This window comes from Coptis chinensis, chromosome 4 (genome assembly GCF_015680905.1).
Source record: "Coptis chinensis isolate HL-2020 chromosome 4, ASM1568090v1, whole genome shotgun sequence".
Taxonomy (NCBI): Eukaryota; Viridiplantae; Streptophyta; class Magnoliopsida; order Ranunculales; family Ranunculaceae; genus Coptis; species Coptis chinensis.
The window spans coordinates 93341860-93455591 of record NC_141459.1 but is presented as its reverse complement, the minus strand read 5'-3'; the positions used below and the strand labels follow the sequence as shown (position 1 = coordinate 93455591).

Below are 113732 nucleotides of genomic sequence, written 5' to 3'. Positions count from 1 at the left end.
TACCTCAAACATGAACTATAAACATTAATTTTTCATATATATTTGGAAATTGTTCATACCTCAACATGAGCTATAAACATTAATTGTTCATACCTATTTGGAGATTGTTCCTACCTCAACATGAGCTATAAATAATCACTGTTAGTATAAACAATCACTGTTCATACTTCAACATAAGCTATGCACAATCACTGTTTGTGCCTCAACATGAGCTGTGAACAATCATTATTCACGCCTCAACATAATGTATGATCAGTAAGAATACTTATTAGAGTATGAACAATCATTGTTCATACCAACATTGTTCATACCTCAAACATGAGCTATGAACAATTAATGTTCGTACCTATTCGGGGTATACCTCAACATGAGCTATAAACAATCATTGTTCGTATGAACAATCATTGTTCATACTTCAACATGAGTTATGCACAATTAATGTTCATATCTCAACATGAGCTATGATTAGTAAGAACACCTATTGAAGTATGAACAATTATTATTCATACATAGTGTATGAGGTATGTTCACCTATTTGGGTTCGAACAATCACCAAATTTTTCTGTTTTATAAACATAACATAGAGGGGTGAAACTGGTATTTAAAAAATAAATAAATAATTCTATGTTTTATATCTATAATAATACGGATGGGTAAAACTGGTATTTTAAAGAAAGTGAAAAAGGCCGGACCAACTTATTTTGCCCTTGAGGGTTACGAAAATTGAAATTATGGGTTCGTGGATTATTTAATGATGGAATTTGTCCTTGTGAGTTACTAAAAAAAGATGGTGTCCTCTAGAGTTGTTTTCCCCCTAAATTGGTCCTTTGGACTCTTTTCTTGTGCTATATATATTTTTTTGTTTGAAATCTAAGTTTCATTATTTACTTATAAGCTAGTCTATATTTACAAAAACCCCAAGCATCAAAAGCTAGGGTTGAAGCAACAAAAAGAGGTGTGTGACCATACATAAGAGAAAGGAGGTAAGTAGCTTAAATCATCTAAATGCCACGAAGAATGCCATGAAGAATTTTCAGCATTAGGATGTTGCCTCCACGTATCCTTCAATGCCAAACTAGCAGCATGAGAAGCAAAGCAGCCAGCACATGAATTTCTCTCCCTATAACACCATTCAATCCTGTACTCTTCAAAGTTGTGTAACAAAGAAATAATTTCCCTGCTAATTTTCTACAACATCCAATTTGAATCAACCACGGTAGCCGTCATGGACTTGTACAACAATTGAGAATTCGTTTCCAATATGATCTTAAGGATGCAAAGTCTCACTAACAACTGTATACCATATAACATAGCCAGAAACTCAACTAAATTGTTAGTGGAATGGAGAATTAGAATCGCGGCACCCATGATAAATTGTGTGCCCATTAGCCATGCGTAGTACACACCCAACACCTCCAAATTCCAAATTCTCAAGAGTTGCTCCATGTGTATTTAGTTTCGCCCATTTAATGTATATAAAGATGGACTCTTTTTGTAATTTTTTGCCTAATATGTCTTTCAAAATTTGCATCTATCCATGAATCTTCCTGATATAATAAATAGAATTTGGAACCGTGTGGTTGAAGCGTGAATCATTTCTGGCAATCCAAATGAACCACAGCCCAAGTCTTGACAAGCAAACTTGAATATCCCCTTCAGGTTGTTTCCTGAGTGTATTAAACATCTGGAAAACTCTTTGTTGGAAATCCTAGACAGAAGAATAGCTAGCGTCTTCAATCATCGAAATGCAATTTGTACCACACCATACAACTTTTTCAAAACTACACTCGAAGAAAACATGAAATGGAGTCTTGGGAGTAATCTCGCATAAGGTACACTGGTCATAGACATGAAAATGAAGGGATGCCAAATGATCCACTGTTGGGATGACACCCTGCAAGCATTGCCACAAGAAAAATCTTATTCGAAAAGGTAAATTGAGTCTCCACACAAACTTGAACAAAAAATTCTGTTCTCCCACCACACTACTCCCGATATGCACCAATTGTAGACATCCATTATATGCTGACTTAACAAAATAGCACCCCAAACTAGTCCACTTCCATTCTAGTTTATCACTATCAGTCGTGTGAAACAAAGAAATGGATGTGATTTTATTAACAAAATCAGCAAGCCAAAATTGATGTAGCAACTCTAGATTCCATGTTTTGTTATCATTGTTAATAAAGTCAACAACTAACTCCAAGTCACACACATGTGGTTTTAATGGCATCATATGGTCATTGTCATTTAAGATCCAATTCAAACATCCTCCCATTCTTTAATAGATGAACCATTTGCTATGTCGTAGATACCTCCAGCTCTGATCACCCTTCTCACAACACATAGTTGCTTCCACATGATGGAATTATTACTTCTAATTTTTGCATTTAGAAAATTTGTTGAATGAAAGTACTTACCTTTCATCTGTATTGCCCACATGGAATTTTGATGTAACAAATCCCAAGTTTTTTTTTGCAAACAGAACATAATTCTGAAGTTGGAGGTCTTTGATTCCAAGCCCTCCATTGCACTTGGCAGTACATGCCAGCTTCTAAGAAAAATAATGCAGCTTGCGTTCAGATGGAGAGTGCCCCCAGAGAAGATCTTCTTATTACTTCCATGTTATCAATGATCTTTGCTGGTAGCAGTGTGCAAGACATGATAGGAGTCGGTATTGAAGATAAAATTGAATTGACCAAGGTCAAGTAACCAGCTTTTGATAGAATTTTTGACTTCCAGCCATCAAGCTTATTTTAGAATCTCTAAAGTAAAGGAGCAAATTTATGAATGTGACCTCTGCCAGTAAGATTGGGTATTCCCAAATAGATCGGCATACAGCTGGTATATGGCATTTTGTAGGATTTCCTAAGAAAATAAACAAGTCTCCTATGAAGTTTGGGATGATGAAGAATCTGGGACTTTTCTCTGTTAATTGTTTGGCCATATACTCTGCAATATCTGGTCAACAAATTGTTCAAGAGATATTGCTCCTGCAAACCACATTTCCCGAAGACAAAGAGATCGTCGGCATACATAAGATGTGAAACAACAACACAATGTCTTGCAAGCATGCAACCATGAATTAAACCTTCTCTTTGTATCTTCAAAAATTTAAAACAAAATCTTCGTGCAAAGAATAAAAAGATATGGAGATAAGGGGTCTTCTTGTCGAAAACCTCTTGTTGGCTTGAAGAAACCATGAGCAACTCTATTTAAAAGAATAGAATACCACACCTTCTCCACACAAAACATGATGCAGTTAATCTAGTTCATAGAAATCCAAATTTGGTAAATACAACTTTAAGAAAGGACCATTCAATTTTATCGTATGCTTTTTGCATGTCAATCTTTAAGGCAAAATACTTGGATTTCTTATTACCATGACCCCTAATTTTATGGTAAAACTCATTTGCTAGAAGAGCATTGTCATAGATACTTCTCTGTGGAAGAAACATTGTTTGAAAAGGGTTGGTTATTTTCCTAAGAATAGGTCTTAACCTATTGGCAATAATTTTTAAAATTAGTTTGTACAATACATTTGTAACGTATTTATTTATTAATTAATTAATTTATTTATTTATTTAAAATTTGTTGTATTGGATTTGGGATATGTGGGCCTGATTTCTGGGCCCGAGTCTGTGTTGGGCTTAGGTTTCAAACCCACATATATATTCATATTTTTTCCAGAGAATTGGGTTTTTAGATTAAAATGAAATAAAAATGGAGGCAGAGATAAAAGCTCGCTTGCTAGAGTGTTGGAGCGCAATGATTCGAACTATGATGAATTCGTGGAGCTTTTAATACAGGTGAGAAGTTTGTTTTTTCTTTTTCACAGAATCCAGAGTTTTACAGGTATACAGACAAAATTTTACTATCGAAGGTTTCCGTTCATTTTTCTGTAGTTGTTCTGCTATAATGTCGAAGTGTTAAACGGGTTAAATGTTAGAATAGTGTTTATTTAATTATTGAACTGTCGAAGCTTCGAGAAGCTGTTAATGGCGGCGCAAGCCCCACAGCAAGATTTCGGCCTGTGTTTCATTTAAACTCTTTTTGTTTGTGGTTTTGAACTCTTATCTTGTTGTTGTTTTGGTGGAATGATGTTTGGTTGTAGTTGGGGGTAGTGGAATGGGTGCTGGCGAAGCTTTGGAAGGGCGTTAATGGCGTCTCTAAGCCAAAGGAACAAATCGTCCTGATGGATTTGTTTGAACTCTTTTTTTTTATATTGTGATGTTAAATTGTTGGTTGTTGATGTATGATTGAATGCTGGATTGGGTGGGGGGCTGTCGAAGCTCGTAGAAGCCATTAATGGAGGTCGAAAATTCTAGATCTAGTTTTGATGAAGAATATGAATTGAATGATTTGAGGATTTGGCTTTTATTAAATGTTGTTGGTTTTGGATGGGGATTAATTTCGGTTGGTTTTTGGATTATGGTGTGTGGAGGTTTGCGGTGGCCGGACGCGAGCTGGTATGGTGGAGGGGATGACCGAGATTTAGATCCGGTGCTCCCAGTCTCACCTATTCTAACTCTAATCCGGTTGGGCCTTGGGCCGAAATCTGTTTGGTTTGGGCTGGTTTTAGTTTTTGGGCTTTGGGCCAAAGTCTTTAGTTTTTGTTGGGGCAGTTCTATTTTTTTGTGTACATGGACCGGTTCTCTTTTATTTTTGTGGGCTGGGCCATTATTGTTGTAAGTGGATCTGTTTCTTTTATATATTTCTAGTTGGGCTAAATCTATTGTTGGGCCGGTTTCTAGTTTGCTTTTTGTGTTGGATCCGGCTAACATTATTTGAACCTTTGGTTGAGTTATAGGCTTGGCTTAGTGGGTCCGAACCATGACCTTAACCATGACTTTAGCCATGAGCCCATGAGCCATGCACCTTTACCTTAGCCATGACATGAACTATGACCTTAGCCATGAACCATGGCTATGACCATGAACTTGTTGAACATGGAAATGACGTGTTAACTTTGACTTTGACCGTTGACCATTAACCGTTGACCATTGATTGTGGAATGTTGACTTTTTTCAGATTTTCACATATTTAAGAATATGGACAAATGTAGTAATAAAATATTGTTGAAAATGATATAATTTTGTTTGTCATTATCTAATTAAAATTTGATGTGAGTAGAGTGTAAAGTATATAAATTTGGCACGTAACAAGAGAGGAATTCTTATAAGACTTAGATATATACGTTTTTATGAGAATTAAATTATATACGGACTTAGATTCATGGACTTTAGTTTTGTGCTTTTTGATGGTTGATCAGTTTGACCTGACTTGTGATTTGGACTCGAATAATTATGCGTGATATTTGGACATGAGTTGTTCTTTCTTTTTAAAGTCGTTTCATTTTGATATTTGGTGGAATGGACTTATATTTTTGATTATTTATATACTATTTATATTGTGCACAAATAGAAATAATGTGTGCCTCTGATGGTTAATTGAGTTCACATAAATATATTGAACGAATACATTACATGGTTGATTACTATTATGAGTTGTTACTTAAATGAATGGTAGTATTTATGAAGGCCTGAGATATTCCATATGGTGTAGTGCAATATATGATTGGCACATGAAATAATAAGTTTCGAGATTTAATATAGAGATACTTGGATATCGTGCAATGAATAGCATTGGCACGTGATAATATGGATTGTATTATAATGAGAAATGTTGAGCTTCAGTACAATTAAGTATACTGGCATGAGATAGAACAAGAATTATTATTGAGATTATCCAAATATGGTGGTTTAGTGCAATAATTTATTTGGCACGTGATAGAGTGAAATGGTTATGAGATACTAATGTATGACACCTGAATAAATTACGTAACAAAAATCCTAGAACCTAGCTACCACAACTCATGTGATTTGGCCCTTGTGATGGGCGTATGTGATATGATTGGCCTTTCTGGCGTTTCAGTGAATCTGAATGGCCCTTCGGGGGTAAGGAATTTGATTTGGCCCTTCTGGCGTAGCCGAATAGTGGCTTGATTATTTCATTCACAAAATTAGAACGAGACGCGCGATATTTTTATGCTGAATAGTGGCAGTACTCACATAATGGCTTTCGTGTGAGGGTTACCTGGTATGCGATATCCCGCTTAGGATAGCTACGCACGGAGTGGTTTATTATGTGAGGGAAGGCATGTGGATGTACATGTTCGGCGTTGGGTAGCGATTATGGTAGCCAGGAAAACTAGGTAAAACATAGATACAACATGATTTTAGGGACACGCAAAGAAAGCCTTAAATAATATAATTATGGTATTATGTTGGTTAATGATATATCTTTAAATATATGATTGTATATGGTTTTGCAGAAGGGTGGGTCAACCTAATTACTTGTGCAGAGATGACCCACTCTGTAATTGAGCATGAAATGCGGTAAGTATAGAATATGCTTGGCTAGTTAGTAGTTTAGTTAGAACCTAAGGCGCCTCGGTGGAGAAACTAAATGCCTTTGTATTATTGTTGGGAAGCTAAGACGCCTCAGTGGAGGAACTACCTACCTTAATTATTGTACTTAAGGATGTTGTATTATTCGTTAGAGGTTAAGGCGCCTCGGTGGAGGAACTAATTGCCTTATTTAGTGTGTAAATATATGTATAAGTATATATTATATTTTAGGGCTACTCACACCAGCATTGTTTATAATGCTGACCCGATTTGCATGTTTGCTTATCGGGTGTGTTCATTAAATGAGCATAGTTGATAAGTCTTGACAGGTTTAATGTTGAAGGAGGTTGGTTGCTGCTTGTGGTTTACATTAGCGTCGCATTCAGGATATGTTTGTTTTCCCTTAAGGTGTAATAGATTTTAGTTGAGACAAATGTAATTTGTATTTTCAGTTGTAATGATAATTAAAGAGTTGTTGAAAGGAGATTTGTAAGTTAATCAGATTTGTGAATTTTTAAAATGAATAGGACTTTTGTTTATCTTAAAATTTTTATTGGTTTTTAATTATCCACATATTTAAACTGATTTTGGGTTTTTGGAAGTTGAGAGTGCATCACACCTCGAAAATTGAAGAGTCGGGAACAAATATTGTTTTTTTTTAATTCTGTCAAAATTCGGAGTGTGACAACATTAGTTAAGTTAATGGGGTGAAAATGTTCGGGGATGTGGGATGTGAAATTTTTGGGATTAAGGCAATGAAAGAATGGTTTAGCTGAAGTGAAAAGGTTCCTTGGGCAAAAAATCTTTTGACCGCATCACAAACCTATGGTCCAACAAGGTGCCAGAAATGTTGAAAGAAAATTGCTTGGAAACCGTCTGGCCCAGGAGCCTTGAAAGGTGCATTTGTTGTAAGGCGAACAAGATCTCCTTATTATCAATCGGCTTCGCAAGACTATGATGATCATCAGTTGACAAGGCCGGTGTCTCAACATTTAGAATCTCATAATCAAGACAAGGTTCAGATGTAGTCATTAACTCTGCAAAAAATTCCTTCAATCTATCACCAATCTGCTGCCTTTCTGTGAGGATAGCACCTGTAAGGTATCGAATCCGGTGAATGGAAGATTTTTGTCGTCGACATTTGACTAAAGCATGAAAAAAATTGTTGTTCAGATCACCAAACTTATACCAATATGAGCATGATTTCTGTCCCTAGTGAGTAGCTTGTTGAACAAGTAGATCATTGTATTTTTGAATTAGCGCTTGTTCTTACGCAAACAAAACATCTCTTGGGTAATTGTTAGTAAGGATACAATATTGAATTTGCTCAAGTTACTATCGTGTCCCCTTCATTTTGGTATCTAAAATGTCTGAAAATGTTCTTATTCCACCATTTTAGATTCTTCTGACATTAATTGCTTTAGCTTGTTGCACAATCTGAAAGAGGGAGAGCCCACTACATCAACTTCGAATGCCAACTGAACTTGATATGTACAACTCCTATCTTGTAACCACATAGCTTCAAATTGAAAAGGTCTTGGGAGGTGATTTTGTTCAGTGCAAACTTTGGTAACTAGGAACTTATGATCATAAGTCATTGCCATTTGATGGTAAACTTTTGTATTCACAAACTGCAACATCCAAGCCGCATTCACAAGAGTTCTATCAAGTCATTCCCATATTCTCCTTCGTCCAACTTGTTTATTGGTCCATGTAACACTATTTCCAATGAATCCCAAATCAATCAATTCACAAGCTGTAATCATATCCAGAAAAGGCATATATAGCTCGGACATAGTTAAAAAGCCGACCAACCACTTTTCTGTCTAAGTTAGTTGTTACTTCGTTAAAATCCTCCATCACCATCCATTTTTCATCATTTTGTGGTTTCAACAGAGGTAAAATAGATCATTGCATCTTACGAACAGCCAATTTGGGATTACCATAAACACAAGACAAAACAAACTTCTCATCTTTCCCATTTATATTTAGTTCAACATTATAGTGAATAAACCAACTTTCTGAGCCCAACACTTCCACATTCACAAAACGTTCCCACACTAACCGCATACCACCTGACAAACCCATACTAGGCAAAACAAAATAACTATAGTCACTCAATCTACGTATCATACTAGTAGCTTTATTTACGTTACTACATTTAGTTTCCATGACCAAAATAACCAAAGGCCTATTAAAAGATATTTTCTTCTTAAGCTCCTCCAAATTCAAAGGCTGGCCACACCCCCGACAATTTCAGCTTATGCAATTCATGGCTTGGGTTGGAGTTGCTTATGGGCAGCTTCCTTCTCCGTCTAGCTTCTCTTATGCCTGCCAGATAGGCACAAAGTATTACCATTCGAAGACATGGAGTTTTCACGGTCCTCCATAATTATATTTAGTGGAGTCTTGCGCCTCTGCTCCCTTTCCCTGTTATAGCTTTCCACCACTTCAGTCTGGACTTGGGCATAGTTTTCATCAATATCAACAGCTTTTCCTTGACTAATTTCTTGCCTTTTGAACTGGTTCAATTGTCATACTTTGCCTTCAAATTGTTTAGTAAGCTCAACCAAAAGAACAACATTAGGAATAGAAGTTTCTACCTATGATGTTCCAGCATAGAAAGCTTGATTGGGAAGTGTGTTAAACTGGATTACAGGGATTTGGGGGATAAAATCCATTAGATCGAGAAAAAAGGCTTCTGTGTTAACAGGGTTGTCATTGATCAACCATTCTCCACTAAAATGTTGACTGGTTCCCATATTAGAATCAGGGGTACAGTGTTTATTTCCATTATCATCAGACATTTTCCTTTACTTGGTATACTTGGAGTGTAACCACCTTCATTTGTCCCTTTCATTGAAGCATACAGTCCTCTGTCACTAAAAGAGTTTCTGATTAGAAAAGGGTAATGCCCTCGAGGTGGTTCTGTTTGCAATAACACTTGAGATTCATGGACAAGACGCTCAATGACATACAATAGGTTTAGGAAAAATACGGTTTTTGGTGGTTTTTGTTGTTGTAGAGTTCAAACTTCAATCCAGTTGAAGTGAATTGTGGTTCAGCACAGAAATCAGCATTATTGAAATTACATGACGCCTAAATGCGTCCTATGAAACCACACTTGAAGCAGAAGATTGGTAGATACTCATAAGCAAATTGGATCCATTCTGCCCGACCATTAATCGATTCAGGAAGCTTGAAACAAGGTGGAATGGGTTCCTTAACATCAAGCAACACCTTGACTCTTGTCATTTCAACGAAATCCTTATGTTTTGGGTATAGTTCTAAGTGCAGCAACTGGGTAGGACTAAAACATCCTGATTCAATTAAGTTGTTCTCAATTATTTCCTTATCCTGAAAATCTCAGAAAAATTTAATAGTTGGACCCATATGAAGAACTTGATAAAGTCAAGTTCCTTGCTTTCCTTCATATCTGTCCATGGTTCAATCTGTAAGATATGTTGCGACACAATCCAAGGTTGCCTTTTGAGGATCAGCTCCAGTTGGTGTTGGTTCTCCAGCCACACTTTAAAGATTTCATTTTTATAAAACTCCATCTTAACTATCTTGAAAGGTGCCCACAGTTTCTCCAGACCAACTCGCAGATTTCCAGCTACTATTTTACCATCTAAAATACGAATAAAAATGCTAAGCTTATTATGCTCCAATAGTTTTGCTTTCATACGGCCTGAATAAACAATAGTAGTGGTTGATTTGTACGGCAAATGAACTTTTTGGGTGAAGTCAGCAGAAAGATTTTCAATATTGTTTGATTGGTCTTGGTTAATGGTGGTTTTTCCTTTGGAACCAACCATGGTTATTATGATAGATAGAGCAAAGTTGGTTTTGAGATGGTGAATAAACAGTGAAGGTGGGTTTAAATAGGCCTTCCATTGTCTCATCATCTTCCATCTTCAGCTCGCGTGATAGTATCTCATCATACAAAGATCGCGTAAAACCAGTCTGCAAAGAGAGAAAAAACACCATTATCTTAGAGTTCCAAAACAAAGCTAGCATCGATCAAATCCTCCTCCGCCGCCTTGCTACGCTCGTGCTTATATAGGCTAATCATGATTAGCTTCAGTCCAATTAGTTTATTCCAAATCCAATGAAAATACAAACCACTTGTTTAAAACAATAATAAATGGGGTTAACGAGTATTATTAAAAAAAAAAAAAAAAAAAACAATTTGTAATCCAATTTGATTTTATTTTTGTGTGTATTTGGGGAGGAGACCCTAATTTCTCATCGGGGGGTTAACTCTAATAACTGCCTAGCACATCTTTAAACGGGTCCCAAGACACTTAAAACCATAAGAGAGAAAAATTGGAGGTGGGGATTGAGCTACATTGCTACTATAGTTGAATGCATAGTACAAAATATCGCGATATATCATAAATATCGAGATTTCAAATATGGATATATAAATATCGCGATACTAATTTGGATAAATACCAATGCATTTATCGACGATATTTTCTAATATATCGCGATATATCGATGATATGCTTAAATGACGATATTATCGGAGATAATTGGAGCTGAAAGGAGAGAATTATTGCAAACCGATGAACAAAATTAATAAAGGCTACTCCTACCTCTCCCACGCGAGCTTGCGAATTTTGATGGCTACAAAAGCTTCTTCTTCTCCACTATCGCACACCTCTCAGTATATTAACTCCTGCAAAGATATTCTTAGTATATTTCATCAAATAACTGGTAGAAACAAGCTGAGAGGAGTAGAAGACTACACGACCAGTTATGGATGCTCTGGGTGATGAATATTCAATGTGTTGCCAAGGTATGGCTTAGCATCAAATAAAAGTGTCACTAATTATTGATTAGAATAACTTGTTTTCAGATAAAATTGTGACCATTACTGTACCGTGAAATGTGTTTTAAAGGAGGTCTATTGTATAAGCATTTCAGAGTTTAAAAAATAAATAAAGGTCACATGAACTTATTTGAGGGAAAGAAGTGGGGGATAAGGGCGTGCTGATTAACTTATGTGTCCTATACACCTGTTCTTATCTTCCATTTCCTTAGTCCACCTCCTTGGGTATTGTTCTGGTTCCTTTCCATTTGATGCATGTGGTTTTCTATAACTGGAGTGTTTCTTTGCAGATGAAATTGTGACCATTAGTCCATTACTATACCGTGAAATGTTTTAAGGTCCTATTGTATGCTTTTGATTGTGTAGTTAGGATGAACTTTCTTATTACCTTCATCAGAATGTATTTGAGCCAGTATCCGCACAAAAATTCATGGAACAAAAGTGGATGAGCATTTAAACTCGTCTTTGGTAAATTGTTGTTGAAATTGGACAATGATGTGTACCTTACCTATCAAAAATAAAAAATGATATACTATTCAAGCTTAAAATCTTTGTAATCGAGATGGAGAGGTTTCAGTCACATGTAAACATTAGGAAAATCTAGTCTTTTTTCAGTTCCAGTTGTAACTCTTTTGAAAATGGATTATCAATGTAATTACTATGACTTGATGTTAGGTTTATGTTGACATGTTGTTGTCTTTGTCTGTTTATTCATTGTTTTCCAATGTGTGGATTCAAGTTGATCTTCGTTTGGGTGAAAATGCATGATGTCGTAGGCTAATAGACGTTTACATTTGAAGTAGTAATGCTTCCAATTCTTGCGTACAAATGCTCTAGATCTAAACTGAATCATGTATAAACATTGGTCTCAATATCATTTTTCAGGCTCCGCGTTCTTTCCTTTGTAGTGCTGTATGAACCATTCCTGTCGTCCTAACGCCAAAGCATTTAAACGAGAGGAGGTAATATAAAATATTTTGTATTTAGTATTTAGCGTAGAGTGTTATCTACTTTGGGAGAATGACAAGTTTTAAATTAGAATTTCCAGCAAAGCGGAAAGTTGATGACTTCTATTTTAAAAAGAAATACATATATTTGTTTGACATGATATTATGTGATTAGGAACATATTTTATTCTTCTGTATTATTTTTCAGTCTAATACGTTATCGATCAACAATTTTTTATCCATCTAGTATGTTGGTCCTTCCCCTTCCTTGGTATCAACTGTCAAGTGAGATAGCTTACTAAATCCAAATGATACAAGGACCATCACGGAAAATGAATATAGATATGAACTTTGGAATAAACAAATAGAACTTATGAATCTACTGGGTAACAAGGGCTGGGACAAACGGAGACCCAAAAGGTCAAGAATAGCTCGATATACTTGGTAAAGGGATTGAGAATAGCTCGATATTGAATATCTCGATATACTTGGTAAAGGTCGAGAATAGCTCGATATATTTTTCCTGGTAAAGGGATCGCCATACTTGGTTGGAGAGGGATATTGAATCCTTCAGCCCCCTTTTGGGTTCAGACAAGCGATAAAGAAGAAACTAAACAAACTAGTAGGAGTTGCCCAGGTTAATAGATTTTTTCCATTCATTAGGGCACACTAAAACTACTACAATTCGGGTGAAGGGGCGCTGTGATAGTAGTGTTTGTTCGATCAAACACAATGGAATGAGCAGAAGGCGTTAGCCGCAACTCAACCATATCTTTACCGGCTAGCTAACAATAGCGCACGAAGATCCACACTAAAAAACAGAAATGGGGAAAGTATCAGCAGCGATTGATCAAGGTGGATTCAATTTCGATCTATGTAGAAGAAATGAGATGTTAATGTCTAAATCTGGTTTCAAACCTCCAACTTATCGCAAAACCGGTACCACTATCGTCGGCCTAGTTTTCCAGGATGGAATTATACTTGGAGCAGATACAAGAGCTACTGAGGGACCTATAGTTGCTGATAAGAATTGTGAGAAGATTCATTATATGGCACCTAATATATATTGTTGTGGAGTGGGGACTGCACGATACCGAGGCAGTTTACATACATGGTCATTTCAAGATTATAGTTACACCGCCAGGCAACTGGTCGTGAGTCGAGGGTTGTTACAGCTTTTACACTATTAAAGACTCACCTTTTTGGTTATCAAGGACATGTGCATACTATATATCCTTGGTGGAGTTGATATTACTGGACCTCATTTGCATACTATATATCCTCATGGGTCAACTGATACACTTCCTTATGCGACAATGGGCTCGGGTTCTTTGGCTGCAATGGCTATGTTTGAGTCAAACTACAAAAAAGGCCTTTCTAGAGATAAAGGTATTAAGCTTGTTTGCAAGGCAATATGTGCAGGCATTTTTAATGATTTGGGAAGTGGTAGCAATGTTGATGTTTGCGTGATAACTAAAGGGAAGACGGATTACTTGAGGAATTACCAGTTGCCAAATCCTCGCACTTATGTCAGCTCAAAGGGTTACTCTTTTGCAAGGGGTCAAAACTGAGGTTTTGTCGACTAGGATTATCCCGTTGATGGCGAACCTGGTGTTGGCAGAAGGAGATGAAATGGAAGAGTGAAATAACCCCGACTTTCAAGGAGAAAAGAAATGCTTTACCAAAGTATGGTCCCGAAGACTTTTTATATATGAAGCTGAACATTGCAACGAATTTTAAATAACCACTTGATTACGTGATGTTCTAAAAAAAACAATAGCACACGATAAAACAGTAGAGAAACCTGTGTGTGATTAAGTACGGGAACGAGCAATGTCTCCTGTTACTGTAAAGAAGGGTGCTCCCTTGAATATAGATGGCAGGACTTTCTAGCTTAAGGCTTTAAAAGCAGTAGTTTTCCAGGCTTTAGTTAGAGGCAGAGAGGTTTTACTCTATCAAGCGGTGGTCTGGCGGGGAGAAGCATAAACCTCGAATCCGGAGGAATGAATAGGTATAGGGGGGCTATTTGTTCTCGAATCGGAAGGGCGGGGAGTCCATGCACCGGAGGTCGGAATCACGCTTATTTAACGTCGGGATCTCGGCTCCCTATGGCTATTTCTATTGGTGATTCGCCGCGATCGAGACTCCCCACTCCTCCTCGGAATATTCTCCCCTACCAATCAGTCTGCCCCATAGGTTTCTACGGGTGCTTTGCTGCTTCCTTCTATCTTGTGTGAAGAACGCGCTTATCCTAGTTCACTACAAATAAGCAACTACACTACTTGCAGGCCAAGCATATGCGGACAGGGAACTACGAAGTCGCCATCGCGATTATTTGAACTCTGCTTTATTCCAGTCCCACGATAAGCGATACTATAAATAAAAGAAGGTCGTATCTTGCTTGGTGGGTTCGAGTATCGCTTGCTATATGAAATATGATATGAATTTCATTTATGATATAATAAGACGAGAAGACGATAAGGAACATCGCGCTTTTTGGTAGATAGTATAGATTAGTCATTGGAATTTTTTTATTTTTTTATTGGCAAGCCTATTTTAAATGAGATCCATTAGAAATATTTTTCAATTCTACTGTAATTCTCCATGGCTCCCTAAATGATTGCTTTTGCTTCATCTATCTTGTGCTACTAATCTTAAATCATTTGAGTCCCATTGCAGGATAGAGGTGGCCAAGCAACTATTATTGCAGTGAGACGCATTTCCGAAGAAGAGGTTAATATATGACCCTATCTTTGTTTTTGCTTGTAATGAAAACAAAAATTGAGTAACACTTTGTACATTTATCCGTTTTAGGTTACCATTTCATACATTGATTTGTAGTAGTGGAGTTATTTCCGATTCTCTTGAGGTAAAACTTCTACCCATTTCAGATACTAGTTTTATTTACTCTTAGTTGTTTGTTACAACATTAAAATGGTATTTACCCAAATACTATTCAGTCAAAGAAGTCAAAAAGATTCTCCTAGGCTTAACCCAAATACTATTCAGTCAAAGAAGTCAAAGAAGCAATAACATAGGTACTTAATAAATGTTTCTATAAGGTAACATGTATATAAGGTATATGTTTTGGTTGTTTTCCATGGTAATTAAAGTCATTTGGTTTGTATATTTAGGTAGTGTTATGATTTATTCTTAGTTTAATTATCAAGTGTGCAAGTTATGACAGGTTTTAAATTTATGAAATGTTGAAAATACAAAGGAAACTCTCTGCCTTTTTTTTTTTTTTTAGAATGTGATGTTAAATGGTGGTTTTATATTTGAGTTATGTATATCATAAGATATTTTGTATTCTTGAAATCATCTAGAAGAGGATTGTACCTATCTTTGGTCCTTGTCTTTGAGGGTAGAGCAAACTCTTCCATGAATTGATGTGTACCAAGCTACATCCAAAGGGGTAGATGTGAACATATTATAGTAATTGAGATGAAAATTAAACTGAAGCCTTAAAACAATTGTCAGACAACAATTTAAAAAACTTTAGCAATACAAGTATGTTCTCAATGGTTGCTTGTTTTTCTATTTTGCAGCATAAGCACAGCTAAAAACTTAGTTGTTGCACTCTAGGTACTTCGTGTTATCTCAGTGGTTTGTTCTTCTCCACTTTTGGTTGTTACGCACTAGGTACGTCGTGTTTTTTTTTCCAGCAAATATCAATTTTTCTAGTATTATGAGTGAGAAAGTCGAGCATTTATTAGTAAGAATAATTCAAATAAAGTTGTTCATTGTTGGTGCAGTAGTGGAGTTTGATTTGCAGTAGTGGAGTTTGATTTGTAGTAGTGGAGTTGGCTTCTGATTCTCTTGAGGTAAAACTTCTACCCATTTCGTATACTATTTTTATTTGTTGCTTGTTGTGTTTTTGCAACAACTGAAATTGTGGGTGTTTGTATGCATATAAGGGATATGTTTTGGTTGTGTGCCATGGTAAAGTCATTTGGTTTGTATATTAGGTAGTGTTAGGATTTATTCTTGGTTTAATTATCAAGTGTGCAGGTTATATGTTTTTTATATTTTATTTGTGCATGACTTTAAATTAATTTGAATGGCTAATGTAATTTAACTTGGTATTTAGATTCTATGGATGAACTGATAGTTATAGAATTTATGTTTGTCTTTTTGTTGTTGTTGTTGTTGTTTTTTTTCATTATTTTACTATATGAGTATTTTAGGCATAATACAGGTGGTCAAAAAGTTGAATAAACAAAGGAAACTCTGTCAAAATATTTTTAGCTATTTTGTTTTATAAACAAGCAAGTTAGTGTTAAAAATATAATGCAATGGTAAAATTGGCTAAATGATTTATACCGTTATTTCTAAGTACAGGGAAGATATGATTAGCATTGGTTGATGCATGAATATTAGAATTAGATGTAGGAAAAGCGCCCGACACAGTTAAGGCAACATTGGAATATCAATAAAAGTACACAGTTAGCATTGGAATATTCTTGATATCACTCAAAGTACAGTTTGGTTCCAGAACACGGTGCACCTACGGGTGATCTGAGAGTTCCTACTTGTTTAAAGATTGGTTAATTCCGATCACAAGCCCGGATGCCGGTTTCTAACTTGACTGTAATTGTTTGATATTGTTAATATTTTGATGCTTGACTATTAGAATTAAATGTAGAAAAAGAGCTAGACACAATTAAGGCAACATTGGAATTTGAGTTATAGGACCATACCACGTACTTGATCAATGTATTTTTAAATAGGAATCATCAAATTTAATTATGTTTTGGTTTGATGTATATATTAAATTATTCTCGTTTGTGATAAATGAGGATAGAAATGCCAAAGGGATTTGATATCGGGTGGGACCACGCTATCCGTATCCCCGAAATAAAACGGGCACTGATGCAAAAAACGCGTGATAAGATTTTATTTGGAGGTGGCATTACAAGGCTGAAAGTACATCTTGGCGGAGGGAACAAAATGTTGAGAAATGTTTGAAGTGTGGAAAGGAAATTCGAGACATGTTCGACAAATAATTGAGTCCGAATTGAGAAGAGAAATGGAAAAACATAGCTCAAGAACATTATAGAGCTGCCATGCATGCACACCCCCTCGGAGAAGACTCGGACGAGGATGACAACGAAGTTCGAGATGGCTCGGCAACAATCTAGAGATGAGTACGAGAGGGTTCTGCGAGGACGGCTCGTGGGATAGGAGGGTCCAACCGGAGAGAACTCCAATGTTCCAAGCACAAGCTCTCAAAGGCAAAGGTCTTATGTCTTTCTTCTCCCGTTCGAAGAGCACTAGGCATCCCGAGCTTATTGATGTTGATTCCCCGAGAAGGCCTGATGTTAATCAACCATCTGTCCACCAGATGACGCCAGCCGGTAAGTCAAAAGCTGGGGTGTTTAGAACAGCTGTGGCTAGATTTGTACTTTGGGGAAACTTGTCTCCAAATGCAGTGGCCAACAACCCGTATTACAAGCCGATGTTCGATGAGGCATGTCGTGCCGGTCTTGGAGTGACCCCTCCTTCAGCCTATCAGCTACTAAATTCAGAGTTGCAGAAGCTTAAGGCAGAGTGCAAATTGTATATTGACCATATAAAAATAAAATGGTCTACATATGGTGTCACTGTTATGTGTGATGGACAGTGCTTGATGAACTTCATGGTGTATTATGATGGGCTCATGACTTTTGATTCGTCCGTTGATCTATCGAAACACAAGAAAGATCACCGCCACTTACTGAAACACATGAGATGTGTTGTTGACAAGATTGGCAAGGAGAATGTTGTTCAGATTGTAACGGACCACGGGGCAAATTTTAAGAAAGCTGGAGAGATGCTTGCAAGAGAAAATGGTATACTTACAAATAAGTTTTATTCTCTCATTTTAGATTCCTTTTGCAAATAGGTTTTTTGTATGAACTATCTACTAAACTACTTCATGTACAATAGGGTATAACCTTTTCTGGACCCCATGCGCGGCTCATTCTATAGACCTTATCTTGAAAGAATTTTCTCGAGCCCCCGTCGACGAAAAGCAATCCTTGATGATCGTGAAGGATATCACGCCTTTCATTTATAACCACTCTCGAAGTTGTTTCCCTTATGAGGGAAGTGTGTGGTGGAGACTTAGTCCGAAGCTGGTCCAACTAGATTTGCCAATAATTACATGGCATTGAAAAGTTTTTCTGAAGAAAAAAGAACAAGCTCGGTCAATGTTTACTTCTGAAGGATATCTTGAAATCAAGAATGATAATCCTACAGTCCAGATGATGATGGTCGAGGATATTATAAACGACCAAGAATTTTGGCAGAATGTGAAGGGGATTGTAGCTGTATTAGAACCCATTGTGGTTTTATTGCGGAAGGTGGATAGGGATGATAAACCGACCATGCCATTTTTACACAGATGGGTAGAAATAACAATTAAGCAAGTTCGGAGGAAGATTCGCTCGCCTGAATGGATTGTTGGAATCATTAAGAGGAGGTGGAACAACCAATTGGGGCACCCATTACACAAAGCTGGTAATATTTTTGTTAACTCGAGGTTTATTTAATTGTACCATAACTGTTGTAAGCTAATATGCTACAAATTTGCTTGTAGCACACTACCTTAATCCTGCCGTAATTTACGGCCCTGATAGTGAAAATGTTGCATACAATGGGGAGTTCCTCTCAAGAATGCAGACGATCATTAACCAATTGATCCCAAACCTATCGATCAATTGGCTTGCTTAAATGAATATAAAGCTTATCGAGAGGCTTCGGTATTATTCTCTGCCAATTCTTGTATATGGAAGAACCAAAGTCATGCCGGGTTAGTTTCATTGTTAACCCACTACGAACTTGTAACTGACCTATTCTAGTTTTAGTCCATACAAAATTATATAATATGGTCTACATTGTTTGTCATTGACGCAGCTGATTGGTGGATAAATGTTGAAGACGGTTATGTCGACCACTTGAAAACGTTAGCTATACGGATCCTCTCACAAACTACCTCATCATCTGGATGTGAGAGGAATTGGAGCACGTTTGGATTCATACACTCGGCGAAACGTTGTAACTCGAGAACCGAGTCACTGGAGGATCGAGTCTTTGTCCACTACAACCTTCGACTGAAAAGCAAGCATGTCCAACTAAAGAACCAATTTGAAGAAGAGAAGAAGATCTTGGACCTCACATCATTGTACCCAGTCGATAATGACTCAGACTGTCCTATTTTTGATTGGATCGATGACAGAGAGAGAACCCCTGAGGCATTATTAGATGAAAGTGGTCATCCTAATTCATACATTGCAGAGCAATCTGGTGTGCCAATAGATGGAAATTGGGAACCTGTTCCGAATCCCAATCATGAGGATAACTTTGAAGCAACTCAATCTCCTAATGACACTCAACTTGATGGTGAAACATATTATGATCCTGATGCATGGAGAATGCTTAGTGATGGGGAGCACGATAATGCTTACAATGTTGTTGATGACGATAACGATAGCGATGATGATGATGATGATCATGCTCAAGTTCGTGCCAGTGGGCCTAGTCGAGGAGGTGGTGGTGGTCGTGGAGATGGTAGTGGTCCGAGTCGAAGTAGGTGGTGGTGGGTGGTTTTGATGATGATCCTTCCGGTTTTGATGGTGATCATGGTGGTGGGGTGGAGATGGTAGTGGTCCAAGTCGAGGTAGGTGGTGGTGGTTCCTCTGGTTTTGATGATGATCATGCTCAAGTTCGTGATAGTGGTCAAAGTCGAGGAGGTGGTGGTGGTCGTGGAGATGGCAGTGGTCCAAGTCGAGTAGGTGGTGGTGGTCCTCCAGGTTTTGATGGTAATGATGGGGTTCAGTCACAACAACCTAGAGTTTCCATTGGTGGTGGTGTTGGGTCACAACGGGCGACACCAAGGTCACAACGATCAAGGGTGGGTCCTCAATGCAGCAGTCAAGGGGTGGATCCTCACAACAATCAAGGGGTGGGTCCTCACAGCGCCCACCAAGTGGTAGGGGTGGATGCACTGTTGTTGGGTCTCAACAAGCAACTGGTGGTTCCTCACAGTGCCGTGATAATAGAGGAGTATACTTTACTGAAGAGGATGGGTTTGACCATGCAACTCAAGACTCTGACCATGGTGCTTCCGCCCAACGAGGATCTCGTCAAAGAAAAGGTCGACAAAGGAGAGCAGATCCTACACAGAGCACGGACTCCATCAATTGTTTTATGGGCAAGGGTCGTCTACTGGGGTCGAGATGTCTGTGGACTCGTTGGCGGGCCAATTTGGAGGATTGTTTTCTTATGATCAGCTTTATGGATATTCTTCTACTAGTTCAAATATGGTTGAATATTCTACAGACTCTTCATATGCGAATCCTCCAGAAGAATATTCACGTTCTCAATATTATAGGAATTGGAATGATCCTCAAGCATACTCTACTGCTTCCACCTATGCTACTTCTTCGGAACAATATGCGTCCCCTCAGTCTTATGGAGATTGGAATGCTCCATCTCGCGAAGTATTCTACTTGAATCTACATTTGTGCTACCTTCGAACAATATGCACATCCTCGTCATTCTTATGGAGGACGGAATGAAAGGGACCAAAGTATGGAAGATGTTCAGCCATTCTCGGACCATAGTGTGGACATGCCTCCACCTGCATGGGGAACTGTATGGGAACCTCCAAGTCGACCCGTTGTTGAGGAAACTGGGTATCCGATTATTGGTTACCTTCAATTGTGTGGCAAGAACTTGGATCAGTCAGCGTATGACTTATACGTGGAAAACTTTAAGAATTGGTTCGGCCAAACCCTCACTTGGAACCAGTATTGTAATGATTTTCTTTTTGAATCGGCATTACATGGTGTCAAAGGCATACAAGAAGGTCGCAAATCATTCTGGCAGTAGTCTTCTTTGTAATGGTTTGGAGTGTCAGCCTCTGTTGGTTTGGAATAAAGTTAAAGTGTTTTTGTATTGGCTGTCAGTTTTTTATCATGTTTAATGGTTTGGAGTGTCAGCCTCTCTGTTGGTTTTGAATAAAGTTTGAGTCATAGTACAAAATATCGCTATGTTTTGTGAGTTCTTTATGTCTATGGATTAGTTGTAATTGTTATGTTTTTGGTGAGCCACTTAGATCTTGAAGAAAAATGTAGAGCTCCATGCAGCTTCGGAATGCCGTAGTAATTGTTCTGGTAAGGAGAAAACAATAATCTTCCTATGGGGTTTTATTTGTTTTAATTAAGTCGAGTGTCTAGTAACAAAAAGAAGCTATATTGATAAGCTTTGTCTTTGATGGACACTTGTACTTAGGATTGGCAACAGAGAAGCTAGAATAGGGAGATGACAATCATATAAAACAAATTTCATATCAATATCCAGGGGGATTTGATCTAGTTCTTGGAGCTGATATTTATATCCTTCAATTTCATATGTTTTCTTCTTAATGTAGTGTTGGGCTTGCTTATTTCTTAGTTACAATTGCATCTTTTTGAATTTCTTGACTCACTGTATGCTTTCAACAGCATAGCATCTCTCCACTTTTTGATACTGTGAACCAACTTTTCCGCCTCAGAGAACTAAACTGCTGCAAGTTCATACTAGCTTATGTTTCTCGAGCTAAGAGGTGAATGAAGATGCTTTTTCGTTGTGTAATTATGACTCTGTTCACAACCTGTAACCAAAGGTCTTATAATTTGTAGTTATCCCGATTTTTAGTCTTGCACCATGTCATTGTTGCTCTTGATTGATGTCCCCGTTACTTGCTTATCCCTTAAGGATTCTATTAGCTTATCAACCTTATTTTAACTTCTAAGAGTAGCTATCTTGAAATCTATAGGTTTGTTTCTTAAAATCTATAGCTTGTCTTGAAAGAATTACCTTTCAGCTCACATATGTTATTCACTTATTTGACTTGCTTTCTTCAATTCTTAATCTAGCTAGTTTATCATTTCATATCGTTTGGAATTGTGGAAATCAGCATAAGTAGAAAGTCGTAACAATTTTGAAATTTTATTCCTCTACTTTGAGCCCCGAGGTGAAATTTGAACCAAATTTGTTCCTTCCTCTAGTTAGCTTGAATTTGTCAATATTTGATTCGAGGGTTGGTTACTTGACTTAAGCGGCACTAGTCGAGATGGTTAAGTAACCGGTTCTACGAATCAGTATATCTTTTAGTAGTTGGGTGTAGTTTTATTGGATTTCCAAGTTATGACAGGATTTAAGTTAATGAAATGTTGAAAATACAGAGGAAATTCTACCGAAATTTTTGTAGGATTTTTTTGATTCGAGGATTGATTACTTGACTTAACTGGCACTAGTCGAGATGGTTAAGTAGCCGGTTTTGCGAATCAGTATTTCTTTTAGTAGTTGGGTGTAGTTTTATTGGATTTGAAGGTTATAACAGGATTTAAATTTATGAAATATCGAAAATACAGAGGAAACTCTGCCGAAATTTTTGTAAGATTTTTCTGTCTCTGTGTAGTTTAGGTTTTGCTTAGTTGGTCTATATCACGTCCAGAGTTTTGTAATAATTAAAGATGCCACGTGTCTTTGGTATTCAATGATTGTTTTATTGTTATCTTCATTCTCTTATCTCTTATCTCTCTGGAAATGCTAGGGCTAGTTGTTCTTGTGTGCGCGTATCTGTGCTGAAGATTCTTACGTGAAGGAATCATCATAAGAAAAGATGATGAAATTAGTCTCAACAGAAAAGATGATGAAATTGGTCACCAAAAAAAACGTCTCTGAAATCAATGAGAGTTATATTGATAAAAGCATGGGAATAATGATGGTCAATGGCCCGAACGAGACGATGGGTAAGGTTCTAGAGTTCTTGCAAGAGGAAAAGGATCATGATCATAGAAAAGGAGAGGATCTTCTTGATTAGGTGTTGTTTGTTGGGAAGTACTTGGTGTAATCACCATTTGCCTCGCATGCTAAAGGCTCGGATCTTCTCGAAAGTACCTTCTTTCCATCAAGGGTGAGGACGAACCAAGACCATTCTATTCTGTTTTATTTATGCTTCCCCTATTGTCCCAAATAACAACCTCCATTGAAGGATGTAAAATCCTAGCTTCAACCAAAAGGCTACAATATGTTGTAGATTGCCTGATCAAGATGATGGATGCGGTTTATGGCAGTGATGGGGAGGATACTAGTGGGAGCATAGTTTTGGCAAGTGATGTAATTGAACCGTCATATTGACAACTGATGAAGTGGATTGAGTTGTGTTGGTCGTCTCCCGAAGGCGTTAGAGTGTTGGATAGACTCTATAGGCGAGGCATCTATGGACATTAGGGTTACAGGGCCTTCACGCTCTCATCATGGATTCAATCACAATGAGAAGATCTAATAGATCGCTATATGATTGAACTTCGGTGCAAGTGCAACAAGTATTGTAATATGTAGAAAAAAAATTCAAGATTCATTGTTAAAGAATGAAAAGTCAATGTAATATGTAGGAATTCTGAGGTGTATTTTTAGTATTAGAGAGTAATTTATATTAAAAGTATGACTGTGAGGGAATAATATATTTATATATATTATGCACGTGTCCAACACGAATCAGGAAAACTCATGGAAGATCGTTATAATATAACACCTTGTCTAGAACGAGGTGATAACCTCCAGGACTCATGATAGATCGTTACAACATAACACCTCATCCAGAACGAGATGACAACCTGGCACATGCACGCAATGGGCAGTAACGCTCAACGTAGCTGTGTTAGTTAAAGTCGTAGCATCAATCGCGCTTATAAATACACTGGCTAAAAGCTCATTTATTCTCATCAAGACAGGGACTTGAGCTGACAGAGGAAAGGGGGGAACAATGTCTGACTTGATTCAAGTTCATCACAAAATCTTGATATGTAATTTCGTCCCAAAGCAAGCTCAGTCAAAACTCGACCCATCACAATCTTCTCCATTATTCACACTTGTAAGGACTGATCAAATTCAACATTTATAATGACCACATTCAAAGAAAATATAAATATTTGTCGATATTTGTGGATATTTATCGATATTTGTCGATATATCGCGATATATCTATGATATTTGCAGTCAGAAATACCCACACATAGTCTGTGGATATTTGTCGATATATCTCGATATATCCACGATATTTACAAATACCAAAATGTAATATATCCCCACATAGGGGGATATATCCACGATACATATCCATAAATCAGAGGTCGATATTTTGTACTATGGTTGAATGCACCCCTTCTTGATTGTTCATCTTTTTGTGTGTGTTGTTTTTAGTCATTGAAATCTTGGGAAGGCATAAACACAGATCGAGTATGTTTTTAGTCATTGAAATCTTGGAAATGCATAAACATAAAATGTTTGATGACACATCCGTGCTATATACTTGTAGTTACTAATTGTAAGAACAAGTCTAATGGAGAGCTGCTAAAAGGTGTCGCATAGGCCTTTTAGCTTGCCTAGTTAGCCAAATTAGGCACCCCAAAATCAAAAAACCAATCCAATCGCGTTTTCTGTTTTGAAGTGCTAAATGATACGGACGGCATAGTTTTTGTCGTTCGTCCATTATTTTATAACTTAAGTTGAAATTTTTTAGACGGACGACACAGTTTTTGTCGTCCGTCGAAATTTAATACATGGGCGGCAGAAACTATGTCGTCCGTCTCCCGAACTTATTATAGCAGCTACTAGCGAAGTTCTTAACTTTGGCTTGGTTTTTACTCCTTCCAAATTTAAGACCTTTTTAGCAGCTCCATGGGAATGACATTTTTGTGGTTGGGGTGCTATATTTGCCTTTAGCAACCCATATAGCCTCTATTGGACTTGCTCTAAGAACTTGGGGTGGAGTTCCATTGGAGGTCCAAGTTCGTGGTTCGATACAGATTAGATCTTCTTGGGACCAGTAAAGTTCCTCGGCTAATTTTACAGCTTTTCAATCAAATCCATCTAAATTGAACACTCTATGTTTGTTGTAATTCTGCATCTCAGTCTGAAACCAGAAAAGAGAGTATCAATTGATCTAGGTCTGATTTTTCCCGTTGGCGTGAAAGCATTGCGCGTCAACTGGGACAACCCATCAGATGAATTGTGCGTCTAAAAGAGCACCGCTTGTTCGACATTGAGGTCAACCTTGTTCAATAAAATTTGACACTAATTAAGGTCCCAAAATTTACCGTAACAATAATACCAGAGTAGTGTTTTTTAACTTCAATATAATTTGTACATATGGTCAACAATAGTTGCACGAAGGGGGTTGGCACAAGAACAAAGAAGCAGGTTTTCAACATTTAAGGAAAGCATGCAGGGTGTGGTGCTGCCCTCTTCTTTTTGTAAAGGAGGAACAAGCCGTTACTCAGAACTCAAAACAACATGCTTGTCTATGTATGGATGGATGCAAATAATATAAGACTATATAGTCTTGTGGCTTCAAGTTTCAACTGCTTGGAAGCTCTTATCTAGCTAATAAAAACAAGAAACATGGCCTAATAGCTTTCAATGTCTAAGATAAGCCTTTTCCCTGAAGCCCTGCATAATGCTTCCTTTGTGAAATGTGGTCTGTGGAAGTGAGTGGAAGGTGATGATTAATCTTACTTGCAAATAGATGCAAACAGAACATTTTTTCTAATAAAAGCAAACTTGGTATTAGAAAGCTCAAGTACCAACTAAACCAATTGATGGATCCCAATAACTAAAGCTTCAAATACTTTGATCACTTGATGCATAATGAATGTAGCAACATTCTTTGATCAAGAAAAATGAATGTAGCAGCAAAAGAATCGAAATTATTGAAAGAAAAAATGTTTACATTAATATACAACTGTGATATATTTGGTCAAATCGCTAAAAGATTAATTGTGGAAATATATCAGTGTGGAGTAGACCAAAAAGATATAAATGTTTTACTGATATATGTAGTGTGTTTTCTTGCACGCCCATATTCGTTAAAAGTTGTTCAAACCATCATTTTAGCAGAATGATGTCAAGAACTCAAGATCGCTAGATCCTTTTCGCAGAAAGCAAATGAATGAAAGAAAACTTAACTAATAAAAACAGATTCGACCAATTTAGAACACATACTTTTGCTACAATGAGAAGACTCAAAGCTGACACTTTTTCTTTTTGAACTCTTTTACTAAACTTGACCTCTTCTCATAAGCTGCAAGTCCTATATTAATTATCCTACTTATCTTTCTTTCGTCTTAACTGAGGACTTTTAGACAGGCTTTAAATCTCTAATTTAACAAGTAAAATATAACTCCAAAAACTTTCAATTAACAAGCAGCTTCAGCTCCAAAGCATTACTTGCTTTAATATACTAGGGTCAATTCAAACAAATGAAATCACTTATGATTACTAAACCCAATATACTAATCTTTTCTTCTATATTAGTTCCGGGGCTCGAAGTCTAGTCAATGTTTCTTGTACTTTGAATTATTGTTTTTCTTACAGCTTTCCAATCTTTTTGCTTGTGTGCATGTTTTTCTATTTAGAGGAGGGAGCAAGCATGTCCGTCAGTTGAATGTAATAAGAGTGCTACGTTATTATGAGCCCACACGAGTTAAAGAGTTTGACTATAGAAGACTTAGGCCACCTAATTTGATGGTGAATATCATTAGAAATGAAACAGAGGCTACCTGCAGGGAGTGCAGAGGTCAGAGTCTCAGAAACCATATATAGTTCCTCTTGGAAACGCAATGGAGAGAAGAAATGTTTGATCATTATTAAGATCAATAAAACGTATAATACATTGGTTGAACTTGGATTTTTGCGAGCTCGGCTTGCTAACTAAGTTGGTCTATGAATCATGAATGTCATTATGTCAGTAACTCAGTACCTCGATTCGTTTAAAATCAGCAAGCAGCATAAAGTTGTCTATAAGGTTCCGAAGAGAAAAATGCACGCAGGCAATTGCGTGCATGCCAAATCCAACAGTGAGGAGTGAAGCCCTATGTTGATGGGGGTACCCTCTATGAATCCAAATTCAAGACACAAATGCCTCTTTTCCTTTAAAGTTGTATGTAACAAGGTATTGTGCTTAAAGCTGTGTAAAGTGCAATAACTATGTTACATTGCATGAAACTCCATGCTTACTTGATTTTCATTAGTTACCTACATCTTGTCCTTTTGTTTTCACTGAAGGGACCAATTTGTTTAGCCATTTGCGAACATAATTATTGAACATGAATGACATTTATGTTAGGTAAACATACTTAAAGCACATTTAGTGAGTGTATTTCCCAGTACAATTATTATAGCCTCTTCCCCATATTCGTTGTATCGATCAAGAAGTAAGGATGCTCCTAGCCTCCCACAACAATGGTCTCCTTTTAGATTCATCAGCTCTTTACTCTTTTAAAATATGATGCTCGCTCAAAGAAAAGCTGCTAAGTCATTGGATCGATCTCACTTTGACATATAAGAGAATGCATCAACCTTGAAATTTCCAACTCATAACTCATTTGCAATGGAAGAGTTTAGTATTTAGACCAAAAATATGCATTTTTAATAGAGAGCTTACTCTTAAGAGTTTTCTACGATCAAGCTAGGTACATTATTAGCATATAACTTGCTAATGCAACATGCCAACAGCTAAACCGAACTTCCTTCTTAATTGTCTACTAAGTATCACTTTTAAGCTCAAGAGAGAGTAATTAAGCTTCCTTAATTAATTGGCACACACCTTGCTATAATATGATGGACAATAACTCAACAAACCATATATGGTACTTGGAAGTATTAAAGGAGACACTTCTTTTATACACATTGATCGCCTCATATTCTAACTTCCCTCTAAGTATAATGGACTAGTTTCTCATCATCCTTAAAGCCAGAGCTTGGAGGTCACCCAAGTCATTCTGAGACAAGTTTTTCTTTGAACAAGTTTGGAACAGGAAATCGCCGTTACCTTGCGAACTTGGCAATCCCATTCCGTCACTGCTATTATCGTCGACAAAGTCAATGGAGCTTTGAGGAGATATGGAATGCACATGTGTTGGATATGTCATTTGTTGAAGCCCATCAGCCATGCCTCCTACCCAGTCGTTGTCAAAAGATCGAGAATCACCACAATTATTTGCCATTTGTAGCTTCAATTGCATCAGTTGAGCTTGCAAATATGCCACCTGCAGATTTGGAAATGTTGTTAAGCAATATCGTTGAGCTTCAAAACATGTAATATAAACAAACTTCATTTACTTGTTAATACTTCTAGCTAGTACAATCTATCAATTCAACTATACAAGGACCTAATTGTCAAGAGCTTCACCTGTTGCTGGAGAGCAAAAATATGTGCTACACAACCATAAACAGGATCTCTGATCCTAGCCTGAGCTTCATAAGCAATTGTGACAACCGCCTCACAACGATCAGAAACCGGCACTTGTGACAGCATTTTTGAGACATTGCTTGCACCAAACACCTTATGAATGGCGGCGAATCGTGTAGAACTCTGTTCAGAGGAGAAGTATGGTGCAAATATGCAGTCTGAGGCACATTTTCTCCTTAAGAATTTGCAAGCACCACAGGGAGAACCAGTACCTGACCCAGTACTACTTGTAGCCATGGCTAAAAATAGACGAAGATAGATGTCCCAAGATAGATTCCCAAGCACACGAACACACTAGGTAATAGTGCTTCGAGGAGGGGTAGAACTGAAGGCAATGTGGGACACAAGGGGTTCTTATAAGAGAGTGAATGAGGGGACACAGAAAGCTTGTTTGTAGGGTTTCAAGGGAACATTTCTTTAATGGGGTGTAGAAAAATGAAAATATTTTTATATAGTTTTTCTGTGATATTCAACGTGTAACGTAAGCTCTTTTTTAAATTAAAATTTTTAACTTATACATCCGCCGAACGCCGCACTTTGGAACTGCTGCTGTTCGTCGCTTTCTGGCACTGTTACAGTCATACAAAAATGATAAGTTTTTATATTTGCATTCAAAGAGTTGAACAATGAAAATGCATGGCTTTTAATTTCTCTTTAGAATAAAAATATAAAATGCAGGACAGCAGGACGTGTTAATGTGTTATATTAATTATCGACCTAGTTTGTATGCGTTGAAGGAAAACGAAAATTCGCTCCTTGGCGCTTAGGGTCCAAGTTTTCTTCTAAGCACCTCTTCCCCAACACCCTGCACAGAAGGGGTACATGAACGAATTTTTGGTAGAAAACTAAATTATAAAAGATCCTAAACACAACGTCAGAGCCACATTGGGTGGCTAGTGGTTACAAGGAATTTTTCTTTCTAAAACTTGAAGACTGAAGTTTCATTTGTGCCAAGAGACAAACAAGAATAAAGTCATGGAATAATCATACCAATGCAGCATACAAGTTAGACGATTGAGACAAATTAGTCTTAGTTCATGTGTTTCATGACATCAAGGCTCAAAATACTGAAAATAGTGCCCCTGCTGTTTTCCATTTCCGGGTGCATCTTGGATGGGTGTTAAGTAGATGCTTATTCACTCTGAAATCTGAATTACCAATAAGTTGATAAAAATTCCAGATTAATTAGTGCAAAGCAACATTAAGTCAACATTGAAAATGATATTCGTTTAGACGAACTGTTATATATGTCATACACTTTATGGAGACTCGACGAAAATCCAACTTGACTCCCACAACTCTCGAACCAATATTGCAGCGTGACTAGAGACAACCTTGAACCAACCCTGCTTTAATTGCAACCACAAACACAATGTTGCTACTTGGGTGTGGGAATCGCTGTAGAAATAAAACAAAAGGACGTACGCAAGAGTTACCATTTTAGGAATTAAAATATGCAACGGTGTGATGGTTTGCGTCACACAACTGGGTGGATACAGAAGCATCAAACATGTAAACATCTATCTAAATCTTTCACACCACAACAAAAACAAAATGTAAGTCAGCCCAGCGTGATCTAATTTTTGGTTTGCAAAAATTATTTGTTCAGCTACCATACTCATTTTCTATACATCTGTACAGTGCACCTCTCATCCATGCACAAAAAGTCTTTCCGAGAGTTTTGGCAATGGCTTGTGTAAGGGACATCCCACCAGTTACGGGATGTGCACGACTCCCAATATAATGCGACCTCCAGACATATGAACGCCCATCACACTCACAAGCAGCTACAAACATTCATTGTATCAGAACACTCGCACACTCAATAGCCCACCGACTCGTCACTCAATCTCATCTCATGACATCATTACCGCTACTATCATTATTACTAATTTTATCTTTAAGTCCATTTCCCACCGTAATACATGCACCATTACAACCATCCACCATCATTACCGAAAACACTATCATTACACCCTATGCCAACTCAAATAGACTTAAACACCTACACTATTATCTGCGTGTCTCTCACAGACACATGTCATTATTCATCATGACTACACATTTGTACTCATCAGTACACGTATCGCACCTGATGCCCACTGTCAATTACCTCTCACAGACACATGTCATTCATCACAACTACACATCTATACTCATCAGTTCACGTATCGCACCTGATGCCCACTGTCAATGACTATAAAAGCCACCCTCTAAGAACTACATATGTGTGGCTTAACTCCAGTCTCACTGACACAGTGTTGGATATGTTAGCATCTTTTTACTCATGAAAAGCAGCCATTAACACCAAACAAAACCATCCTCTCTTTATTATTCCAACTTAAGAGCTAAAAACTAAGTCTTAATCTTTGGTGTAAATTTAGACATTTACATTTGGCGTTGTCTGTTTGCTCAAGGCACTGTGAATTTCATTCCAGACTCAAGCATTAGTCCAAAGCGTCAACATATTCAAGGCTAAACATTTTTATTTTTTCATTTACATTTCCCTTTTTTTTTACTAACAATGACTTGACATTTCAGTATTTACAATGCTTGATCACTAAGTGCTTGGCTTTAATCTATATTCTCCGAAACTCAAATTCAAAACTCACATGCCGAGCGCCCTTACAACGGCCTCATCAACGCATAACTACAAAATCCAAGTATGTCCACGACCTAACTCTTAGTACTCCACTACAAACAACATTTGATGGCTAAGGTGTAGATTTTTGCCAAACCATCACCAAGTCAAGCCATAGTGAATACAGAGACGTTATTGACAACCAAGCTGAAACATTTCTATTTTTTTTTTTCGCCTTCATTTTACTCGCAACATTCTAAACCTTTACTAACTGCCATAGATATTTTTATGGCATAGTTTGACACATTACAGGTCAATCCAACAACTTTCAATCATTGAGGGCTTGATTTTAATTTATATACTCAACCGATCAAATCTTAAACCCAAGAAGGCCAACGCCTAACTCTTGGTAATATGTGTTTAACGCTCTCACAACGGCTTCAAAAAACATCACACTCCAAACAATACTCGACAATTGAGGGATAAATTAAAATCACACCCTCAAAATGATCAAGGCACGACGTCTCAAGTTCCACATCGAGGGCTAACAGCCGCACCTACGGTCTACAATAATTAAGGATTACACGCAGTTTGTAAGCCCTCTCCCGCTCGCATTTTACTGAGGCAATTCATAAGCCCTCTCCCGCTCGCATTGACTGAGGCCATTCGCTAGCACACAACATCTATATATGTTAAACCCAACATCATCTCACTCTCAAGTGATCGCTTAATCTTAAGGAGCTCACATACGACTCTCTTATCAGTCTGCTACTAAACCAATAAGTCTTACAATGACTTCTCATATGTTACATTCATTCTCATTTCAATTACGGCACAACTCAAAACCTCAACACACTGAGGGCTGCTACACCCTCTTTTGCATTTGTCCGATCGAACCACTCGACCAGTTATCAACAAATACTCAACAATAACAAACAACAAGTCATATGTAATATGCTAGCTACATTCGACAACTACATCAATCACATACAAGCAGAGATTCTTTCGCAACAGAATAAAAGGCAAAGGCATTATTTTATTACATTCATAACATCATACAATCTCATATTACAATTCTCATATTACATGAGCACAAGTTATTCTCTCAGATTACATGATCACAAGTCACTCCCTCACTCTCTACATACACTGAAGGCTTATCTCACCCTGTTCAGATGTTGAAGATTGCGTTGGTTCATCGGCATGCATCATCAACTCTATCGTTGCATTGATATCGCCAAAGTCTCTCGCAACACTAGGCGATGAATGTACTTCAGAAAAAGAGAAAGGCCAAGGCACACAGTCTCTTCTCTATCTCCCCCGACGCACACATACCATGACCAACATCCAGCGGCAATCGAGTGGTTCCAAACCAGTATAAGACGAGCATTACCACCACCTGAGCACTAACACTGCTGAAGATGACCACTCGATTCGCCCATAACTAACAACCCAAGGAAAGCAGGGATAACAACTAACACAACCAAGACACGCATAGCAAGCCCATGTAATGTGACATCATCCACATTAAAGTCGCCACAAACACAAAACATACGGGGATTCGCCACTACCAGAAGATTCACTCGCCCCACACATGGTCGATCCCCTCCTACGGATCACCAATACCACAGGGCAAACCAAATATCTAAGGCACTCGATCTAGGATGCCTTGCTAAAAGCACCCCCTCACCGATCGACCAAACATCTTGTCGAAATCTCTTTCCTCGTGGATCCACGCCTCCTTCAGCGACATGGCAACCCCACTCGATGGCGAAGCACAAACTTCACATTTGCTCTTCTCCACCAGATCCGAGCTTCCTTGGGCGATGCAACCGCAAAATTCACTGAAGTGGTGCTTCATTTCCTGAGACCACCCATTCCTAAACACAACCCCGTACGGGTCGAGCAGAACATCACCTACCAACTCCACCAGTTCACTACACATTAGCAACTCTCCATCTACAACCACAACTGCATCAAGCCAAACAATTTTTTCCACCATCTCTCCCACCAACAAACCACCATCTCCCGGCAACCTAAAAAAATCCCCACCAACTAATACAAACTTCCACCAGCATAACCACAATACCACTTCTTCTTCCTCCTCATTTCTCAACAGAATTACAAATAACCTACTACAAAAACTACATCCCACCAATCACGTGATGTGCACGAGACTCACATGGCGACTCCCCCAATATAATGCGACCCCAGACATATGAACGCCCATCACACTCACAAGCAGCTCCAAGCATACGTTGTATCAGAACACTCGCACACTCAGTAGCCCACTGACTCGTCACTCAACTCCATTTCATGACATCATCACCTACTACTGTCATCATTACTAACTTTATCCTTAAGCCCTTTTTCTGCCGTAATACATGCACCATTACAACCATCCAGTATCATTACGGAAAATACCATCATTACACCCTATGCCAACTCAGATAGACCTAAACACCTACAACTGCTATCCGCGTGCCTCTCACAAACACATGTCATTCATCACGACCGCACATATGTACTCATCAATACACGTGTCGCACCTGATGCCCACTCTCAATGACTATAAAAGCCACCCTCTAAAAACTACGTGTGGTTTGATTCCAGTTTTACTGATATAGTATTGGATACGTAGATATCTTTTTACTCATGAAGAGTAGCCATTAACACCAAACAAAACCATCCACTCTTTATTATTCCAACTTTAAGAGCTAAGAACTAAGTCTTAATATTTGATGTGAAGTTAGACATTTACACCTTGTCAAACAATATGTTACATGACAAACAATGGGCAGAGTCGCAGAGATGAGCAGTTTTGAAGTGTTCTGTACATATTTTAGCGGGTATGTTTGGGTGCAAACCTCTTAAAGTTCATTTTAACCATTTTTTTTTCATGCAGAGTTCCTTGCAGATATTAGACTCCGAATGAGGATGCGTAGATGCAAAACCTTGAAGTGTTACTTCCCCAAATTTCTTCTGCAGATCAGCAGATATGCATAATTTCATCAAAACTACAGTTATCAACTAGCTGGTAATTGTTAGATTGACTCTTAATTTCTTATCAGAAACCCAACTTCAGTTAAATTCCTAGTCCGTCTAATCCCAACTTTCATAATCCTTTGTAGTTTCCCAAATACCAAGGTATGTCTCGGATTTGTTCAAGTTGAGCTCGCTCGGATAAATATGAAATTCACAAAATATAAATGTCTATCTAGTATCTACCACCTATAATGTAATACATTTCAGTTCACTTGGGCCCGATTGCCAGGTAAGTTTCTCCAAGAAACGCAAAACTTCAATAGTCTTTAGCAAAAGTGAACTGATAAATAATCGAAGTTTGGAATCACACATACATTGCAAATCATGTGTCATAAGAAACTCGAGTTCAAACTTTCAAGCCATTGTATAAGACCAAAACAAGAGGACCTCCTTGTTCGTTGCCATCCAGTTAAAAGGCGCTTTTATACGGTTGGATTAATTTGTTTATGACTGGTTTTTATAGCTGCCTTAAATCTTCCGAGTTCAGACTGAAAAGTTCAAACAATTTACCAAACCTGTTGGACGGAATACTGAGAATATAGGATCATACCCATCTTTTCACCAGATAAACCACGCTGGTGAGGTCACATCATTAGAGTATTTCTTGACTAACAAAACCTTAAATAAAAATGTCAACCACATTTCGCTAATTTGGAAATTATTATGAGCAAGTAGGAATCATTGGAATGGTGGTTTCAATTCCCCACAGAAGTTTTTATGTATCAGGTATATGTGGTGATAATTGCTACCCATTCAAGCACACAAGTGTAGAGCAAAAGGTAATGGAAAGAAAAATTCAATTAGTTACCAATCCCAAACACAATATTTACATGATTGCTATCGCCGGATGTCTCTGAGAGACAAAATGCTGAAAGCAACAAAACTTTACACCTCTAACCCAGGCAAAATTCTGGTGCAGTTTGTGCAGTTGTGAAGACAAAATTCTTCACAACTGCACAATATACATAATTTCCCCAAAACAAAACAAAACAAAAAAGCATGGTTACCTGTCTTTCCTTCTTACCACTTGTGCTGAAACCTCACCTTCAACAAAAACTGCATCTTAACCTGCAAAAAAAGGTCAGCATACAGGTTCAGAAAGAACCCAGAAGAATGGATGCACTTGATAATAACATGTATAGAAAAAGGGGTTGAACAAAAGTCGGAGTCTTGGACGAATTGCTATGAAGCATAACTGTTGGAATATGTGCTATGGGGTAGTACATTGCGAAGAACATTTTTGCAACTAACTCAACACTTTCAACCCTTCACAATTTTGTAAAATCTAAATTTCAGGACAGTATTCTCAAAAAAAACGTCCAGAATACTCTCTACTTAATAAACAGGTAACAAACTACATTTGGTAAATAATAATATGAGATCAACTTAACCAATAAGTGGAACATTTGTCCTTCTATCCTTCATTCCTTGTCATTTTAAGCACGTCACACTAATCTTTCACGCTAATACGATCCAAAATCAGAACCTCGAATTATTGCAAAAAGTATTAGACAATAGAACTAACTGTAAAGATAGACCAACCTGAGCAGTATCATAGACAATAAACTCATTATACTGCAGCTCGGATGCCATAACACCTGAAGAGACTGGCTTCCCACAAGGCACAACCACATCGTCCCTCCATTTAACATACTCTGATGGCTGAGGTATCGTTTTTCCAAGCCCTTTGGTTGAGTGCTTTCCTCGTGGAGGCTTATCCATATACTGAAATTGCAGCAGAAAATAAATCAAATGAAGGAGATTTCAATTGAAAGAACACAAAATCAGATGACGAAACCTGAAGCCCATGTGTGCAACTGTGCATGTGATGTGCATGACATGAATTTGAGATAATGATGCATTCCTTGACATACTTCATATGCATCACTTTCTCACCCACATTAATTAATGCATATAATGCTGAAGCATATAAAACTTGCATGTATTTAGAACATGAGAAAGGAGGGGGGAGGATTGGAAAAAGAGAGAGAGTAAATGTTTGTGACTCACTGAGGCTTTCTTGAGCTCACAGACGTTTCCCAATGCCACTTCACTCAGAAGCATCAAACCTACTGGATTCTTCTTGTCAGTGTAACAATACTGAGCACTTTTGCTCACCATATCAGCAAAGTAAACTCCTTTCCCAAACTAGTTACAGAAATTAAAATTCAAGAGTCAGAAAGAGTTCTAACTGCTGATAGTAATGAACATGCGTGCACAAAGTAGCCAGTTTTGTGTGTGTGTGTGTGTAAGAGAGAGAGAGAGACCATGTAGCCAGTTGTTGGGGCTTCTGGGGGTGCAATTCTCAATCCTTGACTGAGGATACCCACAAAGTTTGTCAGCCGTGAACCTGTTAAAAAGATATTTTCAAATTAACATTGATGTTATTTTCATTTTTTTTTTCTTATTCTTTTTGAAAAATCTTAAGCACAATCATAAATGCACACAATACCATAATAGGGACAGTTTATATTACAACAAGCACAACCCCTATCACTGTGAACCTATAATTCCCCTTAGAAATAGTGCATAAATATGCCACCTATGGTGTTTTCCAATGAGAGAACACCATAGCCAAAACTCTAGGAGGAGAGGATGCGGATAAAAATAGATTGTGTTACAAAACAAATCAAATTACCAAGTCATGTTTACCAGTTGATGTATCCTCAAGTACGATCACAGGTCTAGATGGCAACACGTCAATTCAGATTCTTGTTTCTTTTTAAAAGTTTGACGTCCTTGCTAATTTCATACCGCTTTTATTTATTTATGAACAACTCAAGTATGGAAACCAGCGATTGGGAAACTATTTATTCAAAATTCAGAGAGGACACATGTTTAAATAGTACTGAACATATTGAAGGTCTAATTTGCAATGTGTCTCGAATAAAATTGTTACATCACACGATATATGAATTTTGTTCACAAAGCAAAAGGAAATATTGGTGGGAGCCTGTAACAGAAAATGAAAGCGTACTACAATACTTCACTTGGAGTATCTAATACCGGCACCTTAAACCGTATTTCGTGGCATGGAAAATATATGTTGGCATATCAAAGCAGGGTATATCATACTGTATGTTGAAAGATAGTCACTAGATGTTTTTAACGCTTGACTTACCATGCCATAAGAGCATCTTATTCTGAAGTTTTTCTCGGTAAGGCATAAACTGATCAAATTCTCCTTCTCTTTCAAGTGTAAAGACATCTTCCAGTTCCAGAGCCCAGTCCTGGCAATTGATATTAAATTAGGTAAAAACCGGTTACATTAAACTAGAAATCATGTATCACATAAGGCAGTAAGAAGAAAACTTGATAAACTAGAAATCATATATCACACGAGGCAATAAGAAGAAAACTTGACTTCTAACACACCTTGTGCGTAGGGGCATGAGTAGCATGGAGATAATTCTTTACCAACTGGAAATCTTCACTATCATGAGGCAATGGAGTAATGGCACAGCGAAGCTTCTTATAGTTTTCATCAAGTGAGTCATCACTATCAGCATCAAAACCAACCAGTCTCGAAGCAATTTCGATGTCCTGAAGTGCTTCTAACATTTTCACCTGCAACGGAATATATAACAGTGTCATCCAAATCATTCGAAATTATGAATTCCTGAAAGTAGTTGCCATACTGGTCATTTACCTAGAGATGTACAGTTCATCCAAAAATAATTCATCTATCCCTCATCATCCACAACTTTCAACTATTTAGTGCAGGTACTGATTCAAAACCTTAATTCAAGTCTATTATGAAAAACACTTCTGGTGAGGGCTACAAACTCACATACAAAAGCCATCCAGAATGTTTTTTTTCTTTTATATTCACAACTTCAAGTAAATTTAGGAACATCCTGAATTCTTGATCATTTGGAAATGCTCTAACTGATTACTTCGTGAGAAATCATAATAACCAAAAAAACATCACTGACATTGTAAACAATACTTTTCCAAGGGAAGATTGTTACCATTGGAGAAGACTAAAACTGAGTGAAAAGAGTCAGTATTCCTAAGGTTGAAGATTTGGGAAGTGGAAGGATACCCTTCTTGGAATTTTGTGTTCAGATGGGACTCTTTGCTGGGCAGGTGTAGTGTGGGCAGTTGAGTTCAAGTTTATGATTCTCTACTTTTTTTCATCTATTATATTGTTTGCTTCAATACTGTATATAGTACATATCATCCTAGAACTTCCCTGATTTCACTGTTACCGAGCAACAAACAAAGACCTCTCCTAATTTTTTCTTTGTCATGAACAACAACAACAAACACTAAATATAGTAGAGAAGCTGAATATCCACACAAGAAAAGACTAACCACTCGCGCAAACATCACTCGCCTTGGACTTTCCTCTTTTAAAGACGGACTCAACTAATCCTTATAACTATGAGTATAGACTACTGAGGAGACCTCTTTATCCGCACTCACGAGTGAATCAGACAAACCTTACTGAAAGCTATGCACATACAATCGAGAGATAAACTCAGACAAGGGAAGATTACAATTAAGCGTAGCAATCCATACCTTTGACTTGAAATCATTTTCGTCTCTTATGACATGCGGATGAATTGAAGGAATTAAAGTGAAAAATCGATTGCTTGCATTCATAAGCAAACTCTCCTTCATCAAATGATCATGATTACCAGCCAATAAATTTTGTATCGCTGTCAATGCCTCAAAACCTGAAAGCCAAGTTCAAACTTATTCCACATTCTTCACCAAAACATGAAGTAAGCAAACAACAAGAAGTTGGTAAATGTTAACACATGGTGTCATAGATATGCTCTACTAACAGACACATACCCTTCTGGATGTTACTTTTGCTTAGCTTTCCAAGAGGCATTTCTGACATGTTTATTTCGAATTCCAACATGGCGGTCCTGAGAGAAGCGTGACTTGTCCATTTAGGCATTTGATCTTAGTTTTATGACAGCTAAAATATGTGCATGGGCAGAAGAAATCATAACCTGTATGTTTCGACATCAAAAAGCATCTTCATCAATTCTACCAATTGAGGATCAAGTAGGCTCTTCACATTGGTGGTACTTTTCTTCTTTGACACCTGTTTGTTGACTCCATAATCCTACAAAATACAAGTACAAAAAATATGTAAGAAACACATATCTCAATTCTCAAGAGCAAATTCAACTGACACGGTTCAACCAAAGTAAAACACTAGTACAATGTCCAGTGGAAAGAATTTTCCAGGTTGCTTCACAAAATTCTTCTTTTGTTCCCATGCTTCCCAAGGATTCCCCGACTTCTCTAGAAATAAGCGCCTGAATTCTTGGATTGCATCAGATTTTGACATTTCTTCCAATTTAGTCCCACCAATTGTTTCACTTCCAACACGACCCCATTTGCGGAATACATGACAGTCTGATCCTTTGTCATCTTGGATGACTTGGAGAATGTAGTAACTTCATGAAGGATAAAAAATTATTAGATATCCTAATATAACCGAGATTCAAGAATACAAAAAATAAACTCATCCCTTTCAAAAATAAATAAACTCATCATTTGCAACAACAATGTCTAGAAACACACGCGGATATGAGCAAATGAAAATTTCTTTCTTACTATTAATGTTTTTGCATTAAAATGTATGTGCAGAGCGCATGGTCAGGTCTTACAGCAGTTATGGGAACTTCATGCTAATGATTAGGCTACAGCTGGCCTGCAATATGGTTAATAGGGTTTGCAATTAATTAATTCAGTGCTCCAGCTTTTAAAGACATCCTCATATGAAAACCATGAGTTGTGGAATGTGAAAACTTGACCAGGAGGCAACAACAGAAGCTCTAAGGCACATCACAGTGGAAGGATAGTGGTACCAAAACTTTTAACTCAGTGCTGGCTACAGATATTAGTACCAGACAACTTCTAATCTCTTAATCTTAACATATCTAATGGAAAATTTAACTTAGTTGCATCAAGCAATACAACCATGACGTCCACACAGTTAATAATTTCAAGTTTATTTAGTATAAAAACCAAGTATCCAACCAACTTGACAAGCAAGTATTTTAAATTGTAACAGCCTGTAATATGGAAAATACTACCACTAGAACAACATAATTCTACTGCTAGATTTGATATTTGTGCACCATTACTAAATAAATTCTTATCGCATTCTCTGTAGGTGTTAACAAGCATAACTGAAAGTGTAACAGATGAACACTTAATGTGAAGTGATACGAATACATAGTAGACATTTTCACAGCTATACCAAGCTTACCTGTTAATCCCAGTTGCTAAGTCGGACATGTTTAATGTGGTATTGTAGATACTTTTCCCATCCTCAAGGATGTGACCTGAATCTTGCAGACCAGAAGATTCATGAACAGCGCCACTTCCTTTGACCTTTACAGTGACCATACTGTTTGAAGCTACACCAACTGCTTCAATTTTGTACAAATCAAATGGAAGCAACTTCTTCCTCTCAATACAGTCAACCAGATAGTTGTCCATGACAACTGGTACTTTCATCCTCCTGCCATGTATGCATTAGTTGTGAACAATGAGATATTTCCAAGTTGGAAAACAATGAGAGAGAGAGGGCGGAACTAATTAAGCCGTACTCTCTTTTCTCCCCAAACATTCTTCCTCATTAGCAATAATAGAACTTTACTATATGAAAAAGCTACCTTGCTTTCCTAACCTCCGGATCATCCAGCCCACCGCCGCTGACAACTAAGCATGTTGTATCTGTCACATAATGCAACATAAGGGTGTCAGCATATGGTACAGTTCTAATCAATTTTTGCAACACTGATTATGAAACTAGTCTTTTATCTCCACCTCATTAACATATGAGATCAAGAGTAAAAACCCAAAGTGAAACTAAAATGGAAACTACCTTTCTTGACCTTCGCATGAATCGTTCCACCAACACCCTCAATTTTGCTCTTCCAATCCTCCTGCAAATGCCTCCCATTAAACCAACTTGAAACACAATTTCAGTTAAAGAATATATTACCAATAAGACTAAAAAGAGTTCCTACACATAACATGTGGCTCAAACATCCCTACCATTGATTTCTTGGTTAACCCGGAAATTGTGACTTTCAAATCTTCCAATTTTTCACTTTTCAACATATTAGACACGCCTTTGGTAACTTGACTTCCTGAAGCTTTTTTGGGAGATGGTGGTGGTAGAATCCGAGTAGGTTTTTTTCCCTTTTGCGATTCAAACCACTGCAGAAAATGGGCATACCAAGCTGTGTTTATGTCAAATATCCTATTTAAATTTACATAATAGTATATGTAGGGGTACTGTACCTTGGTAAGATACTCATTACTTGTTTCTCCTGGAACTTTCCATTTGCCCTTAAGACGGCTCACTTCAGTAGTTGAGTAAGAGCACCTGCCCCATTCCAAATGTCCACGGCAACAATATTGATCTCCAGAGCAAATTATGGGCCCATTGCAAATGGGACAGGGACCCAAAGCTCCAAATAACATTCCATCAGCACTAGATGACATACACAAAAATTATGAGAACCTTATGTTAACCGCACTTCATATAAAAATTGAGATGGTTATACATAATATGCACTATTTTGACAAGAAGCCTGAACGACCTCAATGCCCAAACAAGGGTATGAAATGTATAGGTATGGCTATGGGAGCGCACTAATTTCAGAAGTCGGTTCTGACAAAATTTTGTAAAATATGAAGTAACCACTCCCATAAGTACTTCAAGTTCCTGTCCTTATTTTCATTAGAACAGATATACACCTCAAAAAGTAAAAAAATAGGGTTTAATAGTTACAGAAACGTATCACAGTCCGAAGCCAGAGAAGGCCATAGAAATGAGAATGAGACAATGAGTCTAAGCCTATGCATGAACCGATAACAACATAGTGGTTGAAGAGATTTACCAACGATCTCGCAGTTCGAACTCTGATCCTTTTAAGTATGAGTGATTGGCCTCAAGCATCGCACGCAGCTCTGTCATTGTCACATGCTTTTTAAGATCATCTTGTATTGCCCACAACTCTTTGCTCTGAGTTTCCAGCTTACTTTTCAGATCAGATTTATTTGGTACATCCCCGATGGCAACATGTTCTTCAGATTTATGGACTTTTGATTTTTGACCATCAGTGGTACTAATTTTGCGTTTCATTCCACCTTTGGAAGGTTTTTTCAAAAGTTCATCATCCACATGTGCCTTAGAATTCAAATCTGAAGAGGGCATTTAAGTTTTAGTAAACTAAAATGATGAAGCCTCAAACTGTTGTTTAACCTAACATTAGGAATACTTTGACAAGAAGCCTCATACCGTTTTTGTTGGTGGAACATCCCTTCCTAGCCAGGGAACTAACAGCTTCCTTATCTGAAACAGAAAGGCTCTCCCACCCTGATAACTTCTCTACTTGGGTAGATGGAGATGATTCCATAAAACAGCTTGCATGGTGCCATGCCACCCCCCTTGCACCTTGTCCTTCTGGCTTGGTCGATATGCGAGCCTAAAATACAAACGAGTAAACCATCTTGAAAGAATGGTTAAGAAGACAATGAAATATAGGGATACTTATGAAACCTCTTAAGGTCTACTAAACCTTCCTTTCTGTGCTTTTGAGAACACTTAGTGCCAATCATAATCAGGACACTAAACCCTATGACCATAAACATATACTACAATGAATCCTTTTCAACTTTTAGCCATTTTAGGTACCCTAAGAAGTAGGTCCTTTTTCATCTGTGACTTTCTATGATCAGCAATAACTGTGGTTTTTTATTGTCAAAGAAAATTTATCTTACCTCTCCCTTCATAATTTTCTGAGTGCACCTCCTGCAAGTAGCACGAGAAGTTTGTGAAACCTCGATACCACCTACATTATCAGCAACAGTGGTAATACTCGAGGTAGACACACCACCCTCTATATATTTCCTTATTTTTTCCTGATCTTCCCATCGAAGTGAGTCTATGCCTTCAACATCATCAAGGCTGAGATTATAATACAGGAAAATGTCAATAACAGCATAGAAATCACACTTATTTTAATTTTAAATAGAGATTCCTAGTTATCACTGTAAAGTACATTGAATATACTTACGATTTAATCTGGTTTGCTTTCCTCAGTATGCAAGCAGCATGATTCCACATCTGCATAAAAAAATAAAAATATAACTCAATGCACATAATTTATAAAATTATATAGTTCAACAAAAAACCCCGACAATTTATATGATAATGCTAAGCTTAGAAACACTTTGATGGATAAAATGGGGACATAATATTGTTAACAGAATTAACCTTTATAAACAACAATGATTAGAAAAGAAGCAATCTTTAATGAAAAATATAAAAATGGGGTTGAAGGAAAGAGTATATTACAGGCATTAGACCATCGAACTGAGAGGATTGGACCATTTTGCCAAAACGAAGTAACTCTTTAGTAATGGGATTCTTGCAAGTTCTGCATGATGCTCTCGATGACTTTGCATATTCTGCTTTCCATGGCTTTCCAGGAGTCGCCATCTTCTTTCTCAAACCTTTCTCAAAAAAAGTGTAAAAATTATGGTTTTTTGCTGCTTCTCATGTACACACTTTTTTCTGTTCCACCCCACGCTTCTACGTCTCTCACACTTTCTCCACGTGGGTTGGACACTTGGACAAGTTCGAACAAAGTCCAATCCAGTTTGAGTTCAAAATTTTCAACCCAAGCCCAATCCAATTTTACCTAGGCGGGTCTACTCTTTGAGCCACTGTTCGAAAAAAAAAACACTAGGGTGGGTCGGTGGGAGAGCACCTGGAGTCTTACAGAAGTTGCCTAAGGCAGGCTAGCGCTAGGCAATTTTTTTTCCTAATATATATAGTAATACACACATATACTACAAGAAATGAAGAAAATCATTTACCATAACTCAAAAAATAAACACAAACAAAGATACCTATTACAAAATTGCGTAATAGTTGAGGAATATTGACGTCATATATAAAAACATACTCTTTGTTATAGTGGTATATAATTTATATTATACTTAAGTCTTTTAAACTCATTCAAATAGTAAGCCTATACGGGCCTTTATTTTTCGACATTTAATCATTTAAAAAAAAACTTGGCTGGACCGCCTAGAGGCCGCCTAGCCCGCCTAATCGGTCCGCCTAGACCCGTCTAGTCGGTCCATCGATTTTCTAAACGACTAGGGCCTAGGCGAGTCGGTTAGGCACCGCCTAGCGCCTAGAGACCGCCTAGACCGACTTTTTAGAACAGTGCTTTGAGTAAGTCCTGTGTTGTTGGGCAGGAATCGGGTTGGGTTCAGGTTCAGATATTGTGAACTATTCGAATTCAGATATAGCCATATCCGACCCGAACCCGATTAAATCCAAAATTTAATATCCGAACCCGACCGACCCAATCAGATAACACTAAAAATTCAAAAAAAACCCAAAAATTATATCCGAACCCGACATACCCGAATCCGAATCCGACCCAAATACATAAATGGATATGAAAATCGACCCGAACCCAATATGATGTATTCGGTAATCAGGTCGGGTTGGATTTGGGTCTACCCGACCCAATTCCCTGCCCTAGCTGCTACCATTCCTTGAGGAGATATTTCGGCTTGGTGGTTTGGTAGGATGGCACACCAAAACACAATAGCATAGTGTATACAGGTAACAGGATAGTGTTTATGGACTCAATAGTTTTTGGCGTAATTTGAAACAGTAACTTATCATAGCCGCCATTACCAATGGTAGGTATGTGTGGAGTTTTAGCATTAAATACCCTACCTATTTTGCCATTCTCCCAATTCTCTTTTCTTATCACCAAAAATATGTTAAAAATATAAAATATTATGGATGAAAAGGTAATTAGATAAATTTAATTCTTTAAAATCAAATTTGGTCAACACACTTTCTAGCCGCTTCCCATAGTGGCGTGTGTGAAATGTTTTGTCTTCTACCCGTCATTCATACTGGCGTGTAGAACATACGCTATCTCGTTAAAATTGGCGGTATAGATAGATAAAATAATAGTGATAGCATAGTGTATTGACGCACCATTAGATCTCAATTTTCCTCATATTTAGTGTGATGGCGCACCATTGGACTTATCCTTAGACATATATGCATATGGGTCAGTGTTATCAGACCCGACCTGGCCCGACAGTTTGACCCAGTGAACTGGAGACCTAGTTACTAAACCGGGTTGGGTCATATATTAGATCGGTTAGGCAATTGACCCAATAGTAACCCGGTTAACTCGTCCAGTTTTTATGAAAACCGCTTAAACCCAGATGGTTTAGACCGAACTACCGAGTCATTAATAGTGTGCTGAAGTAAGAAAATTCAAATTTGTTTGATGAAGACTTGAACCTTGGGCGCCTAAAACTGAATAGTAACTCAACCAGTACACCAAAGCAAGCTGCTTTGTTAATTTGTGCACAATATTGTAGATATAAACAACATTTAATAGGAAAATATCACTTTAATTCTAAAGTATTGCATACACGGGATCAAACCTTGGGCATTTGGAAGTGAGTTAACCCTCCAAGACCACTCAAACACTTAGTAAACTTGTGAAATAAATGTACAAATTGTATATATAATATAATAGCCTAACCCACTGGTTGAACCAGTGACCCACTGGTTGAATAGATGACCCGATGACCCAGTCTCTTTGTCAGGTTAGTGTCCGGACTGGGTCTGATAACACTGATATGGGTAGTTCAGTAGTTGTGCTGCTACCATTCCTTGAGGAGACATTTTGGCATCAGAGCATTCCCAATGCAAGTGGATTTATTCCCCCCCTTATCACCTCCACGTAGGCAGTTATTCCCCCTTTTTTCACTGTTTTGGTGAAAAGCAAGGTGAAGCTGCGCAATGCAAAGGTGAAAAAAAAATCTCGAACGGGATGTTGGATTATGTCTAGAGGCTTTTTAATTGGGACGAAATGTAACATCCCGTCTGGTATTTTATAACGAGACGGAATGTAACATCCCGTCTGGTGAGTCAAATATCACAGACGCGAAACAAGCCCATTTTCACTTTCTTCCGCCTCCATTGCGATTTTCTTGCCGCCATTGTTGTTTGGGATAGTTGAGCGGTGGTGGAAATCTACCCACACATTCCATTTCCCATGAGGTGAGCTTGGGATTACCCCTCTTGATTTCACAATGCTCATGGGTATCCCAATTGGTTATGGAGATGTCGTTGCTTTTGATGAAAATTTGGAGGTTTTTATTACGGCAATGAGTTTCTTTGAAGGTTTTGATTTGGTAGAAGATGATGAGGATAACGGGTTCTTGAGATTATCGGCTGAGCAGTTTAAGGGAGGAGCTATAAATATGAGTTGGTTTACTTCGAGATTCTTGAATAGGCTAAAGGAGAAGCCGAAAGACTATCATATTGGTGATGAGTCGATCCAAGAATATGTACATGCCTTCCTTTTCTACTTTGTTGTTGCGGTATTATTCGGATACTCTGATAGTTTTTTACGTATCGGGTGGATAGTCGCTATCTCAAACGTAGAAAGGATATGGGATTATGACTAGGGTCAATCCATCTTGGCGTACCTTTACCGCTGGTTAGACCTCGCAGTTGAGACGAAAGTCATTAAAGGTAATTTGTGCGGCTTTGTTTGGATTATAACGATAAGTCTTATTTATTAAGGTATTGTTTCATTTCATTTATTTATCTAGTTATTAATGTTGACATGTTATATTTTATCTATTGATTTAGTATTGGTGATACAAACATTTTCGTGTAATGCATCCTGTGTTGAAGAGGTTGGAAGAGAATGAGACTCATGACCTGATTCCATGTATTCAAGCATGGGGGCTTCATCGTGGACTAAACCAAAATGGGAGTTTGGTAACATTAATAATTGTTACTAACGCTTATATCCGTTACGTCTGGGGTGTTACAGTCACTTGCATGAAAATTTGTAACGGATATATCTGTTACTAAAATTAATTGTAACGCTTATCTTGTATGTAGATTTAATTCATTTTGTGGCATTTGTCATGGTTACAAGTGTTACTAATGTTCGTGAACAATTATGCACATTTATTTCTAACCAATTTGTAACAGATATAGCCGTTACAATATGGAAATTATTTTGAAAAAAAAAATATATTTATTAAATATTAGCCCAATTTCTTTTGGGCTACCTGCGCCTGAAATTTGCACTCACACCACATTAAAAAAAAATGAACTTTTGAACTTTGCACTAGTACACCACATTAAAAGAAAATGAACTTCATCCATCAAAACACTTGTGTCATTCCAAAAACACAATGCACCAACTCCATCACTCAAGTCTTAAAACAAATATATCTAATTGATTATAAATACCAAGCCTTAACAAAGAAAAAAATGTTATTGATCCATTTTTTACCTACAAATCAACAATATACATATCTAATTCACTACAATTACACCAAATATGTCAGACCCAAAACTTCTTCTTTTTCTCTTATATTCTCTTATATGGTTCCACATGTAAGGCTTGCTTCATAACACCTACAAAGAATAAAAAAAAAAAAAAAAAAAAACTATCATAAATTACATTACCAACATGTAAAAATAAGTATAGCTTTGCTAGAAAAAAAAATGAATAAATCAATAAAAATAAGTAGAGCTGCTAGAAAAAGAAAAACCAATATGGAAACAATGCAGATAGAGTTGGCAACTACATACATACATGAAGCATATATACTATGCAAAGTAGGTGAAATTGCGATAAACTTAATTGGTGTCGAGTTCAACAAACGAAAAACAATCAAATCGGTAAATTGTTCATGTTGCTCCCATGCTTCAAAAAAATAACTTGCACCAAATACGACCGGTTCAATTCATAAAAAAAACATCATACATATAAAAAAACCAGGTCGATCTCCTAACACATGTACAAAGCTTTGTTCTTAGATAATAGCTTATTGTACATTGGTGTTGGGGGGAGTACATGTCACTCGAAGAACGAGAGTGGTGCTTTGCTTAACTGCCCTGCGGGGTGATGCAAATCAGACTCAAAAGAAATAAGGTAACTTAAATCCTACTTCATAATAGTGATGTGTAATTAAAGTAACTATAGTTCCCATACCATGACAACATGTGCTCTTAAGAACCAGACATATACCTCATTGCACTAAGAGGTTTATGACATTGACATGCTAATATAGAAATATAGTGTGTCTAAGAGTAAGCTAATCCTTGATTTGACATCAGGGCTATGAGATCAAATACTAGTATAGTCCGAGCCAACACGACACAAGAGAAGGAACAAACAACATATATCCACTATGATAAACCTAAATGAAGCAGTATAATAACCCAAGTCAAAACTAAATTGCATGCAAGAGAGGCAAATTTTGGCTAAGGTCCATCAAACCATCATCACTATTTCACTTTAAAAAGATTGATTAAAAGGTACCTTTAAATAGAGAGCAAAACATACAATAAGACTCCCAATTCTTTCGTAGAAATTGACTCATTAACCTGCAAAAACAAGAGATTGTCACGCTATATAATGCTTGAATTTGATAGGTTCAAATTTCAATTTTTGTAAGTGGAAAACCACGACTCATCTCTTCTCTCTTTTGCAATCATTGCATGGGTGATGACATGCACTTTACAATTCTAATATTCTAGATTTAGTAACAAATAAAGTTTTGTATCCACTTGAGCGCTGTCAAACTTGGGCTCATAAAATCAAAGATAAAATATGCTCTTCTGGTCTACAATCTAAAAGAATTTCATCACACTATCTGACCAAATTCATGGTCCACAAAATGCCTAAGCAAACAACCAAAAAGAAAAACAAGGTGAGGTTAAGGTGCCTTGTAAAGTTTTTAAATGTGTCGTACCTTAGCAATTTCTATAAGCTTGAGCAATGCGGACTCCATCAGCCCTCAGTTCACATGAATGAATGCACACAAAGATGATCATAGTTCAACTGCAACCAAATATGGGTAGAAAGATTACTTAGTAGCTAAACATATGCATGGATATAAGTTTCAACACATATAAATTCGCATATAGACATTTTGAGATTTTTTTTTAAAAAAAAGGCTTAAATAATGGACAGTAGTCCTATTTTGGTTCTTTCACGTTCCATTTCTTTAATTGATCCTAGATCAGCTATTTATTATGTCAAACTAAAAGAAACTTAGATTTTCAACCTTAGCCAACATGAAAGTTTTTTTTAAAAATACTCTTATACACATAGACAAGAGGATTTTAGCAATGAGGCAACACTATTTGGACTATACTACAAAATTAACTTCATTCAATAATCATGATGAACTACCGAATAAATAAATCAAGGCATTCCATACTTCCAACTAAATGTTACAGACTATGAGATAACCAAACAATGTGATCATATAACAAACAAGTCTTTTAGACATTACACCAACACTAACATCAATGTCAAAGAATAGAACAAATTTCAACTCCATGAACTAGTCAGACGCAAGTTAAAAGTAAAACAGATGCTATATATGTGGTTTAAAAAAAAAGGAAACACATTCAACCATAGTACAGTAGTGACATTACATCAAAACAGAAGTTAGAGTTCAGAAATTGAGTTTTAGCCTAAATTAATTGGAGAAAAGACCTACATTATGTTATGTAGCTTAACACTCACAAACCTGCTCTCTCCCTCAATCAATCTAGCTTCACTCCGAAGAGATTAGATGCACGAGCTAAGTCATCTCCACTGGTTTGTGTTATTACAGCTAGTTCACAGTTGCCACCGAACACATAAAGATTTCATGGTCAACACTTTTCTTGTACCATAATTTTCTTGCGTTAGATACTTAGATCCTACTAGAAAGTTTATATTTGTAAAGAAGATCCCTATAATCAAGGGACTGCCAAATTGTACAAGCTAGAGAATGTATATATAGACCAAGTAAACTCAATAAAAAGTAAGTTAAAAGTTTCAACATCTTACATATTTGTTCATGGCATCAGAGCACAAGCATCGCCACATCTCTAAAATGCGGCGTACACTTTTAATTATGGCTCAATTTCCGTTGAATCTATGGGATGAAGCAATTTGCACTGCTGTTCACTTGATTAATCGATTACCTACTGCACTTCTGAAATGGGCATCTCCATTCGAGTTGTTATTTGGCAAAAAGCCAGACTATATGAGCCTCATAGTTTTTGGGTGTGCCTGCTATCCTTTTCTTGGTGACTATGTTACTCACAAGTTACAGCCTAGATTGGTTGAATGTGTTTTTCTTGGTTGCAGCTCACACCATAAAGGATATCGTTGCATTCATCCTTCTACTGGCAGACTTTATATCTCTCGACATGTTCTTTTTGACGAGACTCGATTTCCTTATGCATCAGTACAGTTGAATCCATCATCAGTTTCATCTTCAAGGGACTATTCAGATATGGTATTTGTTCCTCTTATTATGACATCACCATCTGTTCAACATCCATTGCCCACTATTCCGAGCCATTCCTCTGCACCTACAGATTCTCTTGCTGAAGCATCATCATCTACCAAGCCAACTGCATCACAGTCCTCTTTTGATGCCATGTCTACACCATCAACATCACATTCTCCTAGTGCAACGTCTCCACCATCAGTACGACAATCTTCTTCACATCTAACTCAGTCACCAACTCCACCACCTCCGCCTCCGCATAGACCAGCTCATACCATGCTTACCAGGTTTAAGGTTGGTGTTAATAAACCTAATCCACGATATGCAAATGCATCCACTCACCATCCTATTCCATCTTCTTATGCTAGTCTTGTTTATTCTTCTGAGATTGAACTTACATGTTATTCTCAAGCGCGCTGTAAAGTTTCCAGAATGGAGGCATGCCATGGTTGATGAGTTTAATGCACTTTTAAAGAATCGTACTTGGACTCTTGTTCCGTTCCATCCATATCTGAATATCGTTGGTTGTGAGTGGGTTTTCAAAATTAAAAGACATTCTAATGGCACTATTGAGAGGTATAAAGCTCGGTTAGTTGCAAAAGGTTTTCACCAGCAACCTGGTTTTGATTTTGGTGAAACATTTAGTCCAGTTGTTAAACCTACTACTATTCGCACTATCCTTAGCCTTGCAGTATCCTTTGGTTGGCGAATTCGACAGCTTGATGTCCAAAACGCATTTCTTCATGGTTATCTTTCAGAGGAAGTGTTTATGTCTCAACCTCCTGGATTTGTCGATCCTCGGTTTCCTACACATGTTTGTAAGCTGCAAAAGGCTATTTACGGTTTGAAGCAAGCTCCACGTGCGTGGTTTCAACATTTTAGCACTTTTCTTCTCTCAGTTGGCTTTACACAGAGTAAAGCAGATAGTTCTATGTTCACATACCATCAAGCTGACAAGATTATGGTTTTACTTCTCTATGTTGATGATATTGTTCTTACAGGGAATTCACCACCTTTATTGTCCTCCTTCACTCAAAAACTAGGCAACGAATTTGATATCAAGGACCTTGGTGATTTACATTTCTTCTTGGGTGTTGAAGTTTCTCAAAACTCAACTGGTTTGCATCTCTCTCAGACTAAGTATATCTTGGATGTCCTTCGGCGCACCAACATGACTGATTGCAAACCATGTTCTACACCTCTTGCTCCATGTGTTGTTTTATCATCTTTGCAAGGTACTTTACTTCAAGATCCTACAGAATACCGCCAAATTGTGGGTGCTCTTCAATATCTTACGTTGACTAGGCCTGACATCACCTTTGTTGTACATCATGTATCTCAACTTCTAAATCAGCCGCGTGAACCACACTTTGTTGCTGTTAAACGAATACTTCGTTATCTGAAAGGATCTCTTGGCCAAGGTCTACACCTCCATAGTTCGTCTTCTCCACTCCATCTTGTTGCCTATTCTAATACTGATTGGGCTGGATGTCCTGATAGTCGACGTTCGACCACCGGGTACTACGTTTTCTTGGGTTCTAACCTCATTTCATGGTGTGCCAAGAAACAACCAACTGTCTCTCGCTCTAGTGCTGAAGCCGAATATAGAGCTCTTTCTCAGACTTGTGTAGACACCATTTGGATTCAACATCTCTTTTGTGATCTTAGACTTCCTCTCGCTTCTCCTACAATTCTTTATTGTGATAATCTGAATGCTACCTATATGGCTGCTAACCTGGTGTTTCATGCTAGGACCAAACACATTGAACTAGATTATCATTTTGTTCGTGAGCGAGTCGCTTTTGGTAGTCATCGTATTCATTTTGTCTCTTCCATTGATCAACTTGCTGATATTTTCACCAAGGGACTCTCGAAGCAACGCTTTTCCTTATTGTCTTCCAAACTCGTCTCTACTATGTCGTCGAGTTTGCGGGGGAGTATTACAGCTAGTTCACAGTTGCCACCGAACACATAAAGATTTCTTGGTCAACACTTTTCTTGTACCATAAGTTTCTTGTGTTAGATACTTAGATGCTACTAGAAAGTCTATATTTGTAAAGAAGATCCCTATAATCAAGGGACTGCCAAATTGTACAAGCTAGAGAATGTATTTATAGACCAAGTAAACTCAATGAAAAGTACGTTAAAAGTTTCAACATCTTACATATTTGTTCATGTGTAACTGCAATAATGTAGAGAAAGGTCAATCGGGATGACATTAGATAGTGGCCTTCTTAGAATTGGATCCTTAGTCTTCGATCATTTATGAAAAGGAGAACAAGCACCATTTCATGAACCCAATCTATCAATCAACTTGTGGTCATCCACTGAATGCTTACATGTAACTTAAACAGCAACCTACCTCTTGGTCTATAAAACAGACTACATATGTGTGTTACCTATTTGTGTTTGATGACGGGAAGTTACAGGAAAAACCAATAGAATAGGATATATATTTCTTAGATCTTACAGATAACAAATATGTGCCTAAATGCAATTATTATAAGCTAATAGTAATGAACAACTATCTCCTTAGATCATCAAATACAATGACATTGAAACATATTACACAACCCATGGTGCCAGGTAAAACATAAAAGCATATATGGAAAAGGATTAAAAAGTAAAATATTCCACATCTATGATTGAATTTCAAAAACTGAATTGAGACTCAAGAAATTACTTACAACATTTGCCACTAGCAACCAGTGAAGACTTTTTAAGAAGGCATCACTGTGTGAAGGAAGACTGACATGAATCCAATAGTTGATGCTTTAAATCTTGCATGCATTTCCCAGTGGCTCAAGTTCTCTGCAGAAGTTTATGATGCTTTTCTTTTTTCTGAACTTTTCTTCTTTCCCAATACCAAACCTGCAACATGTTATCAAAAGGAAAATGCAAAACAGTTGCATCAGTGTGAAATTTGAGCCTTACTACATAATCTAAGCAAGTCAATTTTTTCCAATTTTCATGCCCTTTTTCGCTGGTGGTGTGAGGCTACTAGTTAAAACTGATGAGCCCATAACCTTTGTTATTCGTATACATATAACCCTAACTTTTTCAAAACCTTAACACTGATGAAATTGAAGATACAAACGAAATCGAAGATACAAACCTGTGAAATTGAAGCTTGTTCCGGCTAATGATAACTTCTATCTACTGAAGAAAACATAAGCATGAAATTGAAGATTGTTTCGGCCATTGATAACCTTACCTCAACGAAGAGAGAGAAAGAGATGATTACAAATGCGAAACCCTAGAACTTATAACAGAGAATTTCTTCAAAGTTGGTTTTTTTTCTCCAAATCTTCAGCGTTCGTCTTGTGCTTCAATTAGAGAATAAAATGGGATTAGTGAGAGAGAGCGAGAGAATAAAAACCCATCTTTTACAGAGTTTGTATTGGGGGTTGAAAAGAGAGAGAGAAGGAAAACAGAGATGGGTGCGTCAATTGTGGCTTCCATTTTTTTCCTTTATTTTTTTTTTGGTTGTTTCAATATTGTTTTTAATATTTTTCTTCTGTTTGAAACCTTACTCACGGATAAAAATGTTAGACACTCCAAAAATAACCGTGAACAAATAATTAAATTTTAATTCTCGATATTTGCTAACAATTTCTCCCATAAGCTAAGCAGTTAAAATCGGTTTTCGAAACTAATCGGTCGAGGAGCGATATGCGATTAATCGGTGATTTAATCGGTTATATCTTTTTTTTTCGATAACCAATACTTTTCATTCATGAACTAATACGATTACAGTAAGCACACAAGCCAAACAAGTTACAAGGAACAAATAACATAAAATACATTAATTGTACAACCATGTAACCTTCTCCTAACAGCATCACATCTAATCCGCCACCAACAAACATGGGATGTTTTAGCTGTATCCACCTTACTACCACCACTCCGATCCATTCAATGCTCAAATCTCCAAAGCGTGATCTTCAAAACCAAGACCGAAGGTCCTAATTATTGACGCTTTCATAGAAAAAGCCCCACCAAGTGCACTACAACGGCGCGGTGGTGGCCTCGACATTAATCCTTGCCAAGGCATCCATTTCAAAACATTACTTGAACAACAAATGATGAAGGGGATAACTCAATGAACACAACCTTAACACTACATGTTTCCAATGTTGAATTTGAAGCAATAAACTCTTAGAAATCGACTTGAATTTGTAAAGCCTATTAGATCTGCAAAAACAAAACCAAAACCGAAAAATATTATATTTGATCGGTTATATCGGATGTATATATTTGATGTTTTCAAAATATATATTAGTATAATCATACCAAATATTTCTAAACAGTGATCCGATATACAACAAAAAATATCAAATTCTCATAATTACATCTAACTAGCTCAATTTTGGAGTACTATAGATATGTTAAACACAAAAATTACGTTAAATATTTAAAAGAATAAGGAGATTGAGAAGCGATAATATTTATTAAAGAGATAATACAATAATTTGTATATTTAACTTTCGTTAATGAGGGAAAAATAAGTAAACTCTTAGCTTTGTGTATTGATTGGGTTCTATTATTATTAATACGGTTTAAGAATCTAATTCGTTAATTTTACATTTTTTTTAATGAGAAACCGATATTTTCAATATTTTTTTTCTCGGTTTAGCGAGAAATTGGTCATCTCGGCCGATTAATCTGTCAATTTGGTGATTAAATTGGTTCGGTTAGAAAAAATTAAAAAATCGGTAAAAACTAATCAACTTACGAGCAATACGCGATTAATCGGCCGATTAATCCGATATTGATAGCATAGCCCATAAGTAACAGATATAATCGTGACAAAATTAGTAACAAATATTTTTGTTACTAATTAAAATTTTGATATGTTAGAAAATGACTATTATGGTGTAACGTAGGTAGAGGGGGTATGGGGATCTATCACATAATATTCATAACACTCGTCAACAGATTAAGCTTTTAGGAGCTACTCGAATTGAGTGGCAACCCTGGGCAGAGTCCTTCATATTTCAAACCCCTTATGCGGATATTCCAGATGTTCTAGAGAACACTGAGTACCGTAGACTATTCTATATGTGTCATAGAGCAAGGTTTCTTTCTCAGCGAGTGAGTGATACTTGTAGGGTCAGTAACTGCATGGTACTTTGGGGACAGATGTTGGTGTCAAGTATCTGGAGAGATTGTTATACCTTACCCACCACCCATATATATGACAGCCTCTGATATTCTTTTTGCAACTCTTGCACCCTATAGAGCAAACCTAAATGATTGGCCAGACGCAGCAGCTTTTATTTTTACGGGAGACTATGACTTGTATTGGAAGAGGGTTGGTCAAGGTCTCTTGCTAGGTGCGTTATACCGGGGCACCAATTTTGAAGGGGTTACTTTCGAAGCATTGATGCCTGACATTCATTTCTTAGAAGGAGTGGAGTTTCCACAGTCACAGCCCAGGGTGTTTCATGATATTGAAATGCCGCAAAGAACTCCTTAGATATTTGATGAGTCTAACCTTTGGCACTGGAGCATGATTAATTCTTAGGGGCAAGAGATGAGCATACATATTCCACCAGCAAATGCCGCATTGGTCACAGATTTGTCAGAACAGTTTGAGCAGTTAGCCATGGTTAGTATGATTTAAATTTATTCATGATTTGTTATTATTATTTATTATAACATGTAACATGCATTTGTTTTGTTAAACAGGATGAAGCAAGGTCGGAGCTCCTTAACTACAGCTCTCTCAATTATGTCATGCGTGCGTCGTTCATGGAGTCCTCTCGTCAAAGTTTTGAGTACTTACAACAAGAGAGAAATCAAACTTTGCAGCTTCACAGACGTGTGCAAAGAGTTGGAGAATGCTGGAAGTGCCACACCTCAAGATCAAGCTCAACCAGCGAGGCGACAACGACGTAGGGGGGAGAGCTCTTCGACCGAGCCTTCTCGTAGGGGGAGGAGATATGTCTCAGTAGATATTTTCTTCTAGTATGTAATAACTGTGCGCCATAACTTATAATATGGTGTTTGGGATTGTTGTTTGTAACGACTTCTTTATTAGCAGGTTATTAATGAGTTTTGGATATTGAATATGTTAATAAAACAAAAGAGGTTATGGCAAAAAAAAATTCAGGAATTATAAGTTAGTTTTTTTACAGAGTTTCTGTGTTAGACTTGGGTGTTTTTCAGGATTGTTGTTTGTCTTATTTATTATTTCCAAAGTATATTAGCAGGTTTTAGATATGAATATGTCAATAAAACAAATGAGGTTATGGCAAAAAAAATTCATGAATTATAAGTCAGTAGGTTTCCAAAGTATATTGTATAATTTTTTCAGGAATTATAAGTTACATTTCACCCGTTTTTCAGGCTTGGTTATGACAAAAATTATTTCAGGAATTATAAGTTGCATTTTTACTCATTTCCTATGTCTTAGTTCTGACAAGAAATTTTTCAGGAATTTCACTCATTTTTTCTGATAGGTTTGGTTCTGACAGGAATAGTGCATGTATGGTGTAGACCGAGACGGAATGTAACATCCCGTCTAGTCATTTAAATTGAGACGGAATGAAACATCCCGTCTGGTAACCAAAATCCAGGCCTCTGGGCCTTTCCCTCATTCAATACATTGGAATTATTAACGGTGGCCCATAAAATGGAATTATTGAGGGTACATTTGGATAGGCATTTGGATAAAATGTGTTGTCACTTGGAGAGTGAACAAAAATATGATAAAATGCGTTGTCAATTGGAAAGTGGACCAAACTCTAACTATCACATATGACCTTATCACATGTGACCTTACCTTTCATATTTCGTTTTACTCTTCTTTCTTTTAGATCAAACAAACAGACAACCATCTTCTTCCTCACAACCAAGCTAAAAATTGAAAAAAAATGTCTAGAGACAATAGAATTGCATTCAACCAACGTTTATGGGGAGGATCTAGTAGTAATTGTTCGTCTTCTGATTTTACCAGGTCGTCTTCTGGTACTTCCACTGAAGATGACTACATGGAAAAAGTAATAGATGAGCATAATGATATGATGAGGCGAAGGAGGAGGAGGAGGTTGCAGTTATTATCACTGCTGGGGCATTAATGACTCAAGCAGCCATTGAAGATGTGGATACAGACAAATGCGGTGGATCTGTGATGGGCGGAGAATATACATTTAGAGATGGTGGTGATTTCAGTAAACAAAAGATACTGAGGGATTACTTCACAACACCTTTTAGGTGGTCTCCTTATAAGTTTAGGCGAAGGTACAGGATGACAAGAGAGTTTTTTACGTATATGTTGTAAACTGTTGCTGGATTCGATGACTACTTCAAAGACAAGGTGGATGGATTGGGTCGGCAAGCATCTTTTGGGTTTCAGAAGGGATTAGCTGCAGTTGAACAATTAGCAACGGGTTGTTCATCTAATTCAACGGATAAGTATTTTCAAATTGGAGATTCCACAGCAAATGTATCTATGAAGCGTTGGTGCAAGGCAATAATCACGGCGTTTGAGGAAGAGTACTTGAGACGACCAACTGAGGCAGACACTGCTAGGATATTAGCTGAAAATGCGGCAAGTGGTTTTCCAGGAATGCTTGGATCAATCGACTGTATGCACTGGGTGTGAAAGAATTGTCTAACTAGATAGGCTGGAACACATGTAGGGTACAATAATGAACCAACTTTGGTACTTGAAGCCGTTACAGACAAACACTATTGGATATGGCATTGCTTTCGGCTTACCAGGTTCGCATAATGACATTAATGTGCTTCATCGTTCTCATGTTTTTGAATCATTAGAACAAGGTGAGGCTCCTACTGTTGCATTTAATGTTAATGGTAATGAATACAATATGAGATATTATCTTGCTGGTGGTATTTATCCAAAATGGGGCACATTTGTTCAAGTCATTCGTTATCCAAGAAATAAGCATGAAAAAATCTTTACTCAACGTCAAGAAGCTGCAAGAAAAGATATTGAAAGGACGTTTGAAGTTTTGCAGGCACGATAGCATATTATTAAGGCTTCTGCGCGTTGTCATAGTGTTGTTGTTCTTGGAGACATAATGAAGGCATATATTATAATGCATAATATGATTATTGAGAATGAACGTGCAAGTGGAGTGTGAAATTGGAAAGGTCAGAGGAAATAAACAATATCTGCGCTCTTTCAGAAAGATGATGATTATCATTTTGTATATCAGATGATTCAAGCAAGAAATAAAATTAGAAATGAAGTTACACATACTAATCTTCAAAAGAACTTAGTTGAGCATGTTTTTAATTGGACTGGTATTGAAGAAACAGCAGTACCAATTTATGATCCAAATTGTTTGGATCTAAAGGAGGGAGAAGGAGGGGAGAATTAAAATGGAAATGAAAGTGTATTTCTTATGTATTTCCTAATGTGAACTATGAAGTTTCAAAGTATTTCCTATGTATTTTCTAATGTGAACTATGTATTTCCTATGTAATTCCAAAAAGTTCTTATGTGTTTTATGAGTTGTATTTTAATGAACTATATTATAATGTATTTTAATTTTATTGGTAATTGTATTTCTATGAAAATAATTATATTGGAAAGAACATATATAGTGCATTAATTTTTAAAAAAATAGTGAAATTAAAATACATAGTGCATTAATTAAAAAAACAGTGAAATTAAAATACATAGTGCATTAATTAAAAATACAGTGAAATTAAAATACATAGTGCATTAATTAAAATAAAATACTAGATATTACATCAGCTTAGTATTTTCAGCTTGTTGTTGCTCGATTATAAAAGCGGTATCGGGATTGAGGACACTTGTATCGGTCGCTAAAATCTTAGCTTCATATTGCATCTTTTGAAGCAAAAGTTTTTACAATTGAACTTGATTTTTTCCATTTGAAGCCGATTTTTTTTCTTCTCTTACCATCACAGTTCTTTGACCATATGCAAGTTCCATTTCCCTAAGTTCTAAGCACTTTTGTGTTTCATTTGCATTATTTACAAATGTATTTTCTAAACGTGTAAAGTAATCATCTAACATACCAACTGATTTTTCTTGGTTCCTTTTGGAGTTGGCCTTCTTCGATCCAAGAGGACTCTCCAATTCAACTCCACCAACACTTGGTGAATTAGAAGTTGAATCTTCACCATCACTTTTGCGGCCTTTTCCCTTTGTGGGGCGGCTTGACCTTGTCTCAAAAATGTTACTCCACTTTGGATTATCCTTGAGTATCACATAACAATGATAAAGTGAAAAAGATGATTTTTCTTGTTGTTGGTACATCATTCTTGCCTCGGACAACTAAAAAATAAAATGGTGGTAATTAGACTAAAATAATCACTAAGACTAAGATAATTAAACTAAGATAATAATTAGACTAAGATAATAATTAGACTAAGACTAAAATAGAAATAATAATTACACTAAGATAATTAGACTAAGACGGAAATAATTAGACTAAGACTAAGATAATCAATAACTGACAAATTGACAAAGTTGTAATTATCCGGCTTTGTACTGTTGTACCACTTGCATGTCAAGCCTCCACCGCATTCACAATTGCAACAAACTTGTTCATCATCTTTGAAATATATTTCCATCTATCGCTAATTGAATAGGAAGACCTATCCGACCCACATGTTTAATTGAACTCGTTTGTTATACGATTCCAAAATTCTTTTGCATTTTGGAAAGCACCAACAATAGAGTCTTCACTAATTTTTATCCAAGCAAGACATAGAGCTTGATCTTCGGACATACTAAAGTGATTCTTTGTTTTTGCTTAAGTGCTACCACTTGCTTGAGTTGTTTGAGATGCTTAAGATGCCATTTGATTTTTTTTTTTTTTTTAAGAACTGATTTTGAAGAAAAAGAAATATGATTGTTGGAAGTGAGTGTGAGTTGTAATGGAACAAATATTGTATATATACCAAAGTTTTTATTTTTGACCGTTTTGATTTTCTAACCGTTGGTGAATTAGCCGTTAGGACTCCGGACGGTATGTTAGATTCCATTTGGAAAAAAAAAAAATAGCGAGACGGGATGTTGGATTCCATCTGTTGAGTTTTGTAATCCAAACAGAATCCAACATTCCGTCCGAAGATCACAAGTCAGCCACTATCTCGGTTGAAGGTTTCACCTTGGCAAAATAGTCACCAGTTATTCACCTATGCATTGGGCTATGGTTTTCCACAAAATGGAGGTGACTATTTTCACAAACCCCCATTTTCACCTGCATTGGGAATGCTCTCAGTAAAAATTCAGCAAAAACTTTTTGTAGTGCATGTGCATCTTTTATTTTCGGCTGCCAAACAATTCACGGTTCGCATAACTTGCGTACTCCGTTACATATATACTAATGTAAGATTGTAAGGACGATGCAGTTTTGACGTTAGTGACTTACTGCAATCCCCCGTGCCAAGTTTGTCTCTGAACACAGTCCAAGCCTCCAAGGCAATATGTCGTGGGAGATGGCACATGCATAGTGCAGTGGCGTGCATTACATTGCATTGCATATAACCTCTTGTTTATTGTTCCCCCCAAATTTAAGTTAGTCAAGTGACTATTCTTAAATTGGTCTTGATTAATCAATAAAAAGCTTCCAGAGAAATAGTTTTCGTTTTTTTCCCATTCTTCCAGACCTTATGAGATGTTGTGCTGAGCAATGCAAGTTGAAAGGAAGGAAGATGGACCTTATTATCTCAACAACGAGAACAAATTTCTCCACTTCCCTCCTTCCTTTCCCATTTCAAAAACAACCCAATCCTCATTCCAAACCCAAACCCACTCACAACCAACCACGCACTCTACAAACCAATTTACAAGAAACAAAACAAGTCCATGCCCACATGATAAAAACCCAATTCAATCACACCCATCAAATTCCACTCAACTTTTTCCAACCACATTCTAGTCCAGCAGCTCAGTTCAACTTCATTATAACTTCTTACATAAAAAATAACCAACCACAAAAAGCAATTGACATTTACATCCAAATGCGAAAAACAGAAGGCCATATCGACAATTTTACCATACCATCAATCTTAAAAGCATGCAGTCAGTTATCATGGATTGAACAAGGGAAAGAAATACATGGGTTTATATTGAAAAATGGATTGAACTGGGATGTTTTTATACAAAATGCATTGATACAAATGTACGCTGAATGCACGAAAATGGACTCAGCTCGAAAGGTGTTTAATACTATGTCTGAAAGAGATGTTGTGTCTTGGAGTACTATGATTAGAAGCTATAGTAGAAATAGATTACACGGCGAGGCATTGGATATTATTAGAGAAATGCATGTTTTGCAAGTAAAACCAAGTGAAATAGCCATGATAAACATGGTGAATCTCTTTGCGGATATAGGTGATTTTAAGATGGGCAGACCAATGCATGCTTATGTTATTAAGAACAGCGATGTTGGGTCGATGATTGTTCCTATTGTTACTGCCTTGATAGATATGTATGTGAAATGTGGAAATGTAACTTTGGCTCGGCGGCTATTCAACAGGCTAAATCAGAAAAGTATTGTCTCTTGGACTGCGATGATTGCTGGTTACATTCGGGGTAAGAACTTGGAGGAGGGTGTTAAACTTTTTGTGGCTATGCAAGAAGAGGGTGTTTTGCCTAATGAGATTACAATGATGAGTCTGGTTTTAGAGTGTGGATTCAGTGGAGCTCTGGAACTGGGAAGGCAGCTACACAATTACATGTTGAGAAAAGGGTTTAACATGTCCTTGGCACTGTCGACAGCTTTGGTAGATATGTATGGCAAGTGTGGTGAAGTGAAGGCGGCAAGAACTTTATTTCATAGTATGTGCGAGAGAGATGTGATGATGTGGACTGCAATGATCTCTGGATATGCACAGGCGAAATCCCTTGACCAAGCTTTTGATCTCTTTGTTCAGATGAGGGATGCAGGTATGAAGCCAAATGAGGTGACTATGGTTAACCTTCTTTCTCTGTGTGCAGAAGCAGGGGCTCTTGATTTAGGTAAATGGATCCATGCCTACATTGACAAGGAAGGGATTATAGCAGATCTCATATTATCCACTGCCTTGGTAGACATGTATGCAAAGTGTGGTGACATAGTACGAGCAAGACAGATTTTCAACAAAGCTCCTGTTAGAGACATTTGCATGTGGAATGCTATGTTGTGTGGATTAGCAATGCATGGTTGTGGTGAGGAAGCCCTAGAACTCTTCTTCCAGTTGGAGAAAACTGGAATCAAACCCAATGATATCACTTTCATTGGAGTCCTGCATGCCTGTAGTCATGCAAAGTTGGTGACAGAGGGACAGACACTTTTTGGTCAAATGGAACGTGAGTTTGGCGTGGTACCAAAGGTTGAACACTACGGATGTATGGTGGATCTTCTTGGTCGAGCTGGCCTGATTGATATGGCACATGAGATGATCAGAAAAATGCCCATCAGACCAAACACTATTGTGTGGGGGGCTCTTCTCGCTGCCTGCAAGCTTCACAAAAATCTGAGATTGGGGGAAGTAGCAGCAAAGCAGCTTCTTGAGATGGAGCCCCACAACTGTGGTTATAATGTAATGATGTCAAACATATATGCAGCTGCACATAGATGGAATGATGTTGCAGGTGTGAGAAAAACTATGAAGGATACAGGAATAAAGAAGGCACCAGGTATTAGCTCGATTGAAGTGAACGGCTCATTACACGAGTTCATTATGGGAGATCGATCTCACCCACGCACAGAAGAAATATTTGAAATGCTAACTGAGATGACCAAAAAACTGAAACAGGCAGGTTATGTCGCTGACACTTCGGCTGTGTTGCTAAATGTTGACGAAGAAGAAAAGGAAATTGCACTTGCATATCACAGTGAGAGATTAGCAATTGCCTTCGGTCTCATAAGTACGGCTCCAAGCACTCCAATACGTATTGTCAAAAACCTCCGAGTTTGTGATGACTGCCACTCTGCAACAAAGCTGCTATCGAAGATCTTTGGAAGAGTAATAGTTGTCAGGGATCGTAACCGCTTCCACCATTTCAGTGAAGGGTCTTGTTCTTGCAGAGACTTTTGGTAGCATTTCCTTTTTCTGTTTCCTTATAAGTTGTTTTCAAGAGTAATTGTAAATTATTTGTTAGTTAAGGTGTATGTTATAAATGAATCACCACAAAACTGAATCATCCCAACTTCCATAATCCTTTTTAGTTTCCTAAGGTATGTCTCGGATTTGTTCAAGTCCAGCTCGCTCGGACAGATATTACCTTATTTTCTTGAGGGACTTGTTCAGAAAAATTGCTACCTGTTGCATCTTAAATTCACAAAATATCATTGTCTATCTACCGACTATAATGTTATAATATTTCTGCCCACTTTGGCTCAATAGGCATGTATGTTTCTTCAAGTGAAGTAAGACTTAACTGTCTTTAGCAGAAGTGCACTGATCACTAATCCAACTTCTCACATGCATTGCAAATCTCGTGTTTCAAGCTTAGTTATGGATTTCGATTGTTCCAAAAACCAGGATTCCGGACGGTATTCCAATAGATTATGATAAATTTAGAAATTTACAACTTTTCAACCCAATATTGTATTTTTTGATTTTTTCAAAAACCAAAATATTCGACGGAATTCCAAGCTTAGTTATGGTTTCAACTTTCAACTTTCTAGTAACACCAGCGTTCCAAACTTTCAAGCCATTGTATATAGGATCAAAACAGGACCTACTTATTCGTTGCCATCCAGTTAAAAGACGCTTTTATTCAGTTGGGATAATTCGTTTACGACTGGTTTTTATAGCTGGCCTAAATCTTCAGAATTCAGACCGATGAGTTCAAACAATTTACCAAACCTGTTGAACGATTACTGATAATGTAGGATCGTACTAGTCATTTAACCAGATAAACCACACTGGTGAGGTTTCCAACTAACACTGGTGATTCACATCAATAGAATATTTCTTGGCTAACAAAACTTGAATAAAAATGTCAAACATATTTTGATAATCTGGAAATTATTTTGAGCAAGTAGGAATCATTGCAATTGTGGTTTCAACAACCAGTAAACGTTTCTATGTATCAGGTATATGTGGTGATAATTGCAACCCGTTCAACCACACAAGGTAAAGGAAACAAACAGTAAACTAGTTACCATTTCCTAAAACAATATTTACATGAACTGATGTGTTATCAAGATGCCGGATGTCCCTGAGAGACAAAATGCTGAAAGCAACAAAACTTTACACATCTAAACCGAAAAAGACCCCATGCCACATTCTTCACAACTGCACAATATACATCATTCCCCGGCCAAAACAAAACACAGTTACATGTCTTCAATTCTTATGGTACTTACGCCTTGTGCGGAAACCTCACCTTCAACAAAAATTGCATCTTAACCTGCAAAAAAGTCATCATATGGGTTCAAAAAGAACCCAGAAGAATGAATGCACTTGATGATAACATTATAAAAAAAGAAGTTGAAGAAAAGTTGGAGTCTTGGAAGCAATAATGCTATGAAGCATAACTTTTGGAATATGTGCTATGGGGTTGTACATTGAGAAGAACATTCTTGCAATAACTCAGCAGTCAACACTTTCAACCCTTTACTAAATATCAGGACAGCATTACCAAAAAAAGTTCTGATTGCTCTCTACTTAATAAACCGACAACTAACTACATTTGGTAAACAATCATATACGATCAACTTAACCCATAAGAGGAACATTTGTCCTTCTATCCTTGTCTCTTTAAGCATGTCATATTAATCTTACAGGCTAACAAGATACGATCATACATCAGAACATCAAATTATTGCTAAAAGTATAACCAGAATGGAACTAACTGTAAAGACAGACCAACCTGAGCAGTATCATAGACGATATACTGATTATACAGCTGGGATGCCATAACACCTGAAGAGACTGGCTTCCCACAAGGCACAACCACATCGTCCCTCCATTTAACATACTCTGATGGCTGAGGTATCATTTTTCCAAGCCCTTTGGTTGAGTGCATTCCTTGTGGAGGCTTATCCATATACTGAATTGCAGCAGAAAATAAATAAAATGAAGGAGATTTGAATTGAAAGAATACAAAATAAGAAGAGGAAACCTGAAGCCTATATGTGTGCAACTGTGCAGCGCATGTGATGTGCATGAACATGAATTGGAGATAATGATGCATTCCTTTCTCACCCCCATAAATGATTGCATATAATGCTAAAGCAAATAAAACTTGCATGTATATAGAACGTGAGAAAGGAGAGGAGGGAGGGGAGGATTGGAGAGAGAGAGAGAGAGTAATTGTTTGTGACTCACCGAGTCTTTGTTGAGCTCATAGACCTTTCCCAAGGCCACTTCACTCAGAAGCATCAAACCTACTGGATTCTTTTTGTCGGTGTAACAATAGTGAGCACTTTTGCTCACCATATCGGCAAAGTAAACTCCTTTCCCAAACTAGTTACAGAAATCAAAATTCACCAGTCAGAAATAGTTCTAACTGCTGATAGTAAAGAGCACGCGCGCACAAAGTAGCCAGTTCTGTGTGTGTGTGCACGTTTGAGAGAGAGAGAGACCTTGTAGCCAGTTGTTGGGGCTTCTGGAGGTGCAATTCTCAATCCTTGACTGAGGATACCCACAAAGTTTGTCAGCCGTGAACCTGTTAAAAAGAAAATTTCAAAATAACATTGATGTTATTTCTATATTTTTTTGTGTTATTCTTTTTGAAAAATCTGAAGTGCAATCATAAGCACACGCCAACACCATAACTAGGACAGTTATATTACAACAAGCACAACCCCTATCACTGTGATAGTTAGTTCCTAATACAGAGTACGTGGTGCAAAACAATTGTGAGCTGACCATGAAATTTCCTTTAAAAATAGAAAAATAGCCAAAAAAGTCACATGAAGTTATCCTGAAATTTCAATTGAGGTAACATACTTTTTTGTTTGCCGATTATGGTAACATACTTAAGTAATTCCTCAATAATGGTAACCCGTTATCTTTCCGTCTAAATTTACCGTTATCTTTTATTAATAAATATTTTTTAAATCCTTTCCTTTAATTATTTACAACTCAACAAATTGATAGTCAGAAGTAGTCAACTAACAGTGGCCGTCATTTGACTTACGGGTCGATGGTATATTATATGTATCATCCTGACATACACACTATTATATTATATATATCATTTTGACCAGAAATTCCAGTAATAATAATGCGAACCAAGACATAACGGTGTCCAGCAGGATGATACTTTGTGTGTATCATCCATAGTTCGGGATTTCGGAATTTTCGGAATTCTGATAAATCCAAAAACCAAAATCTATTAAATTTCGACCCTATCACATTCGGAATTTTGAATTCTTTTAGAATTTTGGATATTTCAACTCTATATTTGGAATTCCAGTTTTTTGGAAAACTGAAATTCTGGATGGAATTCTGGAGTTTCGTTCGGAATCATGAACTATGGTATCATCCATCCTGACATACTTCTTCAAGATGATACACACAAAGTATTATTTTGTTGGGCACCGTTATGTCTTAGTTCGCACCATTATTACTTGAATTTCTAATCAAGATGGTACATACAATATAATATCGCATATGTCAAGATAATACATATAATATATCATCGACCCGTAAATCAAATATCAATTTGCTGAACTATAAATAATTAAACAATTAAAATATTTAAAAAATATTTATTAATAAAAGATAATAGTAAATTTGGACGGAAAGATAACGGATTACCCTTATTTACAAATCACTTAAGTATGTTGGACGAAAAAAATATATTATCTCAATTGAAATTTCAGAGTAAATTCATGTACTTTTTTTGCTATTTTTTCTTAAAAATAGTGCATAAATACATCGCCTATGGTGTTCTCCAATGAGAGAATGCCAAGTCGCCAAGTCCTGTTTACCAATTGATGTATTCCTCAAGTACGATCACAGGTCTAGAAGGCGACACGTTTCAATTCAGATATTTCCTTCTTTTTGATAGTTTGACGTCCTTGCTAATTTCATACCACTTTTATTTATCTATTGACAACTCAAGTATGGAAACCAGAGCTTGGGAAACTATTGATTCAAATTTCAGGCATGACACATGTTTAAACAGTACTGAACAAATTGAAGGTCCAATTTGCAATGTGTTTCGAATAAAATTTGTTACATACCACGATAAATGAATTTTGTTTACAAAGCAAAAGAAAAAATTGTCGGAAGCCCGTAACAGAAAATGAAATCCTGCTACAGTATTTCCCGAGGAGTATCCGGTACAGATACCTTATACCGTATTTCATGGCATGGCAAATGTATGTTGGCATATCAAAGCAGGGTATATCATACTATGTGTTAAAAGAAACTTATATCTCTAGTCACTAGATATTTTTAACGCTTGACTTACCATGCCATAAGAGCATCTTATTCTGAAGTTTTTCTCGGTAAGGCGCAAACTGATCAAATTCACCTTCTCTTTCAAGTGTAAAGACATCTTCCAGTTCCAGAGCCCAGTCCTGGCAATTAATAATAAATTAGGCAAAAACCGATTACATTAAACTAGAAATCATATATCCACATAAGGTAATAAGTAGAAAACTTGACATATAACACACCTTGTGCGAATGGGCATCAGTAGCATGGAAATAATTCTTGACTAACTGGAAATCTTCACTATCACGAGGCAGTGGAGTAATGGCACAGCGAAGCTTCTTATAGTTTTCATCAAACGAGTCATCACTATCAGCATAAAAACCAACCAGTCTCGAAGCAATTTCAATGTCTCGAAGAGCTTCTAGCATGTTCAACTGCAACAATTTATATAACAGTGTCATCCGTATCATTCAAAGCAATGAGTTCCCAGAAATAGTTGTCATACTTCTCATTTACCTAGAGATGTATAGTTCATCCAAAAATAAATCATCTATCCCTCATCATCCACAACTTTTAACCATTCAAATCCTTCATTCAAGTCTATTAAGAAAAACAACTTCAAAAGCCATCCCGAATGTTTTTTCTTCCTTTTATATTCACAACTTCAAGAAAATTTGGGAACATCCTGAACTCTTGATCATTTCCAAAGCTCTAACTGAATCCTTCTTGAGAAATCATAATAAACAGAAAAAACATCACAGACAGTAAAAATTACTTTTCCAAGGAAAATTGGCATCTTTAGAGAATGTTGACCGGTTGACCCCAAAGACTAGATGAGTTACCACCCATGTCCCCGGTATGCTCATATAATATATAAATTGAATTGACTCTTTACCTAAGTTCGAATTTACGGAGAAATTGACAATCTAACAAGAACACTAAAACTGGTTAAAAGAGATGCATTTCTAAGGTTGAAGATTTGGGAAGTGGAAGGACCCGTCTAGGAATTTTGTGTTCAGATGGGACTCTTTGCTTTACTGCGCAGGTGTAGTGGGGGCGGTTGAGTTCTAGTTTATGATTTCTTGTGTTTTTCCATCTTCTATTATATTGTCTGTTTCTATGTTGTATGTAGTAAAACATACAACTTCTCTGATTTCACTTTTTCCGAGCAACAAACAAAGGCCTCTCCTTTCTTCCCTTTTTCTTTGTGATGAACAACAACAACAAACCCCAACTATAGTAGAAGCTGAATACCCACACAAGGGAAGACTAACCACTCGCGCAAACATCACTCATCTTGAACTTGCCTCTTTTAAATATAGACTCAAATAAACTATTACAAGTTGTTCTTCACGTCATATTGCAGAGCACACACGCGCTCTATTCCAAGCACAATTAGAACGCGCCCGTGCCTCGTGTCCTATTTAAAAATCCACCGCACCATTTGTTTTTTTTCCTATTTTAGAAATTTATAATCTCTATATAAACAATTGTAATCTTCTTAGAAATCAATAAAGTAAATATTCTCAAATCTCTCTCTAATTTATCATAGTATCAGCCTAATTTTGATCCAAACCCTAACCCTAACACCAATAATAATAATGACTTTCCTCCAGGTTCCGATGATCCTTTCTTTGTCCACCACTCAGATAGTCCCAAGGCTATTCTCGTCTCTCCTCTGTTATCTGGTGACAATTATCTGATTTGGTTACGATCTATTTCTAGAGCCTTTCAAACAAAGAATAAGTTTGGTTTTGTCGTCGATGGCTCTGTCACCTCTCCCACTACTCCCAAAGAAAAATCCAAGTGATCGCGACGTGATGACCTCGTTGCTTCATGGATTCTCAATTCTGTTACTCCAGATATCTGTGGCAGATCCTTTATCCCGACTCTGCATCCGAAATCTGGAAGGATCTAGGTGACCGTTTTTCACAAACTAATGCACCTAATGTCTTTAAACTGAAGGATTCTATCACTCTTATCAAACAAGACAATCGTCCGGTATCTGTTTACTTCACTTTACTTAAATCTTTATGAGATTAATTAAGTTCTTTGTCTACTATGTCCTGTTTGTACTTGTGGTCATGCATCTATTTTTGCCAAAGAGGTTGAAGATGGTCGTTCTATGAAATTTATGCAAGGCCTAGATGCTCGTTTTCAATCCATTCGCAGTCAAATTCTCTTAATGGATCATTTTCCTCATATGTCCAAGATTTATTCTTTAGTCCGGCAGGAAGAGAAGCAACAAGAGATTCATGCACTATCTCTTCCTTCTGCTCCAAACGTTGTTGCCCTGAGTACCCACTTTCAAAAGACCAACTGGGCTTCTTCTTCGAAATCAAGCCCGTCTAAACCTCCACAAAGAAAACACACGGTTCGCACACCTCGCGTCGCGCCCCGATGCGTGGAAACCCGAGGAAGACGCATTCGTCCATTCAACAACCATCGTAATTGAGTTGGACATCATATTGGTACCTGTTACAAATTGCACGGTTATCCACCCAAGCCTGCTCAGGCCAATTTGGTTGCTACAGACTCCAATTCTCTTATTTTCTCCACAGAACAATACAACCAACTTCTCAGTTTGCTTGATTCATGTAGTACCTCTTCACAAGCAAACTTGACAGGTATATCTCTCTCGTGTTTTTCTAAATCCATATGGATCATTGACTCTGGTGCTACCAATCATGCATGTTTATCATTACATCTGTTTTCTCATTATCATACTTATTTAACACATTCTACTCTTAAACTTCCAGATGGAACAGACCATTTAATTACTCATGTTGGTAGTGTTATTCTCTCTCCTCTATTGCGTCTTGACAACGTTCTGTTTGTTCCCACATTTCATTTTAACTTGCTTTCCATTAGTGAACTAGTCAAATCTCACCCTATCTCTGTCACGTTTACTAATGATTCTTCCCTTTTTCAAGACCAATTATTATCGAAGAAGAAGATTGGATTGGAACAGCTTAATAAGGGACTCTACCATCTCCAACTAGCTTCCGTTTGCTCATCCCACAACTCCACCACCAATAATTATGACATTATCGCTTAGGCCTCTTCCACGCCTTTGCAGATTTTAGCTAAGCAGTTTCCTTTCATTTCTAGTTCCAATAATGCTACTTGCAATATATGTTCGCAAGCTAAGCAAACACGTTTATCTTTTTCTCATAGTTCAATAAAGACTATTAGACCTTTCCAAATGATTCATTGTGACATTTGGGGCCCTTTTAATTTACCATCCTATTCCAATGCTCGTTTTTTTTTAACTATTGTCGATGATTTTAGTTGTGCTACATGAATTTATCTTATGACTGTCAAATCTGAAACTGCCATGCATTTACAATATTTTTTTGCTATAGCTCATACTCAATTTCATTCTACAATACATTCACTCATATCTGCACATAGCAACATTGATGACCATTTCTATGAAATCCAAGTCTTTTGATCCGACAATGGATCCGAATTTATATCCCATAACATGCAACAATTTTTTTCAAAACATGTGGTAATCCACCAACATAGTTGTGTTGCTACTCCCCAACAAAACGCTGTTGTTGAAAGAAAACATCGTCACTTACTCAACGTTGCACGAGCGTTACGTTTTCAAGCTCATCTCCTATTATCCTTCTGGGGTGAATGCATTCTCATCGCAGACTATCCCATTAACAAAATTCCTAGGACCTTGTTAAATGACAAATCACCTCACGAGCTTTTATTTACAACACCTCCCACTCTTGTCCATCTTCGTGTTTTTGGTTGTTTATGTTTTGCTCACAACACTTCTATTAAAAATAAGTTTGATCACCGCGGGAAACTTGACATCTTCATTGGTTATCCTTATGCTCAGAAAAGCTATTGCATTTATGATTTATCTTCCAAGAAAATTTATACTTCCCGTGACGTGATTTTCCATGAGAATGTATTCCCCTATCAACATTTATCTTCCCCACCATCACATCTGCCAGTTTATCCCTTACCCATCCCAGACAATAAAACTTTCGACATTCAATCCTCTCCTGTACTTCCAATGGACGGAGCGCGCCCGCTCCCTGATCTAGCACAAATCAAGCGCACCCCGTGCTCCCTTCCTAACAATCTTCCAGGAGACAAAGCGCGCACGCCCTCTGCTCCAGTACAAACAGAGCGCGCCTGCGCCTTCCCTCATGACAATCTTCCCACTCCCACAGCTCCGTCACCCGCAATTTTGGAACGCCCTAAGCCACCACACCTAAATCCTCCTATAGTCCTACCTCACCTCGATTTACTAGAGTGCGACAACCCCCACCACTTCTCATCAAAGATTATCATTATCCTACTCTCACCAAGGCACCTACAGTCCCTCGTTCGGCCAACCTCATCCAATCGGACTCTAAGGTAACACGGTCTTCCACTCCATACCCTATGGTTTTCTATGTTTCTGACACTAATTTTTCTACTTGTCATAGAGTTTTTTTTTATCTAAAGTGTCTTCTTCAATTGTTCCTACATTTTTTTCTCAAGTTGTCAAAATTCCAAAATAGAGAGCTGCTATGTTATGGCTGTTGAAATTGCAGCTTTGGAACAAAATAATACATTGACTCTTGTTCCGTTATCTTCTCATCATAAGCCTATTGGTTGTAAATGGGGTTTCAAGATTAAATATCATTCAGATGGTTCCATTGAACGTTACAAAGCTCGTCTTGTTGCCAAGGGTTATAATCAGATTGAAGGCCAAGACTATCATGACACTTTTGCACTCGTTGCTAAATTAGTCACTGTTCGATTACTTCTCTCCATTGTTGCTATCAAACATTGGTCCATTCATCAGCTGGATGTTCACAATGCTTTTCTCCAAGGCGATTTGGATGAAACTGTCTATATGACCTTACCTCCTGGATTCGCCAAACAGGGGGAGCACAGGATCTGTCGGCTCAATAAGTCCTTACATGGACTCAAGCAGGCTTCTCGGCAATGGTTTGCCAAACTATCTACCACTCTTATCACTACCGGCTTCACTCAGTCTAAGTCTGATTATTCTCTATTCACTAATATTTGTGGTTCTAATTCTACATTTGTTCTTGTTTTATGTGGATGACATTCTGATCACAGGCAACAATCCATCTCTCATTCAGAATTTGAGGCATTTTTTAGAAACAAAGTTCTATATCAAGGACTTGGGACGTCTAAAATATTTCTTGGGTATTGAGGTGGCTCGTTCCAAAGAAGGATTATTTCTTACACAGTGCAAATATTTTTTGGACATTTTGTCTGATTGTGGTACCATTAGTGGTCGTATTTCTAAATTCCATATGGAACAAAACATCAACTTCCATATCGATGATGACACATTACTTCAGGATCCTACTGTCTATCATCGTTTGATTGGGCGTCTCTTATATCTCACAATTACACGTCTAGATATCATTTATTATGTTAATTATCTCAGCCGTTTCATACAGTCCCCACGGACTTCACATCTAGATGCTGCTTATCGTATACTCTGCTACCTTAAAGGTTTGATCAACAAAGGGATTCTCTTATCCGCTAATAGTTCTTTACACATCTCTGGTTTCTGTGACTCTGATTGGGCTAGCTGCCCTATCACTCGTCGTTCTACTAGTGGTTATTGCACTTTTCTTGGTTTTAGCCCTATATCCTGGAAAACGAAGAAACATAGCACTGTATCCCGTTCTTCTATTGGAGCCGAATATCGTTCTATGGCTACCCTGTCGTGTGAACTTCAATGGTTGAAATATCTTCTCTCTGACTTAGGCATCTCTCACCCTTCTCCGATGAACATGTTCTGTGACAATCAAGCCGCATTCCATCTCTCTCAAAATCCAGTTTTTCATGAACGAACGAAACACATCGAATTGGACTGTCATTTCTTACGCGACAATATACAAGCCAAGTTACTGTCTCCTACGTTCGTTTCTTCCTCAAATCAGGTGGCTGACAACTTCACTAAACCAAGGCCCAAAATATTGTTGATATATATCGTTTTTTTGGTACACCGACATGGATATATTCAATATATCTCAACCGAATATTGAATCATTTTTTCCCCGATATATCCGATATAAATTGTTGACTTTGATCGATATATTGATAATATTTATGATATAATCGACGATATTTTTGATATAATCGACGATATTTCCGATATATCAACATACAAAACAAAATTTTGAATGGTCAACAAAAAAATATATTTTTTCGATATTTCCGATATATATCGGTTTTTGGGTACATCGAAATATTCACCGAATTTGATATTTTGGGCCTTGCCATGGACTAAAATATCGCTGATATATATCTGTATTTTGGTACACCGATATTGATATTTCCGACATATATCTACCGAATATAGAATATTTTTTTTCCGATATATATCAGAATTTCCGATATAAAACTTTATATCACCGATATAATTGATATATATGATATTTACGATATATATCGGTTGACTTTTTGACTATTTTTTAATATAAATCCGATATTTCCAATATATTTCTGATATATTTATGATATTTCCGATATTATATTTCGGATATTTTAAATAGTTTGGACTGATCACCAAAAAAATGAATATATCTGATATATCCGATATATATCGGTTGTTGGGTATACCGATATATTTATCGATATCGATATTTTGGGCCTTGCTGACCACTGAGGAGCCCTCATTACCCGCAGTCACAAGAGTGAAGCAGACAAACCTAAATGAAAGCTATGCACATACAATAAAGAGATGAACTCGGACCAGGGAAGATTACAATTAAGTGTAGCAATCCATACCTTTGACTTGATATCATCTTCGTCACTTATGACATGCGGATGAAGTGACGGAATTAATGTGAAAAATTGATTGCTTGCATTCATTAGTAAACTCTTCTTCATTAAATGATCATGATTACTGGCCAATACAATTTGTATCTCCGTCAACGCCTCAAAACCTGAAAGCAGTATCAAGTGCGTGCAAGTTCAAATTTATTCCACATTCTCCACCAAAACTCGAAGCAAGCAAACAGCAACAAATTGGAAAAAGTCAACACATGGTCTCATAGACATGATCTACTAACAGAAACATACCCTTCTGAATGTTACTTTTACTTAGCTTTCCAAGAGGCATTTCTGACATGTTTATTTCGAATTCCAACATGGCGGACCTAAAAGAAGCATTACTTGTCCAATTAGGGACGTGATCTTAGTCTTAAAACTGCTAAAATATGAACACGGGCAGAAGAAATCATAACCTGTATGTTTCGACATTAAAAAGCATCTTCATCAATTCTACCAATTGAGGATCAAGTAGGCTTGTCACATTGTTGGTAACCTGTTTGTCGACTCCATAATCCTCCAAAGTCCAAATGCAAAAGATACGTAAGAAATACATATGCTCAAGAGCAAATTCAACTGACAAGATTTAACCAAAGTAAAACACTAGTACAATGTCCAGCGGAAAGAATTTTCCAGGGTGCTTCACAAAATTCTTATTTTGTTCCCATGCTTCCCAAGGATTCCCCGACTTCTCTAGAAATAAGCGCCTGAATTCTTGGATTGCATCAGATTTTGCCATTTCTTCCAATTTAGTCCCACCAATTGTTTCACTTCCAACACGACCCCATTTGCGGAATACATGACAGTCTGATCCTTTGTCATCTTGGATGATTTGAAGAATGTAGTAACTTCATGAAGGATAAAAAATTATTAGATATCCTAATATAACCAAGATTCAAGAATACAATCAATTAACTTATCAAGCAATGACACCGTCTATAAACACACGTGGTTATGAAAATTTCTTTCTTACTATTACTCTTTTCGCATTAAAATTAAAATGTGCAGGGCGCAAAATATCTGTCATGGTAAGGTCTTAAAGCAGTTATGGGAATTTCATGCTAATGATTAGACTACAGAGAGCTTGCAATAGCATCAAATAGGTTTGCAATTAATTAATTCTGTGCTCCAACGTTTTAAGGCATCCTCATATGAAAACCATGAGTTGTGGAATGTGAAACATTGACCAACGAGGCAGCAACAGAAGCTCTAAGGCACATCACAGTGGAAGCATACTGGAATCAAAACTTTTTAACACGCTGAAGTTGGCTTCAGATGTTAGTACCAGACAGCTTATAATCTCTTAATCTTAACATCTAATGGAAAATTTAACTTAGTTGTATCAAGCAATACAACCATGACGTCCAAACACAGTTAGTAATTTCGAGTTTCGACTGTATAAAGTCTAAAAACCCAGTATCTGACCAACTTGACGAGCTGGCATTTTAAATTGTATCAGCCTGTGTAAGTACGTATATTCATCTATACTCATCAACCAATCACAAGACAACACATGGCAGGTAAATTATCAATATTCGTCTAAGTATAGATCCTACGTCCTATACTCTCAAACACTCTACAAAGGAATACATCACACGCGTTCATTCGGCCTACACTACATGTACACTTCCATAATCAGACCATCCTCAACGTTCTAATACAACACCCAGGACGTTCATACCTTTTACACGCATAGAGCACCTACCACCTCTGCATTGCAGCGCCTTCCACCATGATTTAGACCATACTGCAATCATGACTTACACCATACCTCCACATCTATAAAAGCCAACCCTAAAACTATGTTGGTTCGATTCCGGATCCATCCACATAAACCGGATCTGTAGGCATCTCCTCCAAAGAAGAGCAGCCGTTAATGAACACAAAAAGCCTTCCCCCTCTCATTACCACTCAACTCCTTTCCTAATCATATTTAGTGTGATATCGAGGTGGGTCCTAAAGAGACTTATTTTGGTATTTACAGCCTGTAATATGGAAAATACTACCACTACACTAACATAAAGTCTACTGCTAGATTTGATATTTCCGCACCAATACTAAATAAATTCTTATCGCCTTATCTGTAGGTGTTAAAGAGTGCATAACTGAATGTGTAACAGATGAACAGTCAATGTGAAGTCATACAAATACATAGTAGATATTTTCACAACTACACCAAGCTTACCTGTTAATGCTAGTAACTAAGTCGGACATGTTTAATGTTGTAGTGTAGATACTTTTCCCATCCTCAAGGATGTGGCCCGAATCTTGCAGACCAGAAGATTCATCAACAGCACCACGTCCTTTGAATTTTACAGTGGCCATGCCGTTTGATTCCTTGGGTAACCCGGTAATTGTGACTTTCAAATCTTCCAATTTTTTACTTTTCAACATATTTGACACGCCATTGGTAACTTGACTTCCTGAAGCTTTTTTGGAAGAATGTGGTGGTAGAATCCGAGTAGGTTTATTTCCCTTTTGCAATTCAAACCACTGCAGAAAATGGGCATACCAAGTTTATATCAAATAACCTATTTAAACTTCTATATACTATATGTAGTGGTACCGTACCTTGGTAAGATATTCATTACTTGTTTCTTGTGGAACTTTCCATTTGCCCTTAAGACGGCTCGCTTCGGTAGCTGAATAAGAGCACCTGCCCCATTTCAAATGCCGGCGGCAACAATATTGATCCCCAGAGCAAATTATGGGGCCATTGCAAATGGGACAGCGATCCAAAGCTCCAAATAACATTCCATCAGCACTAAATGACATAAACCAAAATTAAGGGAACCTTATGTTAACCATACTATATATAAAAATTAAGATGGTTATATATATACTATGCTACTATTTTCAAAAGAAGCCACCTCAATGTTGGTATGAGATGTATCGGCTGTATGGCTTCCCAAATTGCCAATTTCTCTATAAGCTTGAACTTTATGGTGATGCCGTGAAGGGCATATATTATGAATATGAGAGGAGGCTCGGGGGTAATAGGTGGGACACACCTAGTCTTCTTGGAGGTCAACATGGCTATGGGGGTGCACTAATTTCAGAAATCGGTTCCAACGAAGATTTTGCAAAATATAAAGTAACCGCTCCCTTAAGTTCTACAAGCTCCTGTCCCTATATTAACAGATATACACCCCAAAAACTAGGGTTTAGTAGTTACAAAAATGTATCACCCTATCTGGTTTTTCCATCATCCAATCCACAACAAATCGAATGAAACCTGGTCTGCCGAGATATCACCATATACATCCAGAAAGCAAAAATTCCACTCATTTTCCAAGTCTAAAGAAGTTGACTCAACACCCAAATAAAAAAAAAGTTTGCTCGTTGCTCCTGTCACTTTTTTTATATGCAAAATTAGGAATTCCTAAGTGATAAAAGACAGAACTCATCAGGGTCTTAGAAATGAGAATGAGTCTAAGCCTATGCATGGACGACATAGTGCTTGAAGAGACTTACCAACGATCTCGCAGTTCAAACTCTGATCCTTTTAAGTATGAGTGATTGGCCTTAAGCATTGCACGCAGCTCTGTCATTGTCACATGCTTTTTAAGCTCATCTTGTATTGCCCACAACGTTTTGCTCTGATCTTCCAGCTTACTTTTCAGATCAGATGTATTTGGTACATCCCCGACGAGAACATTTTCTTCAGATTTATGGACTTTTGATTTTTGACCATCACTGGTACTTCTTCTGCGTTTCATTCCACCTTTGGAAGGTTTTTCCATAAGTTCATCATCCACATGTGCTTCAGAATTCAAATCTGAAGAGGGTGTTTAATTTTTAGTAAACTAAACGATGAAGCCTAAAACTGTTGTTTAACCTAGCATTAGCAATACTTTCATAAAATTGGATGGATTCATACCACTTTTGTTTGTGGAACATCCCTTCTTAGCCAGGGAACAAACAGCTTCCTGATCTGAAGCAGAAAGGCTCTCCCACCCTGATAACTTCTCTACTTTAGTAGATGGAGTTGATTCCATAAAACAGCTTGCATGGTGCCATGCCACCCCCCTTGCACCTTGTCCTTCTGGCTTGGTTGATATGCGAACCTTAAAAAAAAAAACGTACCCATCCCAAAAGAATGGTTAAGAAGACAATGAAATATACGGACACTTATGAAACCTCTTAAGGTCTACTAAACCTTCCTTTCGGAGTTTCTGAGTACAGTTAGTGCCTATCATATCAGGACACTAAACCTTATTACAATTAACCTATACTAAAGTGAATCCTTTTCAACTTTAAGGTAACCTAAGTTTCTGCAGAAGTAGGTCCTTTTTCATCTGTGACTTTCTAAGATCAGCACTAATTATGGTTTTTTATTGTCGGGGAAAATATGACTTACCTCTCCCTTCATAATTTTCTGACTGCATCTCCTACAAGTAGCACCAGGAATTTGTGAAACCTCGATACCACCTACATTAGCAGCAACAGTGGTAATATTTGAGGAAGACACACCACCCTCTATATACTTCCTTATCATTTCCTGATCTTCCCATCGAAGTGAGTATATGCCTTCAACATCATCAAGTCTGAGATTATAATACAGGTCAAAGTCAATTACATAAAGGACAATCAGCATGGAAATCCCATTTATTCATTTTATTTTTAAATAGAGATTCCTACTTAATTGGAAATCACTGTAAATTATACTTACGATTTGATCTGGTTTGCTGTCTTCAATATGCAAGTATCATGATTCCACATCTGCATCAAAATAGAGATATAACTCAATGTTTTTTTTACAGGAATCATGATTTAACACGTCGAATGCATGTCCCTTGAAAAGAATAAAGACCAGTGCGGTGAAAATGATGTGATCATTAAGAAAACATGACGAATCAATCTTTAATGAAAAATAGAAAATAGAAAAATGGCCGGAGTTGAAGGAAAAAGTTTATTACATGCACTTGCCCATCGAACTTTGAGGACTGAACCATTTTACCAAAACGAAGTAACTCTTTAGTAATGCGATTCTTGCAAGTTCTGCATAATGCACACGATGACTTTGCATATTCTGCTTTCCATGGCTTTCCAGGAGTACCCATGTTCTACTTCTACACACACTCCCTCAAAACTTGTCTTCCATGTTCTACTTCTACACACACTCCCTCAAAACTTGTCTTTCGTTCTTCCTTTTATATCTAAGTGGTTTTTATTGTATCTTCTCTTGTACGCTTTCTGTTCCTCTTCAGGCCGTTTGTTTACTCACTTAACGATTAAGGATTGAGAAAAGATTAGTGGTCCACTACTACAGTACTACTCCACTATGAAAAGAAAAAGAAAAAGAATGTAACGGAATCTTTTGTTTTTTTTTCTATTTCTAAAAAGGCGGGGGAAACTATCTTTCTTTTCTATTTCAAATATTCCCATCCCCAAGCCCATAGTCCCATACCATTATCTTTCTTTCTATTTCAAAATTTTCCATCCCAAGCCCATAGTCCCATTGATCTGTTGATTGGGAGGACAGGTTATTTTTCGTCCATGTAGCATTTGCTAGACAACATTGGAAGGCTGGACGCACTTGTGCATTGGGGCTTGTTGGTAGAACAAATTCTTTGTACTGCCATCTTTTTTATTGGGTCCTATTACTGCCAGACTCCAATTTGTGTTCCAAGTTGGGCCGAGTTGGGCCGGAGTCTGCCCATTGTGTTGGGCACAACTTGGACTCGTACACCCCCCAACCAAATATCCCATAAACCGGAAAACCGGCTACCACCTTTACCTTCAAACCCTCGTCGTTCTCGATCAAACCCACGATCTCGATCTCGATCAAATCAAACCAAACCCACGATCTCGATCAAATCAAACCCACGATCTCGATCTCGATCAAATCCACCATCTCGATCTCGATCTCGATCAACTAGATTCCTTTTTTTTTTTATCGGTAAGTTTCAAATTCCTTTGAGCTCAAACATTTTAGATTTATTTGAACTGATTCGGAGTTCTTACCGTATCATGTATATGGGGTTCAGACCATAGTCTTGATCATAATTATACCATTTTATATGTCACACAATACATTTAAAACATTTTAGCACTAACTCATTTCATTTCCTTTTTCAATACTCATTTCATTTGCTTCTAACATTAGTTTTTTTTTTATTTTTTATTTCTTCTAATAAGGTTTTACGGATTACGAGCGAAATGAGAATCGGTAAGCCACTCAATTACCACTTTCATTAGAGAAATAAAAATGCTGTTTGCATAGCCATGTTCATTATTTGATTATTTAAGAGACCATAAGAATGTTGACATTATAATGTTGAGTATGTTGACATTATAATGTTGAGTATTCGTATTTTTATTTTTATCGAAAAAAAAATAAGATGATAGAAAAAATGACGGATTGTTAAATGTACTTCACTAGATCCACAGTTCTGAATTTCCATTTAGCATATAGCAACTGAATACCTGTAAGTCGATTTATCCTGTCTTTTTAGATCTTGTATACATTAACTTCCGACTATAAGTATACAACCCTTATAAAAGAATCACGATATTATTGAATCTGTTTTTCCCAAAGGACTGTAACCCTAACCCATAGACTTGCTATTCTCGCCAAAAAGTCCAACCATAACCATAAAATACTCAACCTGTAGTTTTTATACATGTAACAAGTAGTATATTTACCTAGGCGTACAGTTTTGGTGACATTATTATCATAGTATATGAGAATATCAGGTGCAATATGAAGAATCATTTTCATGCATTCACTACTTTTTGGCTTTCATACTCACCTATGTTTTAGACTTTTAGGGTGTTGATCACAAAATAAAAGGTTTCTCGAATAATTTTTTTTATTTGGAAAAGTCAATTGAAGGTGTTCCTACTGTATTTCAATTGGGTTTCTTTGAGGTTTCCAGTAAAAGAGATCGAGTGGTGATCTTAGTTAACTGTGTCAGTCTGTTCATGCTTTTGATGTATGTTGCTAAAAGGTCAGTGAACTCATGCACCATGTTTTTATCTTTGTGCATTGTTCGAAAGTGCTTTTTTTTCTCGTGAATAGTTTCACCTATTGAGGAGAATTTTTGTGGTGGATTATTCAATTCTAAGTCATTTACCACCAATCTGTCACAAATTCACAACCCCTTAAGGAACTAGTGTCTTTGGAGGATCTCATAGTTCCCACATGGGGAATCTTATTCCTCTTCTATGTAAAGTAAGAAAATGTGATCCATGGTCCATTTGTCATGTCTTGTCACGGACTCTGGACTTTATGAGTGGTAAAATGAGTGTGCGCTTAAAAGTCACCGTGAGACATTTAGTCGGGAGGCACTTTATATTAGGTAATTTTTCTTTGTACATGTTTATGTAGGATCGGATAAAGAAATATGTCATGCCCAGTAGCCAACTAGCGTAATGGATGGTACCAACTTAGGATATTGATTAACCTTCGGTTTAATATTCTTTCTTCTTGTTCTTCTTCGGGATTGTTTTTAGTTTACTCTCAAGTCTCAACTATAATCAATTGGTTTAGGTTTTGTGACTTTTGTCAGATAAATATTTGGTGAGCCCAGCTGTGTCTTACGCACCCTGTGCACAAAGTAGAAATGGTGTTTGGCTGTACTGTATTGGTTTTACCAGGCTAATCTAGCACTTACACTCATTTTGCGCGAATTGTTCTCAAAAGCTAGGTTTGCGTATGGACAATTATTTTCTAAACAAAATCTCCTTATTCTAGAATAGTGCTCTTTATCATTGCAAATCATCCCTAGAAAACGTTGGAGTCTTCTTGATTCGCTTTATGTTGGATGGGTATTACATATTCATGATGGTCAACAATCAGGAACACTTCTTTAAACGGCAAATTTGAGGATGTTATGGTATAGATAAAGTTAACTATAAAATTAAAAAATTCATCGACGGATATGAGTTCTACTTCTAGGTTTTAGCCGTTAACTTGTGAATAATTAGTTTCCCTTCTCGTTTTTAATTGTATAGTTCTTGGCTTCTTGCATTGATACTTGTATAGTTGTATGTCATTGATGAACTTCTGAATACAATTATGCCACATGAGCTACCCTAACGACTCTGGCCATAACTTCTCGTTTGTTTGTGTATCGTTATCTTGTACCTAATTGTTAGTTTAGGTGGGATTTCATAATCGGATAATCCGGTTTGTCGATGGGAATAGTAGGGCCTTGATAAATTGTTGAAGTGAATTGACATTGAAACTACTTTTTTTTAAAGTAAATAGATGAACTTTTGACAAAAACAAGAGTGAAGGCTAGTGAAATTGGGATTCTAGTAGTGAATAGCAGCCTATTTAAAGTAGGGGATGTAGACTTTGCCAAGAATCTCCTAAAAGTAGGTTCCCTTTGAATTTTTCTTTTTGTTTAAGAATTCCTCTTAATCATTGAAGCCATCATCATGCATGCATGCATGAGAGGGATATTGTAGTCACAATTGTGCTTCCATGCTTGGTCTTGGAGGCTTACCGGCTATATGAAATTATGGAACAAATAAGTATAGTGAATGCCTCATATTTTTAACTCCTATTTATTTTGTAGCAATGCCTCGAACAAAGAATGTGAATGTGAAGAATGTAGCAAAAAGTGTTTTCACGGGTGCTAAGAAGTTGTTAGGTGGGGGGAGTAGTAGTTAATTGAGGGGCACGAGAAAAAGAGAGAAAGGGCAACAACTACCTCGGCATCGGTCCGTAGAGGGATCGAAAGCGGATGATCCCAGTAATGTAGTAAGTGGTGTAGAGTTAGGAAATCAAAAGAGAAGAAAGCAAACAGTTATGAGTGATGTAGATTTAGATGTAGATGTAGATTTAGATTTAGATTTAGATTTAGATGAAGATGAAGATGTAGATGATGTAAATATGGATCGTGGGAAGAGTGTAGTTGTAGGTGATGATGAAGATGATGATAGTGAAGAAGATGACGAAGAGGGTGTTGATGGCGGAGGATGAGGAGGACGTGGAGGATGAGGAGGACGGAGGATGAGGAGGAGGAGGATGATGATGGCGAGGAAGTCCCCCGGAAGTCCACATGCACACTGTACCTCCAGTGAATATTGTGAGAAAGTCCAACAATGACTTGGTTTCGGAGAGGTGTTTATGGAGGTGGCCCTCGTGTGTCACATCTGTTATATGACTATCACGGTGCCGTGGCTTGGCTGCGATATTTGGGAGGGGCAGGTAATATTATTATATATTGTCTATTAGTATTTAAATTTTGTATTACTGAAACCTTGTGCATACATTAATACTAAGTTTTTGTTGTTTTAGGCGGAGCCGAAGGGTGTTGAAGTGTCATGGGTTTTGAACAAGTTGGTACAATGGGATATCGTCGGAGGAGAGTGTTGACCGTTTCTAATTTTCATGTGGAGCTTCAAAGGACCGGCTTATGTGCTCGGGTCTTAGGTGTATATAAGCATCGAGGATCTGTGTTGGTCTCTGCGTTTGTGGAGAGGTGGCATCGAGAGACCAACATGTTTCATATGCCGTGGGGTGAGATGACAATCACGTTGGACGATGTTTCCCAACTCTTAGGAGTTCGATCGAGGAGGCAAAAGCGGTGGTAGGGACACGATTTGACTCGAAGCGGAATAAAAAGACTCCTCCACCAAAGGTCTTGGCATACCCATGGACAAGATAGATCACGGAGATGAAATCAATAAGTTCACTTCAAAGTTAGGATGGATTTCTTGATGAAGCGATTTCTTTGGGAAGGTGACGGATGAAGATTTACGGGATGAAAATGGGGTTGTTGTGAAGAAGCGTCAACCCAAAAAAAGTTCGCGATTTCTTTGTGAGAGCTTATTTGTTGTTTTTCTTTGGATGTCTTGCCTTCACCGACACGTCCCAGGCTGCAGTTCCGTTTGTTATCTGAGACTGCTTATGAAATTTGCGAGATCGGAGACTACTGGCGTAAAGTGCGACCTTTACCGGCTTACTTGTCTGGGGTCTTGGGACTGCCACAAGTGCCAAGGTGAAGGGTGTTTCGGGCTATTTCACTCTCCTACGAGGTATTAGTTTTTGTTTTTTTCTTTTCAATGTCAATTTTATATATCTATTACAATATTAGCGGGTGTCTATATTAATCTAGGCATGGATTTATGAGTACTTCCGGTGTTGAGGCCATTCCCAAACGATGACTATCGGTTGAGCATGTCGCGTACTCATAAATACTCGAGTTACTCGGTCTTTTTATGCTAGCACAAGTGCATTGAAGCATACCCGGCGATGATTGATAATATGACTTGTACCGATGTAAGCATTTTTGTATATAAATAGTTTTATTTATTAATTGATATTATTAGTATGTGGTTAATGATTAATTTCCTCGATCATATGCTATTTGATAGGTTGAATGGTATCCCTATCTTTGAAGTCCGAGCTATCGGCCGGTGGATGAAATAGCATTTTCGAGGGATTTATATGCTTTCTTGATAATGTCGAAGCGGTACAATGTTTGAGGGTTGTCGCGTCGGTTAGGTCATATGCGGTTTGTACCTTGAGATCCCCAAGACCAAAGACCTCGACGCGAAACTACTTCCGACGCAGATGCGATGTGAAATTTAATGTTGTGTCTTCCTATTGGAGTAAATGGCAGAATCACTTGATACAACTTGAACATCGAGGACCCATTCCGTCTTATCCATGGGAGTGTGTTAGTAGATACATGAGTTGGTATGAAAACAATAGTCATATTCGAATGATAAACCCGATCATCTTAATCTCTACTCCCTACGAGTCTTCCATATCATAATCGGTGAGTTAATACTTTACAAGCGTTAGTTTTTGTTTTATTTTGTTTTGTTTTGTTTTGGTATTTTATAAATGTAAATGTATATACTAATGTAGTTTTTCGTTTTAATTTTGACAGCAAGCACCCGTCGTTGATGAAATTTTCGTTTGCTCAATCAAGGCACGCAATTGGGTGGGACTGCGATTCAGACGATGCGGAACGAGTTCATGGAGGCATACAATTTGACCCGGTGCAAGTTCATTGGCCGGACGATATCGTTAAGGAGCATTGGATTTAGCAATGTTGAGTTTGGTTAGTTTAGGGTTTAGTGTGTTGAGCATTGGCACTCTTGTTGAAATCTTGAGTCGGGGTGGAAATGTGTTATAGAGCTTGAGAGATTGAGTGTCTTTCTTGAGTCGGAAATGTGTTATAGAGTCTAGGGTTTATTGTGTTGTTGTTATGTTTACTTATGCTTTTGTAACAAAGATGCTTATAGAGAAAAATCAAGTGATAACATTTTATTGTTCTTTGAAACTTCGAGAGATTTTTGTGGGATATGTGGAATACTTGTTGAATCTAAGTTTGTAATCTAAGTTTCATATTCGACTTGCGGGTTTTGTTAGTCCGTTCTGAGAGATTTCTCAGATTTTTAAAGGGTACAATTCATTATGGAATTCAACCGCAAAAGAGAATCGAGGAAATCACCGCTTTTTCTTTGATCTGATTTGGGCTGGTTGTGTCTTTGATAGAAGATCTACTGGAGGCTGTTTATTCTTTGGTACATCACCAATTGGATGGGGTTCAAGGAAACAAAACACAGTGTCTAGATCCTCAACCAGAGGAGAATCTGAGAACACTTGCTACAACTGCTGTAGAAATATTTTGGTTGTGTACATTGTTAAAAGACCTTCATATATTTCTGCCAAAGCCACCAGTTATGTGGTGTGATAACTTAAGTGCAATTGCGTCCAGTATTCCATGCAAGGACTAAACACATTGAGGTGGACTTCCATTACATTAGAGAACTTGTAACCAACAAAGTTCTGGAACTCAAGTATGTTTGTCTGAGGAGGATGGGCGCGGACATTTTACCAAAGGGTTATCTACTTCAAGACTTCAGTTTCTTCAAAACAAGCTATCAATTGTGCCATTAATAGCTTGAGGGGGTATATTGATATATGTACACCTGTACATGTACAGTCAGCAAAGTTTGTTATTAGTTTGTTAAGTTTGTTAGTAGTTAGAACAACTTAAGATTCCCTGTAACTATTTTCTGTTTCTCTGTAAATGTTGTCTGTAAATACAAGTGAAATCAATTAATGAAAATAAGAAAATTCTTGATCCTCAATTCTCATTCATTACAGGTAGGGTGGGCCTGCATAGATAGACAACAACATATAAACTAAACTTGGGAAAAAATGACTTGCTGTTTTTTTGGTGTGGCCACACCGTTTGGAAGAATCCCAAACGGTGTGGCCACACCGTCAAAAAAAACAGCAAGTCATTTTTTTTCCCAAGTTTTAGTTTCAAACGACATGGCCACACCGTTTGAGACTAAGTCCAAACGGTGTGGCCACACCGTCCAAATGCCAAAAAAACAGAGAATTTTCGCAAATTTCGCAAATTTGAACTCATTCAAAGGAAAGTTGGTGACTCAATTAAACTACCATCCATACTGAATAAAATATTTTGCTTACAGATTGTGAACCTTCTACTGAGCTTTGTATCTGTTGACGTCAATGCTATTAATCATCAGAATGAAACCATGATGGATTTGGCGGATAAACTCCAATATGGAGATTAAGGAAACGGTTGAAATTTGGTCGCGAAGCATGCTAGGTATGAGGCAATGGAACTGAAAAGAACTGTTAGTGATATAAAGCATGAGGTGCATTCACAGCTTATACATAATGCAAAGACCCACAAAAGAAATGCGGTATTGCCAAAAGAGCTCACGGAAACTGCATAGAGAAGGCATTTCAAAACACAACAAATTCTATAAGCTGTTGTGGCGGCTCTTTTTGCCTCTATAGCATTCATGGCTATATTCAATCTACCGGTCGATACTTGCACCTTGGACACGATCTTTGGGAAAGCCAACATTGCCGACAATGTTGGGTTTCAAGTGTTTTGCTTTTAAATGCTACATCTGTTCATATCTCTAGTGTTGTTGTTGTGGTCCGGATAACCTTGGTTGCACGGGATATTAGTGCATGAACAGGTTGTTCTGATAGTAAACAAGCTAATGTGGGCAGCATGCCTTAGCACCTGTGGTGCTTTTGCACTATATTAGGATTCACGAAGTTGAGGAATGGCGAGGAGATATTATTAGCTTCTTCCATTAAGAACAAAAATAGACAGACTGTACTTATGAAGGAGATGAGCTCTGAAAGACCACTCATATTCACCTTAGAACCCTTTATCCAACCGGAACTACACCGTAAAGGCCCTCTAATCTGATCTGGATCAACTTCGGCAAACTTGGATTGGACAACAACCTTGAACAAAATTACCTTAGCATCTTGTACAATGCGTGTTCGGATACAATATGTCAAATTTGGAATATAAAAGTATATACCATCAGTTGCAAAACTCGAAGCATTCTTAGAAGCTGTTTCATTTCTAGAATTAAATAAATTTTCCAAACAAATACAATACAGACCATATAAAGATTACACCAATGATCATTTTGCCGTTTTTGAGTGTTTGATAAGCCAATCAATGACACTGTCTATGTTGATCGAATCCTTGCATGAGATCATGTAGCAGCAGACTTCTCTATCTTTGATGGACTCCAGACCCCTTGTATGACTTGCTGTTTTTTTGGCATTTGGACGGTGTGGCCACACCGTTTACCGTTTTAGACTAAGTCCAAACGGTGTGGTCACACCGTCCAAATGCCAAAAAAAACAGCAAGTCATATTTTTCCAAGTACTAGTTTCAAACGACATGGCCACACCGTTTGAGACTACGTCCAAACGGTGTGGCAACACCGTCCAAATGCCAAAAAAACAGAGAATTTTTTTTGCCAAGTTCAAATCTCAAACTACATGGCCACACCGTTTGGACTTAGTCTTAAGCGGTGTGGCCATGTCGTTGAGACTAATTAACGACATGGCCACACCGTTTGAGACTAAGTACAAAGCGGTGTGGCCACACCCTCAAATGCCAAAAAACAGCAAGTCATATTTTTTCCAAGTTTTAGTTTCAAAGCGACATGGCCACACCGTTTAAGACTAAGTCCAAAGCGGTGTGGCTACACAAATCAAATGCCAAAAAAACAGAGAATTTTTTTTGCCAAAAGTCATTTTTTCCAAAATCAAACAAACATACATACATCCATACAATTAATTCGACAAAAAAATACCATCAAATTTAAGAAAATTGTATCAAAAACAAAATTACAATTCCAACCACATGAACATTAATTACATAGACTTATTCCTAGTCAACATCTATTATTGGTATTTCGGCCCCATCATTAGTGTGCTCGTCTTCCAATACTAAATTGGGAATGTTCAATGCCGTAAATTGCGCTTGTCTTGCTTGTAATGCAGTATCCCAACTATCTGCAATTAAGTGTCGAGCTCTACGCCATCTTCGTGATCGGTTTTGGAACCGGACAATCATCAACAAGTTCAACATGGACAAAATGACATCCCACATGCGTAAAGCGGTACCCAACACTTTCTTTACTCTCGAGGATTTGCTTGGGTTCTCGATTGGCAAAATAAGATGGCGATTACATACTTCCTAAATGTACGAGGGCGACATTAAATCTCGAAGCAAATAGATATCCGACCAAAGGGCATGCTCATCCACTTACGAGGGGTGCCCAACCGCATTCATGGGAAATTGTAGGTTTCCACGTACCTAATCTCACCTGTGAGTGTACAATGTATGCGATTATAGGGGAGGTTGTCATTAAGTTCTTGTAACAACTCATTTTCATCCACGACCACTCTTCGACTTCTTCCTAATGCAATGCACATTGCTCTATACCCAAGAATTGCCATCACCCACGTGGTCATCCACTTTAACAATATATTTGTGCGGTTCTTTTGGAATGTCCAAACTGTAATGTCTCGGCTCCCTCGGGATGCCAATGTCTAACTTTTGAGGTGAATTTTTAGAAGAGTTATTCCGTGGTGTGGTTGTTTTAGGTGGTAAAGGTGATTTTTGAGAAGAGTTATTCCGTGTGGTGGTGTGGTTGTTTTTGTGGTAAAGGTGATTTTTGAGAAGAGTTATTCCGTGGTGTGGTTTTTTGTGTGGCAAAGGTGGTTTGTGGGAGAAGACTTCACCGGTGGGTTTGGAGTAGCTTGGATTTTATGAGAAGGCTTGGAATTTGGCGTACATTCGATTGTTGCGATGAGACCCACTCTTCATGCTCGCGTTGGGAATGTTCAAAACCGGATGAATCTCGTTTTGAAGAGTTCTCATCCTCGGTTGGAAGCTTTCTCTTGCGGCTACCCTTAGGCCGACCTTTGGTTTTAGCCTCCTCATGAGGTGGTTCTAGCCATGTAGTTTACGCACGGCAATCTCCATCAGTTTTCTAACCATAACCCCGCGCTCTTCTTGAAGCCATTTCATACCTTTTCATAAACATATCCATGAAGGTCAATCGGGACCAACACCCGCGACACACTTGGAAAAGCGCATTGAGTTTTCCAAAAGGGATCGATAGCACTCAAAGATATGGAGCGTTCTTTTTTTTGAAGTTCAATGATTTCGTGAGCACATGACAATCCATGGTAGTGCGCCAAATAACACCCACAAATGAACTTCGAGTCTTTAGCGGCCCACGGCTTACACGGGTATCTAGTTCTTCATAAAGCAAGTCAAACATTTTCTTGAGACCGGGTTTTGAGTTCGCGAAATAAAGGAATCCGGTGGTGGTCTTTGGGTTACAATCGGACTCTTCTCGAGCGTACCTCTAATCTCGGGCATTTGGATCTCTAAAATCGGGTGGATCAAGTAAAACATACTTAGAAAATCATAATCCGTTTTGTGTTTCCTAGAACCGCGTTTCACGAGCATGAGACCGCCCGACTCTATTGGTCGTTGTACTCCCAAAGTGAATGTGTTGATCGTCCAACAACATACGAATCGATCCTTGTAAAGGCAACCAAGTCTCGCGGATAACTAACAAAATTGGAGTACTCAACCCTATAGTGTTTTTCCAAAGCGGCAATTTACGGTTGAAGATATCCTCGGTCCTCGATTTCACTACAATGCGTTCCACGAGAACTGGCCTTTATCTACTAGTTACGTGGTGGAAAAAAACTCATTGCATTTACGAAGGGCCACATAGAGATATGCCATCTGAGAGATGCTTGTCTTGGCGTCGAGGAAACACAATATCAAGAAGGCACCCATCAAGGCCAAGTCCCCTGTCGGACCACGATCCACGGATGGCCTTTCTTCACCCAAACAAACCGTTAAACCGGCGTATGAAAGCCCACTCATAGTCTATCATTGTTTTGATTGGAGCAACACTTGATGACCGTGAAAGACTTCCGGTTGAACTTGTTGAAGTCACCCCACAAAGCGTACAAAAGGCCACCGATACTTATTGGTTTTGTAGGTCGTGGCGTCTATGATGAAAACTTTTGGAAAAGTCCGAGCCATTTTAACACCGTGCGGATGGGCCCATAACAATCCGTTATCTCATCCGTATTCATATCCTCTCTCACCTCCTCGAAATAATGGTTTTACGCTAACAACTCACGCAATCTCTGCATTTCGCGGCGACCGTTCATATCCAATGTCCTCACCTTGTGCCCGGCATTGTAGACTTGAAATATGCTAGATAGGTTATCGGGAAACCTATGTCGATGGACTTCAAAACTTCTTTAGGTTTAACTCCATTTTGAGTCATCTCGACAAGAACTTCGAATTAATGGAGCGGTCGGTCGAGTAGCAAATGCATGTCCTTCAAGGGTGTTAAGCTAATGGATGGTTGTGAACACCATTAAGAACGACAATTTTTCAACTATCGGCGATCGCGGCGTTGGAAAATACATCTTAACTTAAATGGACATCCACGTTTCATGGTTCCGTATTTCTCTTATTAACTTTTCTGCTTTTTTTGTGTGAGCGATGCGCCCGAACTCTCGCATTCTAAATCCGGCCTTGGTACTTTCGGTTCCGATTAGCATTCTGCGACTTCCCAATTACCACAACCACATTACATTGTTTTTCCCGGCGGTTGCCCAACCAATTCGTCACACTCACGTGTATGAAATACCTAAAGATATGAAAGAAAACAACAATCAATAAACTAATATAATTTCATTTAGAAAATAAAAACAAGTGAAAACAATGCCTACTATGTACCTCTTCCGTAGTAAATATTTACATTTGTATCCATTGAAAGCGGTTGAACATCATCCACGTCATTCGAGTTTCGAGTTCTCGAAACGCGCGAAGGATCCTAAATAAAGAAACGGTTGTTAATTGATGTTTGGCTTAAGTACCAAATGCACAACAAGCGACATGGCCAAAAGATTTGAACTTGGAAAAATATGACTTCTTTGTTTTTGGGCATTTGAGCGGTGTGGCCACACCGTTTCAAGACTAAGTCCAAAACGGTGTGGCCACACCGTTCAAATGCCAAAAAAAAAAACACAAGTCATATTTTTCCAAGTTCAAAACTCAAAAGCGACATGGCCACACCGTTTGGGACCTAGTCCAAACGGTGTGGCCATGTCGTTAATGATTAACTTCAAACGTTGGCCAACACCGTTCAAGTTGCAAAAAAGCGGATAAATCGCTTTTTCCAAATTCAAATCCCAAGCGACATGGCCACATCGTTTTGGACCGCGATCGACGGTGTGGACGAGACCGTTGGTGTGAAATACAAGCGACCTAGCGGCGTCGTTTAATTACTACATGCATAATTATTACATGTATAATTATTACATGTATAATCAATCGTACACATCAATAATTCCTACATGCATAATTATTACATGTATAATCCTTTGTACACATCAATAATTCCTACATGCATAATTATTACATGTATAATCATCGCTGTACACATTAATAATTCCTACATGCAAAATTATTACATGCATAATTATTACATGTATAATAATCCGTATTATCACATCAATAATTTCTACATGCATAATTATTACATGTATAATTACTACATTCATAATTACGTTTAATTTAGATTTACCTTATTCTTATTAAATGCATCATCATCCATTCCTCTATTTTCTTCACTTTGAACTTGTTCTACATTCTCTTTTGAATGGGGTCACTTGGAACTTGTTCTATATTTTCTTCTTGAATGGGGTCATGATGCATTACATTTTCTTCATCATCTTCATGTTAAAAAATGGGGTTGGGCTCTTCCATTAGTGTTTAGTCTTAGGGTTTAAGGGTTTAAGGGTTTATGGTTTTATGGTGGAAGAGAAGATAAAAAGAGAATGGTTGAAAAAGGTTGCAACAAGTCAAATTCACTTTGGTTTGGGAGATTCCAACACAAAACAACTTTTGGGACCAATGGCACATTTGTAATAAGTGCTTTTAGTTTTGGGGAGTCCGCACTAACACAATGGGGTCCGTGATAACAAGTACCTTTTTATTTTTTTAGCTGCCAAACAATTCACGGGACTTTATAAATCGTGTACCCTGTGTCCCTGTCACATATTATTGCAAGGACCAAGGACGAAAATATCCATGTGGGCGATATTTCGGAGGACCAAATTCTGATATATATCGAGGATATTAATCGTTTTCGTTACTAGTCAAAATATATATATCGGGAAATATTGGAGATATTAATAAATCAGTTAAAAATCAAATGAAGTCAAACGATATATATCGAAAACTATTGGTAGACATGCATGCAAAGTGTGCTGACATAGTATGAGCAAGATGGATTTTCAACAAATCTCATGTTAGAAACATTTGCATGTGGAATGCTATGTTGTACGTGTGGATTAGCAATGCATGGTTGTGGTGAGGAAGCCCTAGAACTCTTCTTCCAGTTGGTGACAGAGGGACAGACACTTTTGGTCGAATGGAACGTGAGTTTGGTATGGTACCAAAGGTTGAACACTACGGATGTATGGTGGATCTTCTTGGTCGAGCTGGCCTGATTGATATGGCACATGAGATGATCAGAACAATGCCCTGGGGGGGGTGTGGTTTCTCGCTGTCTGCAAGCTTCACAAATATTTGAGATTGGGGGAAGTAGCAGCAAAGCAGCTTCTTGAGATGGAGCACCACAACTGTCGTTATAATGCAATGATGTCAAGCATATATGCAGCTGCACATAGATGAATGATGTGCAGGTGTGAATTTTTTATTTTTGATAGTGAATGCAGGTGTGAGTAAAACTATGAAGGATACAGGAATAAAGAAGGCACCAGATATTAGCTCAATTGAAGTGAATGGCTCATTACACGAGTTCATTATGGGAGGCCGATCTCACCCATGCACAAAAGAAACATCTGAAATGCTAAATGTTGACGACAAAGAAAAGGAAATTGCACTTACATATCACAGTGAGAGATTAGCAATTGCCTCCGGACTCATAAGTACGGCTCCAAGCACTCCAATACGTATTGTCAAAAACCTCCGAGTTTGTGATGACTGCCACTCTGCAAGAAAGCTTCTATCGAAGATCTTCGGAAGAGTAATAATTGTCAGGGATCATAACCACTCCCACCATTTCTGTGAAGGGTTTTGTTCTTCCAGAGACTTTTGGTAGCATTTTCTTTTTTCTGTTTCTTTACAAGGTTTCTTCAATAGTAATTGTAAATTATTTGTCAGTTAAGGTGATGTTCTAAATGATTCCCCACAAGACTGAAGTAGTTTGTTGAGAACCAAATAGATGCCTAGGAACTTGAAATTTCTCTAATTTTCAACTAGTCATTATGACAACAGTTACCATACAACACTTACAAAAGAAAAAAAATAAAAATATAATAGTAATCAACCAAGCCATTGTTCTGCACGACGGGAAGCACCTCCAACTGAATTTCTAATGCTGATCTTTTCGCTGGCATACTTTTGCTGAAGCCATTCAAAGCCATTCATGTCAAGTTTACCCGTTACAGATTTCCCATTTCTCCTACGAGTTTGCTGTTCATGTATAGACGCCCAAAGTTTCTCAATGGCACATCTCTGTTGAGTGGTGAACCTGTCTATGTTATCAAAAGCATGCTTCACCAAGATATCTATGACAGTTTGGCACCTGAATAAAATAAATAAGATATATTAAAAAAAAAATGGGAAGAAATAAAGGTATAAAATACCATGAAATAGTAAAAGATATCACAAAACTCGTAAGTGGTGTGAAGGGATTCGACAAAAAATCTAACCATGGAATTCTGTAACGTCGGGCTGTGATATCTAAACAGAGAATTAAAGCTTCCCTCTTTGACCTGAGAAATCTCTTGGACTCTTCTTCTTCTGCCTTTCTGCTCAGTCCAAATGATTCCTTTTTCTCTATTGATCTTTCGTCTTTCTTTGATGTGCCTGAAAGTAGAGCATCTAGCCCAAAAGGATCAAGCTCTGCTTTCTCGTTTGACTGAGCTGAACCAGCCGAAGGCACATTTTCCTGATTATGACCCTGACCATCTGCAGATGCCACTGCATTCTCATCTTTCAAGATCTCAGCCTCCTCCACGTCATCAAACTTGGTGGCAACTGGAAGACTAGAGATGATTTCTTTGATCTGTCCAGCTGCTTTTGAAAACTAGAAGATGTTCATGTCACACCAAACACAAATGAAGAGACATCAGCGGTCACAGCCATTCAAGAGAACATAGTAACTAAAAGCAATTTTTTTTTACACTATTAACTTAAAGAAAGGCATGAAAAACATTTAAAATTGACATGGACCTTCGAAGAAAGGAAAAAATGACACAGATAACAAACACTACTCATCCCCAAAGCCGTACCAATCAAAACGAAAGTAAGTTGGAATACACATACCACAAAGCTATCATCTGTATATAGATCATTTCCCACCACAGCCCTAATCCTCCACGTAGTTAAGTGGTTTTTCTGCTTCCTACTGAAGTACAAAAAAAAAAAAAAAAAAAAAAAAGTAGGAGAGGTCCTATCAAACATTTATAATTCTGCAAAGAAATGTCAAAAATGTATACATAGTTCTGAAGCCATACCTCAGTGACATCTTGGGCGACTGTGAATAGAGCATGATAATCTGTTCTTAGTGAAGGCTGTGTACAAGCTGTGGCCGAAGACATTGCAGCCTCCAGTATATCAAAGAAGTAACCAACTGTTCCTGGCTTAACACTGCCTGCCTGAATCAGTTGCACAGCAAGCTTTGATGCTTTGCTGAACTTTGCGGGATTCTTAATGTGTGATGCAATCTTCTGCATCGCTTCAATCACTTGTGTTTCGGATGCTTCAACTGTTGTTTTGAACTTTACCCCCTTTTGCGATGTAGATGCTGCCTCTGAAAACAACAACAACAACAAAAAATTTTAACTTTACAAATTAGCTATGTTACATGGACACATGTCATACAGCAATTACAAAAACCCTATACTCCAAATGGCATATAACTAAACTTGTAGCATCACGTAGCAATTACTAAACTCATAACAATGCGAATATTATAATTAAAAGATTAAAGATTATGTTTACCTTCGGTTTGTGATACTGGAGGTTGTTTTCGTTTAAGAGCGCTTTTAAGAATTGGAGCGGGAGGTGGAGTGGATTGTTTATTAGTTGTGGATTTTGAAGGTTGTTCTGGAATTATGGATGAAGAAGAAGGTGGTGGTAATCCTAGAAACAAGTTATCCGCCATTGCAAAATCCAACAAGAAATCAAAGAAGAAGCTCTCGACAATGGGGGGGACTCAGTTGTCATAGCGAGTTGACTCGTTGTAACTCTTATATGGGCCTACTCGTTGTAACTCTTATATGGGCCTAAGCCCGTTCGGTTTGGGCCTATACAATTGGTTTATGGGCCTAAGGCAGTAACCTAGTAGTTTCATACTTGTTTTAACAGGGAGCGACTCTAGAGGACAAATGGGCCGAAAGAGAAACTCTAGAGGACACGTTATTTTTGTAATCACTCACAAGGACCGCGTGGATGAAAGTTCAAGTCTACCCTTGACGCGAAATAAGAACGGCTCGGGTAGATGAAAGGTCAAGTATACCCCTGAAGAAAAAAAATAAACGGCCCGACCCAACTGAAACAACCCGGTTATGAACATTGATTGTTCATACCCACAATCATTGTTCATACCTATCCATGTATGAACAATAGCTATGAACATTGATTGTTCATACCCCCAATTATGAACATTAGCTATGAACAATGAGTGTTCATACCTATTTGAGCTATGAACAAGCATTGTTCATACATATATATGAACATTAATATGAACATTGATTGTTCATACCCACAATATGTATGAACAATCCCAATTATGAACATTAGCTATGAACAATGAGTGTTCATACCTATTTGAGCTATGAACAAGCATTGTTCATACCTATCCATGTATGAACATTGATCCAATTATGAACATTGATTGTTCATACCTACCCATGCTGAACATCAGCTATGAACATTGATTGTGGCTATGAAAACATGAACCCAAAATAGATATGAACAATAATTGTTTATACCCCAAATTATGAACATCAGCTATGAACATTGATTGTGGCTATGAAAACATGAACCCAAAATAGATATGAACAATAATTGTTTATACCCCAAATTATGAACATTAGCTATGAACAAAACAATACAATAAATGAACAAAACATATATGAACAATAAATGTGAACACGCGGTTTATACAAAAAAAATGAAGATATGAACATTGATTGTTCATACCCAAAACATATATGAACAATAAATGTTCATACCTAAAACAGACATGAACATTGATTGTTCATACTCAAAACATATATGAACAAGAAATGTTCATACCCAAAACATATATGAACATTGATTGTTCAAACCTATTTAAAAAAAACATGAACCCAAAACATATATGAATATTGATTGTTCGATTCATACCCAAAACATATATGAACAATAAATGTTCATATCCAAAACATATATGAACATTGATTATTCATACCCAAAATAGATATGAAAAATACGTGTTCATACCAACAAAAAAACATGAACCCAAAGTAGATATAAACAATAAATGTTTATTTCCAAAACAGATATGAACAATACGTGTTCATACTTAAAGTAGGTATGAACAATACGTGTTTAACAATAAAAAATGAATAATCATTGTTTGATTAACATTAAAATTTTAGAGGATCTTGGTGGAATCGAACCACCATCACCTTTGGATATCACTTTTACCCAAATTTGAATAAGTTATTCACATTAGCTATGAACATTGATTGTTCATACCCCCAATTATGAATATTAGCTATGAACAATGAGTGTTCATACCTATTGGAGCTATGAACACTATTTTGTTTGATAATTAGTTTGGTGCCGCCATCTCTAGCTTTGTTTGATAATTAGCCATTGATATTATCGTATAAAAAGGGTTATTCTTCGCAAGGAAGTGTTATTATCGTCTAAAAAGAGTCTGGTTGGTTGGAGAAGAAGGAGTTTTGGCCTTTTGGGTTTTCTCTCTCGTAGTTTTGTTTTATTCACATAAGGGTAAAAGGGAAAATAAAATTAAAAATTAAAAACCGGGCCAACTTATTTTGTCCTTAAGGGTTATTTTAATTAAAGGACTGGGTCCGTAAGTGATTAAAATAGGGAATTTGGTTTTGTGAGTGGTTTCTAAAATAGGTTGTCCTCTACCGTGATTTTGGCTCAAAATTGGTCCTCTGGACCAATTTCTTGATTGTTTTAATTGATTTCACAAGTGTTTTTTTTTTTTTCGCTAACCTCATACTGATCATAAACTTAAAACCTGTTTAGGTACAAAAATCAGTTTCAGGATACAAATTGGAAAAGGTGCCCCTCCTTAGCCATGGCTAGTGTGAGGGAGTAATATCCACATCCAATGGATATCAAACACGTGTCCAGTACAATAAAATTAACAACCAACCTCATATCCTCATCCTCAGAGTTCGCTTCATAGTAACTCGACTTAGGCCAACGTCCCATGCAACTCGCGCCAAAAGCGATATCACCACCAACCGATCTCATGTACTCATCCCGTCAGTTCGCTTCAAAGTGACTCGAGTAGAGTAGACGACCTCGTTTAGAAGCGATCTCTTAAGTGCTCACCTCCCCATCTCACAACAGCTAGTAACATATGGTTTTATGACTACCATCAAGACCAAAGCTTCAGGTACACATCACAGTAAATGCCCTTAACTCGCCATCATGGCTCGCAAGTGACCTGAAGACCTGGATCGGACCTGACGCAGGAGAGCGGGAGGCGCGGGCACCTTGCCTATATAAAGAGGATGAGGAACTATGTCTGACCTGATTCAAGTCTCCCCCCCCCAGTAGAAAGAACTTGATATGTAGACAGTTCGTCCACGCGAACTCACTCAAACCCAATCAATCAACCCTTTCTCCCCCAAATTGCCTACATCAGTAAGGTTAAACGAATCATAACATTTACAACTAGCCCACTGATCTAGCCAAGTCATGGGCCTGCCCATTAAACCTATGGCTAATCCAATTAAACTTGCAGAAAGAAAAAACTAACTGGATAGTCCTAACTAGAGAGTTCCTAACACTTTGTATATGCCAATCACACTTGGCTTCACTAAGGCTGGTCATCGAGTCGAGCTATTTGTGAGTAACTCGAGCTCGGCTTGTCGAAGACTCTACTCAAACTCGTCCGCACAAAAGTATGAGTCGAGTTTGAGTTTAATTTAAAGCTCATTCTAGAGAGCGAGTAGTTCGAGTAGCTCTCAAGTTACACATTTTATAAGTTCATAAGTAGTATATAATTTATAATTTATACATCATTTTATACTTTATACCAAACTATAATTTACAATTTATATTAGTTTTAATGTTTTATATACATTTGTTTACGAGTTTGAGCTCGAGCTCGAAGTGTAAAACGAGTCGAGCCGAATCGAGCTTGAGCTATTATTAGAACTAGACAAGTCGAGCTTGAGCTTCAATATTAAGCTCGAACGTGAGTTCGAGTCGAGTTCGAGCTGAGCTTCTACATGTGTGAGTCGAGCTCGAGTATAGCACGCAAAACTCGACTCGGGTAGCTCTATGACTAGCCCTAGGCTTCACTACTCTCCAAAGCCTTACTTCAGGACTTCCTGGCAATCTCCTCTGAACATAAACTCAGTTCTTTCCAAAGTAGTGGCCAAGTTCACTGCCACTTCAGCTGTCAACATCTCAGCTTCCTCTGGACTCCTTGCTTTATACCTCCTTACTGCTACTTTGCCCTCACAGTCCCAAGTAGTAGCTCCAGCTCCTACCTATCTTGAGTCCCTATCAAAAGCAACATCAAAGTTAATGCAAGTTGTAGTTAAGGTAGTGAGTGGAAATAAATCATTCCAATTTGAGTTGGTGACACAACTATTAGAAAAATGGATTTGCATAAATCCATTGAGATGTGAATGAGTAATTTGTCTCCTAAATTGAGATATGAATGAGTGATTTGTCTCCCAAATTATCCCACATTGAGATGAAATGGGTTTCTCTTGAAACAATACGTAAAGTGAGAAAAACATTTTCGAAAGGGTGCACTGGTTCGAAACAGTACATTATGCGAAAAGGTGTGACCTTTCGAAATGTGCCCTAGTTCAAAACTCATGCCGAAAAGGTGTGACCTTTCGAAATAAGCACTGGTTCGAAACAGTGTTTTATGCCGAAATGGTGTGTTCTTTCGAAACATGTGACTTTTCAAAAAGTTGCTTACTTTTTCCCAAGAGTCAATGTATTGTTTTGAAGAGGCACCACTCACCTATAAATAGTGGATGAATTTGGAGAAAGACACACCAGATCACATAGAGTTCTGATATTTCTCTTCTCCCTCTGTTCTTAGTCAAATACTATGTTGTGTTCGTTGATTCTATAGAATTGAAGTGCTGGCTTTCTATAGAAGGAAATCCGTTCTATCTTGGGAGACATTTTCCCATCAACCTTCAAGCACCGTGAGGGGGAAAATCTGTCTTAAGGACATAATGATCATCACTAGGCTCAGATTTAATCATTGATAAATAAAGTTCATTCGTTGAACCAAAATATTTGTTTGTTTGTTGAAATTAAAGGTTTGTTCATGATATATTTGTTATATCAATTTGATTTATTGTTTACTTAACAATAAGTATATTTTTGGAATAAGTTTCCTACAAACTTAAGACAAATCCCTTTTTCTTGGATGGAATTTTGGTTATTATACTTATTGTTAATGCACTAACAATCTTTATTGGTGTGAGACAATATGAAAGTGTCTACAAGTAAATACTAGTACAATCCAGTAACACGCAAAAAGTCAAGTATGTTTTCGGGACCTTGTTCATATATTTAATATGAACAATGCACATATACTACATGAAACTCACATAATGTAAAGGCTCTATGAGATACTTGAACCAAGAAACCGAACTGGTGAAAGGACTCGCTTTGGACGTTGACATTAAGATGAACAACTGGCAAGGAAAGGTGGACCTGATAATAGCTCGCTTATACCATTTTCAAGTCATTCTTGGAATGGACTTCTTGAAAGCAAACAAGATGGTGGTAATGCCACACTTGGGGGGGATTATCATCCAAGAATCCTTGTTTCATTCCAGATATTAGGAATGGCGGGTGCTAAAAGGGTTCTAAAATTATTTTATTATTTGTAAGATGTATGTGTTTTACTATTGCACCAAAGAGTGCCAATAAAGAAGATTGCTTAAGATATTGTTTCGTAAGTATACTTGTAAGCACAATTGAGGTCTTAGAAGTGTTTTTGACACTATATGAATGATATGTGACATTCTTTAACAAGACGCCTCACTTGAAAAACATATATCTAAATAATGGTTTTCCAATTTATTGACTTTGTTATGAGAAATTGGAAAATATAGGGGATTATGTATCTTCTTGAATTAATCAATTCAAAATTGGAAATTTGTTGAAGCATTACTCAAAAGACATCAAATGTGTGTTTTACTCTATGAGAGATGCATAAATTTCAAAGAAATCCTCAAAGCAAACGTGCATAGCAAGGTCCACTATTGAATCAGAATTCATAGCATTGGACAAGGCTGGAGAAAAAGTATAGTGGCTTCAAAATTTCTTAGAGAATATTCCAAACTGGACTAAACCTGTGCCAGCAGTGTGTATACACTGTGACAGTCAATCTGCTATTGGTAGAGCACAGAGTAGCATGTATAACGGGAAGTCTCGACACATACGTCGTAGACATAACACCGTTCGACAATTGCTCTCAAATGGAGTTATCTCAATCGACTATGTAAGGTCAAAAGATAATATTGCGGATCCGCTTACAAAAGGTTTAACAAGAGAGCAAGTGGAAAGATTATCAAGGGGAATGGGCTTAAAGCCTTTAAGATAATCAACCAAGTGTCCTCATAATGGAAAAACCAACCTAGTTGATTGGAGATCCCACGATCTAGGTTCAATAGGCCAACTAAATTATGTCTGTGACTCAGTAAGCACTAGAGAGTAATACTATACTCTAACCCATTCCTATATAAGACAGTGCATATCTGCCACAAGAACCATGATAAGTCAAGTTTTTAATGATTTACTATATCTTGGAAAGTTATGTTATCCAAGTGGAGCATTGCAGGATACTCTTTATAGAAATTACCTATGTTAGTGCTAAGTGGGGCCGCTTTTATGAGAATTTTAAAGGTAAATGTCTTAAAAACACTATATGAAACCAATAAGTATTCAAGGCCAAAATGAATACAAATGTGAGAACCAACAGTATTTGAGAAGGTACTGCGGGAAGATGATTGTCTAGGTTTATACAAACGGCTGACAGTTCAAAGACATTAATTGAAGTCCACTGATCATCCAATTAAATCTGATCGTCTTTCACTAAGGCAAGTTCAAGGCCTCCCATGCTACTTGACCTGATGCGGGATCTTTTCATTTGTAAAAGAACATAAATTCGATGTTTATGATAGAAGAAGCCAAATTTACATTCATGTGGGGGATTATTAGAAAAATGGATTTGCACAAATCCATTGAGATATGAATGAGTAATTTGTCTCCCAAGTTATCCCACATTGAGATGAAATGGGTTTCTCTTGAAACAGTACGTAAAGTGATAAAACATTTTGAAAGGGTGCACTAGTTTGAAACAATACATTATGCCGAAAAGGTGCGACCTTTCGAAATGTGCACTGGTTCGAAACAGTGCATCATGCTGAAAAGGTGTGACCTTTCAAAATAAGCATTGGTTCGAAACAGTGTTTTATACCGAAATGGTATGTCCTTTTGAAACATGTGACTTTTCAAAAAGTTGCTTACTTTTTTCCAAGAGTCACTGTGTTGTTTCGAAGAGGCACCACTCACCTATAAATAGTGGATGAATTTGGAGAAAGACACACCAGATCACATAGAATTATGATATTTCTCTTCTCACTCTGTTCTTAGTCAAATACTATGTTGTGTTCGCTGATTCTATAGAATTGAAGTGTTAGCTTTCTATAGAAGGAAATCCATTCTATCTTGAGAGACATTTTCCCATCAACCTTCAAGCACCGTGAGGGGGAAAATCTGTCTTAAGGACATAATGATCATCACTAGGCTCGGATTTAATCATTGGTAAATTAAGTTCATTCGTTGAACCAAAATATTTGGTTGTTTGTTGAAATTAAAGGTTTGTTCATGATATATTTGTTATATCAATTTGATTTCTTGTTTACTTAACAATAAGTATATTTTTGGAATAAATTTCCTACAACAACTAGGTAGATCATGAGCAGAAGAGGCTATGCTGGAATCCTCTTCATGAAAAGCCTTTAAGAACTGAGAGGCTTGTGCATAGCTCTTTCTTATCACTCTCTCTCTCTATTTGTGATTATTTCTATCATCCCAAATATGATAAAAGCAAAGTTAGAGTCATAATCCCCATTTTTTAGACTTCCAAATCTTGATTATTGCTCTAACTTAGGAACACCTCCACCCATTGCCTCATAAAATCACAAGGCATGAGCTCCACCCTTACACCTAGGCCTGCAAACCAGACAGTTCTGGCCCAATTGTGTTCAATAAACAGGTGGATAGGGTCCTCCATCTCCTTATTGCAGTGCAAGCATGAGTAGTCCCCCACCATACTCCTCATGTCTAGCAGATTCCCTATAGGTAGGCCAAACATATACAACTTCTATAGGAAAAATGTGCATATCGGCTGGTAGCTTAGCCTTCCACAACTTCTTAATGGTGTTGGTATTAAAACTTGAGGATTGTTCACCCCAGTTATCACCACAGAGAAAATTATTGGCGAAAATGATATATAGGCTGATTTCACAGTCACATTCCCCTCTTTAGTATGTATCCAAACCACTTTATCATTGTATGGATGGATGAGTTTAATCACAACCTCTTCCACCATATTACTAATATATGGTGGTAGATTGTTGTGGATGATATCAAGATCCCATCCATCCCTTGCCAGATTCAGCAAATATTTCACTTTCCAGCCTATATATTAATTGAGCACTGTACATACCCAAATCCTTGATATACACTGGTACCCCATTACACAAGATCCATGGGTCATCCAGCACACTAGTATTTCTCCCATTACCAATAGACTTGATGAAACCCCCCTTAAACAGATTGTAAACCTTATGCATTGCTTTCCGCCAGAATCAGGATGCATTAGGTGGGGGTTCCTCTTTTTGGTTTACCCAGTTCTTTCCATATGTTGATATCAATTTTGTCACAAGTTGATATAAGGATCGGAGTAAGTATGTCGCCATGGCATACAAAGGGGTGGCTTGAGCCACAACTTGATTCATAACAACTCTGTCAGCTTGAGAAAGCACCTTGGCTCTCCACACATTTATCTTATTATTGACATTATCCACCAGATAATCAAAGTTCTCAATTTTTTTTTTCCTAGACGGAGCAATGGGCACCCCCAAATACTTATCTTTTCTCTCAAAGAGCCTCATTTTCCAAACCCTTTTCAAAAATCATTTTGCTTCTACTATGAACATTATTGCTACAAAAAATACTGGATTTTTCATAATTTATTTTTTGTCCTGAAGCAGCACATTACTTATTTAGAAGCCCTATTAGAAAATCCCCTCATTTAAGACTAGCTTTTTGAAAACAGGATCAAACCATCAGCATCCAGAAAATAGGTAATGCCAGGTGAATTCTTTTTTATCTTGATGTCATGAATGTCACCATTGGCCTCAACCTTAGCAATTATCCTTGACAATGCCTCATAAATTAACAATTATGAAAACGCAACATATGTTTCTACTTTCAAGTATGTAAATGTATAATGCACAGGCAACATCCCCCTTCAATTTTCTGTGAAAAATGATGATCCAACTCCCAATTCATTCTTTTGACCTCTCTCCTCCTAATATGCTGTAGTTAGGTTAGGTCTACTTGAATTACGGAAAATTAACTTGGCAACACTGCATTTGAAAGAAAGTATTGAAAGTAAACACGAACATTTCTAAGGGCTTCAGCAGTCTTGGTAGTTGCAAAAAGCGCAAACCTTCTTAAGTCCTCACAACTTTCTCATTCTACCAAACAATGCCAAGATATATGTCACTTAAAATCCTGAACATAACATATCACAATCATGGATGATTTTTACTCCAACACCGCCTTATGTCAGCCAACGATTTATATTTTACTTGCCATTTTATTCTTAACTTGTTTAAAACGCTAACGGCATTGAAAATTATTCTTGAAAAAACAAGACAAAAAATAGCGTAATGTCAAAAAAGCCAAAATCAGAGAAAGCAAGAAGAAAAACAACTCACTACCAAAAAGATAGACAATGACTTGATTAGTTTTCTATTTCTATAAAGCAGTGAAAGACAAAGCAAAGTCTAAGAGATTAATTAGTATAGAAAAGCAAGTCTAGTGAGAGCAAGTGTCACGACCTTTATAATTTATATATATTCTACACACACCTGACTACAAACACAAGGCAACATCCATGGAGCGAAAACAGTTGAAAAACACAACCTACTTTCATTCCTTTCCCCCTAACTTATGTTCGCATAAATGACTTTTCTAAAGCGGGGTAGGTTATGTGACTTCATGTCTACATGCCAGCGTAGTGGCTAGTGACTTCATACCGGTCAGTAGCCTAGTGACTACATGCCAACAGTATTTTGTGGGCCCAGATTTGTCTTTCATTTGTGGACTAGGTGTTCCAATCAGCTTACTCCATAATCCATATTATCTTACTTGTATAAGAAATTATGGGATCCCCTGAAATGTGTCTTTCTGTTGAAGGGTAAATGCGGAAGTGTCAGTATGAAGTCGAACATATCAATCTGTCGATTATAACAACATTGAAAAGTATCGTCTAGAGTCTTCAGAAGATTATATCAACATTGTCGATTATATATCAGAAGATTTTGTAATGTGGCCACGTCAATAAATCCAAAGCAGTTAATACCAAGTTACTGCTCATCGAGCGGGCATGCATGAAAACTAGATAGGAAAATGAGGGACACAGCATGCGTGCATTCTGTTTTTGATATTACCCTGGATCAATCTTTGAAAGTAACAAATTTAACCCGAAGCAATCAATCATGCAGGACGAATGACCCAAGTTGTTGCAGCATAAGAGATGCATGCAAACTTACCTATTCACTTCACCACGCAAACGTATTAGAAATTTAGAACTACGTTAATAATAAGTATGAAATGACACTAGCATAGTAGCTAGCACAAAACAGAGATGGCGATTTACTTGACTGTGTTGATCTTGGTAATGGCTTTCGCTGCAACAGCCAACACGTCAAATAAAACATCAAGAAATGAGAACCTCGCCGTCGCAATTCACGAAATGCAGACTGCCACTTACTTCAGCTTTGTGATGCTGATAAAAATGTACAAAGCCGGCAAAATGCAAGGAAATATCACATTTCTAATGCCCAGCGACCGAACGCTATCGGAGATCACACTACCTAAGGAGGCCATTAACGATTTCATGTTAAGGCATACAATTCCTTCCACACTGCTCTTCGATCATTTACAAGGTTTCCCAACAGGGTCCATGATCCCAACTTCTCAGTCAGATTATATGCTAAGAATCTCCAACAATGGTAGGAAAAACTTTTACCTCAACAATGTACAAATTATTAAGCCCAACATTTGCACAGCAGGGTCTTCAATCAGATGCCATGGTATAAAGGGAGTGCTCATGCCTATGGAACCTGCAAGTAACGCAACACTTCCTTCACCAACATGCTCTCCTCATAATCCGAAGGCCCCAACTGCACCACCTATAAGCCCTAAACATCCAGCTGCACCTGCAACTCCAACTCATCGACCGTCTCCATTTCCACCTATGCCTTCACAAGGTCCTATAAAACAGATCTCAACCGCTGCCCCACCACCCACCGGGTCAAAGAAGTCCTCCTCAGATAAGATTGTGCGAGGAATACTCCACTCCGTAGCACCTTGTATGATACTAGCATTTGTAACATTTAAGATATAACATAGCATATTCTAGTATATTTTTACAAAATCGAATGCCATTGTAGCTATTTTTAGCTGGATTATCAAATTCAAATGATCGAGCAATGCAAGGTTGAACAAAAGGTCTGTTTCGTTCGAGTACCTATGTAATTATTATAGAGTTATTGATAAATTAAAGAGAGAGAGATTGATTTGAGAGAATATTTACTTGATTAATTTCTACTGTTTACACAATTGTTTATATAGAGATTACAAGTTCCTAATACATACACATTGTTTCTATCTACATTAATAGAAGTCCTAAAATAAATAGGAAACAAATAGTACAAGCTGCGATACTAGAATGGAAGGGGCGTGCGCGCACCAGTTGTTCGATGTCAGAGCGCGTGCACTCTGTCTTCTAATACTCCCTCTCAAGTTGGAGAGTGAATGTCAAGAACTCCCAACTTGCGAATTAATCTTAGAAAGGTGTCATTGCCGAGAGGTTTAGTGAAGGTGTCAGCCACCTGATCTGAGGATGGAACGAACGTATGAGATAATAACTTGGCATGTATCTTGTCGCATAAGAAATGACAGTCCAATTCGATGTGCTTCGTTCGTTCATGGAAAACTGGATTATGAGAGATGTGGAGTGCGACCTAATTGTCGCAGAACATGGTCATCGGAGAGAGGTGAGAGATGCCTAAGTCACGCATAAGATACTTCAACCATTGAAGTTCACACGCAAGGGTAGACATAGATCGATATTCGGCTTCAGCAGAAGAACGAGATACAGTGCTCTGTTTCTTTGTTCTCTAAGAGATAGGACTAGAACAAAAAAAAGTGCAATAACCACTAGTAGAACGACGAGTGACATGACAGCCAGCCCAATCAGAGTCACAGAAGCTGGAGATGTGTAAAAAACTAGTAGCGGATAAGAGAATCCCTTTGTTGATCGAACATTTAAAGTAGCGGAGTATACAATGAGCAGCATCAAGATGTGGAGTCCGTGGGGACTGCATGAAATGGCTAAGATAATTAACAGAATAAGTGATATCTGGTCGTGTAACTGTGAGATATAGAAGACGCTCAATCAAGCGACGATAGATAATATGATCCTGAAGTAATGTGCCATCATTGGTATTGAGGTTGATGTTTTGTTCCATAGGAAACTCATAAATATGACCATCAGTGGTACCACAATCATATAGAATGTCCAAAAGACATTTGTGCTGTGTAAGAAATAATCCTTCTTTAGATTGAGCTACCTCAATACCCAAGAAATATTTAAGATGTCCCAAGTCCTTGATATATAACTTTGCTTCTAAAAATTGCTTCAAGTTCTGAATTAGAGATGGATTGTTGCCTGTGATTAGAATGTCGTCCATATAAACAATAAAAATGTAGAATTAGAACCACGAATATGAGTGAATAGAGAATAATCAGACTTAAATTGAGTGAAGCAGGCATTAACAAGAGTGGTAGATAGTTTGGCAAACTATTGCCGAGAAGCCTGCTAAAGTCCACATAAGGACTTATTGAGGCTTATTACATATCCCTGCGGCTCCCCTGCTTTTGGCCGAAGCCGAGGAGGTAAGGTCATGTAGACAGTTTCATCCAAATCGCCTTGGAGAAAGGCATTGTGGACATCCAACTGATGAAGGGACCAATGTCTGATAGCAACAATGGAGAAGTATAGTAATCAAACAATGACTAATTTAGCAACAGGTGCAAAAATGTCATGATAGTCTTGTCCTTCAATCTTATTGTAATCCTTGGCAACATGACGAGCTTTGTAACGCTCAATAAAGCCATCTACATGATATTTAATCTTGATCACATTTAAAACCAATAGGCTTAAGATGAGGGGATAACGGAACAAGAGTCCATATGTTATTTTGTTCTAAAGTTGCAATTTTAGCAGCCATAGCAGCTCTCCATTATGGGATTTTTATAGCTTGAGAAAAGATGTAGGAAAAACTGAAGAAAACATTTTAGACAAAAAAAACTTTATGACAAGTAGAAAAATTAATGTCAGAAACATAGAAAGTCATAGGATATGGAGTGGAAGATTGTGTTATCTTAGAGTTCGATTGGATGAGGTTGGCCGAACGAGGAACTGTTGGTGCATTGGTGAGAGTAGGGCAGTGATAATCTTTGATGAAAAGTGGTGGGGGGTTTCGCACTCTAGTAGATCGAGGTGAGGTAGGAGGGTTGGGTTGTGGTGGCTGAGGGAGTTCTAAAATTGCAAGTGTGGTGAGCCGAGTTGGAAGAAGATTGTCGAGGGGAGGGTGCGGTAGCGCCTCGCTTGTATTGGATCGAGAGGAAGGTGCTGGCGTTCGATTTGTGCTAGATAAGAGCGCATGAGCGCTCTGTCTAATGGAGTGACAGGAGAGGATCGAATGTCGAAAGTTTCATTGTCTGGGATGAATAAGGAATAAACTGGCATATGTGATGGTGGGGAAGATAAATGTTGATATGAAAATGCATTCTCATGGAAAATCACGTTACAAGAAGTATAAATTTTCTTGGAATATAAATTATAAAATGTGATAGCCTTTCTGAGTATAAAGATAACCAATGAAGATGTCAGGTTTCCCACGGTGATCAAACTTATTTTTAATGGAAGTGTTGTGAGCAAAACATAAACAACCAAAAACACGAAGATGGGCAAGAGTGGGAGGTGTTGTAAACAAAAACTTATGAGGTGATTTGTCATTCAACAAGGGGCTAGAAATTTTGTTAATGAGATAGCCCGCGGTGAGAATGCATTCACCCTATAAGGATAACGGGAGACGAGCTTGAAAATGTAATGCTCGTACAACGTTGAGTAAGTAACGATGTTTTCTTTCAACAACAGTGTTTTGTTTGGGAGTAGCAACGCAACTAGGGGTGTAATACGGGGCGGGCTGGGTCAACCGCGGGTCAAATAGTGATGGGGCGGGGCTGGGCGAGTCTAGGAGATACAAATCTAGTGGTCCTCGACGGGGCGGGGCAGGTTGAAGTGTCATGTCTTAGTACCATCACCCGACCTGTTGGGTCAGTTTACTGGGCGGGTTTTGGGCGGGTCATCCGGATCGGGTGGAAATTATCATTTTAACCCAATTTCACCCAAAAAAACTTTCTAATTCTGCAAGTAATATATTTCCAATTCACAACATAGAGAAAAAAAAATGGAATCAATCAATAAAAAATAAACAAATATAAAAAAAGTTGAACTTAAACCCAAAACCATATCTGCAAATTTGAAACTTCTTTCTCGTGATTTACCATTTGTAAATTGATTATTTTCCATAGCATAATAAAATAAAGATGGGAGCGAGGATCTATGGTACAAAACAATAAAATATAAACTAAAAGAATTTGAAATTAATACAAGGATGAATGATTCATCTTCTCCAAAATTCAAAAGTTGAATTTGAACTTTTGATATTTGCCAAATATTCAAACTTGAATATTTGAAATTGATGTTGAACTCATAAGTTTGTGTTCATATCTCCTAAATTCCTACAAAAGTTAAAACAAAATATAAACAAAATACAAAAATATTAGAGTTAGAGTCTTGAAATTGTGAGGGTCAATGGGGTTGGGTCAACGACTTTTGACATGGTGCGGGTCGGGCGGCTTGACGGATCGGATTTGAGCATAGAACCTACAACCATAGCCCAACCACGTAAAAACGGTGGTGGGGCGGGGCGGGTCTGTTTTCGGGTCGGTGCGGGTTTGGATGGCGGGTGAAGACCGGGTACCCTATCGGATGATGGGTCAACGGTTTTTTTTTACACTCCTAAACACAACTACGTTGGTAGATAACCCCATGTTTGGAAAAAAATTGTTGCATGTTATGAGATATAAATTTGGATCCATTGTCGGATCGAAGGACTTGGATTTTATGAAAATGGTCATCAATGTTGCTATGACCATATATGAGCGAATGTATTATAGAATGAAATTGAGTATGAACCATGGCAAAAAAAGATTGTAAATGCATGGCAGTTTCAGATTTGACAATCATAAGATAAATTCATGTAGCACGACTAAAATCATCGACAATAATTAAGAAAAAACGAGCATTGGAATAGGATGGTAAATGAAAAAGACGCCAAATGTCACAATGAATCATTTGAAAAGGTCTAATTGTTTTTATTGAACTATGAGACAAAGATAAATGTGTTTGTTTAGCTTGCAGACATACATTGCAAGTAGCATTATTGGAACTAGAAATGAAAGAAAACTGCTTAACTAAAATCTGTAAAGGCGTGGAAAATATATGTCTTAAGCGATAATGCCATAAATTATTGGTGGTGGAGTTGTGGGATGAGCAAACGGAAGCTAGTTGGAGATGGTAGAGTCCCCCATTAAGCCGTCCCAATCCAATCTTCTTCTTCGATAACTGGTCCTAAAAAAAGCAAGAATCATTAGTGAACGTGATAGAGATAGGGTGAGACTTGACTAGTTCACTAATGGAAAACAAGTTAGAATGAAAAGTGGGAACAAATAGAACATTGTCAAGACGCAATAGAGGAGAGAGAATAACACTACCAACATGAGTAATTAAATGGTTTGTTCCATTTGGAAGTTTAAGAGTAAAATGTGTTAAACAAGTATGACAATGAGAAAACAGATGTAATGAGGAACAAACATGATTGGTAGCACCAGAGTCAATGATCCATATGGATTTAGAAAAATACGAGAGAGAAATACATGTCAGGTTTGCTTGTGAAGTAGTGCTACCTGAATCAAGCAAACTGAGAAGTTGGTTGTATTGTTATGTAGAAAAAATAGGAGAATTGGAGTCTGTAGCAACCGAATTGGCTTGAGCAGGCTGGAGGGGATAACTGTGCAGTTTATAACATATACCAATATAATGTCCAACTTGGTTACAGTGATTGCAGAATGGACGAGCGCGTGCATGAATCTCTTGTTGCTTCTATTCCTGTCGGATTAAAGAATAAATCTTGGACATATGAGGAAATGATCAATTAAGAGAATTTGATTGCGAATGGATTGAAAACGAACATCTAGGCCTTGCATGAATTTCATAGAACGACCGTCTTCAATCTCTTTGGCAAAAATAGATGCATGACCACAAGTACAAGCAAACATAGTAGACAAAGAACTTAATTCATCCCATAAAGATTTAAGCAAAGTGAAGTAAACAGATACCGGACAATTATCTTGTTTGAGAAGAGTGATGGAATCCTTCAGTGGAAATACTTTGGGTGCATTAGTTTGTGAAAAACGGTCACTTAGATCTTTCCAGATTTCGAATGCAGAGTTGGCATAAAAGGATATTTCCACGGATATCTGGAGTAACAGAATTGAGAACCCATGAAGCAACTAGGTCATCACATTGCGACCACTTGGATTTTTCTTTAGGAGTAGTGGGAGGTGTGACAAAGCCATCGACAAAACCAAACTTATTCTTTGTTTGAAAGGCTATAGAGATAGACCATAACTAAGTCAGATAATTGTCACCAAATAACAGAGGAGAGACAAGAATAACCGTGAGACTATTTGAGTGGTGTACAAAGAAAAGATCATTGAAACCTGGAGGAGAGTCATTATTGGTGTCTGAGGCGTCGACCATTGACAATTGAGAGGAGGCGGAAGCTTAGAGCAGTTAGGGTTAGGATTTGGATCAAAATTAGGCTGATACCATGATAAATTAAAGAGATAGAAATTGATTTGAGAGAATATTTACTTGATTAATTTCTACTGCTTATACAATTGTTTATTTAGAGATTACAAGTTCCTAATACGTACATATTGTTTCTATCAATGTTAATAGAAATCTTAAAATAAATTGGAAACAAACGGTACAAACTGTGATATTGGAATAGAAGGCGCGTGTGCGCACTGTCTTCTAATAATTATTTTTTTTCCATTTTATTTGTATTGCATGAGGGTGACCTATATATGAGTATGAGGGTGACCTATATATTTTTTATGTTTTTCTGTTAGTTCTGTTATGCAATTGTGCTGCAATATCATGGAAACATCGAGTAGGAGAGTGAATCCACCGAACCATTGTTCAAGATCACAACTGACTTATTCTATTCCAATTGTGCACGCCATGTCCCTTTTATGAATTTTTGACAAATAGTACAGAATTTGAAGGTTTACACTGAGGTGCAAGTGGTTTAGATCTTAGAAATGAATAAAAATAACATAAAAAAAAAAGAACAAAAAGTGGAGTTTTTATTTATAGTGTTGACTGCTGACTTTTCTCGAGGCCTAATTTTGAATTTGAGTTTAAGATACAAACTCGTGAAATCGTTATGAACACAGTTTGGCTCAAAAATTTTAAATCTGTTCTTAACTTGTGACATTCCCAAATGCAAATTAAGGTCTATAACTTTTGCAATCCAATAGCAGTCACCATTCACCCTTAATTTTGATTTCAGCTCGTGATCAATGCTAATTTCTTTTATTCTTTTTACTCGTACAAATAATCATAAAATTATGAATAGATTAATGAAATAAGGACCGTGTTGAAGCACTTCAGCAATTGCTTCTTGTGCAGATAACTTGAAATCCTGTACAACAATAGAATAAGAACTTACTAAATCCGTGATCAATTAGATTATAATCTTAATAATAGTATACCAGCTCCACTAAGCTAAACTTTTGACAAGATCTCCATTTAAGTCAATTCTAACTTTAGGAATATGATTCCAATAATCCAAATGTAGATGTTAAACCGCAGGCTTTAGGTATGTCTATTTTATTTTATTTTATTTTTTGCTTGTTAAACACAGATTTCCAAATTTTACAAATCCAGATCGAGCATATTCTTCGTTGTCATTATAAATCAATCAACAAAAAAATAACGCCTTTGCTTTTGGCAACTA

General features: G+C 37.5%; 4 protein-coding genes, 2 long non-coding RNA genes and 2 pseudogenes across 10 annotated transcripts; 3 read left to right on the top strand and 5 right to left on the bottom strand.

Moving 5' to 3' along the window:
* The first annotated feature begins 10972 nt into the window (after positions 1-10972).
* On the top strand, positions 10973-22882 carry LOC147505743 (uncharacterized). 2 transcript variants are annotated; one of them, XR_015220666.1, is made up of 7 exons: positions 10973-11214; positions 12133-12209; positions 14874-14927; positions 15780-15836; positions 15950-16018; positions 21683-21783; positions 22777-22882. It is a non-coding gene; the product is annotated as an uncharacterized LOC147505743 (long non-coding RNA). The 2 variants fall into 2 exon arrangements; XR_015220665.1 differs by having other exon boundaries at positions 15743-15836.
* On the top strand, positions 13003-14132 carry LOC147505744 (proteasome subunit beta type-7-A pseudogene; annotated as a pseudogene).
* Positions 22883-27819: 4937 nt separating the features above from the next.
* On the bottom strand, positions 27820-28823 carry LOC147505742 (LOB domain-containing protein 16-like). Its single transcript, XM_086604177.1, has 2 exons — positions 28417-28823; positions 27820-28273 (listed from the first exon to the last, which is right to left on the bottom strand). Exons 1-2 carry the CDS (start codon positions 28711-28713, stop codon positions 27956-27958), a joined length of 615 nt encoding a protein of 204 aa, XP_086460303.1. The 5' UTR covers positions 28714-28823; the 3' UTR covers positions 27820-27955.
* A 6059-nt stretch (positions 28824-34882) lies between these two features.
* On the bottom strand, positions 34883-43695 carry PARP1 (poly(ADP-ribose) polymerase 2). Its single transcript, XM_086558205.1, has 20 exons — positions 43446-43695; positions 43165-43214; positions 42869-43055; positions 42387-42573; positions 41986-42289; positions 41384-41576; positions 41135-41299; positions 40962-41022; positions 40750-40810; positions 40341-40595; positions 39285-39522; positions 39070-39185; positions 38906-38982; positions 38627-38784; positions 37478-37669; positions 37224-37332; positions 36370-36452; positions 36113-36250; positions 35645-35827; positions 34883-35170 (listed from the first exon to the last, which is right to left on the bottom strand). The coding sequence occupies exons 1-20, from the start codon at positions 43587-43589 to the stop codon at positions 35123-35125; spliced, it is 2949 nt and encodes a 982-aa protein (XP_086414331.1). The 5' UTR covers positions 43590-43695; the 3' UTR covers positions 34883-35122.
* Positions 43696-47381: 3686 nt separating this feature from the next.
* LOC147505740 (uncharacterized) lies at positions 47382-53993 on the bottom strand. 2 transcript variants are annotated; one of them, XR_015193455.1, is made up of 5 exons: positions 53580-53993; positions 53152-53335; positions 48926-49014; positions 48493-48557; positions 47382-47582 (listed from the first exon to the last, which is right to left on the bottom strand). It is a non-coding gene; the product is annotated as an uncharacterized LOC147505740 (long non-coding RNA). The 2 variants fall into 2 exon arrangements; XR_015193456.1 differs by having other exon boundaries at positions 53679-53972.
* A 6756-nt stretch (positions 53994-60749) lies between these two features.
* LOC147505739 (pentatricopeptide repeat-containing protein At2g02980, chloroplastic pseudogene) lies at positions 60750-63636 on the top strand (annotated as a pseudogene). The gene has a single exon (XR_015193454.1). The product of XR_015193454.1 is annotated as a pentatricopeptide repeat-containing protein At2g02980, chloroplastic pseudogene (transcript).
* A 910-nt stretch (positions 63637-64546) lies between these two features.
* On the bottom strand, positions 64547-79865 carry LOC147505738 (poly [ADP-ribose] polymerase 1-like). Of its 2 annotated transcripts, XM_086558203.1 has the most exons (18): positions 79768-79865; positions 79546-79726; positions 79299-79348; positions 78987-79173; positions 78507-78693; positions 78101-78404; positions 77198-77390; positions 76812-77119; positions 75237-75474; positions 75043-75143; positions 74879-74955; positions 74585-74742; positions 68041-68232; positions 67833-67941; positions 65995-66077; positions 65738-65875; positions 65280-65459; positions 64547-64817 (listed from the first exon to the last, which is right to left on the bottom strand). In XM_086558203.1, exons 2-18 carry the CDS (start codon positions 79687-79689, stop codon positions 64770-64772), a joined length of 2697 nt encoding a protein of 898 aa, XP_086414329.1. In that variant the 5' UTR covers positions 79690-79726; positions 79768-79865; the 3' UTR covers positions 64547-64769. The 2 variants fall into 2 exon arrangements, with proteins under 2 accessions (XP_086414329.1, XP_086414330.1); XM_086558204.1 differs by lacking the exon at positions 79768-79865 and having other exon boundaries at positions 79546-79750.
* A 13848-nt stretch (positions 79866-93713) lies between these two features.
* LOC147505737 (uncharacterized) lies at positions 93714-96210 on the bottom strand. The gene is made up of 5 exons (XM_086558202.1): positions 95977-96210; positions 95491-95785; positions 95299-95389; positions 94683-95059; positions 93714-94555 (listed from the first exon to the last, which is right to left on the bottom strand). Exons 1-5 carry the CDS (start codon positions 96137-96139, stop codon positions 94294-94296), a joined length of 1188 nt encoding a protein of 395 aa, XP_086414328.1. The 5' UTR covers positions 96140-96210; the 3' UTR covers positions 93714-94293.
* Positions 96211-113732: the final 17522 nt, after the last annotated feature.

What these genes read in the sequence shown, in the direction of transcription:
- LOC147505738 (XM_086558203.1), bottom strand. Translation starts at nt 79,689, where the DNA reads ATGGGTACTCCTGGAAAGCCATGGAAAGCAGAATATGCAAAGTCATCG. An exon ending in ACAGCAAACCAGATCAAATC is followed by an intron (nt 79,174 to 79,298) that starts GTAAGTATAATT and finishes TTATAATCTCAG; the next exon opens with ACTTGATGATGTTGAAGGCA. An exon ending in TTTAATGTCGAAACATACAG is followed by an intron (nt 74,956 to 75,042) that starts GTTATGATTTCT and finishes TGCTTCTTTTAG; the next exon opens with GTCCGCCATGTTGGAATTCG.
- LOC147505742 (XM_086604177.1), bottom strand. Translation starts at nt 28,713, where the DNA reads ATGGCTACAAGTAGTACTGGGTCAGGTACTGGTTCTCCCTGTGGTGCT. An exon ending in TTTTTGCTCTCCAGCAACAG is followed by an intron (nt 28,274 to 28,416) that starts GTGAAGCTCTTG and finishes CCAAATCTGCAG; the next exon opens with GTGGCATATTTGCAAGCTCA.
- PARP1 (XM_086558205.1), bottom strand. Translation starts at nt 43,589, where the DNA reads ATGGCGACTCCTGGAAAGCCATGGAAAGCAGAATATGCAAAGTCATCG. An exon ending in GTAATGAGTATCTTACCAAG is followed by an intron (nt 41,300 to 41,383) that starts GTACAGTACCCC and finishes CATTTTCTGCAG; the next exon opens with TGGTTTGAATCGCAAAAGGG. An exon ending in TAAGATGCTCTTATGGCATG is followed by an intron (nt 36,453 to 37,223) that starts GTAAGTCAAGCG and finishes TCTTTTTAACAG; the next exon opens with GTTCACGGCTGACAAACTTT.
- LOC147505737 (XM_086558202.1), bottom strand. Translation starts at nt 96,139, where the DNA reads ATGGCGGATAACTTGTTTCTAGGATTACCACCACCTTCTTCTTCATCC. An exon ending in GTCGCCCAAGATGTCACTGA is followed by an intron (nt 95,390 to 95,490) that starts GGTATGGCTTCA and finishes TTTTTTTTTTTT; the next exon opens with GTACTTCAGTAGGAAGCAGA. An exon ending in CGACGTTACAGAATTCCATG is followed by an intron (nt 94,556 to 94,682) that starts GTTAGATTTTTT and finishes TATTTTATTCAG; the next exon opens with GTGCCAAACTGTCATAGATA.